This window comes from Melospiza melodia, chromosome 5 (assembly GCF_035770615.1).
Source record: "Melospiza melodia melodia isolate bMelMel2 chromosome 5, bMelMel2.pri, whole genome shotgun sequence".
NCBI classification, from domain to species: Eukaryota; Metazoa; Chordata; class Aves; order Passeriformes; family Passerellidae; genus Melospiza; species Melospiza melodia.
Window position 1 is genome coordinate 2,625,010 of NC_086198.1, and position 140,297 is coordinate 2,765,306.

At 38.7% G+C, this 140,297-nt stretch overlaps 1 protein-coding gene across 5 annotated transcripts; it reads left to right on the top strand.

Moving 5' to 3' along the window:
- Window positions 1-9,265: 9,265 nt before the first annotated feature.
- Window positions 9,266-109,786, top strand: FAT1 (FAT atypical cadherin 1). Of its 5 annotated transcripts, none has more exons than XR_010027728.1 (29): window positions 9,266-9,423; window positions 17,342-20,630; window positions 46,157-46,471; window positions 59,688-59,749; window positions 62,502-62,831; window positions 63,343-63,553; window positions 67,744-67,883; window positions 74,307-74,582; window positions 75,498-75,708; window positions 78,190-82,257; window positions 82,859-83,055; window positions 84,412-84,565; window positions 85,982-86,215; window positions 87,455-87,844; window positions 89,039-89,253; window positions 89,657-89,794; window positions 90,094-90,237; window positions 92,586-92,783; window positions 96,833-97,634; window positions 98,613-98,744; window positions 98,854-99,017; window positions 99,575-100,037; window positions 100,550-100,703; window positions 100,937-101,047; window positions 101,261-101,892; window positions 102,139-102,276; window positions 102,759-102,812; window positions 104,330-104,389; window positions 107,143-107,178. XR_010027728.1 is itself a non-coding variant. In XM_063156010.1 (29 exons), the coding sequence occupies exons 2-29, from the start codon at window positions 17,363-17,365 to the stop codon at window positions 108,687-108,689; spliced, it is 13,860 nt and encodes a 4,619-aa protein (XP_063012080.1). In that variant the 5' UTR covers window positions 9,266-9,423; window positions 17,342-17,362; the 3' UTR covers window positions 108,690-109,786. The 5 variants fall into 5 exon arrangements, 4 of the variants coding, with proteins under 4 accessions (XP_063012080.1, XP_063012082.1, XP_063012083.1 ...); XM_063156010.1 differs by lacking the exon at window positions 102,759-102,812 and adding an exon at window positions 108,073-109,786; XM_063156011.1 differs by lacking the exons at window positions 9,266-9,423; window positions 102,759-102,812 and adding exons at window positions 10,681-10,848; window positions 108,073-109,786.
- The last annotated feature ends 30,511 nt before the right edge of the window (window positions 109,787-140,297 follow it).

Below are 140,297 nucleotides of genomic sequence, written 5' to 3' on the forward strand. Positions count from 1 at the left end.
ACACACATCTACACAAAACTAGATTAATTCACACACAAATTTCTTACAGCCAGTGGTGAGCTACCAAAAGGTCAGTATAGTCAGTCTCCACTGAAATGGGCCACATTCAAGCCAGTGACTTCGCTGTAAAAATTCCATTCTCACTCCCTGAAGTATCCTTCATCTCAGATAGCCTTTTTACTATGTCATTATTTTTTTTCCACTAAACTCTAAACTACTGAATGATGATTGGGAAGATACAGAAAATTTAACTTCTATATTTGATATTTCATCAAAATGCAGAAAAGCTCTTCCATGATCAGAGCTTTCACTCTTCTGTGCAGTGATATTTGCAGTTAGAACACAATTGGAATAAATACAAAATAAGAAATACAGTCCACTGTGTTTGAAGATACTCTAGCAAAATATTTTAATCAAAACTGAAGAGAGAAGTCAGTGCTGTCAAATATTAAAAAGCATAAAATCTTCATAACGTATTTTACAAACACAGTTAACATAATGCAATCAAGTAGTGCTCTGTTATAGCCACTGAAATTTAATTATGTATAATCTTTTTTCAATAAGCCTGCCTGATTGAAAACATTTTCATCAGACAGAAGGACAAAACCAAACAAAATTTTAATAAGTACTTTTATATATGCAGTTAGATAGCTGTACAGCCCTTGTCACCACACAGACTAAGCAGTTAAACAATGTATTTTACTGTTTAAATCATGCAAGATGAGAAGACTTGAAGACAAGAAGGCAGCAATACAGTTTCACATAATGTAGTTTCTGCCTGCTGCCTCTGGTAATGAAAGGAGATAGCCAGAATATTTCAAGCAGTTCGGTAAAAAACTTATCTCCTTCCAGCACAAACATAGTTACTTACTGAATAAACAAACTTTTTCCATTGCTGGGAAAGTAGCAAGTCTTTCCAGTCTGCATTTTACTTTCATTTTGCAAAGGACTATGAGAGCATTGTGGCAGTTATTTCTGACAGACAATCACTCACCTGCTTTTGATTTCCTGACATACTTCTACCCTGACATGAAAGTAAAGGTGATGATAAATTCTTGCATTTATTTTATATGGTTTTCTTTGGGTCACCAATTAGAAATGCTGCTGTGAAAATGTTTCTAGCCAAACACATGCAATCCTTTCATGCATGAATTGTTTCATTTGAATGGTGTGTCAATAATGTAAACATAAAAATGGAAGTGATGGGCTTTACAGCTCAAAAATGTTAAAAAAAAATCAGAATTCAGTGCATTTGCAGGAAGTTTCAAAACCAACACCTCCTGTAACAGAGAGGCTCTTATTTATAATGAGGAAACACTTGATAAGATATTTTTCTGATCTCAGTTAGATTTTCAGAAAAAGTTCAAATGAAAGTGCAATGGAGTGCCCTATTCCTGAACACTTATGGTGGTAACAGTAACAGGAGAGAAAACTAAGCAGGAAGAAAAGTCAATAACTTGAGAGCAGAGAAGGAGTTATCATCAAAGCCAGCCTTCCATCGTGTACTCGGATTCCTATTACAGTTATAAAGTGATAAGTACACAGAAAAGTTGAGATAGACAGCATTAGCAGAAATATCCTTAAAACCTGTTAGAATGGAAAGAAGGGTGATTGAAGAGAAGAGAGAAAATACAATGCTAAGCCACGAAAAACAGGTTTAGGTATGAGTTTTCTTCAAAATCATTTTATTTTACACAGTGCCTTGAAAATGCCAAATTTAAAGTTATCTTTTTCTTTATTACCCTGCTTTATTGGACTGATCTTTTTTAACTGAAATATATTTTATTATTATTATTAATTGATCAGCTTATGTTGGATAAAATACATGTGGACGTACTCTTTCTTCCAGATTTTGGGCAGCACGGCAGCACTGCGATTTATTTGGAATATTGTGATGGGCCTGGTAGAGTATTTGACTCATCAGCCTTGAATAATATATCTAATGCTGCTTCCACAGGTCTGAAAAATTCCATCTGTGCAAGATGCACACAGACGAATGAATCACCACAAGAATTTATTACTGGTTACATCTGCTTTCAAGGTACAAATTGACCTAATTACATTGGCTAGTTGAAATATCTCCATGAAACCTGCAAAAATTCCCTGGTACAAGGGTAAGTTCAAACATCTTAACTGAATGCCAGCCCTGTAGCTCACACGGTACCTTTTCTGAAAGCGAAAATATTTCCTTCTCTCTCTCCCAGGAGACTCATCTGTTCAACTCTACCCAGTCTACCTCACCAATCTACCTTCCTTCTTTCTGCTCCCTATGTAAGACCCTCTTGGCAGATATGTCTTTCTCTGTAGTTTGGACTAAAAAAAGGACAATTTATTCTGAACTTAAAAGGACTGCTAAGGAGTTGTGTTTAGGTGGCATGCAAGTTTTATTGCACAGCTTCAGCTTCCAAGACACTAGCTTTATAAAGATTGTCAATATAAAATAATAGCACAGTAGAATTTTATTTTAAGGGCAATTCATGCCTGAAGGCATGCTCTATAACTCGCTGTGGGTAAGCAATGATGTTGCAATTACAAACAGAAAAGGACACAATATATTTCTTGTGACTGACACACTTACATACACTTATATTGTGAAAATGGGATACATTGATATTGATTCTTAGTTAGATCCTATTTTGATATATGCATTTATTTAACAGGCATTGCCCTTTATGTGATCCCATTTATATGAGGGAATTTTTCCATACATTCAAAGGGACACAATATTGGGCTGAATGAACACTTCTATGGCATTCATTATTTGGCTAATTTAAATACTAATAACCTATCTGATGTGCCATAAGAGTACTAAAGATAGTACAGAGTACTGGAAATAGCATAAACTAGAACTTAAATATGGCATAGCTTTATTATGGAAGATGATGCGTTACATTGATTTTAGACATTCTGTGAGGCTTTTAATGATTTAGCTATTTAAAATACAGAACTCTGGGGAAAAAATTAAATTGTTGAGAAGGCAGCAAATTATATTCTCTTTTTTCATTATGAAGGAGAGACAGAAGGTTAATGTGTGCTGAAATATAAGAGAAAAAAAACAGGTTGTCTAGTCCTACTGAGTAATACAGAGCATATGAGACAATAGATAGTTTTTATATGGAATATACATATTCATCCTTTTATTTTGAAATTTTGTTTTGGCAACACAATTCCTTTGCATATACCAGAAAAGAAATTACACTGCTCTATGACAAGAATTGTGATGGAAAGCCAAGTCAGGTAGAGTGGATAGACCAAGACTTTTTTCTTACACAGAGCTGCCAAAAATGGATAGTAAATTACCTTCAAATACAGGAAAAGTAGATTTTATTAGCTTTTAAAATAGAGCAGTTGACTTAATGGTGCCTAGGCAAGACAGAAAACAAATAAAAAGAGTTCATAAAAGATTCTTTCTCTGCCCATTGTGCTCTTGTCTCAAGGAAAGAAAGGTTCTTGTTTCACGGGCTGGATTTATTTCAGCTGGAGGAGCCATGTTTCCAGAAGTAGAGAACCACCCTCAGTACTCCTGGAGCCATTATTCTTTCCATGAGTCACGATAGGTAACTGTGTATCCTTTGGATAAACCATCCCTACAGCATGGTTTATCTTCTCCTTGCTATGACACTGTGCTTGAACTAGACAGCTGAAAGGAAAGGGAACTTGTCCTGCTGAGCGCCTTGTTTTTGTCCCTTAAATATTCAGGTACTTCCAAGATCCAATAGCCTTTCATTGGACTCAGATTATTTTCATTGATTTAAGTTGGATTTTGATTAATAACATAGAGAAGAACACCATATAAGCAAAGGAAGAATGGATTTTTTAATATATACACTCTTTCTGGGCCAGACAACTCAGTTTACAGTAGATAGGATATCATGTGGAATGGGAATGTCTAGTTAGGAGAGTCCTCTGTTACACTGGATGAAATAATATTCCCAAATACATTGAACTTTAGAAACTGGATACACATACCCAAAGCTTTATCAGAAATTAATCCTAATATTAATAAAATGGGATAAAAACTACCAGTAAAGACCTGGAATCATAATCTTGATGAACAGACATACATCTTAGCTGTATGTCCAGGTTAATTGTAGCAGAAGAATCACATATAATATTCTATTCTGTGGAAAAAACATTGAGCCTTAGTGACAACAGAAAACAGCTACCTTTCTATCTATCAGCTTTTCAAAACTCTGAAGTTATCTAGGTTTTAACTATTTGGATTTGCAAATCCTAAACCAAGCCTTAACCTAAGATTAATTAAATTTGGACAAATAAGCTATCTAGACTTAAAAAAACATGAAGTTTGTGACATGGTGGATGCCAGCACAATTAAAATCTCTTTGAGACACACAGTAAACTGAAGTCAACTGGATTCTAGATATACATATTGTATACTCTAAAGCTATAGATTGATGAGCTGTAAGCCTACAGCTAGTCTATTAAAAATGACTGATGACCAAAATAAGAGACATGATGACTTGGTCTCAGTAGAGACCTATGCCTTTCCTTTTTCTTAAAACCTGAAGAATTTTGAAGATATTCAGAGTATTACATGCCACCATTAATCATCCTATGCTAAATTGAAGCCATCCTACCAACCAAGGAACTTTAGGTAAAACTCTGCTTATGCAGAGTCCAAAATAATTTCAGATGTTTATGAGTACCAGTCACTTTGTTTCTCTACTTTTCTCCATAGTTCTTCACACCCTAATTTTGTATTTAGGAGAAAATTTTTTTTAGGACCAAAATATTTTAATTTTTTTTCCTCTGTTGCATTGCTCCAGGTTTACTTTACTAGTGCATATATGTGTATTTAACACATATCCACAAATAGTTCTAGCTTGTAGGTTTAATGATTGAGTAACCTCAGTAAACTCCTCTTCAGGTTCACAGGGCACAAAATAGATTGTCAAGTAGCTGAGATTGCTTAGCATTTCATTATACCAAAGCTGATATATGACTATTATTTTGACATTGGTGCCTTGGAAGTCTTGAATAGCACTGTGAAAGACTACCTAATCAAACAGTCAGTGATATTTTACGCAGTAATAATTCTCTAGGGTGAAAGAAAGTCAATAAAAATAATTAAAATATGAAAAGTTAACTATCCTTGCACAAATTCTGTCAGATAAAGAGATGTATGCTAAGGTAATCCTAAAGATTGTCAGGGGTTGTTAAAAAGTTTGGTTTATGTAAGAAAATGTCAGCACTCTCTCAAATGTGGGTTTCACAGAACTTGCCCCCTTTCCCCGCTGTAAATGGCAGATGGGGGGAAGGGAAGGGAAATCGACATTTGTCGTTCAACTCAAGTTTTCAAAGAGTAGACAAGAACAGCCAGAAATACAGAATTAATTTTTATTGCCCAGGTCTGCATTTACTAGACAGGAAACAAACTAGAGTGGTAAAGGAGTACATACCATTGACTGCAGGCCAGGGAAAGGATAATGATGAAGTTTTGGGAAGTTGTTTTGTTTTGCTTTCCAAAGACTACAGCTAATTGAGGTCTGGGGAGTTCTTCCTAAGACCAGAAGAGGAAAAGGAGAAGAACCAGAACAGAAGTGTTACCAAACAGCCTCCTCCTTGTATAAATGCAGGATACAGTACAGGTTTTGTGCTGGCCTTTTGTACTGTACAGAATTTAGTTCTTACTGTAAAACTAATCAGGTCAGTTCATATTTAATTGACAGAGAACTCACTGGAAACTGTGTCTGACCTCTTTCCTGAAAAGATGTTTTTGCCCTCTGCCACAGACAATCGATGTTTATGGCCCCTTTATTGCCCCTGAGTCACAGGCTGTTTTGTGTTCAAAAGTGCTTTTTTTTTTCTTTTTTTTTTTTTTTTTTTTTTTTGAAGCTGCACTTTGTGTAGCAATTGCAAGTGGTTTACCCTCCCAGAAACCAAGAGAGAGTTATCCTTGCCTTGGCCATCTCTGAGCCGGTGCAATTCCTAGTGCCAGTGTTGATCTTCAAAGGTTTATGCAGCTGAAGTCGCAACAGCTTAAAATTATCTTCTCTTTAACAAAATGGGAGCTGAGTAATCAGTCCAAAGTACTTCAGATATCACTCTCCAAGCGCATACCTTGGGCTGGGAGCAGGAAAATTTCTCTGGAGGACACTTGAGTTTGGTGTTTACTTCCGATCTCACCCAGTTAACAACCAGCGCCTCTTGGTTAAATACACAGCAAGCGAGTTTAAATCTGCTGGGTTTTGAGATACATTAGTGCAAAGAGTGTTAGTGCCAGAATGCCTTAGAAGAATATGGTAATGGCTATAAATATGATTATGTGGAAATGTAATTTCTGTTTCAGTGTTTGGGAAATTCCTAAGTTGAGGGATTCGTATCTCTCTTGAAAGGAAAACAGTCAAGTCCAGATAACTCTTTTTTTTTTAATTGACAGCTGAGGTGAAACTTGTTTCATCTTAGGCAATTTGATAAGGACAGACAAATGTTAATACACGACAGGGAGAACCAAACATACTTTGCTACAATGCTTATAAGATTGGAAGATTTTCAGTGATGTGGATGGTGTCCTACACACCCAAGTGTGATTTCAAGTATTGTCTTTAGTACCTTTCCTATAGGTTACCGAAATATAACAGAATACATGAATTTTCTTTGGGATAACATATCACAAAATACCCTTTTGTGAAAGTAAATGATAATTATAAGAGGTTTATTGACACTATTTCCAAGAAAAAAAAAATTAAAGGGCAGAGAAAACACAAAATGAAAATGGAATATTGAGTAGGTATCAAAATGGCTTTGTCAGTATTATTTAAGATGTTAGAAACCTGTTTTAGAAGGTAAACCTACCTATATTAAGCAGACTTATGAATACACTTGCCTGGACATCATGGCTCCATGACTTTATCTGAAGTGCTCAGCACCATTACCCACTATTAGACAAGGATGGCACATCCCTTTATTCTTCTTCTCAATTTCTTACTGTCAGCATAGCATGTCTAGTAGGAGATCCAAATCAGAAGCTTCTAATTTTTTGTTATCTTTACCAGATACTTTTCACAGATGTTCTGTCTAACTTTCAGGACATTGTTGCAATTCTACCACTTCTCCAGGCATTAAGAATTAAAGTTTAGACAAAAATGTAAGCCATCAGTGCTCCTGACCTTTTATTACTTAACTCAGCAATCAACCACAATATGGTAATGAATCTGAAAGGTAGGAAATTTCATACTCCAAAATTAGCAAATATTTGCAACTGTAGGGAGTAGAAGTGTGGTTTACATTTGTTTCTAGCCCTTAGCTATAATGGTCTAAAGTGTTTCCCTTTTAGTCCTTTTCTGGAATGCTATTTTCAATGCAGTTTATTTTATGCAACTCACTTTGAAGCAGTTTTCACAGAAGAAAAGGTCATTTGGCCCAGTGGCACTTGGATAAAGACTCAGTATAATTCCATTTAGGGTCTTTAGAAAGAAGATGAGATGCTAAATAAATCAGTCAGCTGGGTCTGTTGTGGAAATCTATAAGGACAGAGAATTTTGACATTAAACTTTCCAGAGGTTTGCTCAAAGTGAACATTCCTAGACTGAAATGGCATGTATGCACTATTTGGAAATGTACTTAATATTTATAGACTGCAGTTTGTATCTGCTCTTCCTATCCTAGAATCCTGCATGATCATTTGGCTGATAGATTTTAGTGGTGTATCTTATAGGAAATAATGATCCAATGTCTTCAGAAGTCAATTTGACTTCTGGAAGAAAGCCATGACTTTAAGGTCCTTAGGGATAAATCGTTTAGAAAAAGAATATTTTACCTTGTGAGAATCTCGGAGTGCTTTACAAATTTACTGTTACACTATGTCTCTAAGACAAATACCTTTTAAAGCATTTTCTGTAGTTTTCCCAAAATTTCATAAACCACACCATTCAGGACCTACTGAGGCTGCTCCTTTCAGCTGATCCCTGCCACTAGGCAGTGCAGCATCTCCTGAACTTTGTCGAGGAAGAGTAATTGGTTGGGGCTGACTTTGGATGAGGGAGAACCACGTTATAAATACATCTTGCTGGCTTGTGATGCATTATTTTAGGGAAGGAGCTGCCATTCTGCACTTTTTTTTTTTTTTTTTTTTGCTGTGCTTTGAGAAATACACCTCCCTTGAAGGAAAGAGAAAGGAAAAAGAAGAAGAAAAGGGGGGGGAAGAAAAAAGAAGGGAAAAGGGAGAGGAGAGGAGAGGAGAGGAGAGGAGAAGAGAGGAGAAGAGAGGAGAGGAGAGGAGAGGAGAGGAGAGGAGAGGAGAGGAGAGGAGAGGAGAGGAGAGGAGAGGAGAGGAGAGGAGAGGAGAGGAGAGGAGAGGAGAGGAGAGGAGAGGAGAGGAGAGGAGAGGAGAGGAGAGGAGAGGAGAGGAGAGGAGAGGAGAGGAGAGGAGAGGAGAGGAGAGGAGAGGAGAGGAGAGGAGAGGAGAGGAGAGGAGAGGAGAGGAGAGGAGAGGGAGGACTATTCTTGACTTAACGTGGCCGGGAGAGAGTGGGCAATTCCCGCGCTCGGAGCCTGCCGGGTGAGCTGGGGCTGTGCCCCGCCGAGCAGGAGCCGCCGGGCGCAGCTCGGGCGCCCGCAGCGAGCGGCGGGGGCAGCGCGGTCCCGCCGAGCCGAGGGCGCTGCGGCGGCCGAGCCAGCGGGGCCCCCGAGCGGCGGCGGCCGCGGAGAGCCGGGGCGGCGGGGCCGTGCCGGGCACACCTGCGGCAGGGAAGGAGGAGGGAGAGAAGGAGGGAGAGAGAGAAGGAGGCCGGGCGGCCGCGGCAGAGCCCGCGCGGAGCTGCGCGCTGCTCCCTCTGGCCCCGAGTGCCGCGGCGAGGGCAGGGAGGGGGTGGTGCTACCGTGAGCCCGGTCCGAGGGGGACGGACAGAGTGCGAAAGAAGACGGAGAGGGAGGGAGGGAAGGAGGGAGCGAAGGAGGGAGGGAGGGAGGCGGGGGAAGGAGAGAGGGAGGGAAGGAGTCGGCGATCCGGCGCAGCGTCTCCACTCTCACTCTCTCCGCTGCTGTAACTCCTCAACTCTGCCCGTTCTTTGCCTGGACATGTCTTAAGAAAGTTGGATCTCTCCCTCCCTCTCGCCTTTCTTCATCTTCTTTTTCTTTTTATATTTTTTTTGTTTTTTCCTTCTTCTTCTCCCACTCCCCGCGTATTTTTCCTTCCCCCCTCGTTCAAGTTTCAAGCAGCGGATGGGTCGGAGCCGACATGCCGCGCTGTGGCGGCGGGGCCGGGCGCCGCGCTGGCTGCGCGCCGGGGCCGCGCTGAGCGCCAGGGCCACCGCGGGGTTCACGCTCTAGAGGCGTGTGGGCACCGGAGCATTGCTCGTGCTTTCTCCAGAGGACAAAAAAGAAAGCGGGAGGAGGAAGCGTGCGGACATGAACTGAGCTGGAGCGGACTTTGTGAGAAGAGTGCCGAGTCCAGCTGGTCTGGTGAGTTCTTTGTTTAATGAGTTTATTATCAGCAGGGTGCTGAGAGGGATGATTCCCTTGAGAGTTCTAGTGCTCTAATTTGCTGCGTTACTGAAAACAGTAGGGTCTGCGATTCAACCCGTGGTTTTTAACTGTGTAGAGTCGGCATGTTTATGTATATATCAATACGTGTATATATACGTACATACCCGCACATCGACCCTGTGCAAAGCTACGTGTTCCTTGGAGCGGAGGCACCCAAGCTTTACCGCCCCCTTCACTCGAGCGAGGCTCAAGTTTCCCGACGCGGACCCCGCAGCCGGCGCCGGGCTCTCGGCTCCGGGCTCGGCTGTGCTCCCTCCGCCGGAGCCGTGCCCGCCGCCCGTGCACTGTGGCGCGGCGCCCCCTGCCGGCCGCCGCGGAACTGCACCGCCGCCGCCGGGGGCAGCCGGGGCCGGGGGCTGCGGGGCCGGCCCGGGCAGGGGGCGCGGGGCTGCGGGCTGGTGACCCTGAGAGCCAGCGCTCTCTGACCGGGTTGGCTCCTCCTGACCTGCAGCCCTGGGCGCGTGAGGCTGTGCTTGGAGAGGGGCTCCCTCCGCCGCTGGCTGTATTTATTTATGTGGCTAATAAAAGACTTGGCGGGGCTAATGCGTGGTAAATGCGCCCCCGCTGGCGGCTCCTACCTGCAACCTGGCTTCGTCGTGAGTCCGCTGGGACAGGATTCCCCAGACAAACATTTGATAGTTATTAAGTGTGATCACTTATTAATGAGCGGGGAATCCTTCAAGGACTTTTTCGGAGTATTAATCTTTAATGGGGGGCTGACAGACTGCCAGATATCACTTCAGCATGAATCCGGCAGGGCGCTTTTCCCCTTGAGAGTACGGATTGGTAGCCCATATCGTCTCCGCGGGCCGCAGGGTAGTCGCCCCAGCGCTCCCCCCGCTGCATACCCCGCTCCGCTGGTATCCCTCTCACTGCCGCCGCTTTTCCCGACGCCGGAGCAGGGCGCCGTTCTTTACAGCGGTGCCGGGGAACCGCGGGAGACGCCAATGGCTTTTGGCCCCTGCTGAGACATCCCTGCTCCGCCCGGCCGTTCAGCGGCGGCTCGCCCAGCCCAGCCCGGCCGAGGTGGGGAGGCGTGAGCCCGGCCGCCTGCGGGAAGGGCAGCAGTCGCCGAGGCGCTCCTGGGTACCAGCGGTGCGGGCGGGCACCGCGGGACTTGTCCGGGCCGCCCGCTGTTCCTGGAACAGCAGAGAACTGCGTGCGCCCGTCGGCTCTGATGGTCTCCCTTGCCATCCTCGTAAGAGACCCCCGGCAGCAGCTTTCCAAAGTTTCTGAGTAGCCTTTCTTCTCAGAAAGTACGCGAAGTCGCCCCCCCCCCCGTCCCTGGACCGGCATTCGATTCTCTGCCGCTCCCGTCGTGCAGGAGCGAACGCGGCGGAGGTGAGGCATTCCCCGACCCCGGGCCACCGGGAGGAGCAGCTCGCGGTTGTGGTTCGCCCTTCCCCCGCTGCTCCGTTCCGCGGCTCGTCCTTGCACGGCGGGGCCGGGCAGGGTGCGAGGGCTGCCGCGGCTCAGAAACGAGTTCCGGAGGGGCGGCCGTCCAGCGCCGCGGAGGAATCCGGCGGCGGGGGGCGCCGCGGCCCGCGGGGGGCGGGGAGGCACCGGCGAGGCGCGCTGGTGGCCGGGGAAGAAAGGGGCAGCGGCGCGGCGGGCACCGTGCGGGGCTGGCCCCGGCCCGCGCCTCTCCCGCAGGCGGCGAGCCGCACGGAGGTGAGCGCGGGGCCGGCCGCAAAGTTGGGACAAGTTCTGGCCGTGGGGGAGGGCGGCGCGGACCCCGGGGGAAGTTGAGCTCCGAGGCGAGGCCGGGACGGGGGCGAGCGGCCGCCTCGTGCTGGGCCCCACTGCGACGGGCTGCGAGCGGCGCCAGCCCCTGCCCTGCTGCTCACCCCTGCCCCGCTGCCCACCCTGCCCTGCTGCCCACCCCGCCCTGCCCCGCTGCCCACCCTGCCCGCTGCCCACCCCTGCCCTGCTGCCCACCCCTGCCCTGCTGCCCACCCCTGCCCTGCTGCCCACCCTGCCCTGCCCTGCTGCCCACCCTGCCCTGCTGCCGGTCCCTGCCCTGCTGCCGGTCCCTGCCCCGCTGCCCACCCTGCCCGCTGCCCACCCTGCCCCGCCGCGCATCGCATCGCGGGCCCGGCGCCCCGTTCCCCCGGGCTGCGGCTGGGGCCGCGCTCCCCCGAGAGCCAGCAGGACTCTAAAGCGGGCAGGGTCCGCCTGAGCTGGGCAGAGGAAAGGAGCAGGCGGTGGTGCTGTTCCCTGGGGCAAGGTGTCCGAGCGCGTCTGATGGGCCGTATTGCAAACTTCATTCCCGGGTGAGCCGGCAGGGGCGGTTCGCGGCGGGTGAGAAGTACCTTGGGATGAATTTCTTCCTTTGTTTGCACTTCCACGCCGCGTCCCTCGCTGCGTTCCTCGCCGGACTGCTCCGAAAGGTGAAGGGCAGTGCCCGCCGGGACCCGGCGTTTGGCAGCGGCTCCCCGGAAGGGCCCGGCCGCGCTCATCGGTCGGCTCCTGCTGCTGCTTTTATTCTTCGTTAGGGCACTTGGAGCAGAACAAAGTTATGTTTGAAAGACGCACTTTTTAATCTGTTTCGTCAGTAAGTGACGCCGTGTTTTACCGCTGTTAGTATCCCCCTGTTGAAAACTTTTTTTTCGGAAAAGCATTAGTAAGTTAAAGAATTGCTGCCTTCTAGCAGCAGGTTTTCCTGCGGTTTAAATACTTGCATACAAGTTGTTCCTAGGGAGTGGCATAGGAAATACTACCTGTATTCTTTTACCACCTCTGCTGTCTCTATGTGAAAGAAAAGAAAACGTTGTATAAACTTCCTATTTGCTTTTCTAACTGTGTGGAAGTAATTCCACAGTATTCAGTGAGTAAATATCTTACTTGCACGCTGTAAACTATTTCAAAACTTTTTGTTTTATTCACTGTGAAATCCTAAAATCTCGTTTAGGAGAATGAAAGGTGTGCCTTAGTAGTCATCCCAGAAGAACTATCTGATTTTTTTAAATTAAGCATGCTAAAGAACTTTGTATGGCTAAGTTAGCTCTGCTATCAGTTCAAGTAAACAAGTGTAAAATGGTTTTAAACTCTCGAAGATTCCCTTCTCTTTTTTTTTTTTTTTTTTTTAAGTTTAAAACTGAATTAAAAATCAGTACAACTATTTTTGTTATCACAAATTTTAGGGTGCCATGCTAAATTTCAATCAAACTGTTATTCACAGAGATTGGAGGTTTGCTTTTCCTTGAACAGCTGATGAGTTCATATTAGATACACCAGTAAGTAACTGCCTACAGATAAACAGTTGAAATCCTCCATGTGAATCTTTGTTTCATTCTGGTTTCAGAATCTTTGCCTGCTGCTGGAGTATAGCTGCTGCATTTTCCTTTTAGCAGTTAATACTTGAAAACATAAATCAAAGTATCTCATGAGATTAACTCATGATGTGGGGAATACAAACATAAAACTTACTGGACTTTAGTCACAAGTTGAAACTGTTATGTTAATCTCTGCGACAATGTACATTTTTTGAATAACTCACCAGCTTTACTAAAGTAACACTACCATACACTCTCATCATGTGTTAATTTTCTGAATACCAAAACAGACACCTTCCCCCTCTGAAAAGCAAAAGACACTGTTAATTTGTCTGATTGGAAAGTTATGCATGTTGAAACAGCTAAACCTGGTGTTTCTTTTTTCCCAGCAGACTACATGAATAATTCCTTTTAAACAATTGAAAGGGTAGGTGTAAGGACAATTAGTGCAGCTTGCAAAGTCTCACGATCTCTCATGGGCTGCTACACTAGAAATCCTGTCATGACAGTTTAATTTCACAGCGCGTTTCTGTCAGACAGCATCAGTTGGGTGTGCTGATCAAAACTGACCTTTGTGGTAAATAAACATGGTTAATGTTTTGCTTGGCAGATAGGTTATTCTGGACTTAATTGGTAGAGCTTGCATGTAGAAAAAGAAGAGCAATGAGACTGACTTGGGTATATTGCCTGATTTAGGCAGTTTTTCTACCTGTGACTTCCATTGATGGGGGAGTCAATATCTCAGCATATGCTGCCTATCGATACCTTATGTGTCTGTGTGTGGTAAGTTGGTTCAATGTATCTATGGTAAGCAAGATAAGCTTGATTTGGTCTTTTTTTTTTGCTTGCTTGGCATTGAAATTGTTCCTTACTAAGTTTTGTATTTTATGCTTTAAACCTAAAATCTCAAACTATAAACTTTGAAATCTAAGTACTGTAAACTTCGTGCTAGGAGAAACAGTCTTTCTTGTGACTGCTATCTTATCCAGTCATCTTAATTTGTAACTTATCACTTTAAGCTCTGCTTGCTCCAAAATTATGCTTAGGCCTTTAATGTAAAGATAGTTCATATTTCTAAGTTGCATTAATACTTTTTTCCATGTACAAATTATGTTAATGTTTTAATACGTTAATAGTTTTGATGATATTCTAACTAATTAGTAAAACTGTCTTACATATCCCAGTGCTGAATTTGCATATAAATAAAAATGACCTGGATATACATAGAAATAAAAATCATCTGAAAAATAATTTCCAGATAGGAAATCACAGTTTGTTTGAAAGTAGCTTTTCAGAATAATATGGTGTGCACTTATGAGGTTAGGGCTGTGATGTTTTGCTAAGCAAACTGTTGCCTTGTGTATTGAACATGGATACAGAAAATCCTGAACTGGTTGTATTCCAAAGATAATAAAAATTTAGGAGTTCAAAGTGTAGCCTTTGGCTAAAATGTTTCTGAAATTCAGTCATTTTGGCACGCTGTAATGAGCCATCTGAGTTTATATCTAGCACATTATCACTTTATCTTAATGCTTTCATACTTTCTCTTAGTAGTTAATAGTTTTTGTAACTGGAGCTGTTTAATACTTTAGGTATTTTCCAAGAATATACTATGTTGATTTTTGTATGATCCGAGTCAATGTTTTTTAGTTTCTAGTAACTGTGTAAATTGTGACAAGATGGAAATAGATGGAAATAGTGTTGTGTAAAAGAAATTGCTAACTTTTTATCTGATGTGGTTAAGTGTTCACTTGAGAGAGACTTTTACATTCTTGTTTGTAACTCAGCAAGTCATAGGGGTTAGTGCTGGGGAGGGGATTCTCTTACTGTGGTTGTGTTTTGGTTTGTAATGGGCTGCCTGTTGCTGCTTCTGAGCAGACTTGAAGGTGCTACAAAAGAGCAGCAAAAAGTGCTCAAGGTATTATGGCACAGAAAAATATTGCAGTGATAGTAAAACCTACAAGTGTTCAACTTTGAATATTAATGAGAATTTTGGATATCTTAATGAATCTAAGTGGTGTACATGTCCTGTCTAACGTGCCTGAGATGTGAGCAGCAAAGGATAAGAGATACAAGCAGATACAAAGTTTTACATTATAAATCCACCACTTCAAATAGCCTGTTGCCAAACATAAACATAGGCAGTGAGTTAGGTGCTACAGCATCAGAAGTAAAGCTGGGTTTTGGACTTCAGTATAAATTAAAAATAATAATAATAATAATAATAAATCCTAGTGTAACTGAGGGAGAAAACAGGGAAGCATCTGATCAGATCAACATAAAATTTGATCACTGAGTAATAGATCATTGGTAATAGATGGCTTCCAAAATCCCAGCAAGATGGAGGAAAAGCTGGGTTTGTTGGTTGCTTAAAAATGATGTTTTAAGCAATCTTCTTAACATTGCCTTTTAGGCCAGTCTGGTGGCTTTTTAAAATTTTCAGAGTTTTGGAGCTAGTGGTATCAGTTATTTGTTGCAAAGATTTGGTTGTGTGTAGGAGTTTTTGTTTGTTTGGGGTTTTTTTTGGCTTTAAGCAAATATTTGTTAACTTGGCAGTATACTGGGACATAAAGCCCTGGAGACCCAAGTGCCTCTGTATTCCCAGGACATATCATAGCCTGGGAAGGAAAGTAGGTGGGGGAGGAATAATACTGTTTAGCCATTGGAATGGTGACTGTTCCAACCTCAGCCATTTGCCCTCCCAACCTTTTCTTCATTCAGTGTTAAGACCTTGTAAGTATTGGTTCCAGCTAGTGACTAACTTCAAAGAGCTTTAATGATTTTTATTGTTTGCTTATTCACTTTTTGTTTGCTATGTTTATAGTTTTAATTGTGCAACTTAATGCCTAGATTTGGAAGACAGACACACTTTTTTTTTTCTCCTTCCAAAAGGATATTCCTTTTCAGTACTCCTCTACAATACTTTGTATGGTTTGTGTGAATCTGAGTCTTAAATTCCTGTCAAAATCATTGACTTAGGAATATCTGTGACTGAATTCCTTCTGAGGTTTTGAAGTGAACTGTTGACACAAGCAGATTAATTTGCTCTGATGTTTGCTAATGGGCAGAGTCAGTCCATGGAATGTCAGCCAGTGGGATCTTTCACAAATCTACCTGAGCAGGTTGGAAATAGGGAAGAGAAAAATTACTGTAAGACAAAATATGAGTGGAGAAAGGAGACAACATGTGATATTATTTTAGAAGAGGTGAACAGAGCTAGCATGAAGATAGGCACTTAGAGATTGACATCCAAAGAATAGGATGAGGGCAAACCGGGGCATAAATGTGGGGAGAAAAAGGTCAGGAACAATAAAAAAAATGACATAGTGAGTAATTAGTTAGATTTGTATAGCAGGTTGGCCAGGGAAGAAAACTCAGAATGAGAGGTAAGGGAAAAAATAAAGCATAAATAGTGAAAGGAGAAATCTATGAATGTGTACTACTTAATCAAAGTAATCAAGAAAATGTTAGATTGCTTTCTACTTGCTGGGAAGAAATTTTGCCCCCAGGTTCTTGTTGAAAGCTTAGGCTTGTCAAGGGAGCCTTCTGAGGCTTTAATTTGCTGTACTGTGAGACTTGAAGGAGTGAAGACGGTTGCTGTAAACCCAGATGAAGAAGGTGGTCCCAGATGTCTTGTTCCTGAGGTTTCTGCCTTTCTTCCTGCTGCAGTCTTGTCTAGACTTAGCTAGCAGAAATATTATACTGACTTCAAAAGGCAAATCCAGTGAAGGTGTGCCTTTATGACTGTCTTGCTGTTCCAGGCTCTTTCTCTGTCATTTCTAGAGTGTGTTGGAGAAGCCCAACTGAAATGTCCCTCCAGTAATTTTGATAGATTCTTGTTCTTATAGCTCCTGATACTTATTTGATTCAGATCTGTTCTGAGGGGAATAAAGGAATATGTCTTATTCTTTGTGGGCTTTACACCTTAGTGGTGCTTGACTTTTTTTTTTTTTTAATGATAAGCACTACTCTTGCAAGGGCAATCAGAGCTGCAGGGAATACAATACAGAATTATTCTCTATTCTAATAATAATATTTATAATTCTTGTAAAGAATTGATGGTGAAACCAAGCCAACTTTTGCAGTTTACTTCCACATAATTGCATATGAGTCATTTTACAATCTAAATTAAATGAGGGAGGAGAATTTTCTACTAGACATAATTGTCATATATGAAGTAGAGAACTGGAGTGAATGTTCACTACTCCAGATTAGTTCTGACCTACTTTGTTTGCTCACAGCAGACAGCATTGATATATTTCTTCTAGCATGTTGCTTCATGGGAATGTTCATTTGAACTTAGCTCTGTGTTCCTCTCGTGTTGTGTTAGTAATTCCTAGAATTTGATGTAATTGATTCTTGGCATTTTGTAGGAGTTTTTAATTTATCTGTGTTCCTATTATTGCAAATAATTTTGACACTTTCTTTAAGAAAATTATATAGTCTAAATGTGTAACCTACAGTTTTCTTTCAAGCATGAATTCTGAACTAAGCATTATTGTTTATTTGATAAACTTTTGAACAATCATAAGCCTTACTACATCTCTTTCTTGTTTCAGGGTTTCTTTGTAATTGCTGCCATGGGAAGATACTTGACTATGCTGCTGCTGCTGATGCTGCTGGTGCAGCATTTTGGAAACTGTGAAGGAAATCAAAGGCCACATCATGCTCCATCAATGCAATTTACAGAAATACAGTATAATGCCACTGTGTATGAGAATTCTGCAGCCAAGACTTACGTTGGGCATCCAGTGAAAATGGGCATTTACATTACAAATCCACTGTGGGACATAAGATACAAAATTATTTCTGGTGACAGTGAGAACTTGTTCAAAGCTGAAGAGTATGTTCTTGGAAACTTTTGCTTTTTGAGAATACGGACCAAGGGAGGAAACACAGCTATCCTTAACAGAGAGGTGAAGGACCATTATATGCTGACTGTTAAAGCAGTTGAAAAAAATACAAATGCTGAAACGCGCACGAAGGTCAGGATACAGGTACTGGATACAAATGACTTGCGGCCTTTGTTTTCTCCAACATCTTACAGCGTTTCTTTGCCTGAGAACACAGCAATAAGGACCAGCATCGCAAGAGTCAGCGCCACAGATGCAGATATAGGAACAAATGGAGAGTTCTACTACAGCTTTAAAGAAAGAACGGATGTGTTTGCCATACATCCGACTAGTGGAGTGGTAGTTCTGACTGGTAGACTTGACTACTCGGACACAAAACGTTATGAGATGGAAATTCTTGCAGTGGACCGGGGGCTGAAGCTGTATGGTAGCAGCGGCATAAGCAGTATGGCAAAACTAACGGTTCACGTAGAGCAAGCAAATGAACATGCCCCTGTGATTACAGCTGTTCCACTGACTCCATCAGAGTCAGAGCCAGATCCCACGTACGCACTTGTAACCGTAGAGGACAATGACCAGGGTTCCAACGGGGAAATAGCATCATTAAATATTGTTGCAGGAGATGCGCTCCAACAGTTCAAAACAGTGAGGTCTGTTCCGGGTGGCAAAGAATACAGAATAAAAGCCATTGGTCCCATTGACTGGGAGAGTCACCCTTTTGGATACAACCTTACCCTTCAAGCTAAAGACAAAGGGAATCCCCCACAATTTTCTTCTGTAAAAGTTGTTCATGTGACATCTCCACAATTTAAGTCTGGTCCTGTCAGATTTGAAAAAGAGATCTATAGAGCTGAAATAAGTGAATTTGCTCCTCCAAACACACCTGTGATAATGGTGAAAGCTGTGCCTAGTTACCCACATTTAAAATATGTATTTAAAAACACACCAGGAAAAGTAAAATTCAATTTAAACACTCACACTGGTCTTATTACCACATTAGAACCCATAAAAGCACAGTATGCATCCCATTTTGAACTTGAAGTTGTGACAAGTGACAGAAGAGCTTCTGCAAAAGTATTAATTAAGGTACTAGGCATGAATAGCAATCCTCCTGAGTTTACTCAGACGTCCTATAAGGCCTCCTTCGATGAAAATGTGCCAATAGGTACAAGTGTCATGAGAGTGAGTGCAAAAGACCCTGATGAAGGGGAAAATGGTTATGTGACCTATAGCATTGCCAACCTAAGTCCTTTGCCATTTGTGATAAACCATTTCAGTGGGATTATTAGTACCTCAGAAGACTTGGATTATGAATTGATGCCAAGGGTTTACAATTTAAGGATTCGAGCCTCTGATTGGGGTATACCGTATCGCCGAGAAGTTGAAGTTCCTGTTACTATTATTTTAAATAACTTGAATGACAATATACCTCTGTTTGAGAAAATAAATTGTGAGGGAATAATCCCCAGGGACCTTGGTGTTGGAGAACAAATAACAACCGTATCTGCTATCGATGCTGATGAGCTCCAGTTGGTGAGATACCAAATTGAATCTGGAAATGAACTGGATTTATTTAGCCTAAACCCGAATTCTGGAGTACTTTCTCTCAAACAATCACTAATAGATGGCCTAGGTGCTAAAATGTCTTTTTACAGTTTGAAAATTACAGCTACAGATGGAGAGAACTTTGCAAAACCATTGTATATCAACATAACTGTAGCTAATAGTCGCAAACCAGTGAACTTGCAGTGTGAAGAAACTGGTGTTGCCAAAATGCTTGCAGAGAAACTCTTACAAGCAAATAAGTTGCACAATCGTGGAGAAGTTGAGGATGCTTTCTTTGATACTCACTCTGTGAATCTGCATGCGCCTCAGTTTAGAAGTACTCTTCCCAGTAGCATTGAGATAAAAGAAGACCAACCTGTGGGCTCTAGCGTAATATCTGTGAATGCTGCTGATCTTGATACTGGCTTCAATGGAAAGCTAGTGTATGTTATTTCTGGAGGTAATGAGGACAGTAGTTTCATTGTTGATATGGAAAGAGGAGTGCTGAAAATTCTATCTCCCCTTGACCGAGAACTAAAAGATAAATATACTCTCAATATTACTGTCTATGATCTTGGAATACCACAGAAGTCTGCCTGGACCCTTTTAGATATAAAAATTTTGGATGCTAATGACAACCCACCGGAGTTCCTCCAAGACAGCTATTTTGTTGAAGTAAGTGAAAACCAAGAGCCCAACAGTGAAATAATTCAAGTTGGAGCTACTGATAAAGATTTAGGGGCTAATGGAGAAGTGAAATACTCTCTTCTTACAGATACAGACAAGTTCACTATTAATTCTGTGACAGGAGTTGTGAAAGTTGTAGGGGTCCTGGATCGGGAGGAGCAGCACATTTATTTGTTGAAAATTGAGGCTAGGGACCAATCTACTGAAGAACCTCAATTATTTTCAACAGTTATTCTGAAGGTGGCTGTAGAAGATGTAAATGACAATCCTCCCAAATTTATTCCTTCAAATTATCACGTGAAAATCCGAGAAGATCTTCCTGAGGGAACAATTATTACATGGCTAGAAGCCTACGATCCTGATTTGGGCCAGTCAAGTCAAGTACGGTACAGTCTTTTGGACAGTGGAGACGGCACCTTTGATGTTGACAAAATAAGTGGAGCAATACGTGTTGTACAAAGACTGGATTATGAAAAGAAACAATTTTATAACTTGACCGTGCGGGCCAAGGACAAGGGAAAACCCGTTTCGTTGTCCTCTACCTGTTACGTTGAGGTTGAGGTAGTTGATGTGAATGAAAACTTGCACCCCCCACGGTTCTCCATATTTGCAGATAAAGGCTTCATAAAGGAAGATGCTCCTGTTGGCTCCTCAGTAATGACAGTTTCTGCTTATGATGAAGATGCAGGACGAGATGGGGAGATCAGATATTCCATCCGAGATGGATCGGGTTTAGGAGTTTTTCGAATAGATGAGGAAAAAGGTAAGGTGGCTTTCTGTTACTTTTATACACTAAACAAAATCAAATGCCAGGAAAGACAGAAGAGAAGCAGCATTGTCACAGTTGATGTAGGTGTTCTTGTTTGGACTAAAAGATGCCACCAACAATGTGTATAGTTCTGTCTGCTACTTAAGTGAAATTATTTTTATACATTTAATAAGTAATTTCTCTCTAATACTCCCACTTCCATTCAGCCTACCTAGAGCCATGCTTAAGTCTTAAAATCTCTACCACCCGGAAAAAGTAGGAATACTCTTGATGTAAAATGGAGCTCTGCCTCATGTGAGTGCATACACTCTCTGTCTTGTGGACAGTGGGGCTGTTATACTTTCCAATTAAATTACATTCAATTAAATAACATTATCTTTTGCTCCTTTTACTGGAGGTATGCATGGGTGTGATATTGCCATTGTGCTGGTTTAGGCAGTTACTTTCAGAGTATACAGGTACTCATGTGGAATTCAGTAAGCAGTGCCATCTTCATTGGAAGGCTTCTGCCAAAGAAAGCATTGATGCAACCTTAGAAAAACCTCATGTGAATCAAGCACTGAACTATTGACTTATTGAATAAATAATGCATACACTGATGAGCAGTGTGAGAATTTTTCCAGTGTCATGTGTTCAGAAGAAACATAATTTTATTTTCAGTAAAATTCTAGTGCTGATTTTTGGCATTTTGGTGTGATGTCTATGTAGCTATCTATTCATTTATGTCTTTGATAAAGAGAGAGCATTGATATTTTGCAGTTATCTAAGCATCTTGAAATAAATTGAGGAGGAGTCTGGTGCACAGTTTGTCTACAGGTTACATATAGGTAAATGATGACATATGTGATCAATGTCTTAAAGAATAAAAGCTTGTAACTGGGAATAAAAAGTGGGAATTATGTCTGATTCATCCAGTAGTCATTTGGTGTGTTCTCTGTGCTTCCCACAATTGTGAATGTGGGTAATAGAGACTCATGAAGCCACTTTGCTCTGTAGGGTTTGGGTGAGCAAACTGTTGCTCACTATTTTTCTTCTCTAGAAAGTCTTTTATTAAATTATGTGGTTTGTGGCCAAAGAACCAGCTCTACAGGTTGAAATGTATCAATGCTTCTCTTAGCTCTGCTTTTAACAAAGCACATAGTTAAGGCAGTGAAACAGACTTTCTAAAAGTGGAGAATTTAATACTGTCTTTCCAAGACCTCGCAGTTTAGCTTTTGGCCATTTGGTATGTGTGCAGAATATTCATTTGTGTATCATTATGCATTTCTTTTTACATAAGTATATTAGAGTTTACTGTGTGTTATGGTATTTTAGAGGTGTCTCTAGTTGTTCTGTAGAATGAGTCTGAGTTTGGCAATGTATTATATGTGTGACAGGTAACAGTAAGTGAGAATGAACCTGTTTATGGGTGTGTGGACAGGTGTGTGTGTTTTTGTGATGGTACTACCATGGCACAATTAGTTGTCTGCGTGTGTTGCCTCTCTGCTTTTTTGGCACAAAGCTAGTTTACTTGACTAACAAATTGGTGTGAGTTTGAGTTGCTTTTTATCAGCTGGGTTTACAAAGCAGAGCTTGGGGCAAAGCCAGCTTCTGTTCAATAATATTGTCCAGAACAGTGGCTCTGTATTTTCAAGGCATGGGAGAGGCATTGTCTCTATCCATATCTGGTATCTAGTGTTTGCACTTCTTTGGGGATGGAAGTAGAAGGATTTGGTGGGAATGGGGTGGTGGTGGTGGAGAGGGGTTGCTAGTTTATGATATTATTGGACAAATTCCACTTATGACACTGGTGTGGGGAAGAAAGTGTTTGTTTTGGGTTGCTTGATGTGTTTTTTCCATCAAATGGTGAGCTGAAGGAAAGAACATTGAGTATGTACAAATTAACAATGTAACTTAAATTTTGGATTGACCATTTTATTTTGGTGAAAAGCCATCAGAATTATTCTTGAAGGACTCTTTATACTGCAGTGTCTGAGTATTTGTCATATTTTTCAAAGTGGACTGGCCTTGATACAGGGAGCAGACTGATTATCAGCCAAGAAAGTACATTGAAGAATTTGTGAAAGAGAAATTCTTTAAGCAACTTGCTAACTCTTTCAGCTTGCTGAAAAGTTCTTTTGACTTTACCCCTGAGCTACATGTCTCATCCTGCTGTCTTTGAAGAGCATCATACTACACTGTCAGTTCAAAGACAGATAAATCAGATTTAAGAACTTATTTCAAGTCAACATTAAACTATTCAGTGGTTCAGAGGGGCTCTTTTATCCCTTGCTTATAAGAAATTAAGGAAAACAATCATATTTGCAGGTAGACTAGATGATGATAGAAGCATTGAATAGCTAGTTCCATGCATTGATTTTTGTTGACTTTTAGGTTGTCTTTATTATGTTAAGTTTACTTTAATTTTACAGTTCAAAAGGTAGGAAATAGTATTGGTGTTTGATATTTGGACCTGTAATTCTGGTATTTTCACAAGGGACTTTAATACATCTTTGCCATGAAGTCTTGAGTTCTGTTTTCCAAGCCTTACCTTTATTTCCAGTCATTGGTTTTCATAGGTTCTGTTTTCTGCAGTTGTGCCCAAACCATTAGCAGCCAATGTCTTAACAGGGAGCACCAAACACCAATATTTCCAAACTCAGGAGCTGCTTTGAATACTTAGTTCCCTGACTGCTCTGATGCTTTTCAAGTAGACGTAGAAAAAAAGATATGTTAGGGGTGAATTTGGTAGTCAGTCATATTTTAGCTTTCTTAGTATTCTTAAGCCTGAAAAGGCAATAATGGTCAGAAAAGGAGTAGAATAAGATGATAAAAGTCTAGAAAATTGCAATAGTTTCTGTAGCACCTATATCACTGTCTGTTTTTTGTAATGTAAAAAACAGGGCACACGCAGTTAACAGGTTTTAAAGTATTCTTCCTTTCCTAAGCTAAAAGGAAGTATTTTTCACATGAAGTGTAATAAAGTCATGAAACCCATTTCCTCAGGAAGTTATAGAGATTTATAAAGTATGACTAAAGAAAATAAATGATACTAATGAGATTACTTTGAGGTTCAGCCTCATGCTTTCTTCAGCTCATAAACTGTTAACTGGAAGCCAAGGGGGTAAGGGAGAGAGATCAGAGGTCATCGCTCAATGTATGATTCAGAAGTACAGCAGTGCATTGTGCCTGATATTGTACAGAAATAAAATCTAAATTGCATGGTAAATGAAGACTTTGAGATATTATATGAGAGGAAAAATGTTAAATGAGATTTTCGTGCTGTGAATTTATGTAACAAAGCCATTTGTTTATCCTTTAGGTACGTATTCAGGAGAACTTGGAATTTAAGATAGCTTTTTATTTGTGAGTGGAACTGAAGGCTGTAAATTGAGATGATCAATTGGCTATATAAATTGCCTGCTAAAGCAGCAGTAAAATATTTTCTCAAAGAATTTGACAAGGAGTTGAGCACATTGGTGTGTATTAATAACAGAAGGCATTGTGTTGATGCAGATCTCAGTGTGCCACAAGAAAAACCCATGCACCATCTAAATCCCATTAGCACAGAACAGTAAAAGTGAGATAAATCATGTCAGTACCATGCTGCTACTTCGATTGAGAAAAACTCTAAAGAATTACAGAAGCAATTGCTGGAGCAGAACTAAAGCAGAAGCTCTGTGGGACCAAGGCAATACTGAAACTTCTTTGTCCCAGTTTTTATTCCAGTGGAAAAGGAGGGAAAAATAAGAATGTCTTCCTGTTTACTTTTTGGTTTTCAGTTACAAGAACGGAGCCTTTCCTTGGGTATTTGCACTCCTCTAAGGTTAACTGAAAGATGGAAGCTCTAGTTTGTGAAAACTGTGTTGGGAAGAGCTCATAGTACTTCTTCCAGTTGTTTAGGCAGGTGAACAGTGGCTCTCACTGGGCTGGATGGAACGTTATCATGGGAGCACCAGCATGTGCTGAGCAAGTGTCCACACTGATTTTCAGCTGTAAAAATGAGGCTGAGAAAAACTTGTAGCAGTTATCTGGCCTTCTCCAAAGAATTTTTCCAAGCAGATTGCTCTTTTTCTTGGGATATCAGAACTTCTAGCTTATGACTGAGTGCTGTTCTTGTCATGTGTCAAGGTTGTTTTTTATGTTTTGACTTTTCTTTCTAGTGCTCAAAATTTAGATAGCTAAGGGAGCCAGCAGACTCTGGATGTGTAGATGCCATAGGTTATTTAGCCTAAGAAAGGTCTCATTGAAATGCTTAGGGAAGATGGGAGCCCATCCTGGAAACTGATGTTCAGAAGTGAAGGAAGGTTTAAGTAATGAATTCCATGGTGTCTGTTATAACTAAGCAGTTGCATTTACAATCCTTATACATGCAGATGCTGGATGTTAGATGTAGGGCCTGCACAGTAAGCTTTCAAGACACAGTGAATTTTATAAACTGATTGTCAGAAACTTAGCAAGTAGTTCAACTTGCAAGGCTACCAGCAGGTGATTTCTAAACTTCTGCAATTGAGGAAATTTCACTGTACATACCCTAGTTCCAGAATGGTGTGAAGGGTGAAGTGGCAGTCTGAACCTCATACATGATAACCTTGTGTACTGTTACCTTGTGTTTACAGTATGTAGTTACTTGATACCAGAAATCTTACAGCTCTTTCATTAACCTGATTTTGAGTTATTAGGCCATAAGTGTTACAGAATAACAGTAATTCTGCTTTAACGATATGGACAAAGTTTAATGTGATTAAAGTAATTTGCTGACTTAAAAAGATGCATTACTGTGGTTTTTTAAAACAAAGATCTGTCTAGCCTGAGATACTGTCTTCAGTAGCACAGGCAGGGCACGGAGATAATGCTTTCTTCTAATACTTCCCCAGTCTCTGGTTATTTTGTATTTGGGGAATTTTCAAGTCACATAGTTGGTAACACTCACATGCTTATCTTTCGTGTGTAGTCTTCCCTTGGAACCATACAACTTTGAAGTGTAACCTTGCTACTGTGATAAGGAAAAATGAATCGTTTTGGTAAAGAATATTAAAGGAACAAGTAAAAAAAAATTAGCAGGGGCATATGGAAGAAAATTATTTTTATTGCACTATCTCTGTATGCATAAAATAGTGTCAATAAAGCTTAATGGCCACAGGATGCTATTTTTAATATTACTAAAACTATTTCCAGCTGGGAAGGCATTCATTAAGAAGAGTGAATAGGATTTTAACTGTGTAAAGCAAAGTACTGAATTATATTCAGAAAAGGAACAGAGCATGGCTAACATGTAATAAGTATGTCAGCATTGCTTTGTAGTGTTCGTGTAAATCCATTAACTTAAATACAGGATATCATTAACATTTGTACATAAGGGATAGCTTCAGGCTCCATTTCTTCGGTGGTCCTTGGCTTTTGAGCTTCTCAAAGACTGGCATGAGCAAAGTTTAAATGCCATGATCACCAGTGGAGCAGAAAACATGAGCATCCAGTGGATAGCTGTTAAACCAGCACCGTTTTCTGGAACAGGAACCAGCTGGCCTGCACCTACACCAACAACCCTTGTACCTTTAGGAAGGGTGACTGTACCCAGATCATCTACTGGGAGTCCTGATCCCCAATTCACTCCTAGCTGTGACCCCTGCTCTTTGAAAAACGGTACGAACCAAAAGCAGTTTAACAGTACACAATTTCAAATGCTTGGGAATGCTTTCTGTCTGTTTCTTGTAAAGATACAGTCATAAAATACCTGGAGATAGGGGAGACATTTCTAATCAAAACTGAGATTAGTATGATTTGGTTTTAAGTTAATTGTAGTAAGCAACCTTACAAATACAGGACTTTCTTCACGTTCTCTTGTTGAATGCTTCATCTTGAAGCTCCTTCTGTATACTTTGTCACTCTTACTGTATAAACCATGGATATAAACATCAGGATGTGCAAAAACTTAGTTTCAGTTTGAATTTAAAAAAAGGGAAAAAAAGACATCAAGAAGTTCTTAATAATTTCCATTCTACTATACAAATTCCATGTTATATGTTGACTTACTGTTTATTCTGAATCTTTGAAGATCTGTCAGATTGTAGTCACTGGAAACTATGAACAGAAAAATATGTTGAACAAATCTTATTGTAAGAAAGCAATGAAACATTAAATTAAAAATAATAATTGATCAAGTGATGTTGATACTAGGGAAAGAATATTCTAGGTGGGTTTAATATGATTGACTAGTTCTTAGAGTATCTTCACATCAAAGACTAAGTTTGTTTACAAACATTGTGACAATGGCATTTCTGCCTGGCTCCTGCCCACCGATGCAGTCTCATTAGCACACAGGATTTGCAATTAAAATTCCTTGTGTGAATATTTTGACCAGTTAAAAGTGAGAAGTAACTAAGAAGAAGACCTCATAGAACGGGGTCCTCAGATAGCATTTTTTTTTCCTGCAAAGCACAGCAGTTCTTCCCAGCAGAAGAGAGAGAAGGGTTGGCGGGGTCTCTAGTTCTGCAAAATGCTCAGTGGCTGCAGCCTTTTGCACAATGAAGTTTTACCCTAGCTAGCTCAGGTACATTATGAGTAAAGCTCAGAGAGCAGACTAATCCTGCAGGTATCTAATTAGCTTTTCAGGCACATTTCTTTCATCCTACGCTGCATTCTGTACAGCTCCAAACATTGTACTGAAGTTAATGATTTGCCCATGTAGCAGTTAAATTTCTTCAGTAGCTGAGGCATACGTGTCCTAGAGTAAGAATTTAGATTATTCTGATGCAGTTTGAAGAAAACCCACGAAACCAACCCAAACTAAAAAAATTCCCAAGAAACCAAACCCCAAACCTAAAACAACAACAAAAAATAACCTGAACAACCCTCAGCATGCAAAACAACCAAAACAAAAAAAAAAAAAAAAACAAAAACAAACCCGGAATGATTACTAGGTTCTGTAAACTCCAAGTTAGGGTTAAATTCTTAAACTTGTAAATGTTAATTTGGAAGGTTAATCGTTTAAATGAGGGGTTGCATCAGCACTTCAGTTTGCAATTAAGAGAAGACCTAATTCTAATGTATGCTGGAGATTTGAATGACATTCTAGTCAGCAGATGGGAGTTTTTTCCTAATCTAAAGACTCAGATTATTTTTGGATTCTGGAGTTGGTGGTTAGTTGTCACACTGATATCTGGAACAGAATTTCAGGTCAACACCTGGAATTTGAACACAAACTGTTAAACTTAGTTCTTTGGGAAGCACTACAAGGGCAAGGATCTATTTGTTTGAAAGCTGTGTAATTAAAGCTCTTGAAAGAATTTGAGAGGTGTATTTTTGTGTGTGTCTCTGTAAAAGTAAATGTGGAGTTGGGGTTTTTTTGTGTTTTGAGAAAGTTTGGGAACATACCTGTTCAAGGAATTTTAGTTTATCTGTGCTAAATAATAAAAAATGCCACTGTTCTGGAAGCATTAAGCAGTGTAGATCAGAGATGCAGAAATAGTAATTTCTTTAGCCTTCTCTGTGAGGATAGTTTTGTAAAAATAGCACTACTTAAAAAAAGGGGGCAGGGCAGGTAAGGATTACTTTGGTAGTTAAGTGCTCTAAAAAGATATTTTAATGCTGATACATGTTAAGAATTTTTCTCTAGTGGTATATTTTGTTCTTTGTCTGGGCATTCTCTCCTTTTGGTGTTGAACTGAGAAAAATGAGCAGCATGAGAACATCTCCACTGACTCTAGACCAGGTCTGCACATTTCAACTCTCCTGCTGACACTTTTGTGAATCCTTGGCAGGAGAGTCCTTGTCAAGCTTCTCCAGAACTACCAGAAAAAAAGGTTTTGTTGTGACTATAAATAATGAAGCCACTTATGGTACTGTGCCCACCCAAACACTATAACCTGTTTTTTAAAGCGTTTATCCAATGTTTTTATGACCTCTGTTTCCTACCATAATTTTCAGTGGTAGTCAAGCATGCTATATATGGAGCAGAGGTTAAATTCTAGCTTAGTCTGCAGGATGGGAGAGACAACCATATCTGTGTGGGACACTTAAATTGAGGACGCATACTTGTGGTTGTTAATTGCAGATACTAAAAACTTGGCTAGACTATTTCTAAAATGGGGTATTATTTTCTGCTTTCTAATTAAGGATAACCCAGTGGGTTTGTGTTGTGTTCAGTATGATGTTGAAAAGAGAGTGAAGCTGATGCAGAAGATGGTCTGTTTCATTTTGTTTTTATGTATTTTTCTTCAGTGGCATTAAAGCAAACTTGTGCTATTATGCAAGAAAAAACAGTTATGTTTTAAGAAAGTAACTATGCCTAAAGTGAGTAGTATTTTGAATTTAAAAAACATTTGCTTAAAATTTCATGCAACTAAAATATATTTTCCGCCAATTTGTTATGGTTTTAAAAATGAGTCCTTTGGCACATAGATTCTCTTTTATGAGACAGTACAAATAGTTATAACACCAGCTTACTAATAATGATTTTTGAACTTCTGGATCTCCTCTAGTATTAGGAGAAATCTAAGAACTTTTAAGAGTATAGACCGAATTTAATACAGTTTGTGTCTGAAATAAAAGAAATAAAGAAATAAACGACCAAGGGATGCACTATCTGTAGACTGAGGACAAGGCCTGAAATTGCTGCTATTCATTGAAAGCAATACAGAAAGTATTTTACTAGAAGATGACTAAATCCAGGTGTCAGATAGCCATGGTACCAGCAATCAAATAAAGGATCTCACATTCAAAAGTTAGTTTAAGTGTGTGTTAATACTCCAGTTCAGAAGAGGCTGCATGGTTAACCTGTCAGGGACCATCTGCTTTTGACTGCAGCGTGCAGTTTTCTACTACTCTACTGAGGGTGTGATTATGTGCATTCTAAGCTCTAGAACTGCCACTAGGTTAAACTGTGATATGATGCTGTTTCCTTTTATTTGTGTTTCCTTTTAGGTGCATAAAACTAAGCCTGGCCTTTGGAACTAATGCTGAGTTTCAGTTTGGCAGGGGTTGAGGAGGCCTGGGTTTGGACCAAGGTCCTGAGCAGCCTGGAGCTGGGGAATTACTTTTCTTTCTTAGGCTTGAGGAAAACCATGTAATTTGCATTTGTGATGGTGGCAACTCCCAAAGTGCTATTGGGCTGTTAATGCAGCTTTTAGAATGTGTCTTTGGAAAAAGCTGAATTAGTTTTAGACAAACATATTCATCTTACGTTCTCTGTTGGCAGGGGCACCTTCCAAAGTAGTTTGAGTTTTCTTAGGTATCCTACTGAGTAAAACATCACCTTAGCTGCCAAATAGGGATCCCATACAAAAGCTGAGGCTCCCCTGCCCTGCTGCAGGCGTGCTGAAAGTAAGGGATTGTTCCTTTCTGAAAGGTGTGGATTGGGTTACAGCTTGGTTTGATGAAAACAGAGCTGCCCGGGGGCTGTGTCTCTGCAGGAGATGAACTGGGCCTGAGCCACATGTGGTCCCGAAGATTTACCTTATAAACAGCAATCAGTTCGGGCAGCAGAATAGATACTAAGGGCCTATTAACTTACTTGGGTCTCTCTTTGACTTGAAAAGTACTTGTGAGCGGAGGAATAGTAAAAGGGAAGGGTCGCCAAAAGCTATGGAAGGTGCATTTTGCTATATCACTCTTGGGACATCTGTTAAATTGGGCATTTATTTCCTACTAAGCATCTGCTGAGCTTTTGAAGTACATATTAAGGTCAAAGGAGGGGAGCTTGAAATGATTGCATAATGTTTATTCTTTTCTTTGAAGATTTTAGACTTTAATCATACAGCATTTGGACATATTTAACAAAGGACAAACCTACATGAGCATTTGGCAAGCTTCCAGAACTTATTACATGCAGTAGTTGCAGCTTTAGAACTTGGATTTAAAAATACTTTGGGCTTTGCTGAAGCTAGGTTTTGCAGGTCCATTTTTTAATCTGTCTATCATTCTTACTGCATCTGTGACTTTATCACACTGGACATCTGAATGTGACCAAAAATGAATTTTCAATTCATCACTCTCCATGAGGCTCAAGAAAAGAAAATCTCTAGCATTCCAGTGCCATCAGAGAGGGATTTTTGGAAAAACTGAAGTATCCAAAGAATCTAGCAGCAGGAGTGCAACAAATCGTTTCCATGTTCAGAAATGAGGTTTCCCCAAGCTCGTTGTGTTCTATTCATGATTCTAATTGCTGCTTCTTTTTAATTTAAAATCATTTGTGAACAAGGATAGTCAATATGCTAATGGTTCTTATAAGTAGTTGCATAGTTTGGATTGGCATTAGGGTTACAGAGCAAACTGCTGGGTTAGTGGATATAAATTGACCTACTAGTAGTGGTCATCATTAATAATTAGTTTGGCTCAGAGTTCTGTCTTTGCAAACTTGTCAGTGTGGTATTGCTGATAACAGAACTGAATAGCTGCTGTATGTTGGGAAAGTTACACATGGAAAATACAGTAGTTGCGTTGCTTTGTTGACTAATCTTCTACCAAGAATAATCTTTTCTGACATGGATCATTTCCAAAATCTGCATGTATCTTGAATCAATCATTTTGGGTGTTTATAATAATAAAGACAGAAAGCCTGATACCACCTCTATACACCAGAAAGTGAAAATGACTGAGTTTTGGTTTTGAAGTTGCTGATCATAGAGTGCTTGTTCATATTTTTTGTAGGATTTAAGGCTTAAAAGGTTCTTATATTACAAATTTCAATATACAAATTATGGATTAGCCTTCTAATTTTAGTGTTACTGGTAATGTGCATGAGCATTACAGAATTGATAGTCATGTGAGTGAAAAAATGAAGATTCCAGTAACGTAATATGCTGTAAGTGAATAAGAGTGAACAAATAAAATGCTAAAAATGAATACAGACTTCCTGTATGTGTTGCCTGTAGTTCTGGTTGTATTTATGATAGAGAAGGAGTTTGGTAGTTCAGCTTGAAAGACTTTCAGTGCCAAGAAGTTTGTGATGGAGTTATGGATTATGGAATTATGAACGTGATTTTAATGTTGGTATGTTGTCCCCTCCATTTCTCTAAACCTGTGAGAGTGACATGTATAGCTCTCTCGCAGGGAATACATCTCCATTCTACAGGGGGTCTGTATTTATTTTTTTTTAACCCTCCTCCCCCCTTTGCCTGTAGATTTGCCATGACAGGGTATATCCTGTCTCTATGAAAATTAGAGATTGCTGTGTAATGATAAGGGTTTAATCTGCAACGAATCAGACATGTGGAAACTTCTGTCTGTGGAATTTTCTGTTTGATCTGAGAGGAATGCCCTTGCTGTGCCCTTCCTGTAATGAAAGCAAGGTATAGTGAATCAAAGTGATTCTAGATAAGATTGGAATGTGTGCATTGGTTATGCCTCTATTATATTTGGTGTTGCAATTCTGGCCATATGTATTATCTTATTATTCAAGATATTAGCAGCATAGTTCATCTTCTTCAAAGATATCTCTCTCTGTTTTTGCTAAAAGTGCTATAATTTTATTGATGAAATTTGAGTTAATTACTTAGGTTTGAACACAGAAATTCTTGCTTGCAACAACTAATATTGTCAGCAAGATATTGAATGAGCTAGGATAATATAGCATCTTTTTCTTACCGTAAATAATTTTACAGTATTCACTTAATCCTCTGTTTTCAAGATTTTGTTGGTGTGCCATTGTGAGAAATAGCTAACAGTTTCCCTCCATCATTATTTCAAAACCAGTAAATGATTAACAAATGTGCAGCTGCCTGTGCAAGGAATGTTACTTACTTTGGGAGGGGGGAAGGAAAGATTATTTCTTCACATAAGAAGTCTGGTGTGATAGTTCACTTTAAAGGTAATTTAAATATTACAGGATCAATTTCAGCAGATTAATCAGAAATGGGAAAATGACCTGTGCCTTTCTTTGATTTTTGGTTATATCTATGTTGTTCCTACCTGTACTATTAGTTAGTATAGTAATATTTTGTGTTGCCTATGTTTGTCCAGACAGTAGTTTTAAAGTAAAAAACTATGTAAGAAGACATGGCAATTTATTCTTAAGTGTATGGATATAGGCAGAACATGGCTTAAAAAAAAAAAAAGTGATAACATCTAAGCAGTTCATAGTCCAAACTATTTTACACCATTCCTAATCAGATTTCTGAGTGGGGCCTTGTCTGTTAAGTACAGAGACCAGTAGATCAGGAACTGTGCTTGTAAATGTAAAAACAAAAACTATCATAGAATTTGGGCTTTTCAATTAGCTTTTTGCTTGCTTCAGAATGTTCATACTGAATGGTGAAATTTCGTACTGAAATTTTGAACTTACTTGAATCTGTACAGTTAAGGTAGAGCAGCAAAGCGTTCAAAAATTGTTAGTGGAAAATGAGTTGTAAAGTTGCCATTGACTCAAATGACACATCAGCTTTAATGTGCATTGTTTAATAAGAAGTTAAGGGAGTGACAGAGTGAGAGCAAGATTACTGCTGATTATTGGAGTAAATGTTTGAGTGAATATTGATTCAGTATGTGATGATGGGAGGAAACGGAATAAGACATACATGCCATTCTATTTCTGTAATTCCAGGAATGATAAAAAATACTTTGGAAACTGAGTCATTCAGTCTAGTCAAACACAAGAATGACCAACATTTGAGAGTCTCTTTTTGACAACAGCTATGCACAGATACAGAGATTTGGTGCAACTCAGTCTAGTTGCTGTGTACTCTGTGAATTTCTTAAACAAGGAAGAAAATCCTCAGTGGTTAGGACTAAAATGCATTTTGTGTCTAAATGGTCTACTAATTACCTACAATATCATATTTTTCATTTACACTGTTCTAGTGTTGACAGAGTTGATCTTCTTCTTTATGACAAATTATTGGTTTATGGAGCAATTATTCATCACACTAATTTTCTTTGGTATTGTTTTGAAGGGTGCAGTTATCTTCAGCAGAAAATGTTTCTGTGGAGAATAACTAAAAGCTTTTTCAATGGAAATTCTCTCAGAGAGACTCTGTGGTCTTTGTTCATCCAAATGCCTGCAGGTTTGCCTAGTAAGCAAAAAATGAATTAAATTTATAGATTTTTATACTTTTTAACTGTAGCTTGCATGAATTTCTACTACCATTAGTAATTTTTTATTCTGGAGAGTGTTAATTAAGACTGCATGTGCAGTTGTCCATTGTTTATATGAGAAAAACTGAAACTATTTCCCAGCAAGCGTCCAGGGCCCCCACAAATAAGTATGCTTGACATCTGATAAATGATGATCTCTAGTTTTCTAGTTACAAGTCTTTTTTTTAGATGTTATGTATTGGTTCTTCAGTGCTCTAAGAATTTGCTTGCAAATGGAGGATTTGTCATTTGCTTGATACAGTAATCCTAAGCAAGGAGAATAAACTTAATTTTATGGTACCAAAACTCTTTGCTTTCAGGGTTCCTCTGGCTTTAAAATTTCACTCAAAACCAGAGAAGTTCAGGAATGTTTCTCTGTATGGCCTTGTGTTTAATTTGATTCATATGCAAAGGCAAATAAGGCTAATTAAAAATTAGTTTAACAGGTACTCATCAATGTAGAATCCCCTCTGGAAACAGGACGAGAAATAAAGTCTGAATAAATAAATGGATACTTTGTAGGTTAATACATCTGACTTTGTCAGAGCAAGGATGAAAATGTCTTTTGATGTCACTGAATCCCAGATGCTTTCATTCCATGACTTTGTCAATTTGCTTTGTTCCCCCAGCATTAGCATGCCCAGAGGTGTATCAGATCTTTGTACACAGAAATCTGCTTGGGAGCAGCATTTCTGTTGGCAGTAATTAAGTGCTTTTGTGTCTATAGCTACCTGGTGCAGTAGCATGAACAGCAGCAATAGCCTGATTTCCAGAATTCCTCAACATGCTGCCTCCTTTTTGATAGATATCAGTATCTTTGCTTGCTCAGAGCTGGTCTGGAAACTATCATTGCTAACCAGCAGTTTCTGCAACTGAAAATATCTTGGAGACTGAAAGCTTGAAGCAAAATTGCAGTAGTCCAAACCACAGCCATGCATAAATAACACACACATGTGCTAAAGAGCAGTTTTTTTTGTGGTGGGTTAGTCATGAGCCAGATTTGTTGTGGAACACAGCTGTAACAGCTTCTTTCTGAAGGACAGGACTGCTCTGTTTGACTTGCTGGGCCTTCAGTGTTTCACAGAAGTAATAAGGGGTGAGCTGCAGTTTCAAATTTCCACCAAAAAGGGAATCTGAGAGAAATGCAGCCTGTACAGGAAAAGTATTCCTGGGATACATGGAACAATTTTTCCTTATTTAAGATGGTCACTAACCCCTGAAATTTACAGAAAAAAACCTGTAATCTGTAAAGTTTAATAGTCTCAAAGTATAGTTGTTGCAGAGCTGTCCAGGTTTTAATAGTTTGCAGAGGTCTAAACAGCTAGATCCTTCTGGATCAACAAACCAGTTTCTGAACAATTAAATGTGTTGCTCTTGTGCATAATTGGCTTCCCATGCGTCTCATTATTTTCCTTGTAGACTCTTCTTCTGCCTAAGGGGGGACCTAGGTTAATCTGTCAACTCCAGTTAGTTTTGAAATTCCTGGGGCCATTTGCAGAGGAATTTCCCCTTCAGAGGCTCCCCATTTCCCAGCTAAATTATGAGACTTACCACACTCATTGTCAACAATTCCTTAGTAGTAAGAAGACTAATAGAGAAGAGGGATTTCGCAGTCACTGGTGAAGCCAGAGTTCTAAAGACCATATATTTTTTTTCATTTGTGTGTTTAAGAAATTCTTATAAACTTTAACAAAGAATATAGAAATTCATCCTTTGTGTTTCTCATGCAGAGGCAAGTACACATTCTTTATAAAAAATTGATTAATTAATTTCCTTCTTTGTCCTTGATGTTCATAAGTAAACAAACAGTGGACCTGTAAAAGCCTTTGCTTGTTTGTGAATCACCTACATTTTAGTAGAAATTTTCTTGGTCATGAAGGCAACTTAGCTTAAAACAGCTCAGCAATATTATCCCAAAATGTTTTGCTTAAATAGTGTCTTATTCTAATTTTATTACTTGGGACATAGAAACTTGTTATGTTTTTATCTGAAGACAAAAAGCTGAATACGGGATGGGTGGCCAGAGCAATGACTTGCCTCAGATCTTACAAACCTTGCTCGTGTAATGCAGAAGCTGCTTTTGTGGGTTCCGAAATCCCATGTGCTGGCCCAGAACCTGCTGGCAGTTTGTCCTGCTTTCTCTAGTGTTTCATGAACCTGCTGCAATGTTGAAGTGCAGTCATGTTTTCTTCAGCAAGTTTTCTCTCAAAGCGTGAATGACTGATCATGTTAACAGCAATGCTTTGCTTGCTGTCTCTTCAAGGCAGTGTGGATCCTATGTGGTTGTATTACAATAATTTTTGCTATTGGCAGAGGAGTTAACATTACATTTCCCTAATGTGGACGCATCAGGGGGTTTTTGTGTCTCTCCATATCGAGCTTTAGCAACACGGTACTGTTCCTCTGTATAGCAATTATATTGCCTGTCCAAAAGCTTGACATACAAGCCGCCTAGCTGACAGAAATAAGCTGGAACTATTAAAATAACCATAAATGAGGCTGACAATGGGAGCTGTCTGCCGTTGTCCCAAAAGATTTTTTGAACTGGAAGTAATCAGTTGAGTTCTAAGGCAGCGCCATCACGGATCTTCTAATTGCAAAAATTCCCCCTCTCCAACCCCCAACTTCCTGAAAGGAAGTTCACAATCCTCGTGGACCTTAGGAGATTTATTGCTTGTAGCCCAGACTACCTAGTACCAAATCATAATTTCTGGGCATAATATTTTATGTAGACAATTTTAGGAACGTACATAAAAACTGTTTTTCTTTCATAAATGGTCTGAACACTGTTTTCTGTTCATTTGACTTGTTTTTTGTAGAAATGTGCAGCAAGTAAAGTGGCAGGAACTAGAAGTTAAAATGTTATTTTAACTAATTATTTACAATTCTATTTTTGATAATTTCTTATTTGACTTTACCCATTTACATGATAATGGTACCTGATAAATCTGGCTTTTCAATGTTTTAAAATATAGTCTGGTTTTGTGTGTAGCGCATTAACTGTGCACATCTTTACTTCTAGGTCTTTGTACAATCTCTAGATGCTTATTTAAGGGATAGCTGCACTTACCTGATGAACATTCTGTATTTCTTCAAATCTCTCTACCTACCTGGTTTATAAGCTGTGCATAGCAAAGGGCAGTAGTGACCCTTTCTCTCTCTCCACTTGAGCACTGTTCAAGTTACTGCTGTTCACTCACAGCACACAAGTGATGCATAAACTGTGGTGTATTTTTAAGTTTTTTGTCAAGGTTTGGGTTTGACCACATGCTGAGGCTCCTTGGATGCCAAGTTTTTTTCCACAAAATATATTTTCAAAGGACAGCTTTGATAATTTCTATGGGCTTGGAAAAGTGAGACAGGTTTCACTGGACACTGATGGTGTCTGATTGTTTCACTGACTGCTCTTGCTGTTGTTCCATTGGTGCCATAGAAATACTTTAATTTCAAATACAGTAGGTTTGTAATGAAACCTGGGGGGTTTGAGAGCTTGTACTAATATCACATTTACTTAAGCTTCTGCTGCAAAACTGGATTTGGCTATATATTTTGCTGTATCTAGTCAGTGCAGTGAAGTTGAATTTGAGATGTAAAACATAATTTTATTACGATTGAGGTTTTTCTTTGTTCCATTTGGGCTTTTTTTTTTTTTTTTAATTAAAATTTTAAATCTGCTTTGCTGGTGGTGGTTCCTCTACTCTGTTTAAGGGTGGGTTCTGTGTGCCTTGCAGTGATATTCTTCCCCTTCCATCTCCCAAAACTTGCAATAACTGGTCCCTGAAAAGAAAGCAAGCAGTGGTGGACTCTACACATTTAAGGTCTTGCTACTGCTGCAGTTCCATCAACTTACTGATATTGATCGTGATTTCATTTGAAACTTTCCAGGCCTTATTTGAGTTGAATTTGTCCTTGAAATAGCAACAGGAGTTGCTTTCCAGTCAACAGTTCTAGCTAAGCATGATTTCTCAACTGGTAGTACATAAAGCACAACCTGAAATGTGTGTAACTGTCTATGTCAAAGAGCTATAAACAAAATTTAATTACATTTCGTGGGATCTGCCCTTATACATGCTGACAAAAGACTTGTAGTTCCAGTATGATATTTTCAGCTTAAGTACTTTTTTTTGGTAGCTTTTTCAGAGAGAAATCTTTCAGTGCATTCTCTGAAGCTGAAATTGTGAAGTTTAGATTTTTTCATTGCCTTTCTTATAAAGAAGAAATTTATTTATGATAAAGAAGAAATGTTATATACATATAAAAGCGAATTAAACCCACTGTATATTAACTTATTGAATATTTAAAGAAACAAATGTGTAAAATGTATGTGACAAGCGTTAACTTTAAGAACAAAGTAAATAATTTATATTGATTATGTTGTTTATATTGTATGCTAGACAGTATTATCTTGGGGTGCATGAGAAGCTCTTAGGTTGGTTGGTGGATTTTTGGTGGTTTTTTTTTCCCAATAACATTAAAATGCAATTAGCCAGGATGCATGTAAAAGGCAAAGCACCAAACTATTTAAAAATAAATCAGAATGTGTTAATTTGCATTTCAGCTTAGGCCAACCAGAAGAATTTCCGAGTGGTTGAAAAGGGAAAAATGAACTATTTCAAACTAGACTGAATCATTAGTTTTGCACATTGATTTTCCTCAGATGTGTTTGCAGACAAGTCACCTCACTTTGAGGCATGGAAAACACAGTGTTGATGGTTTGTTGCCAGGTTATAGACTTTCTGTCTTTGCCTAATTAAAGCTTCTGGAGAAGAGACGAGTGAAAAGCAGTGAACATCTCTCGTTCGTGTGTGGTTCAAAGGCAAGCAGTAGTTCCTACAACTTTTCACTCTCCTTCAGAGCTGCAAGAAAGGATTATTTATATTCTGGGACAGTACTGTTTAGTCTGTGTGAATCTTCAGATGCAAGAAGTCTGAGCAGCTTGCATTGTCACTGACAAGTTTTAAATTGCTATGGAGGTGAAAAGCAAATTGTATTTCTCTGGGTGGCTTTTGCACCTTGTTCCGTAGAGGTGCAATCATGTAATGCTTGCTGTTCAAAGTGCACAAACAATAAAAGTAAGGAACTTTTCCAGCTCAGCTTATTTGTCAAAAATAATACTTTTCTTAAAAGAAGAGATTGTATATACTTTTAAGAAGTTCACACTGCCTGCCACAAATCTTTAATATTTCAGGAGTTAGATTGCTGTGCCTTTCTTGGTATTCTGCTGTGTTTATAGGGTGGATGAGCTGACATTTCACTTTTGCAAGAGGAATCTCATGCCATTCCTTCTTTAGAGGGAGATTGTTTCATGGACTTACCAGGATGGAGATTTTGGGCTTTTCAGATGATGTTTTATGTAGTGAATAGTTTGTTGTCTTTGTGGCAGGACATAAGTAAAATTTTCAGTGCTTAAGGATAGCTGGTTTGTGTAAAATTAGGGCTGATGTGGTATTGTGCTGTCTTTGTTTTGGTTTTACTAAGTGGTTATTTATTACACTTGAGTGATCAAATACTATTAAATTTTGTTGACATTAGCATTGGCTGCTATTTTAGAAGCATGGTAGGCTTAAGGTTTACTTGTCTCTTACACACTGGTGCTTGGTAGAGGCCTGAGTTAAAGTACTCAGTGGCCTGGGGGAAAGAATAATTTTTTTCTTCAGAGTTCAATAGGTTACATGTTTCAAAACCTTCAAATTATAAAACATTTTATGGTATGTAGGGTTGTGACTGCTGCTTCAAGGCATTTCCCAATGTCAGATTACAGTCATGACCAGAAGCTTCAGCAGTTATCAGAAGGAAGTTGGGAAGTTAACAGAAACACAGATAGAGGGGTTTTTTTAATTGCTGTAAAAGTGGAAAGAATCTGAGCTATGACACTGGCCACAGTTAGCATTACAGATGGATGTAGTACTTGTAAATCGTGCACTAAACTCTGCTGTAGTCTGTTTTATCTTGCATAGGTAGATACCATAACAAGCACTGCATCTTTTCCCAGGCCAGATGCTCTTTCCTGGTTTCCTGTGGGTGCCAGTTTTTGTTTGTTTTCTGGATTTTTAATCCTGTCTTCTCTGCTATAGCCCGTCTGTTTATACAGCTCAGGAAAATGCTAATCACACCATGATAGGTCATAAGGAAAAAAAATCTAAGAAAAATAGAGCGTATAAGAAGAGGTGAATGGGAAGTAATTTATGTTCATCTGTGGTTGATCTGGATGTGTTTGAAGAACTGCACTGTCATTAACAAAGTTATTGGTTAGAAGAGATGCTATTTCAAATAAAATGAGCTGTGCAAAAAAATCAAAAGTTAAAAATACCAACTTTATAAAATACCTTTTTTTCTGGCCTATTCTAGCCATGTAATTGTGGAGATTTTAGTAACAACCTGAAAAATGTCTGTTTTGAATTGGATAACATCAGAAGCTAAAATATAATAGTATTTTATTAAATAAGACTTTACTTAGGAAGGTAGCCAAACCACTAACAAATTCTTTGTTTTAACAACAACTTAAGCAAAGTTTCACAAAATTTAAAGCAGAAATTTTCTCAGAAAAACTGGCAAGTAAACTTCCGGGAGCTAGGGTCCTTTAGACCCCTCTTCACATAGTAACTCCTGAAAAATATATGTTGCCTATCTTGAGGTGGCAGAGATTCACAAAGCAAACTGCAGAATGTGCTGAGCAGTTTTATCTCTAGTTTAGAAGAGTGTGCATGCCTCAGTGGCAGTGTACCCTGCAGTGACTCTCTGTTTGTTTAGAATTCAGCACAGTTGCAGTCTGGGTTGGTGTGCTGGCGCTCTGGTGCCATTGAGGACAGCGTGTCTCCGTGTTTATAACAGGCTTAATCCGCTGGCTTTTGAAACTTAGAGTTGAATTGGTTGTTTGTTGAAGGTCATATTTGATCAAAACTTTTGTTCGTGCAATTTGTAAAATACTGCTTTCCCCCTAGCCCTCAGAATGGCTTTTAAAGCAGCTGAAGAAGCTTTTTGATTTACCCAACTTATTAGAACTTAGATTAATTGAGTTTGTAATCAGATTTCAAGCATCGTGTTCCAGGCCAGGGATTTCTTAGTTTGCTTCAGATGTCATTCCGGGGGCAAATTCTGCTAAACTGCATTTTCATGCTTTGCTGAGAAATGATTGCAGGTTTTGATTTCCATTATGGAATCGTTAATATTGTTAATTAGAGTTCTTATGGATAAGCACACTTAAGGAGGATCATCCCTGGGAATTGGGAGTATTATAGTTTGAGCATTTGTTAATTAGATAAAATTGGCATATGTAAGAGTGTCAGATTTGAGGTGTATTTTATGCTCTTTTTTTTTTTAAGAGTGACTTTGGTTGTAGTGATTTGTCTTGTGGGATTTAAACTGGGGGAAGCATTGCTTCTTGTTACCAATGGGGTTACTCTTTCGAGTTTTTCCTCAGTTGCTGTATTCATATACCATCCTATTCTTCCACATTAAATTCTGTCTAAATTATATTCTACAGTAGTCACTTAGGACTTTTGCCTTCCTTTAATGAAATTGATGGAAAAGTCCTACTGCACCAAGTGGGAAGAATATCTAGTCTAAAATTTCAGAACATGAATATTGTAAAATCAGTTCTGATGTCCTCTTGCCGATGACTGAGAAACATTTCATCAGAGCTCTTTTGTGCTCCCCTCTGGTGGTTAGTGACTGAATTTAAATTTCTTTTTGTCCTGATCACCTGGAAGGTTTCACGATTGCACAGCCTGTCGAGTGAAAAATGCTTTTTGAATCCTCACTTCACCTTATGTTTTGAATAACAATGTTTGCAAGTGTTTGGGATTACCATACATGTGAAAGATTCATTAGTAGATTTCTCAGCTTGTCTTGCTACATAAAAAGCAAATGGTTTGTAAAAGTCAAAATTAGCTAACTGCCTTAGCATAGAGGATGGATGGGAAATCTGCTGATTAAAGATATTCTGTGAATGAGGGAAGAGTTAGAACGGAGATGGAGCTTTTACAGCATTGAAGATACAGTAAAGGCACTTCAGGTGTATTCCTTAAATGTGCCTTGTACCACTTGAAGAGAAAAGGAAAAATTCTTTCTAGGAGCCAAAACATGCTCTTGAAACTGATGATATGATCAATATCTTACTGATGCTTAAGGGATCTAGATGTTTGCAAGATTAAAACAAATTAATTCTTATTAGGTTGTTTTATTATTTCACTTTGATAGAGGAATCCTGATCAGTTTTTCCTCTGTTACCTTGAGAACCACTGGAACTAGAAACCAGTGAATTTATTAACACCTTAAGTGCTGAGTGCTGGCTTTTAGGCAGCATACAGTCTTGTGCTGCCCTGAAATGTGAAATAGGCTACTGTAGTCAATATTTGCAAAAGCAGAAAACTGATGTGCTTAAAGGACTGGTTCTTGACTTGTGATTTGGTAGGAGAACGATTGTTATCATTGTTAACAAAAGTAATCAGTCATTTTTTTTGAGCTCCTGTTCCTTAGAAGGTGTAGTAAGCTACTGAAGTTTTCATGCAATTTTATTCATTATTGTTCAATAGAAATTAAAAATGAAGCTATTAGTGTTCTCATAGGCAAAATCAGGAAAGATTTAGTGTTAAACTTTTAGAAGCAGGAGCAATTTCAACTAGAGTAACGACAATAGGATTGTGTTTTGTAATTACTGGTGTAAGATTGTTGAGGGGGCAGAGAAAAAACTGAAGTACTTCTTACACTTATATGTGTTTAGTTTTTATTGTACTTTGTGACATAAAAGCTGATATAGAACCAGAAGAAATTCAAGTTTTGATTGTCTGAGCCTGCCCCCACCCCTAGATGTGTGCTGGATTAGTATATCTGTTCCATTTTATTGCTGGGTTCAAACATCATGAAGAAAGCTGAGTCATGTTAATAAACCAGTCATCCCTTCCTTTGCTATATTGCCTGCAGCTTTGAGCAATGAGCAGAGCTAGGTGTGGTGGCCTTTCCTCCATAGCTCTCAATATGCTATTGGGAAAGGGAAATTTTTGTTCTGTACCTTCCTGTTCTCTTTTTCATTGCTTTTATGATGCAGGAATGTTATTTTGAGTCTTCATTTTTGATGTTGTCAAAGTAATTAATCCACTTACCTGCAATGCCTGTCTCTAGCAATCATGGAATTGTAGAATGGTTTGAGCTGGAAAGAGCCTTTAAGTTCATCTAGTTCCAACTCTGTGCCCATGGGCAGAGACACCTTTCACTTCCAGAGACCAGGTTGTTTAAAACCCATCCAAGCTGGCCTTGAACACTTCCAGGGGTAGGACAAGCATCTGCTTCCCAGCTTGCACATTCATACCTGTCTATTGCATCTATTTTAAACTGTGCCCTTTGTACCTTAAAAAAAAAAAAATCACTCAGGAATTAACCCATTTATTAGTGTTGAACAGTTAGGTAGACGGTTTTGCGTAGGTGACTGATCATAAAATTGTTTTTGTGGATGCTTTTTATTTCAGATTGGAATTATAAAAGCCACATAAAGAAAAAAAATGTTCATCCTCAAATTCAGGATCAGTTTAGTGAGAAACATGAGGAAAATGGAAAACCAATGAAATTCCCCGTCACTTTGAGTAATGCATGCTCAGAGTTTATGTGAGTGCCCCTGTAGGAAATTGGGACATTCTAATGAAAGCAGAGCTATCCTATTGGGGAACCTGTGTTACATGGTGCATCCAGTGGTCAGATCATCAGACAGATTCTAAGCCTTTCTCTACAAAGTCTATGTAAAATACAGAAGTAACATTATAAATGCAGATCTAAATTGGAATTAAAAATTAACCAAAAGACAAAGTTGCCCATGTGCGCTGTATCATACTGTAAGTTTTCCCACATATTTCTTTTTGAGATACTAATTTTTCCGGTGTGGTACTGTTTTTTCCCTCTTCATCTCATGTGATGGATGTGACTTAAGGGAATGGACATTTGAGAACTAATACACTACAAAAGTAGAATAGGTTTAGTCATCCTTTTATCTGAGGAGAGCTTTGATAACTAGGGAGGTAGATTTTGTTGATGTTAGGTGAGCATATTGCAGGAAGTAAGCTTCATTTCCACAAGAGTCTCTTTTTATCTTTCTTTAGAATCAGTCAAAGCAGTTTTAAATTAATATGCCTGTTCTGGTGCAGCTACTGTTTAGAAAGTAGGATGTGTAAAATAAAAAAAAGTTGCTCTTTTCAGCACGAATCACAAATAAAAAAGCAGCATTGCTGGAACCTTCGCTGGAAGGGAGTTAATACAATCCAGTCTTCTCTTTGGTAGGGCATGAAGGGCTTACAGAACTTTCCAAGGCATACATAGAGTCCATCCAGATTTAAGATTGTTTGTATGCTACATCCAGCATTTAGATTTAGAAGTGAGGCCACAGTAAGTAACAAATTTAATTACTCTCAACCAAGTCTCCTGGCTGAGGTAGAGTCACACAAAAGTTGTGCCATGAGTTACAAAATAGAATCTGGGTAACTGAGTGCTCAAGGCTGTGTCCATTAGAGGAAATTTATGCAGAAACTATTCAGGTAACCAGTGCACAAATCCAATGATTACTGGATAGTATTACCTTTTTGTTGTAATAGTAAAACTGTCATCAAACAAAATGTAAATACTGAGGCAGAGAGACTGGAAATGTGAAATATCAGTATTAATTAACACCTAAACTTACTTGTTGATGATGTTGTTCTGCAGAAAGATAAAAAAGGAAATTATAAAGCCAGTAGTTTACTTTCAGGAAAACTCTTATAGACTGCATGTAATGCATGCCTATTTTGAGATTGCAATGCCCCTCCTTTTTACCCCAGTTCTGTAGCCTTTGGCACTATATTAAACCAGTTTCCACACTGACATCTGGTGGTAGTTCTGAAATGCTGTGTTGCTTGAAATGCTATATATGGGAGTTTGCAGGTCTAAGCATCAGTTTCAATCCCCTCCAGCTCTTCTGAAGTGATCTTATTGACGTCTTAAAATTTTAACCTGCCCTGGTCAGACCAGCTTCTCACAAGGCAAAGAAAGTAATGAATAAATAAGTAATTCCTTAATATTTTGCTCAGTCAGTATAATGTATCCAAAAAAAATGTCTGTAGTATGTGAATCACGCCATACTTAGAGTTAATTCCTTTCCCAAAGAATTCCTGTGAAAACAGCGGCATAGTTTTTTTGAGATCCTGTTTGTCTGATGGTGTGTATACGTAAGTATATAGAGATATATGTATCTGTGTGAAGTAAATGAGCTCAGTAGAAGTGCCTCATCATGCATGCTCGCATTATGTGGCTTTATCCAAAGTCCAAAACTGGCTGTCGTGGTGATAGTTTGACTCATCTTGGCTCCAGTTCCGATTAGTCCTGGTGTGTGAGTGTACAACAAATAGTAAGAGCCATGACAAAGCCCTTCAAAATTTCCACTGAAATGGTTGCAAGGGCTTGCTCTGTTCCTCATCCTGACATGTATCAGGTTGATCTTAAGTTCTCTTAAGAAAATATCTCAAATCAGACACCCTGTAGGAGTGATTGGATCAGGAAAAGGAAAGTGCGAAGTTTTATTCTGCCATGGTTCCATGACTATTTAATATTCATCCCCCATGGGTTACACCATAGCCCATAGCCTTGTGACACATGCATAGCGTGGCTGTACATGTAGATCAAGCTGCTTGTAAAAATAAAGTTGTATTTCTTCATGCTGTAAATTCTTTAGTCATTTCTGCCCTAGACAATCTCCTGTAGGCTCAGCAGACAGCTTTTTATTAAGTTTGTGAATTACATAGTAGCTCCTTATTTGTAATTAATTCTATGTTTGTAAGATTGACCAGATTTTTGCTCCTATTTTTGCTGCCTTCCATTTCCAGAGTAATGGCAACCATTGGTTAGTCCTAATGTTGCAAGGGTTACATTTGGTATAACGTTTGTTTTTTTTTCTGTGACATGTCTGTGTGAATATAAATCAGCATATAAAGAAAGTTCAGTCAAATAATTCATTTGGGTACAGAGATAAAAATGTTTCACATTTAAGTAGTTATTCATTAATATGAATAATAGTAAAGAGATCAAGGATTTGGCATCTAAACCAGATAGTTTAATGTGGTATACAGTTTACCGTAATGAGTACAGAGGGTCATTCAAGTCCCAAAAGATTGTGAATTAAATATTTAATTTTTTCTTTTAGGCAAAACTGATTTTATGAATAGTGCTGACTGGTCTGATGTATTTCAAAAGATGTTGGAAAGGAAATAAAGTAATATATTGTTTTAGTAAATGACGCATAATTGCTTAAAACTCTTACAGTGATTTTATTTTTTGTGGCTTCAGATTAATGTGTGTGTGTGTGTGTATTAGCACACACTGTGGAATCAGTGTTGGTTGTTTAGAACTTGTATTCATTTTGATTTATTAATTTACTTAAACTTGTTGCTTACTGTATTTTTACACATTTCTGCATACTTATTGAGCATTTTCTATTTATCTTTCTTCCCATTAAACAGGCATTATTGAGACTGCAGACCACCTGGATCGTGAGACCACTTCGCATTACTGGCTTACTGTTTATGCAACAGACCAAGGCGTTGTGCCTTTATCATCTTTCATTGAAATCTACATAGAAGTTGGGGATGTCAATGATAATGCTCCTCAGACCACAGAACCAGTTTATTACCCAGAGGTCATGGAAAACTCACCTAAAGATGTGTCTGTCATTCAGATTGAGGCATTTGATCCAGATTCGAGCTCAAGTGAAAAACTAACCTACAAGATTACAAGTGGAAATCCACAGGGATTCTTCTCAATAAACCCCAAAACCGGTAAGTACAATACAGTGTTTTATTTTAGGTATTAATAAATTAATGTGTTTGCATAATTGCATAAACCAGGTGAAATCAAAATCTTTGGTTTGATGTTGGAAACATGCTTTCACAGTAGTGGAGTTAAGCTGGTGTCTTGGGCTGTGTCAGTAAGTTATATATAGACATGTAGAAAAAGAGATATTAGAGTGGAGCACTTGGTTCCAAGTACTTGACATCCACACCAGGCGTGTTTTCTGCAGGCTTACTTCTGAGTAGCTCCTCTCTAGACTGGTCAATGTCCATACATTTTTACAGTGCAGTAACTATACAGTAAAAACCCATATTTTAATTTAGTTTCATCCAAATTGTTTTTAGTTGTCTTTATACGGTTTTTTTTTTGTCAGTTGTCTTTATAGATTTTTTTAAAATTATTTTTTGGTGGCCAGGGGGAGGATGTCATGTTAGTCTAAGCAAAATAAGCCACTTACTCCCTGCAGACTCACTTGTCCCACAGTCAGAAGATTCTTTCTTTGTAATTAACTATTGCTGCTGCTAGAAATACATAATCTGCAGGATTATTTTCAGCTGTGGCTTTTATGCACTGAAAATATAGAGTCTGAGTTCACTGGTTATTTGGAAAGCTTCAGAAAAAAGCACTGAGGTTTTAACAGGGGAGTACAAACACAAGAACCAGGTAACCTCTTAGGAACTGAATTGCAGGTACTGAAAGGTTTGTAGGACAGACAGACGGGAAGCAAAATAATCAGTCTTAACTGAAGCTACCTAGTAATTTTGAAAATATTTTAAGTGTTGCATATCATCCCTTCTTCTGAATGTGCAGAAATAATACACATACTGGATGTTTTCCCCACAGTTTATGCCTAGAGAAGAACTTGGGGTTTTTTTGCACGGTTGTGCCCAGCTTAGCTTTTCATATGTTGTGTTTAGGTATTATTTCACAGTAAAAATTATGAGAGATGCTTTTGGTTCACTGAGCCATTTTTTTAAAATCACAATTCAGAGAGTTTAAGATTAGAGGCCCTGCAGAGGCGCAGTGAGCGACTTTAATCTATTACAACCCAGTAAGTACAAGGGAGCAGTAGAAGCTTTATTAATTTAGCTCTTGCCCATTCATGGAAGCAATTTCAGGGTACTTAAAGGAGGAAAAATGGAGTGAAAAAATGTTTTGAATGCTATGGCCTTCATTTTGTTCTGTAGTTGTTTCAGCTCAGGGTATGAAAGACTTGTGTGCTTTATCAATTGCAATTGCTGTGTCAGCAAAGCTCTGAGTGCAAACACAGATATGTTATTTGGGTTATTTCTGCCAATAACTTCTTTGTCAGCGTGTGCTGCATCTGTGAAAACACTGCCAAGAGGGGCATATGAAATAGCTATAGCAACAGAAGATATTTAGTATAGTTAAAGCCTTCATCTAAACACTGTATTTACAAAATGTTGGTTTTAGAGAAAAGGGAGCCTGAAAAGTAAAGCAAGAGAAATTCAACCACAGTCTTCTGAAGTGAATGCAGAAAGTGTTTGTATGCTTTATTTCCATTTGCTTTACTCTGTCTCTTTTTTCTCATTTTACATGATGCAAAAGGAAACAAAAATCTGCTTTTTTATCTACTTCCTTGTGCTTTATGATTTTGAAAAAGTTCTGTTGCCCGCCACTTTGATATTTTTTTGTTGTCTCAGTATAATACTGTGAAAATGGAAATAAAATTGCCTGTGAGTTGGGTGGAAACAAAGTGAATGACTGCAGTATTCAAATTGCAAAGGAACATAAATTCTACCTCCATTCTTTTCATCATTACTCTATAATTGGCCAGTTATTTTTGGTTATTGTTTCCATAAATATTCCTGAAAAATATACAGGATACAAAACTACAGGTCATTTTCTCTTTCTTCTGTTCTTTTCCTCCTCTTTCAGCCCCCTGTATCATCAGGTGGCATTTTCCAAACTCTGTTTTGAAAAAAGACACTACTGTACCTCCCTTGCTGAAGTTTTGACATAAAGAAATATCTTTATTCCTATTTAATGGGTAGAATTAGGGCGCTGGGAGGCTGTGACTTGTCTTGGACAGAGTTTGCAGTTTTCTATGTCAGTAGCTTACTGTGATCTCATTTATGTTACAAAGGGACCTTGAGTGAGAGAGCTCAGCACAACAGATGGTGAAGTGATAAGGAGCACTTAATAGAAAAGGAATAAAGATTTTCTGTCAAGAGAGCTTCTTACCTGCCTCTATTGTAGCACGCATGCACTAGAAGCAAGCAGTTCAATCCACAGTCCTCAGTTTGGTGTTAAAGAATAAAAAGCAAAAGAGCAACTGGAAATTATTAAATCCTTATATTTCAGAACACAAGCACTGTGAATAAAAGAATCTCCCTCTGATTTACATTCAGCTGAAGAAATTTTTTTTTTTCCCCTCAATATAATTAAAGGCCCAGGCTTAGGTATTCACCTGTCATGTGCCATTCATGCTATTACTGTTAAAATTGTAATGCTAAGTAGACATGCTTCTAGACAGACATCTTAAACATAGTGAAAGGAAAAAGGTGGGCAGAGCAGAGAAGGGAAGCTTGTTCCTAGAGTGCACTCAGATAATTCAATGGAGAAATTAAAAAGCTAACTCATATATATAATTATCTTCCCATTTCATGTGCTCTAATGGGACATACTGCCTATCCTGTACATGACCAGTTGGAAACTGTTAGTCTGCAGTGAGCACTAACACAGGGGCTGGGTTTTGACTATCAAGTTCTTAAGTTCTCAAGTCTCTCTTCTGTCTATAAGATATTGAATGTATTTAATCTGAATAGATCTCACTTGATGTGAAAGTGTTTTCAATGGAATTGACATGCTAAGGAGTTGAAAAAACTTTAAAAGACACTGGTTATTGTTCTAGTTATAACACAGTGCATTTTATCTTCCCAATCACTTAAAAGAGGGCTCAGCTGAAGAGTACATTTGACTAGAATTGGAGAGATCAAGTCTTGTCTTGTTTGCTTATGTGTGTATATTATCCTTGTTGTGCCCGGTGAAGTTATCCCAGAGTGAGGTATTTGTCCAAGGAAGAGAAACCTTCCCCAGGGCCCCCAGTTTCCTTTCAACCACAGGGGAGATGGGGCTGGAATGTTAATCAGATCTTTTTCACTGTATCCTGTTGAAACATTGGAAGTGACAGTATGAGTTTAATATCTGCTGTTGTGCATCCCCAAAGGTGAATTGAGAACTGTAATGACATTCACTTCAAGTCAACTAAAAGCTAGTGTTGGGATTCTTAAAATGTGTGGTGACTGTTAAAATACAGCTCAGGTGGTAAGGTGCTGCTATCTCTTCTCCTGGTCAAGGATCCATTGTTTCCTTTCTCTTCATAAAATTTAAGGCTATGGTACTGTGGTCCATGGCTGAAATTCCCACACATAGTAGTAATACAGATTATAAATAGAAACAATCTACACGTAACACATATCAAGTGAAACACTGCATTCTGTTCTCCTGATGTAGCTAATGCATTTCTAGAACTTTGTGGGCTCCAGACTGAAATTGTCTTAATGCAATAATCCTGAATTCTTAGAAACTTGCTGACATGGATCTTTGTAGGATATACTTCATTATTCACAAAAAGTAGAGATTTCATTTCATGACAAGAGCTATTGACTGACTGATTAGTTTCTCAGAAATGCTACTGGTTTACTGAGTATCTGATGCTTCTTACTGCAATCTGTTTCCAAGTACCCCCTTCTGTAAATCTTCCCTAAACTCTGCATCAGTTTCCATATGGACGAAATAGTTTTGCTATGCCATGTTTTTTAAATATGGCTGCTGCTCAGTGTTACAGGCTCTGTATGATTAATATGTCAAAGATTGCTGAGTTAAGGTGCCTGAAGGAAGGTTATATTGCTTTATAAGTGCAGCATGCATGCTAGAAGGGCAAAATCTGCATTTGCTTAGAGAAAGGAGTTCCAGCTCCCTCTAGCATTACTGAGCAAGATAATTGAATCCTAACCAGGTATCCATATAGGGCCCTTATAATCTTTTTGTATTACCTTGCACATTTATTCAGGCTAGAAATAATTTCTGAACTTCTGCCCAATTAGTATGCTTCTTTCCACTTCCCTAGGACTTGTGTTACATTTGTTGTGCCAACCAGATTTGGCTTGGGGAGGGAATCAGGGCTGGGTAGCAATGAAACACTTTCTTGACAAGTCATGCCTCAGAAATTTAAAGCAATAATAGCGAAGGAGGAAGAGAGGTACCGAATATAACAATTTTGTTTCAGATTGGCAGAAATGCTGATCACAAAGGTGTAGCTTTCTATGCTTTTAATGAAAACTGGTATGAAAGTGATACATACCTCTGAAAACTGGACTTGGGTTCACAACGTGGACAGGAGAATGGCAAAACAAATTTTGAGTTGTTATTTTTTGCATACTTAGGTTTTGCAGGTGTAAAATAGAAATAACTGTGTGACCTAATTGGGAGTGTTGTAAAGCTATAAATATTTATATATTATATAAACCATAATTTATATATGAAGCAGTTTGGTATTTATTATGAGAATATTATGGATGTACCTTTGAGGAAATTAGTAATCCTATGGTGTAGGAGATAGTCCATTTAGATAAGGATATTAGTTAGGGAATTCAGCAGAAGCTTTGAGAAATTTCCCATTTCAGAACATAACTGTGTCCTGTGCATTTGACACAGTGACCTTTAATGGAGAGTGTGTGTGTGTGTGTCTGTCTGTTGGTCTGTCTGATTTGGAGACCGAAGTGAAACGGGAAATGGGTACAGCTGCAAACAACTTCCGTGGGTTTCCGATAACCCTGGAGAATTACTTAGTGAGGAAATGAAGGGTCAGTGACCACAGAGTAGTGTTGGCTTCATTTTAACAAAGGAAATCTTTGTTGTTTAACTACTTGTGGGTTTTAATCCCAGTTGACGTAATGTTTTGGAACTTGGATAAAACCAGTGTTAGTATATTGCACGCTTATGTGATTTAAAATTAAATAAAGATCAAAATGTGGAATTCTTTCATGTAACTTCTGTAGCTGGTAAGCCATGCCAGGCTGAATTATTGTTCACTTATGTCACACAGCTCGATGTGTATGTAGCAGCTCAAGTGTTTACCTGTGACAGGCAGAGAAAGTAAAGTATTTGATTATACTGTCTCTAGGACAGATTTTCTTCTTTACTGAAAATGTAATCAGAATTAGCCCAAATGTTTTTAAAAATATTTTAATTCTGCAAAAAGCTACTTTGATTTGTCTTTTTAAAAGCACTTGAAGTGCTAGGTCTTTTTTGTAAGTGGGAAAACAAGTTAATATCTGAAATTTCTGATAATATTTTCATATCCACTCACTCTACACTATTTAGAGAGTATCTGCAAATATAGAAATTTTACTATAATAGAGGCAGCTATTTTTAAAATTACTTGAAAGCATTTATGTTTTACTTTTAGTTAGATACATTTCTGGAATTTTCTACAATTATATGATCAATAAGCATTAATTTTACACTTAATTTGAAATCTAGTTGAAATTGAAGTTGTACTGTGTTTGTCGTATTGGATGGCTTAGCTGTTTACGTAAACTATTTTTTTTTCCTTATGATGTACATAAATAATATTTGGAGAGTTGCTTGTCATTGCTTCATGTTCAGATCACAAATGTGATTAATGAGTATTCTGCTCAGCGAATTCCAGGATGCTGTTGAAATAGTTCAGGTAAGTGACTCAGCTTCAGATGTGCACCTTGCAGTTACACTTTATAGTAGTAGGATTGAGTAGTTAAATTGCCTGGTTGCAGACAAACATGGTGCCTCATGGTATGAAATATTAGCCATACTTTTTGATGCTGTATGCAAAACTTGCAGTCTGTCTTGGCAACAAGCAGCAAACTCATAAACACTGAGCTGGACTTGATGATCCCTGCGTGTCCCTTCCAACTCAGCATATTCTGTGATATTACTGTACTTCAGTAAATGGGCTGCACAAATACGCCCTTATGGGCAGGGTGTTACCCCTTGTTTGATGCAGTCCTGGGTTGGGTAGGACTGAGACCTCAATTATTGCTTGACTTTTCATGGAGTACTATTCAAAGAGCAAGAAGTGTTCGTCTGGGACAAATGTGCTAACAATGTTTTTTGTGGATGAAATCCGCAGCATATGCACTAGCATTTGAAACAGGAATAAGGAAATATCTAAGTAAAAAGAAAAGGTGATCTCAAGAGCAAACACAATGTAGTTCTTAATGTGTTTCAGACTTTTCAGTCTGGAGTTTACTTAGGTGTCTGTACACTGTGGGAGTGTCCTCTTGGCTTTTGCTTGAATGGCTCTACATGGGAATTGAAGAGGAAAAGGCACCAAAACTGTGAAAGACTGTACTAGTTGAGTGCCATCCTGCTATACTTAACAAAAAGGGAACAGTGACTTCATCAGGGTGTACTGCAGTAGGTTTCCATTTTAATTGTTTTAAAGCCAGGGTATTGTAACTCATTTGTGTAATTACCCTCATGAGGAAGTTTATATATGAAGTAGAAAATAAGTCCTTTAGCCCCAAAAGTGCATTTAGGCAATCCAGAAAAGTCTCCTAGCCACAGGCTGTGCACTCTGCTAGGCAGAATGAATCTTTGTTCTACCTAAAGAACTGCATAGCAAAAAAAGGTAAAATTCAAGAGGCCAGAGAGAGCAAGCAAACAACAGCAGAACTAAAGAAGAGAGTATATGGCTAGGAGAATGGAAAGAGGAACTCAGACTCTCAATTCTTCTTGAAAAGTGATACTATTTTTGAGATCTTTGTTGAAAGAACAGTAATGATTGCTTTTAAGTGTTGTACTTGAGCAGAAGAGGCATTTGCAGCCATTTAAGGTGCTTTTAAATTATAATCCTAGTTTATCTTGGGACTGTATATTTACAATCATATTTCAGCATTAGAAACTTACTGGTGACAATTCTGTTGCTGGTTTCGATGAGAGTTATTAAGGCGTGTAGAACAAGGAAGAGTTTAGGAATGAAAAGCAAGTGAAATTGCTAAGGAATTATCTTTAAGACTATATAAACCAAAGTTCAGTTTCTTTATGACAAATTTGCTCCAGCATGATAGCTTGTTAGCACTATGTTGTATCTTTTTTAACTCAGCAGCCTGCCTTCATGCTGATGTAGGACAGTGGTGATATGTTAGACTTTGGATCTTGTAATAGTCATCATTAGTCACTACGTGGCTCATAAGACAGTTGTTTTTTTGCCAGCTGCAAAGCTGGAATCTCGTCTTCAATCCTCTGCTATTAATTTTTATTGACCTGGTTTTATTAACCTGTTCATTTGGTTTGGTTGTGAAGAGGATTTTTGGCTTATGTAGAAAACAAGGTTTGACTGTAGTTTTCCCAAAAACTTACCTGAACATCTTCAGAAAGAAAGTGTGGGCCTTTTCTGATGGTCATTGATTGTGTGATGTTACATGTAAAACGCAGTTAACTTTTAATCAGTTGAAAGAAGACTGAATAAAAAGTTGTCTTCATGTGTCAAGTGATGAAATAATCATGGATTATTGTTTTATCAGTTATTTTCTTTGTATTTTGGAAAGTGCTGAGATATCAGAAGAAGTTTAAAATGATCTCATAAGAGATCTTTCAGACAGTGAGACACTCACTGTATTATGAGAGATGTCTGAGACATGATTTGATCACACCTAGTACTTCTGTGAGGAGGAAACTACTGATTTCTGTGAACTTCTTAGTCTGTCATACAAAAGAAAGATATATTCCTCTGTCTAGAAGGGAAAGCTGTCTTGAATTGAATATAATACACTACTTCTTAAATGACAAAGATTAGTAGGAAACCCTGCCTTGAAGTGAGACAGTATCTCTATCACTTGAAGAGACATAATTGGTGTTCAGTTTACAGAATATTTGCTGTAATTTGCTCAGTACTTTTGGGCTGTAGTAGTTATGCAGTAGTTAACACGATTACCATTACAGCCATGTGTGAGTTTAAAATCCATGCTTCCTTCAAATCTTAAACTGATTTACGTATTAAGACCTTGTAAACAGATCTGAAGGCATAACAATATGTTGAAAAAAGAAAACCCTTTAACATTCACTAGTAATTTGTTGGTTTGGAGGTTGAAATGGGGGAACGAGAGCTAAAATAATAATTGACTAAGTTACAGTAATCATAACTGAGAGTTTAAGTGATAATTGACTGATGCAATCCAGAGCAGCCATTTCTGCTGGTTAGTTATGGTTTACATTTGACACAGAGGACAAAAGCCACATTGACCAAATATGTCCTCATATTTAGTTTATGACCTGTATCTGTTGAAGTTAGTGATAAAAAAATTTGTAGCTGCTTCCTTAATTCTTCAATGCCAATGCATTCAAAGATCAGAGAAACTGTATTTGTTTTTGTGTGCTGCAATGCAAATAGTGTTACACTAATTCAAATCAAGCCTATCAGTTCGAACTCATTGGAGGCAGCGTGGTACACTTGGCATCTGCTTTAGTCTTTTGGTGCATTGTGGGGGTTGGCCATGTCTAACAGGCAAACTCCCTCCCATCTGCAGAATCTTCATCCTCTCAATCTGAATGTGCAGTTGGAAAGTCTGCAGCTATTTGTGCAAGCACAAATGCATGGGGATGCAGGATGTATACGCAGCAAAATAAAAACTTTGAGCCTTTCTCCTCCCCTTGCAAAGACCACTTTTTCTGATGCCACTTCTTTCATCACTGAGATCATCCATGCCATAAAGATAGCTAATAGGTAATTCGTAACACAATGCCCACCTAATATTCTATGGGTTTTTTAAGGATATTGTCATTTTGGCATTGAATGAAAATTGTTGATGTGTTAGTCTTCAGAAACAGAGATAGTGTGATGTAGCTGGGAACCAATGTGAAATAAATCCCTGCTAATATCTGCTCTCTGGTGCTAATTTCTACTCCAAATGTAGAGTTTTATTCAGATTTACATAGTTGTACGTTGCAGTTGCATTTCTGTATATTTGTTTTTCTGTTATTTAAAATGGAAATCTGAAGTAAGTTTTATCTGAATACAGCTGTAATTCTCTTAGTTTTTGGGTAGACATCAAATAGACAGCAGGTATCCTCAGAATGTAAACTCAGATAAGGAATGAAGAGAGAATAGAGTTGTATTTGCTACTCGTGCATTTTGTTTTGTTTTATTTGTTACAGATGTTTCCAGTTAGTTTCAGTTGATTCTAGTGACTCTCCAGCTAGTGAGGCAGAGCAGCTATGATTTATCCAAAGACTCTAAATTATTACGCTGCTGTTCTGAACATGTTTCTGATGAGGCAAGTTTTTAAATATTACTAAATACAAAAATGGCACCAATTTACTAGAGATACCATTTCCTCATTATCTTAGAAATGTTTTTTATGAACTTGCATTTCTCAAGAATGCTTGACATATCTTGCCATAGTGACATTGATTTCAGGTGAAATAAAAGTCAGTGATGTAACTTACTGGAGCTTATTGTTCCTGTTGGTTTTGGGAGAGGGGAGCTGATAAAAGGAGGCAGAAGCAAAATGCAGGAATATGGCTACAAAACAATGCTCTGTGTCAGTTTTGCTTTGAAATAGAATAGTTTGTCACAAGTGACCTGTTTCTCACACATGCTGTTATTTCATTCAGTAATAAACACATTCTCCCCACTTCATAACAAAGATTTCAAAACTGAATGTTTTACAGACTTCTTCAGAGCTTAATTGAAATATTTTGCTTGCCGCTCCTTTGGGGATGTGGCGTGTGCAAAAATGTGATCATGAATTTATTTTTGTAGAGGGAGGGGCACAGCAAGGATATATACAAAGTGTTACAGAAAATAGAAGGAGTTCCATCTAAAAAAACTTAAGAACAGAGCAGAGTGGTGACTTTTGTTGCAGGGAGCTAACTTACATTAGGTCCAAAGATTGTCCCCAACCCTCTTAACAGGCAGTTAATGTGCATAGGAGCACTTGACCTTATTATCACAGCAGTAGTTCAGGAAAGCTCTTCAACAATGCATAAAATCTGTTGGTGCAGCATTAAACATTCTGTAATATAGAAAACCCTGGCAAGAATAGAAAAATGTAGTGATTGCAATAATCAAACCTTTTATAGTCTTAAGCTGAAGCGAGAAACTTTGCTGAAGCTAAATTTGCACTTAGGAAAGTGTCTATCAGTAAAGAGTTAAATAAAAAGAATGTCATGCATGTGTATGTGATTCTAAATCCAGAAGTGTTACATTTCCTTTGTTGGCATTAGTTTCTGCTGAATATACAGGATATATATGGTGAAGACTAAGCCCTTCTGTTATTGGTCTGAAGTGTTTTAACAGAAGTGTGGCATGCTTGGCTGAAAAGACTGGAAGTTTTAACAGATCAAAGCATGTATATTTTGTTCTTGCTGGATATTTTTCTGCTTACCTATTTGTGTTGTATTGACCAGCTTCATTAACAGGAATTTTATCTGGAGCAAGACTTCCTTTAAGAATCATTAGTGTCTAAAGTAGTGGAGCGTGGTAGAATTTTGTTTCGAGTGCTTAAAGCAAAAGCTGTTGAATGGTCTTTTGATTGATACTTGGTTTTCTCCAAGTATTAATTGCCATCTTTAGGAGTGGCTCCAGTCTTCATAGCTCTTGATGAAAAATAAAATGGATAGGAAGCTATTGAAACGTGCCATTTTCCTGATCTCATGTAATCCTCTACTTGCTGCTGCTGTGAGAGATGGAGTCTTATTATTGTCAGAGGATGTAGACTAACTATTGAATATTCAGAGAAATGCAAGCATTATGAAGTAATTCTGCTAGGTTGCTTTATTTTTCCTGTGGTTTTTTTAGGTTTTCCCCATTTTCAACTTACCTGTCCAACAGTAGTTCAACAAAGCTTTTCGTGGCTGTGCTGCAGTCTACCCTTTTCTCTTGTAACTGTGGTGAGCCTTGAGATTAATGCTTCATGGGAGGGCTTGTGCTGGCTTTTTACAGAGGTACTCAGTAGAAGGAGGTTTTAGGAGAACTTCTGTTTCCTGAAGTCACCTGCAAGTCCCTTTGCTGGAAGGAAGCAGATGAGGTGGCAGCTGTGCCACTTGTGCCCTTCCAATTAACAGTCCTGTTCTGTTTCCCATAGTGTAAAAAGAAAATGTGTTATCTAGACTTGGGCAGAAAAGCAAAGCTTTTTAGAATATGTGACGATAAATATTTTCAGTTGTCATTGTTCACAGCTCTGTAATATCCGTGTGAAAATATTACCTCAAGAAGGTTAATAGACAACTGTAACATCATATTCTCTTTCTTCCCTTACCCCTTCCTAAATTCACAGTAATGATGCAACCTTTTTCCTTGTAGTTTGGTTTGTTTGCTTTAGGGTTTTGTCTGTTTTAATTTTCATTCCCCCTTTCTTTGTAACAATGGACAATTCATAATACCAAAAGATATATCCTAACAATAGCAAACGTATCTTCTATGTGCTGTAAAAGCATAAAAATAAAGCAGGAGAAGATGACATATCATTGTCAAGAATACTAGATAAATAATACATTTGATATGATGGCAAACAAAATTGCAGGAAAAACAAGGGCAGATTTGACCATAATTGGAACAGCTGTTATTTGCCCTGTCTGTTTTTTGCAGGACAGTTGTTTGAACAGTTGACAGCTGTAATATCGCCTTATATAGGTTTTGTTCATATTATTTAGTGTGGGCTGTCTGTTTTGTTGGTATAAGTAGACTACAGCTGTTTTTGTCAGAAGCACTGAGTAGCTATGCACCTGTGGTATACAATCCTGTTTCTCTTGGCCTTTCTCTTTTAAGCGAAATTTGAGGTCTTGATTGCTTTTCTTACAAACTCTGCTTTTTATCAGCCAAGAGAAAATTGAAGGCCTTTTTATTGTAGCAGACAAGCTTTGAAAACTTTTAAAGTGGATTTTAATTTTCCTTATATAAGGTCATATTAATAAAAAACTTATTCTGTAGTTAGAAAATGGAACATGAAGTATGCCACTTGTATTTTGATCTATTTAATTCTTCATTGGGTAATTGCTTTTCTGTTTTCCAGTTTGACATTATGGATCAAGGTGGCAATGCTTTCCTCTCACTATCAAAAGCTGAGATAGTTGCATAAAATGTCTTCTGACATTGCATTTTCCTCTGTGTTGCTGCTTCAGGGGATATGGGATGCTTTGCTCAGTAGTTGCTTAAGCTGGGCAAATCCAAACCTTGGAGTTTGCTTCGTGAAAGGCCAGGTTGGGTCTAGCAGGATTTACTAGCACAGGCTCAGTCCCATGTGAACACAGCAGTGGTGTTTGTGGGGCCAATTTGTATGTCTGAAAATGTTAAATTTCAGAGGTACAAGTTAATTTTCAGAGGTACAAAATGTCTTTCTTTGCTTTTGTGCAGTAAAGAAACTGAATTCTCATGTGGCTGCGCCCATTGCACAGTTAACTCCCCCAATAGCAAATCATTCTGCTATAACTGAGAGTTGAGCAAGTTTACTTTTTGCATAACTCAATAGTTAAAATTCTGAACTAACTGTTAGGGAGAATGAATTCAAATAAGATCCTTCTGTATTAAATTTCACTGTCTTTTTGTTACTTCTTACTCTTTGATTTCCTTCATTTGAAAAAAATCCATCATGCCTTCCTAATCTTGCATCAGGAGTGTATCAAAGTCTTGTGATAAAATGTAGCATCATGCATCAAAAACTTGTGGTTCTTCTCTGCTATTGTCAACAGCAACTGTTTGCTTGTCATTGTGAAATTAGGTGAACAAATTGCTCTATTTTTTTCTATAATTATTGCATCTCTTCAGGTTATCCTTCTTTTGCCTTTATCACTAATAATACAAATAGGTGTTTCTCCACAAGAAATAGGTAATTAATTCAGTTAATGTCCCTCAGCACCCTTTGAAAAAGGCATTTGAAAACAAGATTTCATGTGGGAGAATTGCATTCATTACTCTGTCAGAAACATAACACACACAGGTGTGTTGGAACACTGAACTGTGTTTGTCTTAAGTGTTAAAACAGCTTAGTTTTCAGATTGCAAAGAATATTTTCACACCTTTTAAGGATGGGAAACCCCTCACCCCTTCCCTTAATGAAAGCATAAATTCTACAAAAATGGAAGTGGCCACCTAAGAAGAAATTGATATTGAGGATACCAGTAACTGCTGATTTAACCTAACCTTCATTCAGATGATTTTCTTGAAGGATCTGATTAATTATTCTCTTACATTTGCAGGGCTAATTACAACCACATCCAGAAAACTAGACCGAGAGCAGCAGGGAGAGCACATACTGGAGGTAAATAATTTATTTAGATTGCCGAAAAACAGTGACTGTAAGTTCATTGCTCTTTTACAGAGAATTAAGTCTGCCATGAAGAATTCAAAAAACTGGATTTCAGAAGTAATTTCCTACTGTGTTCATTATATTGCAATGCAGATAACCACCTATCTTATAAAAACTGTGTGTTGAGACTTTTTTGCTAAAAAAGAGTAAAGGTACAGATTGAATGCAATTTTTTTTTTTCTGTATCTCAAAACAAAGATTTACATTCGAATGGTACAAAGGCATGATTGTTAAAAGGAGTGTGATTCCTCTTTTTCTCTTCCTGTGTAATTATTGGAATAGCTATTTTAGCCTAACTTTTGCTGAGTATAGGCTTCTGCAAAAGAAGTGCAGAATGTTTTTGTAATACAGAGAATACAAAAGGATAGTATGTGAGTAGCCTTATTTTTCTGCATAACATTTTTACCAGTCTCATCAGTTGCATTGTAGAGCCCGAATCCAAGAGCATGAAACTTGTGACATAATGCTTTTATTTAACTACATTTGATTAATTGCCTGGAGTTTATTTAAGAGCTTTTGTCATTCTCTGTCAAGGAACCTGAAAGGAAAACACATAGAGAACTTTGTCATCCAGTTTCACAATGTTGTCAAGCAGTGTAATGGCGTGGTACTTCTCCTGTAATGAAGACTTAATATTCACAGTGATCCTTGTGTCCTGAGATTTATCTGTAGTGTTTATTGTGTCTGTTGTCCTGGATGACAGATAAAAAACTGCAATGGGAGTTGGCCAAATTAATGTTAAAGACAGAGAAGCACCTCTAGACTTACTCAAAACTTGTGAAATCCCTAGAAAGGTGTTCCAATAGGAGACAAATGCCTGCAGAGGCGTGGAGATTAATGTATTTATTCTCTGACAGCACAAACTATCCTTTTGCATAATTGCAGTATATGTGCAGTCTTCCTGGGCCTTTTGTATCCCTCTGGTGCATTGTGAGCTGGATTAATGCAGCTGTTGGACCAATTTTTTTAATCATTATTTTAATTTCTGTATCAGCTTTGAAAAGAATGCTTTGTACCTAAGTAGCAGTGGGGAAGAATTTCTTCTGCGGCGTGTTTCTAGACGTAATAGTAACAAAATTAATTAAACGCAAATCTGATATAGTACTAGACATAATACTCCTGTATATTTTAAAGTAATTATATAATTCTCTTTTCAAATTTGCCTCCTCAGATCAGTTGTCTCAGTTTCCCAAAGCACTTTGTGTCGGTTTTGTCTTATTTCTTGACCACTGCTATGTATATTGGTTGTAAAATTGCTAAATCATGATTTTTACTTCTCTATATATTATCCTGTATTTTTAAAATTAGATTTATTCAGTAAATAAAATGAGCTGTGGATTGTTTTCTGATCCTGAGGTGACACGGCCCATATGGCTTTGATTGCTTGCACCTTATCCCTGGAACAGGGTGCCCACATGTTGAAAATGGTGTCTGAATTGTGTGAATTCTCAGGCTGCAGCTAAACAACACGTATGTGTGCTACTTGTTCTGGGCCAAAACTTACGCCAGAAGTCACACTCATGGTGTAATGTTATGGGCAGTTGTCTGCTTGCAGTCATGCTAATTTAAGTTTAATTTATAACCTTAAGCTAACACGTACAGAACTCAGAAAGTTTATTTTTAGGATTACAATGTCACGTAACGGTACCTAAATCCTCCTGCTTTCATCATTCTGTATAAAATAGCAGTTTAAGCTCATTGCTCTTTAGTTTGGAACATTGTTTATTGCCTGCTGGTGTAATTTATAATTCTTGGTTAATTTTGAATCCCAACTGGTTGCTAAAGTTTTAACTAAAAGTCTGTGAAGTATGTGACAGAAGAGCTCTTAACTACAGAGCCACACTGACAGACAGCCTGGCCTAAAGTAGCAGTTTTCCCATGTGTTAGTTTTATGTTTACAACTCTGATAATAGGTTGGAAAGAAACCTGGAAATGCACAGAATGGTGGACAGACCCAAGTGCTGAGCTAATTAATTGAGCATTGAAATGTTGGCCAGATGGGTCGGTGGTTTTATTCCTTTTCAGTATTAAATTTGATCTTTGATTGAACTTCTGCTTACATAATAGTAACTAACATGCCCCATTTTTTTATTCCCAGTTTGTGGTTTTTGGGTTCCAATTCACACTTTCTTATGCATTTATTTTACCTTAGCTTCATGTTATTCTCTCATATCTTAGTGTACTCTTGGTCATCAGTAATGCCTTCAAAACTGATGTTGCATTCAAATCAAATAGATGTTTCTCAAATTTGCCTTTGTTATTTGCTTGGTTCAGGGCAACACTAATTTTATGTTAATTGCCATATTATCCCATTCACCTTGTAATATCCTCATTTGGGATATGCTTTGATTTTCTCATTGGGTGTGGTTGGGGTTTTTTTTGAACTGAAAGTTATGTGGTGGTGTTCCATTACAAGTCCTAAAGGGAACAGATATTCAAATATGTGGAAATCACCATCTGTTAGACATGAGCATGAATATTTGCGTTTCATGTTGCATTAAACGTGTCAAAATATTAGGATAATAGTTGAATATACTTTTGAGTACCTTTTGTAAATACTTAATAGCTTTAGGCAAGTGCTTCAACTGAAGTTAGGGGATAATTGTACAGTTGTTTGGGCAGCTGTAGGAAAACCTCATTTATGGAGGAGCATTGTTGAAGGACCAAGTTTGAGCTCTAACTCTACCCTTGTTAATGAAAACAGGTAACGGTAACAGACAACGGTACTCCCGCAAAATCAACAATTGCACGGGTGGTTGTGAAGGTCTTAGATGAGAATGACAACAAGCCACAATTCTTGCAAAAATTCTACAAAATTCGGCTTCCGGAGCGTGGTAAGCCTGAGCGAGAGAGAGCTGCCAGGAGAGAGCCAATCTATCGAGTTATTGCTGCAGATAAAGATGAAGGCCCCAATGCAGAGATCTCCTACAGCATTGAAGACGGTGATGAACATGGCAAATTCTTTATTGAACCAAAAACTGGAGTGGTTTCATCAAAGAAGTTTTCTGCAGCAAGGGACTACGATATCCTTTCAGTGAGTGAAAATCCTGTATATCATGAATATGTAACGTGTTCTTTTATCTATTCATCTCTTATTCAGTAGCTGGCAGGTGAGTGACTGCAGTATCTGAAGGAAGAAAGCTTCTACAAATCCAGAAGTATTTTTTTTTTTGTGTTTGTTTGGTTTTTATTGAGGGATGATTTGAGATGTTTGTATTCTGTATTAAGAACTGCCGTTCTTTCCCAGAACTTGGCAGATAATTTATGTGATGAGGGAACATAAGCAGTCAGTTTGACTCACCTTCAGGAAGAAAGCAAAATAAAAGTGAATTTATGGTAACAGTTTGTGCTGCTATCAGGTGCTGCATACTTTTTCTCCATTTGCTGCCCAGATAATGAAGGGCAAGTGGCACTTTGAGAGACACTTAACCTTTGTGGAAATATCTCACACGAGCAAACATGCTTGGAGCTTATTACTGCTTTCTATTTATGTGACACAATGATTTATGTGATCCTGTGGCCTAAAAGATGTGTCTGTTTCGCAGATTAAAGCTGTAGATAATGGTCGCCCACAAAAATCTTCGACTACGCGGCTTCACATAGAATGGATTCCAAAGCCTGTCCCACCCACAGAGCCTATTTATTTTGAGGAATCATTTTTTTCTTTTACGGTGATGGAAAGTGACCCAGTTGCTCACATGATTGGTGTAATAGCTGTTGAACCTCTTGGAACACCACTTTGGTTTGACATAACGGGTAAGGATGCCTTAAGGGCCTTTATTATTAGAAACAAATGCATGGAGTCTGAGATACTGGAGGGCTCATTGCAGCTTGATTTTAATCACTCTTCAAATAAATAATGCAAGGTTTTGACATTTCTTAAGTGCAAATGTGGATTTTATAAGTCAAAATTATTTAATTTTTATCAATGCCACTCTGTACCAAAGATTAAAATTAAGTTGCAAAATATCTGCTGTGTTGCAGTTTTAAAATTGATTTCTGAATATTGAGTCACTTCAATGAAAACTAATGAAGTCAACCTCATAGACTGTATGATAGGAAAGGAAGTCAGAGGCTAGTTTTCTGCAAAGCAGGATAGTACGTTCAAAAAGAAGTTTTACTGTTCACATGGGTTTCTTCTCCTCTGGGCTGCTTCTCAGTTTGCTGTCCTTTGATTCAGTACTAAAAGGAAAGCTTGCAATGTTCCTAACCCCAGCAATCTTCTTCTTGTACTTATTCTTTCTACTAAATCATATCTTAACCTCTACTATTGAAAGGGGATTTCTAACCAGTAATAATGACTACGTGTTGATTTCAAGGTAACAAAATTAATAGTACTTTTTTGAAGTTCAGACTTAGTCACTAGACTTATGAGCACCAGTAATACACAGAGTGTTGACTGTGTAGCTGATAGTCAAACCAAGTTCTGTTGCGTGCCAGGTGTGTTAGAATCAAGGAGAATGACATAGCTTTTTTTCAGGAGAGGTGCCTTGTAATGAACTGCTTCTAGTCTTAAGTGAACTCTTTCTCTCAGTCTGCCAGATTTTTGATAGATTTGTGATTTTTCTACTACATTCACAAGAGAAGGATCTTTTTCATCTTAGTTACTACTGAAAACTTTAGCCATTATTATGATGTTAAGCTGCTGGGAAGAGCATATTTTTAATTAATTAATTATTTTAATTTATTTCTCAATAATTTAAGTATTTTAAACATCTGTTTTGCTGGTATGTATTTCCTGAGGTGTACTGAGAACAACAACAGTTAAAAATAAAGTTTATGAAACTAACACAAGTAGCAGGAATATACAAATGCCAAATTTCAAAAAATTTTCAAGCACATGCAAACAGATACAATTCTTCCCTAAAATCATGCTTCATGCATGAACAGTCTGCGATGATAGTGATAATCATTGCCAATGCATTAAATACTTACAGAATTACAATATATTTTTTTAAATGGTTCTTTTAAATGTATTCTTGAAAAAAAAAAAAAAAGTTCCTGTCCAAACAGATTATAATTGATAAAAAGTGTTGGTGTTTAGACAGACCTAGATCTGTACAACTCTCTAGTGGGACTAAAAATTGAGGATGCTTTCTTGCATTCTTCTAGGAGCAAAGTTCTGCATTCGATGTATTTTGGAACTGAGGCTACGTTTTCATTGTTCTCCCAAACACACTCAGGGATGTGGGAGTAGAAAAGCAGAAAGTAAAAAAATAAGTGAGCAGGAGAAATGAGAAGGTATTCCAATTCGAATTAGGGAATCCATAGCAAACAAATACCTGTGGACCGAAATGAGTCCATTAAAGGAAAGGTTAAGAAAGTGTCATTGTCAGAGAAAGGTGAGCAGTTCATGGAGATGAAAGAGAGTAGATAGAATAGGCCTCAGAGGCTTCTTGGAATCTGAGCACATTACAGCAGTGATTTTTTTCTGGAGCCTTTTATTAGCAAAATTTGTTAATTAAATTGGGGATGTACTTTCCTATTGTTCTTAGCGTGCCTCAGTTGTTATGCACTGGGAACAGTGTGTACATCTGAATAGAATTCTAATTGATAGTATTATTTTGATCTGCTCCTTCTAAGTGTGCAGCACAGTTGGACATTTACATATTTTTATTGTATGCCTAATGCAGAAAATGAATGATCTTTTCCTGCTCTTTTTAGAAAGACATATACAGAAAACTCCATGGGGAAAGAGCATAACTTGTCCGGGCATTGTTAAATAAACCATTTTATTTTGATGGTTTTCTTAGTAAAAGTGTTTTGGAAAATTTGATATATGATCATATTGTGAAGTTATGGGCTACTCTTACAGGTGGTCACTTTACCACCCTCTTTTACTGTTTCTAATAGCATGAATGAATTTGATTGACAGCTTTCCTTTGTGTTCTGTGCTTGCTTTCCATGCTTTCTTTCTTTTTGGCTGAGCCAGGAGACAAGCTTGCTAGTGAAGTATTTTACATCTTACAGATGGCTTGTGACCTGAACTGTACAGCAGAAGGTATCTGCTGAGATCACATAATTTATTACCAGATTATGAGATCTGAAATGAAAGCGTACATTTATAAACTATTTATTTTATTAACCCTTCGGAAATCAAAGTGCTCACGGTTGCATTTGTGACAGGTTCGTTTTTGTTTTGTTTTGTCATCATTACATTTACACAGCATCAATTCTGAGCATCCAGTTTTGGCTTTGGCCAAAATTGTTGCTGTTACACTTCCAGTGTACTAGATGCAGAAGTTTGGGTTGAGTTCTGCTTCAGCGGATCACCAGATATCACTGCTACTACAAACACAGGCAAGGCCCTGGTGATTTTCTTGATAAGGAAGGGAAAAATGTTGGTTAGAGAGCTTGTCCTTGTGTCAGGAAAACTGACTGAACCAGTTCATGCTCATTCACTTTACTCTTCCCTTAAAATGTAGAGAACTTCATTGAGACATCTGAGAAAATGGTTTTGCCTGCCAGCTATCAAAGGAAAAACTAGATTCACCTTCTAAAACTGACATACTACACAAAGACCATTAAAAAAATTCATCTGTTAAGAAAAAAGCTGCTGCCTTTCATCATGTCCAGTGTCTATCCATTTGAGTGATTCAGAAACTGCTGCTGGACCAGTAAGAGGAGTTGGCTTTCAATTGAACTAGAAAAATTATGTGATGTTGGTCATTACCAAATATCTCAAATCCAGTGAAGCAGAATCCAGCCCATCTTTCCTAAACTGATATGTTTGTCATGCAGTGGAACCTTCTAAAAGTGAAATCCTTTTTACATGTGAATGGGGGCTCATTTCAGTATTTACTGTTTTTTTCTTGGACTAAGTTCAAATTTGCAACCTTTGGAACTTCACCGTCTCACTTCTAAGCTTGGCTTTTCATAAAAGGCATTTAGTGATTTGCAAAGCTTAGCATGTATAATCTTGTTAAAGGAAAAAAAAGCACTCAGATGATATCTGAATGCTATCTGCTAGCCTTGTAAAATATAATTAGAAAAACACATGCCCATAATTAGGAAAAATTGGTTTGCCATATCTAGCACTGGCTTGACCAAAATAAGAATTGATTCTTCCATTTTAGGCACTTTATTGAGAGGTCAAAAGCAATTGTAGTTAAATGGCAGTATTCATCATCACTAATAGTATTTGGACTTGAAGACATTGCATTCTCAGGGCAGTCTGCTCCAAGTGGCAAGATGATGATCAATTAAATGTTTAAACAACTGAGTGTAGCTATTGATCTACACAGTTATTTAACTATATTTCAAAGAGTAATTTGAAAGTTTCACAAGGGAAATTAAGATAATTTGCTTCAGAAAAGGAACTTGACCATATTTAAACATCGGATTTAAACGTTTAGCACTATTCTATCTCAGTAAGACTGAGATAGTAAATTCCTTAGATGCTCAACATTAAGATGATAATCCTTTGGAGGTACTGCAGCTTTTTCAGCCTTATCTATAATCACATATGAATATAATAATATGTATTCTGCTCCAAAAGACAAAAATTTGACTGTATGTCAAATGGGATTTTAATGTATTTTGATAAAAAGTATGTTTTTCACTTATTAGCTGATAATCTGCCCAAAAGAAACTTGCATTTGGTGCAGTAATTCTCAATTTCCTGCTGTATGGAATCATTAAATTCCATGGTCTTGTTTTTTTTTTTTATAAGTAGTGAATCTTGCTAATAAGAATGTCCCTGATGACTTCCCATGAGCTGGGCAAGTCAGCTTTGTCCAAAACTACTCAGTTTTAAATATCTATTAGCAGCATATCAGGTTACCAGGAAAAAACCCCAAAGTATTTAAACTGAATGTATGTATAAATACATGTATATATATTTCCACCTTCATTAAGCATTGGAAGACAGAACATGATCATACATAAAAACGAGGATACAATAATGCATTTTATTAACTTCTCCCTCTCACAATTTCCTGAACAAGGTGGCAACTATGACAGTGGATTTGATGTGGACAAGGGCACAGGAACTATCATTGTTGCAAGACCTCTTGATGCAGAACAGAAATCAAATTACAACTTGACAGTAGAAGCAACAGATGGAACCAGAACTATCAGCACTCAGGTAACAAACTTTCTGATGAAGCACTTATAAAGAGTATGTAGCTGGAGGATGGGGAAGCTGTTGGGTTTTCTTCTCACCATTTTTTTAATCCTAGGCAATGAACATGGTTTGTTTAAATTAGAGACTTAGTCTAAAATTGAAGTGAATTCTGATATTCACAGACCCATGTTGTTTGGTGGTTTAGGTGTACAGGTGGTGTGTTACTATACTGTAGTCTGAACCAACAGTTTTTAAGTTATAACATGTTCCTGCAGCTAAATAAGTGAAAACAGAAACTAAGCCCCTGCATGCATGACTCTCTTACAAGAAAAGGATTTATACTACTCATCTGAATTACTCCTCCTTAGAAGCTTCTCCAAAATCACTACATGAAGTGATTACTGTACTTGAAATTTAAAGACAGCTATTTTAAAATTTTGTGGTTCCCCTCCCCCTGGGACGATCTGTGGATGACCAGTTGTACAATATCCAAGAAACTAAGCTGCTTTTTCTGCATAGTGTATGTACAGAAACAAGGTTTAGATTATAACATCTCTTTGTATTCTCCCAAATACTTTATTTTAGTTTTGGTGAAAGTAGAGATTGTTTAGCAATCTCCAAAAAAGCAGCAACCTCTGACAAACCAATGTTTTAAAATTACCTTTTTACTAAAGCTCTCTCTGATGGTGGCAATTCTTTGCAGTTGGACTAATAAGTTCACTTAAAGCTGCAGAAGCCTTTTGTGACAGTATTGTCCAATTCATAGTAAAGTAGTTTATGATGTATATCCCACCTGTTTTTGCCATCTAGTGTCTTTCCCCATCCCAGAACCTGAATATATTTGAGAATACAGCTTAGCTGAGGTTGGTGTGAGTAGAGCCATGATTACAGAGGAGCTTCTCTTTTGTTCCAGATAGAAAGGAAAGGCTTTATTTACTGATTAAAGACTGTTGGGCTTGGACAGTGATGTGTCTGTATTACCTACCCCTATCACTGACCTTCCCTTCAGACACTCAAAGAGCAATAAGTGGGTTGCTGCTGTCTTTTCTGTACATGGAGATCTGTGCTACAGATACAATTTCTTCTTGTTCAGCTTCTGTGCAGTGCATATGTTTTTCTGTAACGTTTTCTAATGTCTTATGTGTTGTCTTCTGCTTTTAGCCAGAAGATGTTTTTTGTCAATGTTAAGGGTTTTAAACAGAATCTTTATTGAGGTGGCTGCATGTCTGGAGGCTTGATAGGTCAAATAGAGTAAATTTGATAGTAGAAGGTGAACAAGTTTAGCAATTTCCTTTAAGAAATGCCTTCTCTTAAGAAGTGGCAATTGTGAGTGATTTTTCTAGACCATGACTCTTCAAAGGCAGCAACATGTTTCCCAGTAGGAGCTTTCTGCAATCATAGCTGTGGTGCCATTGCCTCTGGTGCTGATAACCACCATAAACAGTTTAAAGAATCCTGCTGAAAATTTATTAAATTCGCCTACTTGTAGTAGAAATATTGAGCAGATTCACTTCTAGTGATTACAGAATGCTGGAGAGAAGGCAGGAATTTCTCAGGACAAAAAAAAATAGAGGAAACACAAATTCAGCTAACATTCAAAAAGACAGCAAGAGGCTTTTCCATACACACTTTCCCCCCCACCACCAAAAATGCATTCAAAGATGCCATCATACAGGGTGTTGGGGTAGCCTGGGGACTAGGCAAGGCTTAATGTAGGGCCTTGGTGTGCAGATAGCCTGTCCAGTGCTGCTGCTGGCATAGCTGAATTTATGCACATGCCCTGGGCTGTCACAGTTGAACCATAATCTGCATTGTCTTTTAGAACAACCAAGAATGGGAAGGTCAGAAAATTACTTTAACCCTCACCCCTTCTTTTCCTCTGAGTTATGTGATTCATTCAGTTCTTCTTGGGGAATGCACAGTGTACTTTTTGTTCCTTAAAAGAATTTGTTATTTTAACATTTTGTAAAGCTAAGTGATCATTATAAACATTTACCCCACAGCACTCTTCTCCAGAAGAACTGGAGTAGTAGTCTCACATTTGTAATTTCTGTGATTGCTTTTTCTGTGATTGTTTTTCATGTCTTTCTCTTTCTCTCTCAGGCTTGGCAGGATCAGGGACTGTGGTTTCTGTTACAAACAAGCACAAAGGCTTCCTTTGCCCTGTCTTTCTTTTGCCCTGCTCGTGGGACAAGGGCAAGTTTTACTGTTGTTGTTGGAGTCTCAGTGTGGTGTATTAGATTGTGGAGTGTGGATTAGTTCAAATTCTGCAGCTGTTGGTGCATGATCCTGATTTTAATTGATTCTCTTATCTCCCCCATAACTCCTGGGCTGCCCAAATGCACTAATCTGTTAAAATAACCCTCAGGACTATCCCTCAAAAGATGCATTTCAGATCAGGCTTAAATTAGGAGGTTAAAAATGTTGATATAAAATCAAATTTGAAGGTGTGATTTATGGCTGCCAGTGTGTAAACTCCATTACTCACTGCAAAAATACTGATGATTGAAGTTTAAGTGCTGATATGGCATTGGATTCTTCTAAGAGCTGATGAACAGTTAAAATGGAGTAATGGAGTGACAGGCAAAAGAAATTCTGAATTCTGAGTGAATACATGAGGAACAACAATATGCCACACAGAGCTTTTAGCTTACAAAGTAATTGCTATAAACACTGGATATAACCAATTTAGCAGATCTTGATTAACAGCAGAGTAAGTAATTTTACATTTAATTTGAAAAAGGAAATGGCATTTGCAAGAAATTGGGGAGGGGCACAAGAAATGAAAACCTTACTGTGTAAAAGCAGTGTATTGAATCTGACTTTAAACTGGAAGGCATTTGCTGGCCTCGGGCCATTAACATCTGTAGAGCATTTGACTCTTTCAGGACTTCAGTTAAATAGCTTTTTTGAAAAATAAAGCCATAGTAGGCGTGGAGTCTATTAGAATTTTGCATGCATCTAAATGCCAAATGCATGAGGCAAAACAAGGACAAACAAATTCTAGGCCTACAGTAGTGGTGTTTGACATGATGCTAGAAAATACTAGTGTCAGGCTTGGAAGGATTACGATTAAAAATAAAATAAAAATACAGAAATTAAATAACTAAATCCCACAAGTCGGCATACCTATGTACGCAAGCAGAAAATGTTATTCACAGGCTCTAAGTAGTGGTAAATGAACTATTGAATTGATTTTTGGGGGAAAACCAAAAGAAATGGTCCTGTTTCTAGCTATAGGCACTTGCAGTCATTGCTATATATGTCATTCTTTCAGTGAAAGTAATATTTCAGATGGCTTACAGCTAATTGCAGCATTTTACCTATTGCTTTGCTATTGCACAATATTTAATGTTACTTTTTTGCAAAATCTATATGGACCTGATACTTTGGGAATGAAGTATAGAATAATCTTCATTTACTACGTCTTTGCTTGTAATTTTGCCTGCAATTGCATTGCTCTACAAAGACAGAGCTGGAATGAAGTTATATCATCTCTGGATAATACAATTTATTATTTATGAAAATTATATAAACATGTCAATGTAACTGTAATGTAATTATGGGACAGGAGTAGATTTTAAACTCCACACAGAATCAGTAAATGGAAAATGATAGTAAAGTAACCTAAAATCTAAACATTATGTTTAAACAGTGCACATTGAGTATGCTTTGTCAATGGCACGTATCACTTCTTGGTAGCAATCAGTACATCCCTATGCAAATTTAGGTTTCACCTGTCAGATTATTAATAGATTTTAAGTCCTTCCTCAAAGTAATCCTGCTTTGTTCTCTTATAACCAGTGTACATTGCTCTCAGTGGGATCTGTGGGCAGAAGGCAGCTGTGCAACACAGCCCTTGCATATTTTTGCAAAATAAATGAAGTTTCTTTAGTTCCAGAGCATTTTTTTTCAAAGATCACGTTGTGGTCTGCTGATGTTAAGCTTTTCTATATTGTGCCTCTTTAATGTGCAACTCTTTCTTAAAAGATAATATTAGCATATTTCATTTGAATTGAATCTTGTCATTTGATTGAGAAATGTTCAAAAGCTAGTTTTATTTTATACTGCATGTTATGTTAGAATTACGCAAGTTCTTCATGTGTTCAGGCACACTAAACCATATTTTTCTGTATGGGTCTTTAAAACTGCACTCACAATTCTTTCTGCAAGTGCTTTCCATTTAACTTCAAGGTCTTAACAGTTTACGTGAAAATTTGGTCCTCTTACAATTAAAAGGTAATTGCACATCTAGCACTTGTCACTTAGCCTCAGTAAGAACTCCTGAATTGAAAATAGGGTTTCCTTACTACATTCCTGGCATTTAACTTAGTTGTTTGCATGGGAATTTTTGTGGTGCTCCATTCTAGTAATGCTATTTTTCTTTATTTGTTTTGTGTACTGCCAACAGCACAGGTGGCCATGTCTTCTGCTCCAAAGATTTGCTTAACAGAATTGCTCTGTAGTTGCACACCTTCTCACTTCCAATTTTAACCTATGTTTCTGTGTTTCCTCATTTGGAAGTGGAAATAGACATGAACTTAAATAGAGATTTTAATTTAAATTCATTGCATTTTACACCTCATCTTTTCACTTCGGTGTTTTTTTTTTTTTTTTATGAGTCTGGCCTTAATAGTTTCTTGGTGATGGAAAGTTAATAAAATAATTGGTGATGAGTTCATTCTGAAAGCACATTATCCATTAATGAAGTGTTGTAATTGTATAGGGCCTTTAAAACTTCAATTTATGCAGAAGTTTTTTTATAGTTTGAGTTGTATTGAGTGTTGGGGCTGTATATTTTTTTTAAATTGTTTGTTCATCTTCATTTGGTATAATTTTTAATTTTCCTGAGCACAGTTTTTCAGTGAGCAGCTATTTTTATTCAAATACTTTGTAAGTGTATTAGACCTTTTTGCCTTCTTCCACGAGGCATTATAATGTATTTCATTTATACAAAATTTTGCTTTATTGCATCCTGTTTAATCATGACAAGGTAAAATGATCACATATTTAATGTAATACTTACTCTTCATTTTCCAAGTTAATTTGTTGTTAATGTATTTAAAAACTTGTCCTAATATGTATCCTGGATCACGTACCATTAATATTTCTCCCCACTGAAAGTCAATATTTAGTCTAACTCTTTGTTTCTTTTCTTTAATCTGTTTCTGATCCGTGACAAAACCAAACTTCTTAGTCTCCACAGCAACATCTTGCAAGGGATTTTATCAGCGTGCCAAACTATTCAGTTTTAGAGTAAGATGCTAGTTTTGCAAGGTTGACATTTCTTCTTCCTGTAGCAAGAGCCCTAGCATTTCCTAATTATTTGACACTATCAGGATTCATCTAATTTAGTTTCTTCTGCATGCAGTTTGATACCTTGTCTAAATTACACCTGCAGACTCCGCCAGTTAGCAATGGAAAGCAGTAAGTGTCTCCAAAGAGTAATTTAACCCACTTACAGAATTGTAAGTCCCTATTTTGAAAACCTGTTTATATATAGCCCTTAACAAATGTGTACAAAGCTCCTAACCTCTGGATGGATAGGAGCATGGCTGTACGTGCAGCACATAAAGAACCTGAATTTAGCTGTGTGTTGCTGGAGCTTTGCTGTCTGCTTGCCAACTCCTTTGCATTCCTGTTACTTGTCTGGTGTTATCACTGTTGAAGGAGCAGGATGGTGGCTGTCTGTCTGTCTCACCCTTTTCACACAAAACTTTGGTGCTGTGTAAAGCAAGTGGGGCCGCAGGGATCTCGTGTGGGTCCAGTGAGCAATATTATACAAAGATGCAATTTGAAGCATCAGATTTAATGTAACTGTAACTTCAGAGAAATCGTGTCGGTGACCAGTGAGCTATGCTGAAATTGGGCTACATTGCTAGAGAATAGTAAACAAAACCACCTGCAGTTCTTCAAAATAATGCACTTTTATGGCAATTCCACCACTTCTCTATTCTTGCCTATGCTTGCAGATGTGAGGGGCTGAAAGAGGACTGGTTTTATGTGAGGGCAAGGAGGAGTATTATGCATGCACTGCCTTGAGAAAACATTGCTTAAAATTGTAAATTTGCACCCCAAAGCAGTACTTTTACCTACTCTATGATCCATATTGTATATTTTAAATGTTTAATTCCAAAATTAACAAGGAATTTCTTTTTTTTTGTCTTCCTTTGGACAAATATTATTCCCTTTAAGATGTCTTATCTAAGATGTTTCCGGTTGTATAGATTTCTTGTTTGACTTTAAGGAAGGTGAGGCAGATTTGGCTTTAGTGACATTCTTCTTCCTTACACGTCTTGAATCTCTCCTCCTCTCAGCAAAATAAAATTGTCTTGAGGTGGTATTACTTCAGTATGATGGTCTAATTTTTAATAAAATATCCTCCTTTCATTTCTTTTTACCAAATGTCATCAATGTTTTCCCTTTCCCATTGTATCATTTCAGGTGTACATCAAAGTTATAGACACAAATAATCACAGGCCTCAGTTTTCTGCTTCAAAATATGAAGTTGTTATTCCTGAGGATACCTTACCAGAGACAGAAATTCTGCAAGTCAGTGCCACAGACAGAGATGAGAAGAATAAACTGATTTACACTATGCAGGGCAGCACTGATCCCATTAGTCTTAAGAAATTTCGTCTGGACCCTGCAACTGGCTCCCTTTATACCTCAGAAAAACTGGATCACGAGACCATGAACCAGCACATTCTCACAATAATGGTGAGTACGCGTGAGATTTCTTCTGTTGTGAGTTACACACGGATACTTTTTCATGTCCTTTCAGTTTGTCCCCGTAATTCAAACGCTTATTTGTGCCTCCAGTTTTTGTGCGGTCTTCGGCTCTGTGCCTGATTGCGCCTTGAATTACTGCTGATGTCTGGTGAACTGTGGGATCTCAGCACCTCAGGATGGAGGTGCAGAGTGGCCGAGACCACCCTTGGGGGGCTCGGGAGTCCTGGAATGTTGCCAGAAGTGTCTGGTGGCTGGACTTTGATCCTACACGGGAGACGACACCTGTATGAGGATGGGGGGATTTCACTGGGTGAATGGTGAAGGGATAAGTTAATTAGAGTATAAAACACAGGGTTTAGGATTTCTGTACAGGAGGGTCTAAAGAAGTAAGATGTAGGAATTGGGGCGTGTCCTGTCCTTCTTCTTCTTCTTCTTCTTGGCCTCCATCTTCTGTGGTGATGGTGGCACTTTGGGATTGGTTATTACTAGAAGTGCACCGGTTAATAAGGGTAGAAGGTATTGGGGAAAAATTATAAATATTGTATACGTAACTTCGGGTATAAAGATAAGTGACCGCCCCGGGGGCTTGCAGAGTGTGCTCACGGCTGACTTGCTGTGCAGACCTCTGTCGGGCTGAAAGAAAATCTTTTAGATAAACAATTAATAAACACCGAGACCGAGACAAGATCAGAAGTCTCTCCTCGTCCTTTGAAGCGCGGGCTGTCCAAGGCCACTCTGGGCCTTTCCAGGCCACCTAAACAGCCGAGAAACCGAGCAAGTGGCATCCCTATCCGAGCTATCTCCGGACATAAATCAACATAAATCAGCAAAGAGAAACATGAAATCTACAGTGAACTGGTGAAGTTGCAGTGCTGATTCCTGGTGGTGTGCTGACCGTTGCAGGTGCGAGACCAGGATGTTCCTGTGAAGCGCAACTACGCCAGGGTGGTGGTCAACGTCAGCGACACCAACGATCACGCGCCGTGGTTCACCAGCCCTGCCCATGAGGGACGAGTGCACGAGTCAGCAGCCGTTGGATCAGCGGTGCTCCAGGTTACAGCCCTGGATAAGGACAAAGGGAAAAATGCAGAAATCGTTTACTCCATTGAATCAGGTACAGTCGCTTCCTTGCGTTTCCAGTCTGTTGAACTCGCTGATGGTTTTTTTTCAGCTGTGGACGTGTGAAAACACATCCGTGAAAAAAGGGAGACAGTGCAGGTTTATGTGCTGTGTTTTGAGAGATGTATTGAAGACACGGCCTCAGAGTATTTAAAAGAAAATTAAAAATATTCATCTATATCCTTTAGTTATTTATGTTTTCCTCTAGATACATTTTGCATATTTTAGGAGTAGGGGAAGAAAAAGCCATCTTGGAATGCTCAAAAGGAGTAATTTCTTTAGAAATTACAGAATCTGTAATTTCTGTAAGAAATCATTCCATTCAGGTCTAAAATTGCATTCTATTTTGATATTGTAGGTCTTATTTTCCGTGGCATAGGCAAAGCAAGGATTTGATTAATTGAGTAAGAGCTTGAGACAAGTGCTTTTGTGTTTAATATAATGCAGAAGTAAGGAGCTCAAAATAACTTAAATATGCACGCACCAAACTCCTATAAGGTAATTTTTTTAATAGATGCAGCAAAGAAGGGGCTGCTTTCTATTCTTCCCTGTGGCTGATTTTAGTAGTGGGACTGCTATTCTAACTTATTAAAATATTTGAGAAATTCCTTAAGAGTTGGTCAGTTTGGCATTAAGACTCCTTCCAGATTGCAGGCCAGAAGAGAACTGCTCCTTATTTTTAATCTCAATACATCTTTCTGAACTTGCCTACAATAATGTGGCTCAAATTGTGGCAATTTTTAATATTAGAAATCAGGATGACATGGATTGAGTTCACTTACCAGACAGAAGTAGATTTTGATTCAGTCCATTAAATCTGAATTCATACAAGTTTGCCATTATCAAGGTCCTGAGTTTTATAGATACCATGACTAGAAAAAAAAGAGTTATTTAAATGTCACTCCTTATGTGAAATACTGTTTTCAAGGTAAAAAATAATTTAAATAAAAAATCCCAGTAACAAGCATAAGAGACTATATATTAAAGAGGACAACAACAGGCAAAAGGTTACTCAGTTTCTGTTGCATGCAAAGTGATATGTGCTTTTTTTAAAATTTTACATAAATTGCTGTGTAAAGGATAGGAATTATTTATTATAAATATTTTCCTTTATTTCCCCAAAGTGCTGTTTTCATGTGAAAGCACACTTTAACACTGTATTAAAACAAAGCTGTGATTATGATACTTTGACAAGAATGAATGGTTTTGAGTGTCTCATAACTTGCTTAAACAACATGAGATTTTTCTGTCATTTCTAGAAATATGACATTTACTAAGCATTTACTAAGCAAGGCACCAACGTCCATGAAATTTTTCTCTTTCCTTCCCATTTTGTTAGTCTTGTTCTCTGAATGCCAAACAATGGCAAGAAAAAATGTGTGTGCCTGCAGTCTAGAATGAAGTGACATGCTGTTCTGTTCCTTTCTTCTAGCTTTTTGTAGGAGTAAATGTAAGACCTGTAAGGTTTATTGTATATGATGGTGATCTACTGGGAGGTTAAAGCATTATAATTGATATTCTAGGCAAATGGAAGGAACATTCCTTAAATGCTTGTAATGGCTGCTTAGATATGTAATGGGATATTCTAAGAATGCCACTGTGTTTAGAGTCTGCTCTAAAAAACCCGAAAATACCCAACCAAAAAGAACCAACAGTGAAAAAAAAACTCAAAACACAAAACCTCCTTCTTGCCTACTTGTGTGCAGAACTCAGAAGTTTTTAAAGAATTTTTTTCATGCTGAGATTATGGCTTTGGTAATGTCATTTTTTAGGTTAGTAAAATGTTAAATCTTAGCATATTTTATACATAAGCAGGGTCTTGTATGCAGTGTAGTTCATCTGGATATTTCAAAATTTGAAGCAAACAAGTGTTTATGTTAAATGGCAGCTGGTTCTTCTCAGCAGGCATTATTTTTCTTCTGATACAGGGAATAACTTGTCTGTGTATCAATAGGAAATTAAGAGAGAGGTAACTATTTGTCCAATTTAAAAAGTTTGGTTTTGAATCAGTCATTTAAACAATACTTGTATAAACAATTAAGATTCACAATTGTTTGTTACAACCCTTCTTTTTTTTCTCATCCAAAACATTCCAGTTGTTTTAGATTATAAAATGTAACTTTTATTCCACTAATGTTAACTTCTGAATATAAGTTCCTTTCAGCTACAGCTGATGTTTAAGTTTGCTAAAGGAAAATTTTTACATTAATTTTCAAGTCCTGGATGGCTTTGCTAACTATATTTTACGCAGTATTCCCACAAGTAAAGTTAGAATTACTGCCAGCTCTTGATTACAGAAAACTTTCCAGACAGGATAACAAGTGTTTATCAAGCAAAACTAAGAAATTTTCATAGTCTCTGTTCTGTCTGCTCATAGTCTCTGTTCCATCTATGTCTTTTTAAGTATAGAGCTAAATAAGCAGTCATCCCTTAAATTCCGTATTCCTCTTTTTAATTGCTTTTTCTTTCTTCACAGGGAATATTGGAAATTCCTTCCTTATTGATCCCGTTTTGGGTATGATTAAAATTGCAAAGGAATTAGATCGTAGTAACCAGGAAGAATACAACCTGATGGTAAAAGCTACAGATAAAGGACATCCTCCAATGAGTGAAGTGACCTCTGTGCACATATTTGTTACAGTTTCTGATAATGCCTCACCAAAATTCACAGCCAAAGAATATTCTACAGAAATCACTGAAAGTGCCAACATCGGCAGTTTTGTTGGAATGGTTACAGCGTACAGTCAGTCTTCTGTAGTTTATGAAATAAAAGATGGTAATTCAGATGATGCCTTTGCTATCAACCCCAACTCAGGTGTCATCATTACTCAGAAGATACTTGATTTTGAGACTTTGCCTTCTTATGCTCTTACTGTGCAAGGAACAAACATGGCTGGCTTGTCCAGTAATGCAACAGTTTTGGTACATCTTCGGGATGAGAATGACAATGCACCAATTTTCATGCAGGCTGAATATACAGGACTCATCAGTGAATCAGCTTCAATTAACAGTGTGGTTCTGACTGACAAGAATATCCCATTAGTAATTCGAGCTACAGACGCTGATAAAGAATCTAATGCTTTGCTTGTTTATCAAATTGTTGAACCATCTGTGCGCCAGTATTTTGCCATTGATTCTAGCACTGGTGCCATTCGGACAGTAATGAGTCTGGACTATGAGGAGACAAATATTTTCCGCTTTTCAGTGCAAGTACATGATACAGGCACGCCACGTCTATATGCGGAATATGCAGCTAATGTTACTATTTATGTGATTGACATCAACGATTGCCCTCCCGTGTTTTCAAGAGAGCTATATGAGACATCCCTTCTGGTTCCAACTTATAAAGGTGTGAAAGTCATCAGTGTAAATGCCACTGATGCAGATTCAGGCATTTTTTCCCAATTAATTTATTCCATTATTGAAGGCAACATTGGAGAAAAATTTTCAATAAACCCTAAGACTGGCGATATAACAGTACAAAACACAACTCAGTTAAGAAGCAGATATGAATTAACTGTGAGAGCATCTGATGGCAGATTTGCAAGCACTGCATCTGTAAAAATTAATGTGAAAGAAAGCAAAGCAAGCCAGCTGAAGTTCACACAGAGTTCTTACTCTGCAACAGTGCAGGAGAATTCCACAGAGGCAAAAACAATAGCTGTTGTTACTGCTATAGGGAATCAAATGAATAAGCCTTTGTTTTACCATATTCTAAATCCAGACAGCAGATTCAAAATAAGCCAAACTTCAGGAGTCCTTTCCACAACAGGAATACCATTTGATCGTGAACAGCAAGAATCTTTTGATGTGGTCGTGGAAGTGACAGAGGAAAATAAACCATCAGTTGTTGCACACGTTGTAGTTAAAGTCATAGTAGAAGATGTAAATGATAACGTTCCATTTTTTGTCAATCTTCCATATTATGCTGCTGTTAAAGTAGACTCGGAAGCAGGCCATGTTGTTCAACGTGTGACAGCAGTAGATAAAGATACAGGCAAAAATGGAGAGGTGCGTTACTATCTCAAAGAACATCATGAACATTTCCAAATTGATCCTACTGGTGAAATCTCCCTGAAGAAGAAGTTTGAACCAGACACACTAAATAAGGAGTATCTGGTCACAGTAGTGGCAAAAGATGGAGGAGACCCTGCATTTTCAGCTGAAGTTACAGTCCCAATTACAGTTATGAGTAAAGCTATGCCAGTGTTTGAAAAGCCTTTCTACAGTGCAGAGATACCAGAAAACATTCAGCTCCACAGTCCTGTGGTACACGTACAAGCAAACAGCCCTGAAGGACTCAAGGTGTTTTACAGCATCACAGGTGGAGATCCTTTCAATCAGTTCACTATCAACTTCAACACTGGAGTTATAAATGTTGTTGCCCCTCTTGACTTTGAGTCTCATCCAGCCTATAAACTGAGCGTTCGAGCAACTGACTCCCTAAATGGGGCACATGCTGATGTGTTTGTAGACATAATAGTGGAAGACATCAATGACAATCCTCCTGTGTTCACAGAGCAGTCTTACATTGCAACACTTTCTGAAGCATCTGTTGTTGGAACATCTGTTGCGCAAGTGAGCGCTACAGATGCCGATTCTGGAACCAACAGGGGAATTTCCTATCACTTGGTTGAGGATAATAGTGAAAGTCATGACTACTTTCACGTAGATAGCAGCACTGGACTCATTCTTACAGCAAAAACTTTGGACTACGAACAAATTAAGCAACACAAGTTACTAATAAGGGCCATAGATGGTGGCATGCTGCCCTTGAGTAGTGATACTGTTGTAACTGTGGATGTAACTGATCTCAATGATAACCCGCCTCTTTTTAGCCAGTTGCTTTATGAAGCCAAAATTAGTGAACTGGCTCCTCGAGGACATTTTGTAACATGTGTGCAAGCCTCAGATGCTGATAGCTCAGATGTTGGCAAGCTGGAGTACTCCATTCTGACAGGCAATGATCAGAAGAATTTTGTGATTGATAGTAAAACTGGCATTATCACCATCTCAAACCTACGCAGACAGACCCTGAAGTCACATTATAATCTTAATGTGTCGGTTTCTGATGGTGTCTTCAGAAGCTCAGCCCAAGTCCATATAAGTGTAATCAGTGCCAACATGCACAGTCCTGTTTTCAGCCAGAATGAGTATGAGGTTGAACTAGCTGAAAATGCTCCACTGCATACTTTGGTTACTGAAGTTAAAGCAACAGATGAAGACTCTGGTACACATGGCCACATCACTTACCACATTGTAAATGACTTTGCCAAAGACAGATTTTATACAAATGAGAGAGGGCAGATATTTACCTCTGAAAAGCTTGACCGTGAAACTCCAGCAGAAAAAGTAATTGCCATTAGTTTAATGGCCAAAGATTCGGGAGGGAAAGTTGCTTTCTGTACTGTTAATGTCATACTTACAGATGACAATGATAATGCTCCTCAATTCCGAGCAACAGAGTATGAAGTAAACATCGGGACTGATGTTCCACGGGGTACTTCGGTCATTAAAGTCTGGGCATCTGATGCTGATGAAGGTACAAATGCAGACATCACATATTCTATTGAAGCAGAGTCTGAAAACGTAGAAGAGAATTTAGAAATTGATTCGTTGTCTGGTATAATTACTACAAAAGAAAGTTTAATTGGTTTGGAAAATGAGTTTCTTACTTTCCTTGTTAGAGCAATTGATGGTGGATCCCCCCAGAAAGAGTCAGTTGTTCCTGTCTATGCTAGAATACTCCCACCAGAAGTGCCTACACCAAAATTTTCAGAACCATTTTATTCTTACACTGTCTCTGAGGACATTCCAATTGGAACTGTGATAGATGTTATCAAAGCAGAGCATAATCAGACCTTGGTATATAGTCTGATTAAAGGGAACACTCCTGAAAGCAACAGAGATGACTTTTTTGTGATTGACCGACAGACAGGAGAGTTGAAACTTGAGAAGAACCTTGATCATGAAACAACTAAGTGGTACCAGTTCTCTGTTCAAGCACAGTATGCAAATGAAGATTATAATGTTGTTTCCTCAGTAGAGGTAAGCATTCAAGTAAAAGACACAAATGATAACAAACCCATTTTGGAATCCAACCCATATGAAGCATTCATTGTAGAAAACACACCAGCTGGAACAAGAGTCATACAGGTCAAAGGCACTGACTTAGATTCAGGACTCAATGGGCAGGTTACTTACAGCTTGGATCCTTCTCAAGAGCCTGACATTATAGAATCTTTCACCATAAACATGGAAACTGGCTGGATTACCACTCTGAAAGAACTTGATCACGAGAAACGAGACAAATACAAGATCACAGTGGTTGCATCTGACCGGGGTGACAAAATCCAGCTGTCTTCTATGGCTGTGGTTGAAGTTACTGTCACAGACGTGAATGACAATCCTCCACGGTTCACTGCAGAGATCTATAAGGGAACAGTCAGTGAGGACGACCCTCCTGGAGGGGTAATTGCCATCCTGAGTACAACAGATGCTGATACACAAGAAACCAATAGACAAGTCTTTTATTACATCACAGGTAAGTCTTTTTGGGTAATGTCAGAATAACTGTTTGAGTGGTGCTGGAATGATGGGAGATGCAGCTTAATCTTTGAAGAGATTGGAAAATGTTTGAAACCATAGAACTGCAAAGAAAGAATGTATGTGTCTTAATATGAATTTTAAAAACTTCAGTGGAAAAATGAATTTTAGTTGGCTTTGTTTCATGTGTGCCTTGCTTAAGATGCCTTTCTCTGTATATTATTTATATATCAAATTTAATTTTAAAAACTGTATGTAGATTAGAGATGCAGTTAAAGAAAAAATGCATAAAAATTCACAAAATAATAGGCTGTTAATTTCCAGTGAAATATTTTATTATTTATTTATTTATTAGTTAGTGTATTTCATGATATGATGTTTTCTATAATGCTACCTGAATTTCTAAATTAATTTTTATGGATTTTGTTGGCCACGGATGAATTGGTTGTGTGAGCATCTACTGACAATTTCTACCTGGGAAATGAAGCTGTTTCCTCATAAAGCCACAGAAAATGCCTGCTTTCTTCTTTCTTTTTTTTTTTTTTTTTTTCCTATACCTTAATTTTGATCGAGTAATAGTATTTCTTTTTATATTTCAGGAGGTGATCCTTTGGGACAGTTTGCTATTGAAAATTTACAGAATGAATGGAAGGTCTATGTCAAAAAGCCTCTGGACAGGGAAGAAAAGGATAATTATCTTCTAAATATTACAGCTACTGATGGGACCTTTGCAGCTAAAGCTGTGGTGGAGGTTAAAGTCCTTGATGCTAATGATAATAGCCCTGTTTGTGAAAAGGTAGGCAGTCTTGTATCTTCCATTTCCAGCTGCTTTCATACATAAAATTTACATTTTCTCTGAAATTGCTTCTCAGAAGACTGACAAATAGCTGTTCCTTTTAAACCATTAACAAAATTTGGACTACTAAGATAGATTGCTGTTAAATAAAAGATACTTCACAGACAGATTTTTTTAAAAATCCAAAGACAATTCATTGACACTCAGTGGGTATTTGAGAGATACAAGAAGAATTGTAGTACATTTCTCCTATGTTAATTTTTTTCCAAAAAGAATTATTTTAAGCTGTAGCCATCATTGTTTATATGCTCTATTTTATGAAAGAAACAAAGTTTTAAAGAAAGCTGAATCCCATTTCTCAGCTGAAATATGTGAGTATTTCCTGTGATAAAAGAGTTGAAAATAGTGGAACATTACTCTGCAATTGCAGTCAACAACACCAAAAATCTGTAAGCCATAAATGTGTTCTTGTTACAAAGCTGTCTACCGTACCAGATTTTTATAGTCTGCAAAAATGGACATGAAAAATAAGGAATGGAAAGAACTCAGGAAGATAGCCCCTGCAAAATATGTTACTGCCTCTCTTGTATTTTTCATAGTTGAACACAGATTTCATATTACTGGGTTGAAATCTTCCCTTGTCCTAGGAAGGACAAGTACACAGTGATGTAGGATTCTTTTTCTTACTTGGTGTTTATGTTGGTTACTTCTGTACAAATGGTTGCAGTTATACACAGAGTGACAAGTCAGTATTTTTAGCTTTTTTTCCTTTTATTTTCCCCTTTGTTAATATTGTTGTTACAAGGCTTAGTGCTTCTAATGTAATACACATTCCTGACATGGTTGGGCTAAGCGCTAAGAGTGCTTAGTGCCAATAAATTCTGAATCCTTTTTCTTATTTTTAATTTAATCTAGAAGCTTTTGTCTCATTAAAAGGGCAGCTATCAATTTCTTGTAGATTGGGACAGACCTAGAAAAGATGATCCACCAAAAGAGAGAAAAATGAAATTAGCAAAAATTTGTAACTCCTATTTTGGGAACACATTTCATTATTAGCTTATTTATTTCATTATTAGTTACAAGTGTTTCAAGATCTGAGCAATACACTAATGTCCAAAAATCCCTATAGCTGCAGTATTAAATACCTTTCTGAATAATCAAATAAATGTGAAGTAATTAATTAGAAAATCATAAGTTCTTTTAATTTTAAGTTATTTCATCCTCTGGTTCGCATGATACGTTACCAGACATTCAAACAGAATATTATTTCCTCTATCATTCCTTTTCCCCCTCCCCTTTCCAAGTTTTGCCTACTTCACATGTTTAGTTTTTCAATGTAACTTTGAAATCTTGCAGACTTTATATGCTGATTCAGTTCCTGAAGATGCCCTTCCTGGCAAGCTGATAATGCAGGTGTCTGCTACAGATGCAGATATTCGTTCCAATGCAGAAATTACTTACACACTGCATGGCACAGGAGCAGAAAAATTCAGACTTGCTCCAGACTCAGGTAATAATACTTTATACATTATACAAGACTCCAGTCGCCTCATTTTATAAAATGCTTTGCTATTGCATGAAGACATAAATGTCAGTTGTGAAAACTTTCCACTAAGGGTTGGTTTACTGTACATTGGTTTATGTGAATTTCTACTGCACAAGTACTAATAATATATTGAATAAACTCAGGCAAAAGGCAAGTGTTTTAATTTATGAGGAACTAAAGCATAAACAGGGTAATTGCCCTGAAGCCAGAAACTTCCATGCTGAAGTGACTGGAATAAAAGTAGGCCATAAATTTTGCTCTTTTTATACTCACTGTAGTAGCAGCAATAATGGTTTGTAGCTGTGAAATATCTTCATTCAGATATTCTTTGCCATCTTTTGTTTTGGAAAATTAAATGGGATGAGGTTAGATGGAGCAACAAATTTCCTTTCCATAGCAAACACCAGAAGTATCTCCAGCTTTATTGGAATGAGATTAACTCAAAAGTATAAATGAGATCAAGTTTTAACTTGCTTCACTTTGCTCTTCATGGCATTCGTGTGTTTTGTATTACACTATTGCCAAAATCCTGTACTGTGCAGGCTGCAGTAGACAAGCAGTAGGAGGGTAAACAGTGTAGAAAAAATAGAATAAGATGAATACAAATACGTAATGCAAGTAGAAGAGATTAGAAAACTTCAGTGACAAAATAAATGAGAAGGACCTTACTTCACATGGGTTTGGGAGGTATTTTTGGCTTTGAATGTCACCTGTGTGATGTGCTACTGTGTTACATAAATTGAGAACTGGTAGGGCTAGAATACTCAAAAAAAGTGTTTCATAATACTTTTTTGACTTGTTTATAATGTGACAATGACTACACATAGTAGTGGCCTCTCATGTTTTCTGTCACTTTAGAAAGAAAGTATGTGTTAGAGGTCTCCAGATTTGTCTGTAGTAGCAGTTAAGATCTCATTGTGAATAGCTGCATCTATGCATGAAATGTTAGAGGAGGAATTACCAATACCTATGGAAGGAATACAACTAAATAGCTGAGAAAAACCAGACATGGATTTAACCTTGCATTTTTTTAATCCCAGAGTTCTAAAATTCACTTTGCACAAACACACATGGATTTTTGCATTTGTACACATTGTCTCTCTGCACTATCAGAGAGTTTAGCTGATTTCTATTTCAAGAGCATTAGGAAAAAATAAAGTGTTTTAGTTCTTAATCTTTTCAAATTGAAAAGGCAGGTCACTTACATGTTTTGCCCAAAGTGGAGTTCATTAATACAGTACAGCTTTTGATTTAGCCAGGGATGAAATTACTGTAAACAAGAAAATTGTTGTTTAGCTATTCCGATTTTAAGGGAAAACATGTTTAGGGGTACTTAAGCCTTGCAATTTGCATCAACTTAATGTGTTCTGCTGTTTGTAGGTGAACTGAAAACATTAATGGCACTTGATCGTGAGCAGCAAGCAGTTTATCATCTTGTAGTGAAAGCCACAGATGGAGGAGGAAGATTCTGCCAAGCTAACATTATCCTAACTCTGGAAGATGTGAATGATAATGCCCCAGAATTTACAACTGACAGTTACTCCATTACAGTATTTGAGAACACAGAGCCTGGAACCCTTTTGACAAGAGTGCAGGCAACAGATGCAGATGCAGGTATGCATTCTTTGACTGATACTTTTGTCATGTTCTCAGACTTAGAGTATTATTTCTTTAGTTTTATCCTGAGAGGTGTCAAGTGTTTCAGTAGAGCTGACAGATGTTCAATACCATTCAGGATTAGACTCCTGAAAGATATATTTTGGTCTACTAAATCATTTAACACCTGACTTTCATGTGTGAATAGCTTGGAAGACATCCCTATGGTGTCTTTGCAAAGAAGAGGAGAGGGGGGAGAGACAAAATGTAGGGAATTTTAACTGTCATAAGGTATTAATGCTATGATCAATTAGGTTCATCCTTTTACTCCTGATGAAGTAATAGGACTATCAAGCCCTGTCTGTTCATGTAAATGGGCATTCATGGATTTTTGTGCTTCTCAGGCCAGCCATTGATGACCATGCCATCAAGAGACCACTGGTCAGCTGTAGCTTTATGTATATGCTGTTAAGATTTTTACTGTCTCTTTGCCTTCATCGTTCAGTTCCAAATATTAAGTGAACATGAACTAAAAATGACGTCAGAAGGAATTTGCTCATAGGCTTTGTTGTAAGGAACAAAACAGCATTTAAGGGCGTGATTTCCACATCTTATCAGTTTCTTAATCAAATAGTATTAATGAATAGTTGTCTCAGTTTTCTAAAACAGCTGACCTGCTTTGTGCTATGATAAAGCTCGGTTGCTCATTTGAAAGGTAACAGACAGTTGTTTTCATACTTCACCAGTGTTAGAGGCAGGTGGACCAAAATACTTGCCCTTAAAATCTATAAGGTTTTTGTTTGTTTTATAAAGAAATGGTGCTATAAATTATGCTCCTGTTAATTTTGGGGCACGATTCCTAAATAAAGAGTTTGGAGTCTAGTTAATCGATGCAACCTAACTCTCCCATATCCTCCTGTGTTATTATAAGATTGGTAAGCAGATTCTGTTGTTCTAAAGTTATAATTACATTTATATTAACAATTGTTTCATATTAACTAGTGCTACAACTGAAGCAGAACCATGGTTCATGTTTTCTGTATGACAGAAAATCAGTGCAGTGAAGTGTTAGCTTAATGTTTTTTTGGAAGTAATTCTGCCCCTCACAAGAGACTTTACCTCTTTCTGAAATGTACTTTTAACATGAATGATAATATTTAGCGTGCATGTCTTAGTTTCATAGCTATCAGATGGATTATTCTGTTGTTGTATACTTTAATGGCTGCTTCATACTTGAAATTTTCTTTCAAAATGCAGGGTTGAACCGTAAAATCCATTATGCGCTGGTGAACTCTGCAGAGGGGCAGTTCTCCATTGATGAATTCTCTGGAATCATTCGTTTGGAGAAGCCTTTGGATCGGGAATTACAAGCTGTGTACACATTAACTTTGAAGGCCACAGATGAAGGCTTGCCTAGAAGACTGTCTTCAACAAGTAGTCTCATAGTTTCTGTTTTGGATATTAATGACAATCCACCCGTGTTTGAGCATAGGGAGTACAGTGCAAGTGTGTCAGAGGACATTCTGGTGGGAACCGAAGTTCTCCAGATCTATGCTGCCAGCAGAGACATTGAAGCCAACGCTGAAATCACATACTCGATAGTCAGTGGGAACGAACATGGAAAATTCAGCATCGATTCAACAACAGGTAACAGGCTGCAGCTGTGAATGTTACTTGTGGCCAAGCAAGCACCATGCCATACTGACTTCCTCCATGGTTGAGCCAGGTTATGTACAGTCTGTGTGTACACAGATTTCTTCATCCCAGCTGAGAAGTTGCTGCTGCTGTCTTTCACCCATTTTACCAGCAAGCTTACTGGAGGAATGCAGTAAAATGTAGAAGAGGAATTTGTTGCTTCTATTTATTGGATTATTACTTGGATTAGGTTCATTTATAAGGGTTTCCTAACTGGAAATTCCCTGCTCTGGGGGCAGGCAGGTGGAAAGTCATAGATCTGTAATGAGAAACATAATAGTCTTAAAGTGTGTAATCAGAAGGAATGGCCAGGCTTGGCAAAAGAAGGATTAGAAATAAAATTGGTTGGAAAGACTAGTCATTGGTCCACAAAGGCAGTAATCCTAGGGAAGTTTGATATGACATTAAAGAGAGCTTGGAATTGGAATATTATGTTCAACCATATGTCCAGCATGACTGGAGATTTTAGGCTTGTATGATAGTCAGATTTAGTCTCAGGGACTTTTTAGGTTATGTTGAAAATTTTTCCCTATTATTGACAATTCTTTGTTAAAAATCAATAAACACCTCAGTTTTAGTTTTGTTTACTTATATAGTTCTTTTTCTAGAGCTAATTTCTTGCAAAGTTTCTTGGGTTTGGATTTTTTTATTTTTGGTTTTGTTTTTAATAAGATTTCTACCCACAAGTTAATTTTAATTCACTTTTAGTAGTTAGTTAAATAGTTTAGTAGTTAATTGTGCTAGTGTAGTGGAAATTACAATTCTGCTTTTTCCAGTGGACATGCTGGTACTAAGGTATGGAAGATAAACTTCGTATATTTGAAAGGAGTAAAAAGGTTCCAGAAAAACTCATCCAGCAAATCAATTTGTATGCTAGGGACTGCACTATCTTAACTAGTCTGTTAAAAACTCACATTGCAAAAGGTAAGCCTGGTTGTTTTAAACTGTGAATCTTTTGTGGTAATGGCAGGAACTTCATTTACATGTGTAAAGCATTATCATATCACAGGGTAGCTCTAGCTTTACAGTGACAAATCAAGCCCTGAAGAAGCTGAGTATTTGTCAGGTCAAAATAAAAATTGGCAACCCATAATAGTACAGCAGTAGCAGAGTTTGAGGCTTTTTTTTTTTTTTCTTCTTCCCTAGGAGCCATTTTCATCATTGAGAGTTTGGATTATGAAAGTTCTCATGAGTACTACCTGACAGTGGAAGCCACAGATGGAGGCACACCTTCATTAAGTGATGTTGTAACAGTGAACATTAATGTCACGGACATCAACGACAATTCTCCCGTGTTTAGCCAAGACACTTACACTGCAGTAATCAGTGAAGATGCTATGCTTGAGCAGTCAGTTATTACAGTACGTATTGGTTTCTCGCTTTGAAATATTCTGTCATGATGAACATGCTTTCGTTCTTGAAGGAATGAGTATTGATTTGAAGGTTAACATCAACAGGTAGATGTTTGCCACTGAATGAATGGAAAATTTACTTTGAAAAAGTTTCAGAAGTAGGGACTTAAGATGCTGTGGGAAAGTAGATAATATATTGTGATATGTTTATGTTCTCCTCATGAGACCATGACTTAACTTTCAGAAGAAATTCAGGAAATTAAATGATGTTAGTATAATGTATTGAGATGGCATTTCTCTTGTGATCTATGAAATTTGTTAGACCAAAAGAGCTCATCTTCAGGGTGAGTTTATCTGAGAGATGCTAGAGTCTCTTTCAACCTGTTTTAACTGAGATTGTAATGTCCCTTAGGTTATGGCAGATGATGCTGATGGACCTTCCAACAACCACATTCACTACACAATAATAGATGGGAATCAAGGAAATCCTTTTACAATTGACCCTACCAGAGGTGAAATAAAAGTGACTAAGCTTCTAGACAGAGAAAAGGTGAGTTTTCTGTGGTTTTAAGGCAGCTGGGATTAATTTACCTATACATAATTGATGACCACCATTTTCTTACTCTATTTCTAAATTACTGTTTTATGTTCCAAAATTAATATTGCTATAGTAAAGTGCAAGCATCTGTTTATATCAGTACTTCTGGGAGGAAAAGAAAGGATTAAATATATGAAGGAAAGCTTTACTGGGGGTTGTGCTAAAATAATTCTTCCATAAAACAAAATCTGAGTTTGTTACTTTATTCCTCTTCAGTAAATGTTTTTAATTTTTTTTATTCATTTTTTTAGATTTCAGGATATACATTGACAGTTCAAGCTTCAGATAATGGAAGTCCACCTAAACTTAACACAACTACAGTAAACATTGATGTTTCTGATGTAAATGATAATCCTCCAGTGTTCTCAAAAGGAAACTATAGTGTTATCATCCAGGTAAATGCAACTAGTGAAGTAATTAACTCAGTGTTACTGGACTGCAAATTTGTGACTTGAATTTTTCTGTATTTTAAATTATTTAAGGTCTCCAGTGAGACTGCTTATCAAATAAGTGTTGAGGGTTTGAAAATTCCTGTTTGCATGTTATGTAGAAACTTACACTGCAGGTTGTAAGAGTCACAGAATGGGTGAGGTTGGAAGGGAGCACAGTGAGTCATGCGGTCCAACCTCCCTGCTAAAGCAGGCTCATCCTAGAGCACATGACTGAGTCCAGTCCTGGGCACAGGATTGAGTCCAGAATGTTCTTGAATATTTACAGTGAGGGAAACTGCATAACCTCTCTGGGTTCTTTTTCTGATTCCTTGTGTGTGTACGTGTCTATGTATTATAAATTCCTTTTATGCGCAGAACAATCTTAGAATCATGCAGGCATGTTAAAATACATTATAGTTTTCCTATCTCTTTTTAGTCTTAAGAGTTACTGCTTAGAGAAAGATCCTTTAGGTCCTTGTTACTGTGAAGCTAGTGCTCTGCACCATGGCATCAGGTTAAGCCCTAATTCCCACTGGCCTCCTCTGGGATCAGCAGCAGCTGAAACAAGAGTGGAATTTCATATGGCTGCATACCAATCCTTTGACTGATTTTACACTGTAGGATGGTAGCCGTAGGCCACATTGCCAAGTGTCTGGCACGTACTTGCCTGATTCAGAAAACTGCTAAAGCAAAGACAGCAGAATCAGCATCTATACTTCTTGTCTTCCTGAATCCAAGAAGAAATAAATGGAAGTCAGCAAAGGAATTGCACTAAGACCTTTGTAGACTAGTACTGCAAATGAGCTCCTTGTGTCCTTGTGCTGTTTCCTGGCCTGGTGCAGTAGATCTGTGAGGATCACACAATGTTACCTGATGCACTGTGCCATCCTAACATAAACTTGTGTTTGAGACAAGTGTGCATCATTTGTAAAGGCAGCTTTCCAAAACAGGACAAAGTGACTACGTACAATATGCACCCAGTATGCAAATAAGATGTCCTGGATCTTGTTCTTAAAAACCCCAGCCAACCAAAAAAAAAAAAAAAAAAAAAAAAAAAAAAAAAAAAAAAAACCTCCCCAAAAAACAAAACAAAACAACCCACAAAAAAAAAAAAAAGAAACCAAAAAACCCCCCCAAATAAAAAGCCAAACCCAAGCCAACAGATTCCAGATTCATGTTTATGTGCTGCCAAATGAATCTTCTTATCCCCTATTATAGTCTTTCTTGAAATAAATGTTATTTAATATCTCACTTAAACTTCAGACTGTGTAGCCAATGTATGTACTATTTCCCTTACTCAATTGAAGAGGAAGATCTCTTGTTTTATAGTTCATTCGTATGGGCCTGCCCTAGTTGCATTTCCTTTTGTATTTGAGATGGATATATTTGGACACAGTAGAAAATGTGCTTAGCTTTTAGGAAAGTCAAATTACTTTAGATATCCAGCTGTAAATATTTGTATTTTAAAGCAATGGTCTGTTTTGCTGAAAGGGAAAAAGCTTCAGCTTTCTGCAGTATCTGATAGCTAAATTGACTTACTCTCTCAGAAACAGAGTATTGTTATCAGGACTTTTTAGATTTGTGAAAGGGATAGCATTTTGTTATTGTTGTACTTCAAAATAAGTTTTCTACTTTTCTTGCTTTTCTAATAAGTATGTATATAGAGAAATCTGGCTGATACAGTAGAGCACAAGTATTCTGGGAGAGGAGTCACAAGTGTCAGATAAGGTTGTATGTGTGTGTGTAACATATGTGATAAGCCAACATATGTGAAGTGCCTGTGAAACCTCAGACATCCACGTGATGCAAACTTGAAGGGATTTTATGATGCAAATTTTAAAGCCTGGATTTAGTATTTTAACTGGATCGTGCCTGTAGCAGCCACAGCTGTAGGCAGAACTCCTAATTAGTGGCACAAGGGGTCAGATGGAGGCGTATATTTTTCTAGTCCTCCCAACAAAGGCATTAGATTATCCTGAACAGGTGTTTTCTCTAAATTTCGAATCTTTGATGACTTGGTAATTAGGCTACAGTAATACTAATTCAGACCAGAAGTGGAAAATGTGAAGTGTCAAGGCTGAGCTACCTTTAAAAATACAATACCAAGTTAAAAAAACTGCTTTTCTCCTATTACTTTTTTGAGTCTTAATCTCAGAGGGTAGTAGTTTCCCTGAAGCAGTGTTGTCGTTCTGATTTCTCTTGTACTGATTAACTGGTTTGACAGTAATTTTTTGGGGTTTCTGTTGCAAGGAAGAAATCAGCATCAGACCATAGCCTCAATTATAACACCAATGTGTATTATATATCTATAGGAAAATAAACCTATTGGATTCAGTGTGCTGCAGCTAGTGGTGACAGACAGGGATTCTTCTCACAACGGCCCTCCTTTTCTCTTCACCATCCTGACTGGAAACGAAGAGAGAACTTTCCAGATTACCCAGCAGGGAGTTCTGACCACAAGCGCTGCCCTGAATCGCAAAGTGAGAGATCACTATTTGCTTCATGTCAAGGTAAGATGCTTCTGTCATGTTCCTCTTACTGTTTTGCACTGTAAATATTTGATTAACTTTTCCCACTCATGCTCACTCCACCACTTGTCATTCTGTTAGGAGATCCTGACATGCCAAGTAGTCATTTGAGCCATGTCCCATTTCTTCATAGACAAAATCTGTTGGTTTAAATACTAATCTACACAGATGTAATGGGAAGATCACATTTAGAAGTAAGGTGAAGTGAAATGTTAACTGGGTGAGTGGTCTTAATAAGCCCTTTGCCTCCTGGTTGGAATGTTGAAAAACCAGCAGGGGACAGGTCCCTTGAGCCATTTTCTATTGCCTGTGGAATTCCTCTTGCTGCTATCGTTTTGACCCTTGAAGCTGTGTACTGGACTAAACTCACATGATGAAAGCAGGGATATTGCTCAACACAGCAGTAATGGAAAATTTTCCTGTAGTGCCACATTCTTTTTTCAATGGCAATTGAAAACATCTTTTTTTTGAGTTTGGACCTTTTTTCATACTATTTTCGGTAGATGTTTTTTCATAGCATTGAAACTTGCAGTGCAGTAGTTTGAGATCTGAGGATCCTGCAGTGGAAGCCACAGTATAAAACTCAAAAAATGACCCTGATGTGCTGTAATATTTGCTACATGTGCCATTGTTGTGAGAAAAGACCAGACCATCTCCAAGGTTACATTAAACTAGCTAAGTTCTCTCAAATACTTCTTGTAACCTAGCGTGAGAAAAGTTCAAACCAATTGTTTTAATCTTATCTAGTCCTTTTAAATTCAGTTATAAATTAAGCAGCTAGGAACAGAGGACTAAAAATTAATAGGCTAAAAGTAGATGCCCTTAATTCTTAAACTTCATTTCCAGATTCAGGTTTTAAGAAAAATTCTTACCTTCATTTTCACATGAGGAATTTATTTTAATTTCCACATTATTCTTATGTATACTATTGCAGATAATTTATGAATAAACATTCAGTTGCAGTATTTTCAAGTAATACTGTTTATAACAGTGTATTCTGAATTCTGGTCACATTGGGATAGTTGTGACATATTTACACAAAGTCTATTTTCTTTGGGGAAAGAAGAAAAAATTCACAGAGATATTGTAACTTGCTGTTTGAGTCACTGAAATGTTAGTATCCAGGAGCCATCAATATAAGGACAGATATCATTCCATTTAAGTGTACTTTAGTTTAGGGTTTAAGGATTGGGTTGAAAATGGGGGCAGGTATATTATTCCTCTGTTAGCCATTTTTTCCTCAATAGTGATATGCCAATTCCCCCAAAGTCACCTTTTGGTTTATGGGTCTTTTTCCTGTATGTGGTATCAGTGTAGGGCAAGAGTCATATGTTTTCCTTTAGATCTTCTCTAACAGTAACTAATTTCTATTTATTTTGCTTTTTAAATCTGTTCTTATAAATGCATGTACAGGTAGTTATATTTTCAAACTTATATTTTCAACAGTTCTGTACACACTGTTACATTGACTTTGTTGCATTTCATGATTTAACTCCAGCTTTGGCCCTTCCTGATGTGCCTAGCTTTTTTTTTAAGTGTGAGATGCCTGTCTAACATCTTCCTCTGGGTGGAATCTTGCAATTCTTTTATTTCTAAGCCACTTTCTGGTGTCTAGTCTGCTTGTAAACAGCCTGTCAGTACTTCAGCTATCTTGTCTTCAGCACAGTAGCTGAAAAGGGCGTTTTTATTAGGAAATGAATCTGGGCTCTTTCAATGGCATCCAGTAGCCAAACAAGTGTCTTAAAACAAATGTACTCATTTAGAGCAAAGACTTCTCAGATACTGTAAATCATTAAAGCAGACTTTACTAATGTGCCTCTTTTTGTCAGTATTTTGGAGCTGTCTAATCAGTTGATTTCCAAGCTTCTTGACTGGATTCTTGAAATATATCACTGTCTTTTAATTGCCATTTGTCATTTTACATTTTGCTAGCTTTTTTCAATAGACATGCTGCTATTATTTGCTATTTTCTTACAACCCATGGGTATGAAGGCGTCCAAGACTAAAACTAGTATTTCCCTATCACAAGACTCTAGTTCCAGTGATACACACAAAATTATAGACAAGGCTGTTGAGGAAAAATATTCTTCCTCTCTTCCTTTAAAATAATACTTTTTAAAGTCTGTAGGAAGGCATTTTCTCAAGTTTGCATTTTGTTTAATTTCTGCATTTTGATCTTGCAAATCACAAGTTAATGGCTGTGTATGAACTCTTGATACCCGTTTTCAGTTTTAGCTGACCTTTATTGGTGTGCTTTTCAGTATTTACAGCTTTCACCTTAGTTGCTTTTTGAATGGATTGCAGAAGTAGTGATGTTTATAATTTACAGGCATACTTTCATTTGAAAAACCTCATAACTAAAAAAACCCCCACTAAAACTACACAAACTTTCCTCATATGCACTTTACGCACCCACTACCTTCAAAAGACTTTACTTTTGTCATTTTAATAGAAATAAGGATTTTTTTTTCCCCCGGTGGTCACCTTATATGGGCATGCCAGTTGTATTTGCTTGTGCTCTCTCCAAAGGAAATAGATTATCCATTAACAAATGTCTCACAGCATTAGTGTGCGAAATCTTCAGCTATGAGTCATGCAGTCCTTTGTGCCACACTCTGAAGTCTTCACTTTAAAACCACAGCACATTTTTAAATATCTGCACTATTGAAAAACCATTTCTCCTGGGGCTCTTCTTTTCTACTTGCTGTCCATTTGTTATAATTTTGCTTGTCTGGGTTTTTTTTGAGCCTTTTCTGGTTTCCCCTGGCATTTCTTCTGTAGCTAAACTGCCTGCCTTGTCTTGTTTCCAGGCAGAGATCTAGGCAAAACAAAACTTTGCCAACTTGAGCTCAAGCTCTCGTTATTTATTTGGGTAACTGGAGGACAAGTTTCTAGCCATGCCTGTCTTTTGGAGTTAACAGAAACAGATGAGGACATATAGTTCTAGGAGACACACATTACCTTTTAAAAATGCTACATTTATGTGCCCATCCACAGATAATCTTGTGCCTGGAGTTACTCCTCTTGCTTAAATTTGTATTAAAGAAAAGCAAAAGCAGCCTCTCCACATAGATCTTCAAAGTGTACTCTGTAAAATTATTGCAAAATCTGTTAAACAATGCAGAATATCTTCTACTTTCTGAGGCCTGTATATCCCCTCTGTACCTTCACGTCTCCGATTCTTCTTTAACTAATTTCTTCAGTGTCACTTTCAGTAACTGAGACTGAGTTCTGGAAAAAGTAGTGGGAAATAAGAGGTAAGAAATAGAAAGAAAAACGTGAACCCAAAGGAATGCTCTTAGCTCACTTTTCCACTCTTGTTTTTTTACTGTCCTTGTACACCAGCAGTGTATGTCTTTGTCCAGAAGGGGTGGAGAATAGGGTGTTCAAAAAGGATTTAAAATTGAATTGGGCTGATACAGTTAAAGACAGTTGATTAACTCTCTGAAGCAAATAGCACTACTGGTACCCACCTCTTGTTTTCCTGTGACCAAAAATCATGAAAGGCAACATAATTAACTTTCTACATGCATTTTTTTCCTTTTGAAGTTCCGTTTAGCACGGTACATTTACTTTGTCTTCCAGATTACCTCCTAATTGTAGTGAAGCATGTTGTACATTTCTAGTGCATGACTCATTTCAAGTTTGTAAAGTGTTTCTGTGCTTGATATTAAAAAGCTTCAAGCACCATCTGCTGTCTGAAACCAGCTACTGTGCATTTCCTCTGTATTTGCTACCAGTGTTAATAGCTTCCTGGCATTTCCAGGTAATAAGAGCACTATAGGCTTTTAATCTTGGGAGAAATGAAAACATGTTTGTGTGTGCCTGCTTATATAAGCTTTTTAAATTTTCAGCGTTAACTTCTATGTTAGGAATTGTGTTACAGAATTTATGTAAAGCATTTTACTATAGGACTTCTTGATGGGGTTTTTATGGGCACAAAAATACAGCTCAGCTATATACAGGATAAATATCTGCAGTAGAATTTGAGATAAAGCAAAAATGTAAATCTGTCCTTATCTTTCCTTTAGGTGTCAGATAACGGAAAACCACCGTTGTCATCTTTGACTTACATTGATATTAGAGTTATTGAGGAAAGCATTTATTCTCCAGCAATACTGCCTCTGGAAATCTTTATCACAGCCTTTGGGGAAGAATATTCAGGTGGTGTCATTGGAAAAATTCACGCAACCGATCAAGATGTTTATGATACCTTGACATACAGTCTGGACCCCAAAATGGAATCCCTGTTCTCTGTTTCCAGTACTGGTGGCAAACTAATAGCGCACAAAAGGTTAGATGTAGGACAGTACCTCCTAAATGTCACTGTTACAGATGGAAAATTTACAGCTGCAGCTGATATTACTGTACACATCAGACAAATCACACAAGAGGTATTAAATCACAGTATCGCAATACGCTTTGCAAACCTGTCCCCTGAAGAATTCATCGGTGATTACTGGCGCAATTTCCAGAGAGCGTTGAGAAACATCTTGGGCGTGAGGAGAAACGACATCCAGATTGTTAGTTTGCAGCCTTCTGAGCCTCCTTCTAATCTGGATGTCCTCCTGAATATTGAAAAGTCTGGCAGCTCTCACCACCCAATGAGAATTTTGCTCCACAAGATAAACTCTTCTGTGCCTGACCTAGAGGAGATTTTAGGTGTCCGGATAATTGACGTGTTTCATAAGCTCTGTGCCGGCCTTGATTGTCCTTTGAAATTTTGTGAAGAGAAAGTAACGGTGGATGAGAACACCATGTCAACACACAGCACAGCCAGGCTGAGCTTCGTCACTCCCCGTCATCACAGAACAGCAGTTTGCCTTTGTAAAGGTAAGAAACACAGTAAGGGAAATTGTATCCTTGAAAAGGTTGTTCTGGTTTCAAACACCAGTAGTCCTCAGATGGAAATTTATATTACAGAACAAGATCAGGAATATTCGGTAACTCTCTCTATACTATTTGCCTAATTTTATTTGTAGTAAGGAGTAATTCTTTCTTATCTCATTACCTCATTTCAAGAATTTACATAGTACAAGTTTATAGGAGTGGGTATGTATTTTCTTTATAGCTACACTTTCATTTTCCATTTTATGAAATAAGTAAATTTTTTGTTGTTGTTGCCCATCCTATTTTGATGGCCATTTTCAGTCTTGTGTTCACAAAAGTAAGTTCCTGCAAAGTACCTGAATACTTCCTTGTTTCTGCTTAGCGGAGTAGCCCACACAGTTTCCAAACTAGTTTGGGAATGAGAGGGTAATGTGGGAGATAAATATTTCTTAAAATATATGTAAGTACAAAGATTTCTGACAGAAGGTTAATTTATCATTATCTCTGAGTAAAAAAACATCGCTTTTTAAAATCAGGACTTAACCTTGCTGGGTGAACTTGCACATAGGAAGTAAATATTTAAAGCACATTCCTTTTCCCATTCCTTTTCCTTTCTTAAATACAGACATGTTTTTCTCTGCTCTCCCCTACCTACTCTGTCCCTACCTACTCTGTTGAATTTTTGTGGTGAATGATTCTAATGGTAAACCTTAAACCACAACACCAGTTTCCCAATTTTACCAATTGAATTGAGTAATCAAAATAAGGCTGAGCATCTGCCACTCTATATACTATTTGTCTAGAATAGAATGTCTGTGCCAGTCATGTCTGTGCCAGTCATGCCCCATAACTGTTATTCACTTCCTTGTCTGATAGTCAGAAATATCATTTGGGGCATTTTAACCTGCTGTACTTAGCAGTCCCTTTTCACAAAATACCATCTTCACCAGCAAAAAAGAAATAATGGATTTGGTTTCACAGAAGGGAAATGCCCCCTGGTAAGCAGTGTGTGTGAAGGAAATCCATGTCCTGAAGGTACTGAATGTTTAGGAGATCCAAAGGAAGGAAAATACACCTGTGTTTGCCAAGACAGCAAAGCTGGACAATGTCCTGGTAAGGAATTAACTTTAAAAAACTCTCTAAAACTATATTACTTTCAATCAAGTATAAATTTTATTCCAGTCCTGTGCTAATACTTTTTATGCTTTTCTGTATTCCTAAGCATCAGCTGGCTCCGCTGTGACATTTACTGGGAGCAGCTATGTGAAATATCGTCTCATGGAAAATGAGAACAAAGAGGAAATGAAGCTGACAATGAGACTTAGAACTTACTCTGCTCATGCAGTTGTTATGTATGCTCGAGGAACAGACTACAGTATCTTAGAGGTATATTAAAATCTCCTAGTGCATATCTCCTCCTTTCTTTGTACCATCTTCTTACTATTTTTGTGTCAGGTTAAAAGATTGAGTCATAACATCTATGTAGAATGGTTGTAACTGAAAATTGCTTTAAAGGTAGGTAGGGTGTGTTACACGTCCAGGTGAAAAATTTGTACAGAAATTTTTACATTTGTAAACAAACAAAGCTTCCTGAATCATATATTTTGAACAACTTTAAATTTATTTACTTATAATAGTGTAGTTCATACAGGAAAAGTTACTTAAAACACAAGATGAAAGGTATTGAAGTATTGTAATATTTTGATTATGATCTGTGATTGCTTTTCTAGAGGAACAAAATGTACAAAGTGTACGTTTCAATTAAAAGAACCATATAGAATAAATCACAGTTGCTGTGTCTGGAAAACAGTGTTATTAAACTGCTTTTTATGAACACCACCATGATCCTGTCTCTCCAGCAAACATAAACTTTTATAGGCATCAATATTTTAAACTCTTGAAGTGTGCAGACCATTTATTGATGTTGTGGCTTTCCTCTGTAGATCCATCATGGAAGACTGCAGTATAAATTTGATTGTGGCAGTGGACCCGGGATTGTCTCTGTTCAGAGCACTCAGATAAACGATGGCCAGTGGCATTCCGTGTCTCTTGAGGTGGATGGAAACTATGCACGACTTGTTCTGGACAGGGTGCATACTGCATCTGGTACTGCTCCTGGCACACTTAGGACACTCAACCTGGACAATCACGTGTTCTTTGGTGGTCATATTCGTCAGCAAGGTACACGACACGGTAGAAGTCCTCAGGTTAGCAATGGTTTCAGAGGCTGTATGGATTCCATTGTACTGAATGGACAAGAGCTGCCCCTAAGCAGCAAGCCACGAAGTTATGCACACATGGAGGAATCTGTAGATGTCACTCCTGGGTGCTTGCTGACTGCCACAGATGGATGTTCGAGCAGCCCCTGTCAGAATGGAGGCATCTGCAACGCACTGTCAAATGGAGGTAAGCTGCTCTTTATTCTTCTGCTTTTAGCTTTCAAAACTGCTTTTCAACTTCTCTGCTTTGAGGGACGAATTCGTGCATAATTCTTGGTTTCCCAGAGTTGTAGAAATTCAGTTGTTGAATAGGTAGGAAGGCTGTGTGTGCTTTCTAGATTCAACTGCTTGGGGGTATGAGGTAGACAAAGTCCATCCGCCAAAGTGGGAATTTAATCTTCAGTGTTAACATTGAAGGTGCATCCTCTTAACAGCCTACTTTGGAATTTTTCTTTGAAGATTCCGAAATCATTGGGACAACTTGTGTTTTGTGAGAAAAATGTTTAAGAAAACTCTTACTGTTAGACTTTGCCTCACCTTTCGATAAAAACATTTCTATTTTTTCCCATCCTTTCTCTCATGTAACAGCTTGGTGGGTAGGGAGGAATTTATCTTAAATCTGTGGATGGACAGGGAGGATTTTATCTCAAATCCAGTAAAGCTGTGTGCAGCTTTCAAAAAGACTGTATTTGATTTCAGGTTACTACTGCAAGTGTGCACCTTTGTTTATGGGAACTCACTGCGATGTAAGTGTCAACCCATGTGCCTCCAACCCCTGCCTTTATGGTGGGACTTGCATCCCAGTCAGTGATGATTTCATCTGCCAGTGCCGAGGACAATATACAGGTCAAAGGTATGTTTCTATGGTTCGTTGTATCAATGAACCCCTTGGAAAACAGGATATAAATGTAACACTTCTTCTGGTTTTTTTTTAAATGTGTTTCCTACATTAAGCTCTGATTTGAGACATACTGGAGCTGGCTGAAGTTAACAGCAGCCCCTGTGTTACAGCTCTGTATCTCACATTATGAAATCGCTTGCAGTTAAGGTAATGTTCAGCTGGTTTTGTTTGTTTTGCCTTTGCAGGTGCCAGCTGGGTCCATATTGCAAAGACAATCCTTGCAAAAACAGTGGCAAGTGTATTGACAGTTTGGATGGACCTGTTTGTGAGTGTGAAGCAGGCTTTCGTGGAGAAAGGTAGGTAGCATTCCACATACGTTGAATTGTAGTAGTATTAATTAAGAGATCAACAGTTCAGACTGGTTGAAGTCTGGGATGTTGATAAAACAGTAAAATGCACGTTAGCGTGCAGTACCTTATAGTAAACAGATCTAAAATTGTTGAGAACAAGATTACAACAAAGACTGCTGATGTAAACTGAACACCACTGCTGTGCTCTGTTTCTGCTAGGTGCCTGACTGATGTCGATGAATGCGTAGAAAACCCATGTCTCAATGGTGCCCTTTGTGAGAATACCTATGGCTCATACCACTGCAACTGTAGTCGTGGATTTGGAGGCAAACACTGCACAGACATTGTTCTCAATAAATATGTTTCGACATCTTGGAACATTGGCTTAGCTGAAGTGATTGGGATTATTGTTTTCGTCGCAGGAATCTTCTTGTTAGTTGTGATTTTTGTTGTTTGCCGCAAAGTGGTTGGTAGGAAGAAGAAGCACCAGCCAGAACCTGAAGACAAGCAACTGGGAGCTACAACAGCCTTCTTGCAAAGACCGTGTTTTGATGCAAAATTGAATAAGAACATCTATTCTGACATCCCACCACAGGTTCCTGTTCGTCCCATTTCATACACTCCAAGCATTCCAAGCGACTCCAGGAACAATCTTGACAGGAATTCTTTTGAAGGGTCTGCTATCCCTGAGCACCCTGAGTTTAGTACTTTTAACCCAGACTCTGTACATGGCCACCGGAAAGCTGTAGCTGTTTGCAGTGTTGCACCAAACTTGCCACCTCCACCTCCCTCCAACTCACCTTCAGACAGTGATTCAATACAGAAACCCAGCTGGGATTTTGACTATGACAGTAAGAGACATTCCTGTTTTTACTTTCCCGTTAAATGGGTATGCTGGTACAATTTTATTATGAGTACAGAGTCTCTGTCTACACCTCTTAGAGTACAAAAGGCATTATGTCTTCACTGGGTTTCGTCTCTGATCAGCCTTCATGCTCTACTAAGTTTTGTAAAAATGTGGAGACCTCAACTTTAGGTAGTATTGATTCTTTAAGCTAGAATCTATTCATTGTCTCACTCGAAACTTTTTCTTTCAGCTAAAGTAGTAGATCTTGACCCCTGCCTTTCTAAGAAGCCTCTGGATGAAAAGAACTCCCATACTTACAGTGCAAGAGAAAGCATGTCTGAGGTCCAGTCTCTCAGCTCCTTCCAGTCTGAATCCTGTGATGACAATGGTACGTAAAATGCAACCATTCTGTACCGCTGCTGATGTTCATTTGTTCTGTCTTTGCATCTGTATCTCTTAGTAACAATAGGATTTACATATATTGAATATATATTAAATAGTAGCTTATTTAATATATATTTGCATTTACTTATGTTAATGCCCGAATCTGTTAATTTAAAAAAAAATACTTTACCTATCTCTATGCCAACTGTTAATTACTTTACTTTAAAGTTATAATCATTCTGCTGTTAGAATATTACAGTGAAAATGCAGCTCAAGTTGCTCAGAGCCTTGTGTTTAAAACGTATTGGAATTTGGTAAACTCTTCTAGGTTATCCTTAGTTATCATCTTATGCAAGAATACAGTGAATTTTAAAAAATGGCCTCTGCACAAATATAATTTTCACTTTGCTGTTCAGCTCTCAGTAAAAAGCTTTCTGGTGTTACAGTTTCATTTGTTTCCTTCTCTTTTTCTTGCTGCGACCTCAGCTCCCATATGGATCAGATCAGTTCTGAGTGAGAGCAGAGTTTAAGGGACTGCTTGTAAGTTTGATTACTTTAGTAATGAAGGAAACTTCACAAAAAGGAGTTTTGTTATAATAGAACAGTATATTTGGCTTTCACCATGATTGAAATGAATTCATAAAAACATTTCATACATTGAAAAAAGCCAATATAAAAATATGAATATTTTGATCACATCTCAAGTCCATCAAAATATAATCAGCAGACATACTTGTGGGTTTGATTATTATTAATTGGATGTCTTTTCCATTGTTATGACAGATGCTTTTGTAGTTGATATGAATGCATCTGTGTATTCAGAAGCATGTCATACTGATTGGACAAAGCCACAGTTTTCTCATAACTTAATTTGCTAAGTTAAGGTGTGCTTTGACTCTTTATTCCACTTTCTGCTTTTGTCTCTGCCTGGTAAAAAAGAACTTGAAATTCCTTTAGCTTAGGAATAAAGAACATTCTGCTTCTTAATGAAGTAGAGTGATTCGTTATTAACAGCATGAAAGAAAACTATCTGGTTTAATGATTGGTGAAAGTAAAATGGTATGCTTGCAGTCCTCATCATTTTATCAGTAGACCTGATGCCAACTTGCAACTTCTTTTCCTGTGGTTTTAAGTGTCGTGTTGTACATGTTGTTCTCCCCTCCTCACTGTCTTATATGTCTAGTATATTCTTCTTCCCATTTCCTGTCATGTGTTGATTACTCATTAATACATCATTTTAAGAGAAATAGCTGTAGCATCATAGATACTGTTCCTTCCTTCCATTTTGGTAGATTGAGAATTTAATAGCTTGGTATTTAATCCCTGAGCTGTGCAAAACAGTTGCATGTGCTTACTTCATTTTTACCTTATAAGAATAAATCCTTCTCCATTCCAAAACTATCTTGAGGGAAAGTGAAGACATAAAAAATACATTCAAGTTTGGTTTTTTTTAAATAAGTATGTAACAGCCTGAATTTGGTATTCCTACTGTGGTATCTCTACTTTATACAGAACTTAAGTAGATGAGTAACAGAAATTTTCAGTAGGTATTTTTCATATTCTGTCCTTTTAGTTCATTTCAGGGAAAATTTCTTTCCCATATCTTTCATTGATAGGGAGGCAACATAGTTTACATCTTTAAGGGAGAAGTCTAATGCAATAATCCTTAATTCACTCAATACAAGCCTTGGGAAAAGTCTAGTTTGTTGCTATATAGATAAAGTATGATGCAAATGAGTATATTTAGGCAACATTTCAGTAATTCTAAAACAACTTAAGCAGCCTTGTCCTCATACAAAATGTACTTCATGAGTAGTTACTGTTGTATGTTTAGCAATAATAAAATTGAGCTTTAGATATGTGTTTTATGTGTTACATGCCACTACTCTCTAGATTGAGAGTGAATGTGCATGTACACTAATAATGTTGCTCTATAAAACAGTAACAAACTGCAATTTCACAGTGTTGATGGGGGGTTTTATGTGTATGTGTCTGCTGTTTAAAGTGATACTAACTATAGGTTTGTTTTAATTTGCTCCTTTTATACCTTTTACAAGCTTCCGTAGTGACTGTAATACACCTTGTCAATGCTGTTGTTGACTCGGTGGAAAAAGAAGGTATATACATGTTTTCATATTTATTTACTGCTTTGGCAGCATAATGCACGTTTGTTGTCTTACATTGTCTTCTAGTAATGTAGTCCTAGCCAGATGTGAGTTATAGAATATGATTTACTTAGACTTTCTGATAAGTTATAGCAAAAAATATATTTATCTTGTAGATCTGTTAATGTTTTCTTGAGTGTGCTGTAAATGCCTTGTCAACAGGTTTCAAAGTGTATTTTCTTGGGGAAAAAAGGGATTGGCATAAAAAGATCTGGGTGCTTACTCTCTTCTGAAAATATTAATACTAAAGCTGCCAGGAGAATTGAGACAACATCAAAGGCAAATACATGCAGTACTGTAGATGACTGCAGCAGCCTCTGCTTCCTTTTCTTCTCCCACCCACACCTGTTGACACCTTGTCCAGCTGATCAGAATCAAAATGGTCTGGTTTCAGTACTCACTTCCTTGGTCTTCAGATCAATCTGTCTCTTAAGTGGAAAAAAAATAGTTCTGTCTGCAGCTGAGATATGTAGGCATATACATCCTCCTCAGCTTAGCTGTCTTGTTACTATGCAGCCTTACAACAGTACCTAAAATGTGCATTTGGGTATATGTACATACACATGTATATGTGTGTGTGTGTAGTATGTATTTGGAAATTAGAAGGAGGCAGGATAGGCATTTTCAATGGTATGTTATTTTATTTCTGCTAACATTTAAGAACTAACCACTCTGGGAGATACAAACTCTTTACAAAATAATAAGAGTAATAAAAGTGCCAGTGAGTCTATACAAATGCTAACTGTTGTTTCAATTGACTAAATACTACTTTAAGTAAGTTCCAGTAAAAGGCAAATGATTCACTCCATGACCATGAGTTTGCAGAGGTTTCTTCTGAAACAGATCCAGTCTATGCTTCCTATTTCAAAATACAGACTGGGAAACATAATGTTTTTTACTAAGTCCTACTTAAAATGAAGCCATTGTAAGAACATAAAATCTATTAGAGTAGCTGAAGTTTCACTTTGGTTTGTTATCTGAAGTGTACCTTTTTTAATTTACACAGGCACACAAAAAGTAGACAAATACAAGGACTTCCAATTACTTGAGAGTATTTCATTAATGAGGGTGCCATTTCATTAATGTGTACCTATAGACAGTAGCCCTCCGTGCAAAAAAACATTGCAATGCACAGTACTTGGGAATGGGAGAATTACAGGACTAAAAGAGGCCAGATATACCAGGGGAAATATTTAATAACTGACTCAGATTTTCTCTAAGATTTTAATTGCTAGAATCTGAAAGTTATAGATGTAGTTTTCAAGTCAAAGATAAAAATATTGCCTGGTGTTTTAGTATCACCATAAGATAAATACAGACATTGTGTGTGTTGCAATTGTTGAGAGATTAAGTATGTACTCCAGCTGCTTCTTAACATTTGAGAGTTTCTGCTCTTAATAAGCATTTCCTCTTAATAAGCATCTTAGGGAAGGAGTTCTGCTTTTGAGCACCCGCAGGGAGGGTGTCAGCTCAAGCAGCGGAGATCCTTACTCAAGCCTGCAGCAGGAGCATGTTCTGGGACAGATGGTCCCTACCTTTAGTGTCCCCAAGTGTTTCTGTCCAACAGGCATCCTGGAAGCATGAACTGTAGCTAATCTCATGTGGGACAGTTTTGTATTCTCTGCACTGCTCCTCAGGCTGTAGCAATGCTGAGCGCAAGAGAAAATACAGCTCCAGTCCAGCAGATTGTCCCATAAAGATGGGCACGTCCAGTTCTAGTTTGTGTTTCTGCTATTTACTTTAAAGGGTCTTTGCCTCAGAAGAAGAGGAAAACCTAGATGTCTCCATTCCTTGGTGAAAGTGCTCTAAATCATAATGCCTATTGGCTTTAGTTTTGCACCCAATTTCCCAGGAAAAATAAAGAATGTTGTCTTCTAAGTGGACTAAGGATCAGAACCTTCTCCTGGAGTTGAGGCCAGAGATGTTTTAAGAGTCTCAGAGCTCAGACTGACATCTCCATTAGTCTGAACAGTATGTCTGGGCTAGGCAAGCTTAAAAATAAAGGAACTTCTCTCTGAAGAATCCTCTGTCCCTTCATTCTTCCAACAGATGAAAGTATGAATTCTTAGGAGAGGATTCTGCCATTAGGATAGGCATCACTCATCCATAGAGCCTTTAATAGGGAATGTAGATTCCTGAATAGAGAAAGGTTTAATATTTGTCAGGGCAGTTCTCTGCTGAGTGTGAGTTGTTGGAATTGCTGTATAAAGGGGGAGGATGGTTTCCCAGTGCTTATGTATGGAAGCCAGACACTAAAGGAAGAGTTACCCTGATACTCAAGAGATACTTCTAAGTGTAAGCACCTATAGATGGATCCCTGTATGAAAACACAAGGGTAGATACAAGGAAAGAAAAAATCAGATCAAGTCCCACTACCTTGTGTAGCAGAAGTCCTGTATATACTGATCAGTATATACTGATACAAGGATTTCAGTAAACTCCAGACTGCAGATTTTACCACAATACAGCCATGTCCCAGATAGGCTGTACATGAATTCAGTAGCTGTCCTACAGTTCAAGTCTTAACAAATAATGAGCTCAGGAGAAAATAAAAAAAAAACAAACTTTAGTATTGCTAATTAAACTGGACAAAAACAGCGTGAATGTCATAGTGACTAGTCATTGTTTGTCTTCATATTGGTTCTACTATTTGATTCCTAACTACAGATGTTTTCTCCTTTTTCTTGTTATTCTGCCATCTAAAGAATCTTTTGCTGTTCCTGACCTCAGCAATTCAAGAGGTGACTTCTGCATGCAGTTCATTGATGTTCACCAAAATTTCTGTTAATATTTGGTTTTAACATAGACTTACTATCAGTTGCTTGCTGTGCATTTGTCTGCAGTGATTTCTTTTTACTAGATTTGCACTATATCACAACATTGTATTTTTTTATTGGTGTTTAGATGAGAGAAATTATTGGGTTTTAGTTAGTTTAGGTTTATATCTAGTTTCCAGCAAATACAAACTTTTTCAAAGGGAGCTTGCAAGAGAGGATCAAGTCCAGTCATTTTTGCATGATTAAGCTTGATTTTCTGGTTTGTTCTTGTAGTTGAATGTGGAATGTCTTTACTAATAACGTAAGATTTTTGTCAGAGGTGTTCCTGTAGAGCTAACAGCATTTTGTGAAACTAACTTTATGATGTGCTTGAGTGGCAGAGTCACTTTAAATGGTCTGAAATACTTTACCAAATAGAAATTGCTTCTTTTATCTAAGAAAAGTTTATATATGCTAACTATATTCTTAAGAAAAATAGGCCATTGTTATCACCCTAACTAATTACTCAGCAACAATTAAGTATTTAGCTGCAGCAGGTAGGGTGTTGATTCTTTGCTATCCATTGAACAACTATGTATTGTGACAGCACATTCCATAGGTGGCTACAGCTCTTCCCGTGTTAGGTGTGATGTGTGGGAACATGTAAAAGTTCAAGTTGTGAATGATGCACTATCTCATGCATGGCATAAAGTGAAGTTGTGTTGAATGTCTTTGTGCAACCAGGGCAAACTGCTGATTAACAAGTGGTGTCCTAATCACAGTGACTGCATTGTCTTAATACATGTGTTGACTTCTCAGTTCAGACTGACTTGAATACAAGACAATAATACTATTTTTTTTCTTTAATTAACTTCTCAGGTTATCACTGGGATACATCAGATTGGATGCCAAGTGTTCAGTTGCCAGGTATCCAGGAGTATCCAAATTACGAAGTGGTGGAGGAGTCAGCTCCCCTCTACACAGATCCAAATGCCATCGATACAGACTATTACCCTGGTGGTTATGACATAGAGAGCGATTTTCCACCTCCACCTGATGATTTCCATGCGCCCGATGAGCTTCCACCATTACCACCCGAATACAGCGACCAGTTTGAGTCGATACAGCCGCCCAGAGACATGCCAGCCGTCGGTAGCTTGGGTTCTTCCGCAAGGAGCAGGCAGAGATTTAACCTTAACCAGTACCTTCCCCATCACTACCCTGCAGACATGTCAGAACCTCAGACCGCCCCCGGCGGCGGCTGCAGAGAGCCGTACGCTCCCTACTCGCTGGGCTTCAGCCCAGACTTTGAGGCAGCCCCTGCAGACAACATGTCCGTGTCTGTGTACGCTTCCACGGCCTCCTGCTCGGACGTGTCGGCGTGCTGCGAAATGGAGTCTGAAGTCATGATGAGTGACTATGAGAGCGGAGACGATGCTCACTTCGAAGACGTGAAAATTCCTCCGCTTGATTCCCAGCAACATACAGAAGTCTGACACACTCAACAAAAGTGCCTGGACTCTAACGAACTTTATCAAATCTAGAACAATTTTCAAGAGCTTTTTTATTTTTTCCTTTTTTTTTTTTTTTTTCCCAACCACGGTGAATGCTTTTGTTTCAGTGAGCTAAACTGGCATGGCAGCATTGGATCATGCAATTCATTTCACTAAATGAACCTCTTTCCATTTCCTGACCTACTGTATTTGGAAAGTTCTAAGATTTCCACTGGCAGTGCCATTTTTGAACATCCTTTATGTACTTACATTTTCTATGTTAAAAAAAAATCACATACCACTTCTCCATGTTAGCATGATGCGTATATTTATATAGTTCTAATGCAATTAATTTTCTCCTATTTTTTGTAAATTTTATGTACAGTTTTGATTTTAATAGTTTTAACTAGGTTTTGTAGATATTTTGTGAATTTGTTTTCCACTGAAACTAGTGGTGTTAGTGTGCCATTAAAAATGAGCACCCTGACTTATTATAATCAGGGCATCACTGTATGTATTCCCCTGAAAAACTAAGGTTTGACATTTCATTGTAAAACATACAACATACTCACACAATTTCAATTGTACATACATTAGGTCTGATATTTTTCTGGGTCAGCTATATGGAAATGTCTTAAATGGGTTGCTGTATTTTAGAACTGTAAACATTTTTTCCCTTCTTGGAAAGTGTGTTGGGGACCCTCTGCATACCAGTTTAGAACCAAAACCACCATGACACAGTTTTTATAGTGTCTGTATATTTGTGATCCAATGGTCTTGTAAAGGTTTTTACTGAAAATTACCATTAGCCAGTCTTTCTTACTGACAATAAATTATTAATAAAATACTTTAGCTTTGCTCTGTGTATCTCTATTATATAACATACCATTGACAAAGCATTCAGTGCAGCATTTTTTAAGTCTGTATATGTTTTGTACTGTATTAAGTTACTTGCTCCAAGCAACTCCTTTTCCTCTCCTCTGAAATCAGCCTGCAGCTGTGTTAGAGATGCTCACAAGATGGCAGTGTGTGTCTGCTTAATGGTGTTTTTAAAAGTAATCGGGCCAGTCTGAATAAAGATTGATGGGTATCAAACTGCAGCAGCCTTCTCGGTAGTTTGCATTTTTCTTTAAACATATAATATCAGCTATGTAAGTTGCTGAATATTTTTTCTCAAGTCACAAATATATATACAAAGAAAATCCCCAAGATCTTTAAAGCAATTTCTCCCCTCCTTTATCACCTGAATACTTACTTTCATGACTAGTTACCCCTTGATGGTGCACCTGCATGCTGAAATGGCTGTGCCATTATCTGACTTTGTGCTAAATAGTTGGTGGTTTCCTGCAATTATATTTCAGTTGCAGTTTCTTACATTAAGTTCACTCTAGAATTTTACCTTGAAGAAGTAAAGGTGGAGTACTGTTTTCCTATGTATTATTATCCAGCTGCTTTTCTGACTAGAAGAAAACAAAGCCTTTAACAGAGTTCTGTAGCATAAATTTGGCCTGATGGTAAGCTAAAGGAGTAATGTAACTGTGTTCTGCCTCTTGCTTGAGGGATGCTTTTTAAGTTCAGAACAGATTTCTTGGCACATTAGTGAATTTTTAATATAGCCTGGAATCCTTTCAGCTCCACCTCCATTTTGTTCCTACTGTCATAAAGTTCTGTAGCCTAGGAATATACAATATTAGATTCTCCCCCATCATGAGAGCTAAGCCTCAGCCTTCTACCATCTAGGGGAACAGGGTACTGTATTTGGAGTGCTATTTATATACAAAATGGAACAACTCCCAGCTTGGCAGCTGTATAATGGAAATTGGGTGGATTACAGGGCACAGCCAGGCACTGACATTCCTGTGTTAACATGCCTATATACAGGTTAAGGATCCCATGACTTATGTAAAAAGACTAAAAAAATAATTTTAAACCCACGTTCTGGCTGTGCACTGCCATATTCATCCTGATAACTAAGAGCATTTTGTACATCAGACTGTTAGAATGTTCTTAATTAATAACTTTTAGAAGAATCTTACAGAACTGTAAGCAGAGGGTGTCACACACTGTAGTAGTTCACATCACTGCTTAAGGCCCATCTTGAGTGAGGAAGGTTAAACTTACTGAAAGTTTTGCTCAAGATTTCTTAATATCTGCTGCTTGGTAGGAATGACTCTTAGGCGACAGCAAGAGGAAGATGCTGCACAAATTTGCACCATTTCTCAGTTGATAAGGATTTCCAGAAAAGATGAAAACCTGCCCTACAAATACATTTTATAAAGTTACTCATTTACAAAAGGGCTTGAAGACAGATTTTTAAAATTGAGACATGAAGAACAGGAATATCAACACTTAAATATACTTTTATTTGTAGTACTGCGAACTGAAGGCCAACACAGAGCATCCAAACTAAAAAGGAGCAATGTCACAATATTCTACAATGAAATTCCATGTCAGTGTAAGAGAATGCTTTGTTGAAAGTATCAGAATATATGTACATATATATGTATGTATATGTATTTTTTTTACCTTTTCACAATAATAGCGCTGCTAGGCAACACACAACACCAAGGTTCTACCTCACAGCAGAAAACAAGGCTGCATCATAAGGCTCACTTATGGAAATAGCAGGCATTTTCAACTCCACAGCTTTCAACAGCTTTGCTGTTGGTGTGTAAAGCAAGGACACGTTGGACAAATGCTCCCTTTGTGAGGAGCTCTTACTGCCTAATTCAGGCCCAGTAAGTGCAATCAAACCTATTTTCCCACACAGAGCTACAGCAATACACCAGATGAAGCTGGTGACATTTTAAACCCAATTAAAACTGATACAGCAGAGCTTAGCTGTTTGACTCAACAGTAGTCCAGCGCATTCAAAAACACTGCCCATGTGATTTACTTTACAAGCCAAACATCTTAAAGTCGGGGATTTCAGTGAAGTCACACATTCACTATACCACTGTCCTCATGTTGTCACAGCAAGAGGTTTAAGTTGAGATATAGTTTCATGTGCTACAATTTATGCCCATTCCAAAGGGTACCGCTGAGAAGAGCCTCTCTCTTTACAGCTTCACATCAGGTATTTATAAACAGCATCAAGTTCCCCACTGAGCCTTCTTTTTTCCCCAGATTGATCAGCCTCAGTTCTCTCAGTCTCTCACCTGAAAGCAGCTCCAGTCTCTTAATCATCTTACCAGCCCTTTGCTGAACTGTAGTTAAGTCCCCCATGGAACTATTTTTCTCCTATTTTAAAATACGTATGAGCTAGTAGAACTTAAAAGTTTTATTGAGCAGATTTGAGTCCAGCTCATTGCTGCTTTGTCCATTCTCCATTTTGAATGAATGAAATGTCACTTAGTCTTGAAGCGGAGAACAAACCGCAATTCTACCTGATTAAGAGTAATTGAGGCAGAAACAACAGCAGACAACCCGATGAAACTTCTTTTATTCAATATTTAACAGACCTGGTCTGAGAACTCCAGGATGCAGACATCTACACTTAGTAGAAGGAACATGACCAGAGTACCAGATTTGGGCTCCTTGCCCAAGGATATTTACTCAGATGATTTTCCCGCTGTTCCTGTTCTACCCATGGCCTCCATGAAACAAGTGGTCCCAAGAAACCACAGGAGAGTTCTTGCACTGCCCAAGGGATGAATCCAGCCCTTGGTGGATCCCACAAATCTGAATCCACTCAAGCCAAAGAAGATATGAAATCTGTCTCTTAACTGCAAGCTCCATTTTGAAGCAGAGGGGTAAGAAGAAATGCTCTATTTCCACTTTGAATCTGCCTGTTCAGCCCTTGAAGGAAGAGAGCTGCAGGAATTAGTCTGTGTTGTATGAAGGGGTCATGACTGACGCCTGTCTGCAGACAGACCATTGCTGAATACGTTCACAAAGTGCTTCGCATGACTCCTGACTCCTCTTTGCCTGGAGAAGCCATGCTGATTGCCTTGAATCACCTTCCTGAGCCTTTAGCACAGCTTCTGGGATGATCTCTTCCATGACTTCCCCAAACACAGAGGTGAGGCTGACAGGTTGGTCCTTCCCAGGGTCCTTCTTTCTATCCTTTCTAAAGATGAGCACTATTGTTTCCCTTTTTCTGGTCACCTGGGACTTTAACTCACTGCCTTGCCTTTTTAAATGCCATGGAAAGTGCCTTGGCAACCACATCACCCAATTCCCTCAGGACTCTGGGATGTACCTCATTTGGTCCTACAGACTTTAATACTTGCAGGTTCCTCAGAAGGTCATGAACTTGATCTTTACTTACAGTTGGAGGGGCTTTGCTCCTCCAGTCTCCATCCTGCTGTCCATCCTCTTGAGAGGTGTAAGAAAAACAGGTTTGCATTGAAGACCGAGGCAAAAAAGCTCTTAAGTAACTCAGCCTTTTCTTCATCCTTTTGTGCTGGACTGACTGTGTCAATGGACAAGGCAAGAGCTACAGCTGTCATTTTTCTGGACTTCTGTAAAGCCTCTGACAGGGTCCCCCACCAAATCTGTCTGCATTGGAGAGAGATGGATTTGATGGGTGGGCTGTTAGGAGGATAAGGAATTGGTTGGATGGTCACATCCAGAGGGTTGTGGTCAACAGCTCAGAGTCATGAAGGACATTAGAAGTGGTGTCCCTCAGGGGACACTGGGACCAGTGCTATTTAATATTTAAGTAATAAATAATAATGCAATACTTAACATTCAGTAACTCTTTATATTTAAATACTTTAATATTCAAATATTAATTATTTAAAAATATTATTAATATTTTCATGACATGGATAAAGGGACCAAGTTCACTCTCAGAAAGCTGAGTGGTGCTGTTCACACACCTGAGGGATGGGATGCCATCCAGAGGGACCTGGACAAGTTCCAAAAGTGGAGCCCTGGGAATTTCATGAGGTTTAAGAAGACCAAGTGCAAGGCGCTGCACTTGGGTTGGGGCAACCCCCAGTATCAACACAGCTGGGTGGGGATGAACAAGAAGGACTTGGGGGTGCTGGTGGGTGAGAAGCTGGATATGAGCCATCCATGCATGCACCTGTGGCTACACAGGTCCTGGGCTGCATCCAAAGCAGCATGCGCAGCAGGGCAAGGGAGGGTATTCTGCCCCTCTGCTGTGCTCTGGTGAGACTGTCCCTGTGTCCAGCTCTGGGGTCCAAAACACATGAAGGACTTCAGCCTGCTGGAGCAAGTCCAGAGGAAGCCACCAATCTGATCAGAGGGATGGAGCACCTCTTCTATGAGGAAAGGCTGAGAGAATTTGGATTGTTTCGCCTGTAAAAAGAGAAGGCTTTGGGGTGACCTATCTAAGTTCTTCCAGTACCTGAAGGGGGCCTACAAGGAAGATGGAGAGAGACTATTTACAAGAGCCCGTAGTGACAAGACAAGAGGAAATGGCTTCAAATTGAAAGACAGTAGGCTTAGATGAATTATTAGAAAGCAATTTTATTTTCTTTTCCTACTGTGAGTATGATAACAGACTGGAAGGGGTTGTCCAGAGAAGTTGTGGATGCCCCATGTCTGGATGTGTTCAAAGCCAGACTGGATGGACTCTGAGCAACCTGGTCTAGTGAAAAGTGTCCCAGCCCATGACAAGGGCTTGTAACTGGATTATCTTTTAGGTGTCTTCCAACCCAAACCATTCTATCAATCATTCCATTCTATTCACAAGCACTGTCTGGATCACTGCTCTGCACACATCATCTGTGAACATGCACACCAAGGTACCTGCAGGCTCCACACGAGGAGTCACACGTTCCACTGAAAGCTCTGCGCACACTCCACACATGTCAGACAACCAAGAGCTGGGTGCCTCAATTTCTTTTCATAGCACTTGCCTATTTTTAGTATTAAATGGCTTTCAAGCCCACACAAGCCTTCATAAAAATACTAAACTGGGGAAGCCCCCATTAAACCAAGCGTGCTGAAGCAGACAAATTCTGGCAGCATTACTTCATTCTTCCACAGCTGCACTAATAAAAATAAAAAAGGTTGAATAAAAATCAGAGAAGCAGAGTGCAATATCCAATGAAGTTGCAAAGCAGGAAAATGTGATCTTTGCTTTGATCTTACAAAGATTTAAGAGAAAGAGAATTACAATCATTTCCCCTCACGTAAGAGGGAAACTTGCTGATAATCAAAAGCTTATTAATTATCAATGCCCAACACCCACTGCTAAACCTGGTAACACATCTAAACCTTCACACACACACAAGTTAGGCACTAGAAGCAGTCACCCAGGAGTCAAGGCTATCAGTAGGAACATGACCTTAGAACAAGAGCAAACACTCTCATTTAGCATTATCAAAGCTGAGTCACATGCCTTTCTAGACTTTTTGCTGCAGATGGTCATTTCTCAGTTTCTTATATTCTTACATGCTTTGAGTTGAAACCTTCGATGTGAGGAAAAAGCACTGAGAAGCCCAATTATGTGAATGAGTCATTCTATCCTTAATCCCCAGGGTCCCAATTGGAAAACATGCTAAGTAAGATGAATTGCTTTCAGAGCTTGAATTTAACTTTGAAGACATACATAGGGAAAGATTATGCTGCTGCATCAAAAAAAAAATTTTGCATTTTCATCTTTTTCTACAGAACTTGAAGCACTGACAGTAATTTATAGCATAAAAGATTAAGGGCCTCCTTTTTAAACAACTAATACTTCATGATGGCCATTTAGGTGACAAAAACTTCTGCTTTTAACTTTCACTGGGGAAAAAATACCTCAAGTCCCAGAGAAAAGGGCTAAAGATATAATTAGCCTTACAACTGGAGCCCGATTTTATGCATTGAGCTTTTTTTGATTGAAAGCCAAACATTGTTCAGTACCACTTGCGCAAAATTTCACAGAACTCACCTCCAAAAACTTAGTCTAGCTGCTCAGAAACACCTAGAAGGTGTAAGAACAAAGTTCACTTTGGCTGAGTTGGACTAGACACTTGAAGTGTTTAAATCCACATCTTTCACTGACTGCCCACCTTGAGAGCTGGAAGAGGCTGAGGAAGCCAGAAAGCCAACAAACGTGGGCAACAGAAAAGAAAAAGACAAAGATGCATCTGATGTCCCAAGGAAACAAAAGCAACTACAGAAAAAGAAGCCACCAAAACCATGCAAACACACACACAACAAGAGCAGGAACTTACCAGCTCAGAGTCAGGTATGCAGAGAAGCAAAACGTGAGGAATTTTGAAAATCAGAGGAAGATGGCTACTGAAAGTAGAGAGCAGCTGGGTGAGAGAGAGGTTTTGCTTTAAGTCCAAGAAAGTATATCCTAATAAAGGTTTCAAAGTCTTTTAGTAGACCATGTCTTACATATTTTAGACACTTATATTCATAGCCTCAAGGCTTCCTCTGATTCAGTGTAGGCTAATTCTTGCTCAGTGTGGAAGCTTTCCCAAGAGCTAGATGTGAAGCTGTGTTCCTCAAGTTACAGTCCTGTCTTACCTGGGAGACAACAAACCTTTCTAAGCTGTCCTCAAGAGCCTTCCTAAAAGGAAAATACTTCCCTCCTTAAGAGGCTACTAGAATCCATATGCATTACTATTGCTGCCAGAATTTTCTATTGGCCACCATAAAAATCCCACAATCAATATTTAACACTATGGGGAAGTGAGGGAGACTCAAATTTAAGCCTCCTCAGCCCCACAGGGACAGTAGCTCATTCCCCCTCCATTTCTTCAGCTCCAGTTGAGATTAAAATATTCTCCTGTAAATAGCCTACAGCCACTCTGTCCCACAGCACAAGCACACAGGAAGGAAGGCTGGATTTGTATCTCCAGAAGGCAATGGTATTCACACTTATGGTTGAAACAAGTGGAGAAAAGGTCTTGCATTAAGGGGTAGACATTCAGGTCCAGCTGTATCTGAATTCAGATATTACTGAGTCACCTCTCAAACAAGGAAAACATACAGTTATGCTGTGTTTTAAATGCTAGGGATTATTTCCCTGAACCTGGAGTGAAGCATGTTCTTTTAAGCACCCCTGAGGTTTAGAGGCTTTTTTGGGGACTCTGTTGCAGAGTTTTGGCTATAAGTAGTCAATTTTCTTGTGAAAAGGCAGAAATATCTTCCCCCTATTCATATTTGCTTTAACCCCTCTGCCAAAAATTTGTTCAACATTTATCTGAATGATCTTCAGGTAAAATACTCAGGAGCATCTTATTTAGCCAACCTCTCACAAGAGGGTTAGAGTCTAAAGGAAAGAAAAAACCTGTTTGTTACAAGGTACCACTTTGTACAGAGTTAAAGAGAAAAAGATGCTCCAAGCAAGAAGGGTATATTGAACAGTTCCATCTGGGGACCAGTGTAAAAAGTTTAAAACTATTTCATTCCTACATTGTGTTTGCATCTGAGGATGGCTAGATCTGTTGATGTCCATTAACAGACACATACAGATTCTCAAAGATGACAAAATTTAAGGAATCCTCTGAACAGAGCTTCTCAGGATCATTCAAAATTAATGGTTTTGTTTCTCCATATTTCCCTTGTACTGTTCATCTCCCACAAGCTTAACTCCACAGTAGCTTGCCTCAGGCTCAGCAGGGTCCCTATGGTCCCCCCTATTCGCAGCCGTGTGGGTATTTCATGCCCATCCACATGATGTACCACACCTTTCAGCAGCTCCTTCACTGCAGAAAACACTTTGTGAGCCCCTAAGAGCCAAATCAGCTTTTTGACTTGTGCTTCACAGTACCCAATGACTACTGACACTGACCAAGAAACAGCATTTAACAAAAGAGCTTAAAAATGAAGCTTTGAAGGAGCATCAAAAGCCAGAACTTGTAACTGCCATGATCAAAACCACCTAAACAACACAGAAGTGAACAAACTTTTTAAAGAGAGCCAAGAGAGGCAGCTAAAAAGGCAATTCTTAGAATGGAGCACAGAGTGTACAAAGATGTCACGTTGGCAAGCTTGTACCATTTATTCCAGCAAAAGCTGAAAGACAAAAAGGAGAGTGGCACAGTGCAACAGGAAAGCAAGGGAGGCTGAAATTGTACAAAAATGAGGAAAAGAAGAAGCAAACACCAGCAAGTAAGATTATCCAGATGTGTTTGAGGACCAATTCGCAAACATCAAAAATTGAAGTTTATTTTAAAATACATTAAAAGCAGAAAGTTCTGCCAGAGAAACTATAAATATGAAACTAGAGGAAGATCAAGGTGTAACAGGAACCTTGGAGAATTCAGGACTAGCAGATATCCTCCCCACCAGGTCTGTGTCCACTGAGGGAAAAGTTGAGATGTTTCACTGCTTTCCAAATGACTTAACATGTAATTCACACAACAAAAAGATATTGGTGAAAAGAAATAAACAGTATCCAAGCCAATATGGCACTGTCTCAGCAATTCTGATCGCTTAAGGTGTTGCAGCATATGTCGTAGTGGAGACAGCCGCAACACACAAAATACCACCCACCATTCAATTTCAGAAATCCTCGACCCATGCAGAGTAACACCATACCATTTCAGGAGCTTCGAGCACCTGCCCTTCTCATTCTTTAGCCCCACCTTTTATCCCCTCATGCTGATGCCCTGCCCCTGTGTGCCCTCTGCTCCCTTTGGGGGTCGGTCAGTGCCCTGGGCACTCCAGGGCTCATTGCTGTCAGTGCTGCTCACCTGCTGCTCACAGCTGCGCCCACTGGGGATGGGGCTGGGCCACAGCCCCACTCCCAGCGACCACAAACTGTGCACCCACACCCAGGGCTTCAGAGTCACAGCCAGCTAAAACCTCTTGAGGCCCACAGGACTGAAAACCGGCAAAGACGCGACACCGGGCAAGATGAACCAAGCAGCAGCTTCTCACAGATGCATACTCTCTTAAGAAAGAATGAAAACACTCGTGGCAGAAGCAGCGGCAAGCAATTGAGACAATTGAGGCTGTTAAACTGAGATTGTTAAACCATCAGTGTGGTCCACTGCTTGTAAAATAAGAACTGAATCATATCACATGGCGCCAGTTTGGGCATTCATGCATTCTCTGTACAGTCTTTTAAATGTTTTCTTTGTTCCCAAACGTAAGAGACAAGAGAGCACCTGCCAACATGACCATTATCAAAAATATTCATCCAAACAAGATGAATAAGCTTGGTCTTATCTAAGAAAAAAAGCAGATCTCCCATGGGCACTGTGACATTAGGAATATAATCAACATCAGGGGACAAAAGCTATTCATTTCTGCTGTCAACCAGACAGTTATGGAACAGGGACAGAAATTCAGGTTCAGGTAGAAAAAGCAGATTAGAATTACTGCCTAAACATAACCAGATTAGTATTTCCTGAAAGACAGGTTTGTGCAGCAGCCAGTTCTAGAAAAAAAAAAAAAAGGGCAGGGGGGGTGTAAGTCTCCTTTATGTAAAACAGGTTTTTAACCAAGATTTCCCACTAAAAGGAAAACCATTTTAGCAATTTGGAGCTGTCAATAAAGGTGTAGAGGAGCTGTACTAGTGCCTTCTCTCAATTTTTATGAATTATTTTAGTTCTGCTCCTTCACTGCTTTATTAAATAAATGAAAAATAGATGTTTTCAAGATGGACTTAAATTTCACGTGACCCATGGGTGTTTTGGATTGGCTTTTTCCAGTGTTCATTTCAGCAAGATACAAGAGCTTTCATACAGCTGTACCGAAGGAAGTTTTCAGTTTGGTGTTTGAACAAGGGAGAAGTTATTTTTACTGCCCTGTTTCTGAAACTGCTCTTCATCTTTTTTACTATATGCCAGTGCTGTCAGCTGTGTCCTACAATGAAGTTCACTCTATGCTTATTTAAGCAAAGGCAACCAAACACTGAAGAAATGTTATTTCCTACAGTGGAAATCACTGCTGCTGGAGCACTCTGGCATAGTTTCCTCAATGTGTTAATTTGCACTGTCAAGTTTTAAAAGAAAGTCATGGGCAGCAAAGTATTGGTTGTAATTGAAAACCTCTGTTAGTACTTCAAGGCTCTAATCACACCTTCTACTACCCCTCCTTTGTCTAATTTTAAATATAAAAAATTACATGGGCAAAAAGCAGGTGAAGTTAATATCAAATTACAGCCTGAAGTTAGTAATTCTGTCTCTCAACAGCATATGGACTATAAGGATGCATAAAATAAAACTGAATTATGTCTTCTTCCCCTTTCAGGGAATGTCATGGGTGAAAGGAAGAGTTTTCCTCCTCATCATATTCCTTCTAAGTATTTCTATTTCTACATAGTAGAAATTAATCCATACTCAGCGAAGTGTCTTTTCATTGGGATTCACAAAAACCCAAATCTACCTTCTATTCTATACTAGCAATAAATAACTATGTTAGATACACTTATGATTCAGTAAGACCTTATCTGTCAACATCTTTGTATTTCAGTTCCACTTTTATTCAAAGGAATGATGTGACAAATGCAGATCAACACACAACAGCCGCCCAGGGCAATGGAGCAGCACTGACAGCACAGGTTGGGAAACCACTGGCAACCCTAATACTGGCACTCAAGACCTTCCTACCTTTTCAAACTCCCTTTCTTTTGTGATCTATTGCTACTGCTTCCTCCTGAGTATTTCAGAAGAATCTCACACAGCACAAAACACACCGTATGTGGAAAAAATATTTATTGCACTTGGTAAGGTGGGACGTTTCTCCAGCACCATCTTCATTTGATACAGAAGTGCTACAGAATGCAGTACTGGGCCAGCAAACCCACCAACCAAAGAGCCCAACAGGAATCTCGGAGATTTTCCAAGGGTTCAGTGCCAGGTGTGACACGGACTGTGCATGCTCCTGGAGGGGTCAGGCCACAGAGCTGCTGGCCACTCACTGCCTCCCAAAACATGTCTCTTCGTGACACTAGAGAATCATAGAGGGAAGTAAGTCTGAAGGAGGATAGATTTACACTAAATATCAATAAGAAATTTACTTACTAAATACCAGTAAGAAATTTACAGCGAGGGTGGTGATACACTGGGTTTCCCATAGAGGTTGGAGGTGTTCCAGAACAGGCTGGGTGGTGCTCTGTGTAACCTAGTCTAGTGGGAAAATTCCTGCCCACGGGAAGGAGGTTAGAACTAGATGATCTGTAAGCTCCCTTCCAAACTAAACTATTCTATGGCACTTGTGCTCACACTTCTCCCCTCTAGAACTCCAGTTCAGTCGCACGGGGCCGCTGTTCGCTGCTGCCAGCCGGACAGGAGAGCCCGGGGAGCCTCCCGCGCATCGGCACCAAGGAAAATTCCCAGAGCGATGAAACAGCGCTCAAAGATGCAGGGACAGCTCCTGAACTAGAAGACATATCGGTTTCTTCCAGGCGAGAAATGTCTTTTTTTTTTTGCTTATTTTGGTACAGGATTTAGATTGCTGCTACTGTTGTCAGGGAGTGGAACCGGGGTACCACAGCACTGCTTCTTCAGAAGCCACAGAATTACAACACTTGAACTGACCTTTAGATAGTGCAGATGGCATGCCAGGCTGCATTAGTGAAACTGGATACTGTCGTGGTTGCCCAATATACAAATTAGTGAGGAAAACTATTCCCTGGGGAAATCAAGCACATAAAGACTTTAAAGTAATGTGCATGCAAGCTTCAGTCACAGCCAAAATATAGGATACAATGCTGAATGACACTGGACAGACAAAAGAAATTCAGGGGACTGCTGTATTTCAGATCTTAGGATGGCATCAAACTGTACAGCTGAGAAATCATCACCTAGTCTGACCCATCTAGAGCAATACTACCCTTATGGTTATTTGTATTTACTAAAGCAGCCAGACAGTAAGGGAACCTCAGTCTGAACCGGATTCATCATTATTCTCTGGAGCATCTAAAAAAAAGCATGTATTCCTAGCTCAAATTAAAATATAAATGGATTTTAAAATGACTGCAATTTCTCTTCAGCTTGTGATCACAACACCAGCCTGGTTTCTTGTGCTTAAAGGATCTGTTCAAAAATGTCTCTGCTATTCTGGTTACACTATTAATCTCAGAACTTACTCCTCTCAGGCTGAAGGAGCTTGCACCCAGGCTTTTGGAATACATTTCTGGTTGTGCTCACTGTTGCTTGGGTAGAAGAAACACCCAAGATGGCACTCACAATGAACTAGGATTACAGAACATTATTTGGTTTGAACCTCAGTGCATGGTGCTGCTCCCATATCAGCAAACTTCTGGTTTCAGCTGCAGAGAGGGGTCCCTCCTCCCATTTTAGAACCAGGCATCAATAAGGGTGAAACAAGTGATCACATTATTCCTCTGAGGTGACAAGGATCTAAACTGAAAATCAAATTAGTAAAGACTTGTCTTATATAAAATTGCCACACAGTCCTGACTGCTGCACAGCCTGACTGGAGGTGGGCATTACAAGGAGCTGTAGTCAGTCCAGAATCTGCATTAGTGAACAATATCCAAAAATGTGCCGAATTTCCTTCTCCAGGACAATAATAAAACCAATACAAGGAAATCACAGTGAGACCTGGACAGATATCTGTTCTTTCATCATGCTTACACACATCTTCTCCACCTCCTTTACAGGAAACTGTATTAGAATATAGAGATTTTTATCCCTTGGTCAGTCCGGCCTCTCATACAGGCTCATGTTCCTTCAAGTCAGCTCCCAAAGCAGCTCAGCTCTTCCAGGATTCCCACTTCCCACACAGCTCCAGCCAGACACACAGACACACAGCCCTTTTGCAGCTCACCTCTGGTTGGAGGCATTGCCCCCAACAAAATCTCTCCTCTCTGCCTGCTCCCGAATGAAGGCTGTGCCAACCTTCCCATATCCTCACTTTGATGCAGGACACTGAGGACAGACACACTTGTTAACCCTTCATACCGACCTGCAGGACTTCATGCAAAGATTCAGAGCAATAAATGTTCAGCAAGGGTCTGAAGAAAATTCACATGAAATGTGGACGGGGGCAAGAAAGGCAAACAAGGGTTTCAGGAGTTTGCGGCTTCAATTACAAAGGGAAGAAATAACAGGCCTTTTACAATTAGGATTATGCACAAGCAGATCAAAAACAACTGTAAGATAAAAGTGTAGCCCTTTGCTTTATTAGTCATCTAAACAGACAGAAGCTGATGTCAGAATGAGACAGACTAATTCCCTTCCAAATATATGCGCTGCAGCTTGCTTAAAGCCTCTGTGCATTCCCTTTAACCATGACCCCTCTGCTCGAATTCCCACTCTGGCTAATCTTCAGCTTGGACACATCTTTCTTGCCACTGTGTGTTTGCAGTCTTCACAGAACAATAAGCAACATCACATTATCCTAGAAGATTTACCCCCTGGTAAATCCCCTTGTTAGACTCATCTAGCTTGTTACAGAAATTCTCTTCCTACAGTAACTGCGGATAAATTTGGGTCAGCAATAGCAACATTTTTTATGTACATATTTGTTTGTTTAGAATTCCTTTTCTTAAAATGTTCACCTTTGTCCTTGTTTACCCATCACCATATATGCTGGCTCTTACCATCAGGTTGAAAGTTCACAGTTTTCCAGTTCTGTCAGCCAGCAAATAAACCTCCAAAATCTTAATACCAATTCTCTTGTGACTGATTCAGCTTCTGAAACATACAGTTCATTGGGTTTAACAGCACATTTTCTTTCACACCAGATATGCTGTGCAGTTGCACATGACACTAAATGCTGAACAGTTTTCCTGAAATAGCAAAATAACAGTTGTAAACAACATAGTATTTGTATAGTATGTGCTCTGAAGTTGTTGCTTTATTTAGAAGACAAAAAAATACACAAAATCTTTCTGGAGGTCTTTTCTTGTCCATGCATATTTGTGTGTGTGCGCATAAGGGCATTTCTTTGGTCTGTAAATTGTTTGTTTGTCCATATCATTTTTCAAACATGCTGCATTGCTGAGTGAGAGGCACCTCAGGGTTTCATCAGCTCTTTGCTGTAATTGCTGTAATTGCTAATACTCTGCTCCACCACGAAGGATATCTGTTTACTGTATTGTAACAGCATCCTTAAGGGTGCACAGCGAATACATACTTAGAGAGAGAGAAAATTACCTTGAAAAGCAAATACAAAGATGGAGGTGGACAAAAGGCTACAGTAATAAGACAGTCCACTAAAAACACAGTTAAATCAATAAAAAAAAGGCAGAAAAATGGGATAAGTTTCTAGAGCATCCACCAACACTTAATAATGTGTGCTTGCAGGGGACAACTACATCAACTAGGGAAAAACATATTTTTCTTCTAAGCTTTTCACTATTATGTAACTTCTTTGCAGTTAAGTTGTGCCCAAAGGGCTTTGCCTGTAAGAAAGTATGCAGAACTATTCTAGGAGACAGTCTTGCAAGACACATGGATGCTACATTTTCAGGGACACCTTAAAGCCAGTAAAAAATCCCATAACCGACAAAAAAAAAAAAACAAAAACCCAAAGAAACAAACCTACAAACAAAATAAACCAAAGAAAAAAACAACCACCCAAACAAGCAAAAAGACAACAAAAAAAACCCCAAACAACAAAATGACAAACAAAACAAGAAAAAACCAACCAAACAAAACAAAATCCCACAAAAAAACCCTTTAAAACCCCCAAAAAACCAGAAAATCCTAACAAACAAAGAAAAATCCCCAGTTCTGAATGTGTTCAGCCAATGTAATCAAGAAGAGCAGACATGTGCAGTGTGTCCTGGCCAGCTCTGCTGCCCTTTCCCTCACCTTCCCCAGGGAAATGCAGCTCCCCAGCTCTCCGCTACCCTCTGCTTGTACAGCCTACAAGAACCCTACCTTTGTTGGGTTCTACAGTTGTAGAACCCAACCAAGGAGCCCATGTGAGGCAGCAGCTGAACCTACCCACAAAAAACAAGTGGTACAAAGGGCTGAACGAATGAGGTTGATTGGAGGGCCAAAAGTTAATTCCCGTTTTTCTTCATGAAGAGCAACAAAGTGGTTTTGGCACACTCTAAACCAGTGAAGCATTGCTACGGTTCAAGAAACCACTGAGATTTTTTTACCTTTCGTAAGTATTTGATCAGAAAAGACACATTCTCTTCTCCACCCCACATCTGCCTTGTTTCAAGCACTCATTCCTCCTTCTGACTTGTACCTACTGAGAGGTGTTTGTCACACTATTCTACTGTGGAGGACGAGATCTTCTTTCTCCTTTCACACAGCATCTGCAAATCATGGGTTGCTTCATCTCTCCAAGAAATAGTGTGTCTTCTAGTAAATGTCATAATAGAACTGAGGCTCAATTTAAGAATTTTTCTCAAGAATACTGTTGTGTGTATTGATCCAAGCTTTAAGGTTCTTCTGGTGTACTTTAAATTTTCTTCCTTAGCCCTGGAGAAAAATGCAAAGCTAACAACATCCAGGGTAATAAGAGATGGACAATGCTTTCCTTACGATTAAATATATGTTTAAGCTAGGGTTTATCTCCCTGATTCAGTTTTTTTTTTGGTTTAAGCAGGAAGCTATTTTCCTTGATTCATCTACTTTTTTAAAATTTTTATTTCTCCAGGACTTAAGAAATCATAAAACAATAGCTCTCCAGAGTGAGATACATAAATACATCTAGTATTTAAACTGTCTCTCAAACAGCACAGGATTTGCTTTTCCAACTCAGCTATCTACTACTTTGTTTTTCAGTTCCCAAAGCACAAGAGGGGCCTTAGAGGAGATGATGACAAGATCCATGTTCCCAGTATATCCAAATGCCACTTTAAATCCAAATTCCATTTTAAAATTTCTTCATTCTAGTCAAAATCAGAACACAACTAGATTACTAAGGAAGAGCCATAACAAGGCTCTCACGGTGGTACCAAGAACATTTTATTGCTATTAAAGCCATAAATCATCACACAGAAGATGAACTTCATGTTGATTACGTAATTTGCTATTACCTAAACTAACAGGATAGGTGTTGGGAATAATACAACAGAAAAGGCAAAAAGATCAAAAAGGATGTGACATCTATACACGGGTTATCCTTCCTCTTCTACCTCTGGGGTGGTTTCCCTTGCAATGCTGACATCGGGACAATTGTCTCCCTGCTGGAGTTGTGTCAGGGTCCCCAGCACTACTCCTGTCCAAACAGATCCTACCCCTTGAAGCATGACAGGAATTGCATATTTTGACAGTAGATCTGCCTCCTTTCCTTCTAGAGTAGGTTCTCCCAGAAGCAGTGCCCACAGAAAAGTCACCTTAAGGTCCAGTCACCTAAACCGTATTACTTTATACTTTTTTTCAGGTATCTGCTTTTACTGAGCATAGGTTTACGCTCATTCAAACACAACAGGAACATGCAGCACAGCTGGCAAGTTTGAAGAGGCTACAGTAATCAAAAAGGAGAGAAAGAAAGAAAGAAAGAAAGAAAGAAAGAAAGAAAGAAAGAAAGAAAGAAAGAAAGAAAGAAAGAAAGAAAGAAAGAAAGAAAGAAAGAAAGAAAGAAAGAAAGAAAGAAAGAAAGAAAGAAAGAAAGAAAGAAAGAAAGAAAGAAAGAAAGAAAGAAAGAAAGAAAGAAAGAAAGAAAGAAAGAAAGAAAGAAAGAAAGAAAGAAAGAAAGAAAGAAAGAAAGAAAGAAAGAAAGAAAGAAAGAAAGAAAGAAAGAAAGAAAGAAAGAAAGAAAGAAAGAAAGAAAGAAAGAGCTGGATCTTGTATAGCCAATGACAAAGACAGTTTTGTTACATAATGGAGCACTCTCTTTTTCATTTGAAAAGAGTATTTCTCTCCCAAAAGAAAATTACTGTACATCAGAATGATTTCAACACAAGGCATATGACACAGGGACAAAGGGCACATGTGAGAGGAAAGCTCTCGCAGATTTTTTAACCTGCCTCTCCTGACAACTTTAAAAAGCAGAAAGGATCTTAAAAAGAGAATTCACCTTGATTTGGTGCTATCTCATGTCCATGAACTCTATACATGAAATGAGAAGATTGAAGCAAAACTTCCAGGCTCTGGCATCTCGGTCCAGAACAGACTTTGCCTAGAAGCACAAGGAAAGCATCTGGAAATACAGATTCTCTACTTTTACACAAAATTTCATTTAAGACTTCATTAAGAATGAAATGTAGTTAATTAATTAATTCATTCATTCATTCATTTATTAAGAATAAAACATGGACTCCTCAAGAAATCTTGACAAAATCTAGAGACCCTTTCCTAGAATGGGGACAGCAGCCATTGTTTCAGTGTGGGCTGAAACAGGAAGGAGAGGGTTGTGGAGTTCAGGCTCTCAGAGCTCCCGTGCAATCCTACAGCTGCCCTAGGAAGCTCTCTAAACGCTGTTTTGCTCATTAACAGGGTAGGGCACCAGGCTTTACACTGACCCAGCCGTGCAGGGCTGTCTGCTCCTTGACCCTGGCTTTATCTGCAGGGGACACTAACTCCTCGTACCCCAATCCCCAGCCAACAGCTCTGCACAACCCCGGGGATCCCTTCTGTTTGCTGCTCTACATGTATGCCTAAATCCCAGTTACCCACTGTGTTCTTAAAGCCTGAATTCAGAATGGAATCTGTAGAGAACAAACATGCACAAAGCAATAGCAAGCCCCTGCTCTCCCAGCCTTCTGTAGTACCCACTGCAGGCGGTGTGTGTGCCTCCTTGGTTTTTCAGCAGACTGGGAATGTGTGTAACCATCTTCATTCTTAATTCCACTGCACTGAAGTTCAACTTGCACTTCAATGGCAACATATTTTCTGGGTTGTGTCCTCCAGCTTTGCTCTGAAATAAGCCAGTGTGGCGCAACTACAGCTCAACATTGCACGCTATTTAAAGGCAATGCTGCACATGCACCTGACGTGGTCGTGCAAATGCAGGCTAACCTGAACAATCACACAGAAAAGAGGCATTAAACAGCTCAAAGAAAAACAAAAAGAAAGAAAAGGAAAAAAAAACCAACTTATTTTCAAGTGTGGAGTTTGATCACATGTTGGAACGTGTTTTACAATACTGGGAGATACACACATGACTTCACTAGACAGTCCTCTAAATTTAGGTTATCTCTTCTATGCACAGAATAAAATAAGGCACAGATTCTCTCTGGAATCATCAGTAGCATGTATGCCTGTGAGGAAAGCCTAACAATTTAATTTTGCCCTGTTTTCTCAAGACTTTTCCGTTTCCTGTTTCTGTGCTGCAGTGCAGACCTGTACCTTACATTCAGTGATTGCCATTGCTGCAAAAAACACATGGGGAAGAACACAGGGGGAAAATGGCTCTGCTCCCTTCCTTAAGGGTCACCCATGTTTTAGCCCCACTTCTGTGATGTAGTGGTCAATTCCATCAGACTTATTGGTATTTTTATGCAGACTTCACTAGATTGGAAACAGATTACACTTAAGCTTTCAGATTCAAAAATGTTTAAATAAAAATGTTCTTCTTCTGCCCATATTTTTTATTTGTCATCAAAAAAATGCATGACAATGGAACACATCTGAAAACAATTCTGTTAATCACTGAAAGGGGGACAGCAAAATTTGGAATCTTCCTTTGAAGAAAATCACATTATAGATGACAAAACCCACTGAAATAAGAAAAAAACACTATAAAATCAAATGCATTTCATTTTATTTTACTCTCAATATACTTGCTGCTTACATGCAACAGGCATCCAACAAAGAAGTAAGAAAATCCAAAACTGTGCCGAGGATTTAATGAGCAATTTAAATTACAGATCTGTTTCCACTGTTTCTTTGGTTTACTCCTCAAAAACTTTTAAATATCAAAAGATCTGGGAGTCCATACAGTAAGATAGCTCAGCATTACATAGGGAATTCTCTTAGTGATTACTGAGGCTTTAGTAGCGCTGACAAAAAATTTACTAAAAGTGCATATGACAAACACATCATAAACAAAGCCTGACACTTGTTTTATATGCAGACCACAGAGCTATATCAAATTAAGCTCTGATATATTTGATATAGAAAATCAAATAGATTTGATTTTCTATATCAAATATATAGAATAGAAAAACCTCAGCCCATAACTTAGTGAACATTGTTGTTCTTAGAACATACATGGAAAAAAGAGTACCTTCAACCTACTATATAACTTACAAATTATTTCAGCAGGTTAATCAGTAAGAGAAACAAAAGACCATCATTTTACTGACTATGGATCCTTTCTCTGTACTGGCAGTTACAGGTAGTTACAACAGACTAAAATTTTTTTGTTCATTTTCTTATCTGGGATACTTTGCAACATGAAAACAAAACTCATCATAAAACACATGCCCATGCCAAGAAACACCACTCAGACCAAGGCCTAAATGTCTGGAGAGAATCAAAGCAAGAGATACAAATATATCCTCTTGTATGAAAGGAGAGTCAGTTCTTCATAACTAACAATCCACATGACAGGCAAAATGACAGATATATTTCTGTATGATAGGGCAACCTGGCAATCTGTTTTCTCATGTAAGGAAAAACCTTCAGCACCTGAAAAATGACAGACAAAAATAGAAGGGATAATTAATAGCAGTGAAAGAAGCTCATTTTTTATGAGATTATATACAAAGATAAATGAATACATCATGCAAGACTTTAAAATTGTGATTAAAAAAACAACAAACGAAACTTTTTGCAAACTTTTCTCAGAAAATTAAGAAGAAAAAAATTCCACACAAATTTTCCAAACTTGTACTGGAAGATTTTGTATCTTTTTTTTTTTTTTTTAATTTATTTTACTGTATTCAGCCGACAGGTCTTTTTTGCTGCTTTGTATTTTGGGTCATTTCCTCCAGATATATATTTTAAAATGTACTCTAATTGAACAAAAGCAGTCAATAATGCTGCATAAATTTTGCCAAGAAAAATTGTATTGTGTTCAAATTATCCCACATCATTTGCACAGTAAAAAACTCAGAAGTTGGCTTTTAGATTACTTCTTCCCCATAAAATCACAAGAGTTCTTCAGTTATAATGAAATAGCTGCAAGTTCAACCATCTCAATTAAAACATTTTAAGTATTATATCTGGATTCGTTATTAGTCAGATAGTTGTTCACCAAAAATAATTTTAAGTGGATTCAGATTGCAAATAAATTGTTGGGTCACTAGCTATAGAATAGAAAATTTCTCAACTGACTAATTAAAAATATTGATAGCTACCACTCACACATGCTAGCTCCAACCTTGAGTTACACTCACAGATAAAAGAGCAAGTCATTTTCTACCTCTATTGCTTTCTTATTGTGTCAGCTGAATTTCCTACAAAATGCTAATAAAAGGAGTTTTTCTTCTTTGAACATTGCTTTGATCCATTAACTAGATGAAAAGCACTAGTTTATTTCATATAAAATGCTGAATGGTGAACATTTATCAAATAAGTCAAATAGAAGATAAGGAAAATAAGTCTTTTTAGGGGATGATACATTTTTATGATGTCACAACTACTGAAGTTCAGAAAAAGCTTCAGGGTTTAATGCCACTGAGGTGTTATTTTGTATTCCCCCCACTTTATAAATTATTAAAAAATATACAACTTTGGAAATCTTCTTTCTTATTAATAGCTCCACTGTTTCCTCCTCTCTTGAAGAAATAATAAATATGATTGGCATCACTGGCATTTATGTCTTACAATAGGCTGCAGACCAGCTCCTCACACATAAACAGGAGAATATCACAGGAATCACAGTCAAAATGTTGGTCACCCATTTTCAGCAATGAAATTACCCATTTGTTCCAAAATATATCCAAAGGATTTGTGCCCCTAAGAAATCATAATGCCATAAATATAGCTGAAATCTGCTATGAAATTCTAAATCCAAAAAGCTTCTCTGAAATTGATCACTATATCAATTTCAGAAATAATTCAGATAAATTCAAGTCAATGCACAGCATCAAAGTGACAGTCTTTATTCTATGTCCCAGATCACATAAAAAGTATATGACAACTTTATATGATGTTTTACTATATTTAGATTTAAAAACAAGCCTAAAAGGAGCATGTCTCTTCATAATGGAGATCAAAGTTATATGAAAAGTTCTAGAGATTTTATCAATGGCAGAAAATTCAAACTTTAGAGGCAACATACCTTCAGCAGTCCTTGTAGTAAAACACTCCTGAAATTAATCACTCATGTCAACAAAGAAGATGTGGATCTAATCAACATAATTGAAATTGATGGTACTAAAAATTGCTGGCTAATATATAACTTTGCCTAGCATAGCTGACTTTTGAACATGTCTGCACTTTCATATGTAGGTTATTGCTGCAGAATTTTTCGCAGCTGAAGTCCCAGAAGGTAAAAAATATAGTCACTGCTAGATCTAATCAAGTTTAAACATCTGAATCATAAAAATGTAAGGGCAGTAGTCTCAAGGAAAGCTCAAAGAAAGGAGTAATTGCCACGTGGTTTTGCTTTTATATTTGAAATATATAATATGGCAAGCAACAGCATGAGGGAGGTGTTTCCACAGGAACATCTCTTAAAAGCGTTGTCCTTGAATTACTCCTGTGAGTCAGTAGAAGAGACATGTTTAAGGAAATTATCAAAATTGGAAATGGCTTTGTACATCTGTTTATTTTGGGGTATTTAAAAGCACAGTAAGTTTTGCATTTAACTACATTCTTCACATGCTACTGTAATAATTGGCTGTACCCATAATTTTTTTCCTTTCTTCCTTGCATTCTTTGAACTTTTAACTTCTAAACTTTCATTTATTATGACCTTTATTTTGTTTCCCTATAAATGCTTGGGTTAAAAAGCAAAAATTAAAATCTTTGCTGTGAATTGCTATCACTAGGATGCAGAATTTTACACGTGGGTCCTCAGTATCCTCAAAGACTGATACACATCTGATATGGGCAACCATTTTCTGACTACAGGGTTAATAAAAAAAAATTGGCAACACAAAACTGATCAAACACTTCTCCCCCCAGCACATCACAGAATGGTTTGGGTTGGCAGGGACCCTAAAGATCACCCAGTTCCAATTCCCCACCATGGGCAGGGACACCTTCCACTAGATCCATCCAGTTTGGCCTCGAGCACTTCCAGGGATGGGGTATCCACAACTTCCCTGGGCATCCCGTGCCAGTGCCTCGCTACCCTCATAGTGAAGAAAATTACTAAGAAATCCTTCATTAGTACTTTATTTACGTGCATGCTCTGAATTTAAGCCATTCCCTAAGTTTTTTAGTAACTTTGAGGTTTTCCACCAAGAGTGAAGTGACTGTTCATACCTGTTTTTCAAGAGCTGTAAAAAACCATCATTTTGACCACATCAGACTAATAGGTATTAAATCACAGGTTGAGTTACAAATATTTGAAATTCTGATTTTATATAAAAGTTTAAAAGAACTTAGCCAAGAAGCCTGGTGCATATAAATAAGTATATTCTTGTGAATAGTTTCTAGCATTTTCATGTCTAGAAGCTAACTGGGCACCTTTTAAAAAAAAAAAAAACTAGTGAGGATAAAAACAGGTTATGGTAACCATCAGAATTCTCAAGGACTAAAGATGTTTATAGTACTTTTGACTCTTTCATTATGCATGCTGTCTTCTCATGCAGTTTTGATTTGCATTTTGTCACTTTTTCCATATTGATTTAGATGCAGAAGTTTCAGCAAAACGAGAATTTTTATTTTCAAAAATTAATCATGGATTAACGATGTCAGATTTCTGAGCCAATAGATTTAAATGTATCCCCTTAGTAAGTGTGTGTACTACAAGTGGTGCTTATTCCCTGATTAATCATCAGATTTATTTTATTCTGTTTTACTGTCTTCCCATTTTTCTTAACCTTTCCTAAGAGACATGGGAAGTTTCTTGTTGAAAGAGGGGAGTAATTACCAGGAAAGAGCATGCTCTGAAGAAGTAGAGAGCACAAAATAATAAATACCTTGGTCTTACTGTCCCAGGCTGAGGATTCAAGGATGGAAGTGAAATGAAATCTGTAAGAGCAGAAGTTAAATGTTAGGGTGAAACTGCCTCAGAACTGAAGAGAAATTCTGTGGCTGAGCTTGAGGATTGTGACTAAGTCAGACAAACAAACTGGATTTCTCAGCAAGAGGATGGGACCTGTAGAGGGAGATAACACAAACACTAAAAAAAGCTGCAAGACTACTATGAGTTAGATAAGCACAAGCCCATACAAATATCTCGACATGAGGATGCAAAACCAGCAGATGAAATGAATACAACCAGCCCTGAATAGGACTTGGGAGGAATCACAAGACACAGGTCATGCTACCTGGAACAAGCTGGACCAAGTGACAGTGATGCAGGGCTGATCACCGACTTCAAAAATATTTTACAGCCTCCCATCACCACTTCAGATTTTCCTGAGAGATACAGGAATAGAGACATGTCTTACATGTTCAGTATGATATTAAATATCTCAATATAGCAGGTACCCTGGTTGCAGTTTCAAAAAAAATAGCAAGTTCTTCCTCTGAAGGCAGAATTGCCCTCTCACGCCTCATTGCCTCTGAAATATATATTCAGGTACAAGAGTAATAGAGATGGCATTTCTATTCCCTGGATGTATTGTACATTTTCCACACAGAGGAAACATTTCTCAGAGCTGTTACTCGTCCCTTTGAAGAGCACTGTATTGAAAACACAAAAGTGTTTTTTGATTACTGAGCAATACTAAATGTGTCCAATCCTTTCTAAAGAACATCTGATGTGTCACTTGTTTTGTCTTTGAGGAAAACATCAAGCTTTGAGATCCCTCAGAAGATTAAGTAACCTTTGTTGAACTCGTGGTTTATTTTGTGACTAGGTTTTATATTGACACAACTCTTAACTACCCGAGGAGTTACTGATACTAATATGGATGAAGTCTAGTGTAGCACACTGACAGGGAATTAAAAGGTTACAGCAGAAATTGTCACAAAATCCATTTTTTTGATTAGTGAAATGAAAAGAGTAGAAAATAAAAATAAATTAGATAAAGTATGATATAACCTGTTGAAAGAAGTAAGGAAAATTAATATAAAGAGCTGCTGAGCAGTACACAATTGCCAGCTCAGAAAAATTATTTGCTTGGCTTTTCTGGCCTCCATTTCTTCATAAACATTCTCTCCTCCTAGGATTCAAGTTTAGAAACTGCTCACAGTGGCATGTCACCTGGATGATTTAGTGAGACTTTTGTAATTTTCATAGGCAAATGGAGAAGGTAAATCACTGTCATGAACCCTATTATCATCTACAAACTGCGTCCAAGCCTACCCTGGGAATACTGGGGGGATGTCTCTATGTGTGTGTGTGTGAGTGTGTGTGTGAGAGCAGGGGAAGAAGGGGGTGTGTGCAAACAGAAACAAACAAATTAAAAGCCCCCAAACCTAGAAGTTGTTATTTGCAGACTCAAGCCTGAAAAGATTTCTGGAAACACTCCAGACTAGGCAAACGATTTAAAAATCTCTTCCTGGATGGTACTCTAATTGAAGAAAAATGGCACAGCCCATATTTGCTGAATAAAAAAAAAATTGTTGCTGATTTTTTTTTTTGTGAGATTCTATAGTAACAAACCCATTCAATAGTTAGTACAGCATCTGAGGACTTCGATTCAGATTAAGCCTTTGTGTTTTCCCATCAATTCTAATTGCAAATGATTCCACATTTCTTAAAGGGCCCATTGTGAAGTGCTCCTTAGCATTACATCATGGAATTGTGTCATCACTGTTTCAATCAAGTTTTATTCCACTGATTTCAGTTCATTAATAACAGCCTAGAACTAGAATATTGACTATGCACAACAATCCTATGCTTCTCCATTTTCAGCATTTTGACCTCTTCCAATCTCCCAGATTCAGCACCCACCCTACCCCACCCTTGGCTCATTCTCATCTAGCTTCCTGTCAAAGACTACCAATTTCAATTTTTCCCATTCATTTCAACCATTTCCATTGTAACTTCTCCATGCCTTCTCTGAGGCTGTAAGCATTTTTCTGCTTTTCTACACTTGGTAAGAACCGCACAGGCTGGATTTTAATACTTCAGCTTTACTACAGTCAATTCTTTTTGTAGTCCCTTTCCAGTTCAGTGATTTCAATTCAAGACATGTTCCCTCTATTCCCCATATTTAAACAAAAGGAAAGCCAAAGAAAACATTCACTCAGACTGACAAAAGAGTCATATAAAAGAATACGAGAAGATATTGAAAGGTTTTAAAGTCACTGCCAAGGAGGAAAAAAATAAACACACAATGGCAGAATATTCAAAGGTAAATACAAAAATATACAACAAGAAAGTGAATGTGATTTCTATTTTAAACCATTCTGTATGCTTTGTTAAAGGAATATGATATTTCCTGGACTGTGATAGATTCCTATGCAGGAAAAAAAATACAAATCAAATTTCAATGTTAAGTAGACAGGCTGAATTTGGTCAGCATAGCGAAAACACCCAAGAAATGGGTGGGCTGGAGTCGATGCAGATTTCTGAGTTTGCTTAATAAAAAAGCACTGTAACAGCATACAAAAACAGGCTACAGCCTTGCAAGAAAAGAATACCAGCAAACAATCTGAATGTGCAGGTACATTCTGGCTTTTGGCAGAGCTTTTATTTTATCACAGGAGTATTTAAACCTCTATAGTTAATGCAAGCAAATGCATTACCAGGAACTGTGGATCTGTTCTCAGAGTGCAGGGCAGAAGGGTGACGTGTTGTCATGACACCATAAAATGCTAGTGCCATGGAAATCCTTATTCTTAACATTTTAAATGCAGACTTGAAGGAAGCAGAAGGCAGCCACAAACAATAGCACAGCTCTGTTCCCTCAGTGCACACAGAGTTCCCTCTCTTCAGCAGCCCTGCTTGTTGCTGGACTGCTCACATTGCGGAACAATCTGCGTCAATCACCTCTCAAAAGCAGTGGCTGGGGACCAATGTCCTGGAGAATCACAGGACAAAGAAATGGACATGGCAAGCAAATAGACCAGAAGAACAGTCTGAGGGAAGCAACCTCACTCCATGTGTAGCAAGGTAGGTCTCTTAGTGTGATCTGCCACTAGATGCACTGATTTAGAAGTCTTGGAGCCACTGAAGACCAAGCTGAGTATTAATTCACCTGTCTCAGTAACTGTGGCATGTGACTGAGCTTCAAAAAGTACCAGTTCTGATCAGGATTTATAGCCCTGAACCTTACCCACTTTCATCTCCCCAACTTCAAAATCAGCTCCAAATTAATCTTTAAAATCAAAATTATGGGGTATCATGCTTAAAACTGTCAATTACAGCATTTCACTTTCCTACCCTAAAATTCAGATAAGCTGAGATTAGTTATCTTTTCTGATTTCAAACTTTCAAAGAAATTTTCTAATCATCCTGGAGAATGTTTTAACAATGATATAATATGCCATTCTAAAGTGAGAAGCTACTATTTCTTCTTTTTGAGGCCATTTCATATTGTAGGAGAAGAGAGTATTAATGCAGAGAAGAGTCCTAGCATGTAGTTCCATTTCTAAATGCAATTCCCTGTCCCAGGCATGTGGTGAATAGCATCTCACCTTAGAAACCCCAAAGCCAGAAGCAAAAGCAGCCTGTGTTGCCCAAGAATTGTCATAACAGCACTCTCTGAACACAAAACCTCTGCTCTAAGGCAGTGCTGAATGAAGAATTAAAGAGCTGGCACGTTTCCCATCAATCTCTTGCATCATCTGCCCAAACCCAATACTCATAGAGAGGATGGGATCTACAGAGCTGGTTTATGACTTAAAACATATAGGTTGGTGTTGTGGCATGCTGAGCCTTTTTTCCAATAGGTTGGAGATGCCACGGATTGTAACTATGAAAAAAACCCTGAAATAAAAGACTTGTCAGCGAAGGAAAGCAGCACATCACAAAATAAAACCTGGCAAAATTTCAGCACTCTGAATCACTCCTCTAAAAGACAGAAGGAACAACAGCCAGCTGCAACAAGCCTGCTGCCACAGCAGTTTAACTGCTGGGGAAGTGGAACTGCCCCATTGGTGTACCAGCAGGATCTGTGTACTGAACAACACCTGTCAGGGCAGGCTTGTGGGGAGAACTAAGGGACTGTGCCAGTGTGCTGGGAGAGCAGCCCAAGAGGCTGGCAAATGTAAAGGTGAAAATGCCCCTGAGCACCACAGTGGAGAGGAGCTGTGGGTTCCCTTTCTTTCCTAGAGTGCTCAAGAACCATCAGCATCACAACTGTTCTTCAGCATTACAGGGGAATTACGAAGATCTCAAAATAGTAAGGAACAGCACCAGACAGAATCTGTACCCACTTAATTTAATGCTAAGCACTCAAATGAGCAGCTGCTCCTACTCTCCGCACTATTGCTCACCACAGAAACACGCTGCCAGTTGGCTTACCTCACTTTTTTCCACCTCAGTTCTAAGATAGTTTCAGCTTTTCACTACAGAAATACCTATTGTGATTGAGGAGAATAGAGTCTGCATTTATATATTTTTCTCTTGGGTTTTTCTGAAGGAGAGAAGGGCACCAAAACATAAAGTATGTCAGAAGCTGCTGCTTCTCTGCCACAGGACCACAACTTCCTTACCTCCCTGTTCCACTGCAGCCCTCCAAGGCCTTCCTCCCATATTTGTATTCTAGTCAGCCCCTTCCAAGATATCTTATCTGCTATCAGCTTCCACAGCTATTTCCTCTGATGTGAGAAAACCACACCGTACCATGGTGAAAACTTCTCCTTAAGGAGACAAATGTTCTGCCTTTTGCCCTCCCAGCCCATTCTGTGCCAGGCACCCACACCAGCGTGCTCTCAGTCCCTGCCCCTGTTGCTGATCACCTCAGCCCCATCTGCCAGGCAGTCTCCATCCTCTCACTCAGAGAACCAGCTGAGTTGTTGGTGTCTTCTCATGTTCTCTATATTTCCATCTATCTTTCCAGGTGGGTGGTGCTCCTTCAACTCATCTAATGTCATTGCTGCGTAGTTTTAAGAGCTTCTCCATAGGAAAGTCAACCAGGAGCCAAGGAAAACCTGGGCCCAGGCTGTGGCCAGACCACAGTCTCACAGGACCTGAGAGCAGCAGGCAGAGCCAGATGCTGACAACAGGCTCAACTGCTAGCCCTAGAGAGGACAAAAGGAAGACTCAGGGCTTGCACTGATCCAGAGAGATCAGGCTGCATCAACAGGAGACAGGACCAAAACCAAGACTTCAACATCAGTTCAAGATCCACCAGGAAACTTGGCTGGAGACAGACTGAGCAACAGGCACGTCCCAAACAACTCAAGCAAAACCAAATCAGGACTCTCTTACGACAGATCAGACAAGTTCCGTATTTCTTCATGTAATAAGATCTCGGCCGATGTTGTTCACTACAGTGAAGTCAACTCTGATTTAAATTATAATATGGGGTGGTTGGCCCAAGTGATTTTCTTGTTCTTCTGCCCTGATCTTATCTTACGCTGCTTTCATGCAAAGCATCATTTAACTTCACTCAGTTGTACTTTAAAAATGAATATGTAGAAAAAGGGTAGAAAATGTGAGGGCAGAGAGACCAGCCTCAGAGAATGTAACAAACAATACCAAACTGCCTCTAAGATTGTCTGACTGACTCTGAATGTTGATCAGTGTGAAGGAGCCTGATGTTGTTAGATCTGCTCCTCTGCAGTTTTCACAGCTTGCTTGTTTTGGGTGGCATCTTAGAGTCTCTAACTCTCCAGAATGTGAGTAAACACATGCAAAACCTTAAAGAGCAGCATTTTATAGTATGAGATGTCTCTGTCAAGGTGAGAGGGAGGAAAGAGAATGCTGTCCCACTCCCTGGTGGGGAATGGGAAGGTGGTTCTTGTTGGAGCCTGACCCACATCCTGATGCCCATCTCTCACTGCAGGAAGCGAATCCAACGCACAGAGCAGCAGCACGAGGCTTCTCAATGTACCACGGCCCTTGCTGGTGCTTGAGTCACCCTTGGCTCTCATACAGGGTTTCCTGGTAGGGATGCCTGAGGACATTTCAGTCCCCTTTTCAAGAAGCATTCCCTTCCCACCACACAAGCAGCCTTGGTCCAGAGCACGCTCTTTTCACAAGACTAAAATGGGATGGATGGAGTGATATCTCCATTCCCTTGTGGATCTAAATTGCAAACATGCCACTGAACATCCCAGGAATGAGACAAATAACAACAGTTCCTGCATGGACCAGATTCCCTTTCTTTGAAGCAAAATCCTAGGCTGATCCTCATGGTCGCTTTACCTTCTGGTTAAAAATACCTGACCTTGGGAAACTTCGCAGCTGTCTCTGGGCAGGCAGCCCCTCCCCGTCCAGTCAAACACCCGTGGAGGTCTACTGAGGACCAGGCAGCTCTGCCTGTCTCCACGTGTGCCTGCCCTTGATCTGATATCCCCCTGATACTGGCTCCTCCTATTTTTAATCTTCTCCCACAGCTTGATAACCTACTTGTTATGCACCTACACGGACACAGCACTAACGGGGCTGGTGCTGGGGTGCCACGGGCGGCTGTGTGCTCACACCACCCTCTCGCTGCCCAGGGGCTGCGGCGCCGCGCCGAGGGGTTCCTCCTCTCGCAGCGCGGTGATGGATGGGCTTTGGATGCTGCTCGGGAAGCCGTGGGAAGGAATGCTGCGCGGTGCCGACGCATCTCCCCGGGACTGCTGTTTATCGGGGCGGCGGGAAACACGCTGCCGGAATATCGAGCATTTAATAAGTCAGTAAGTGATCAAATAAATCAGCACTTCCCGCACCGAACACAAGCGGTCTCGCTCGCCAGCGGGAGGCTGAGCGGCGGCGCTCCTCGCTGCGCTGCCCGCGGTGGTGTAAGAAAACCGTGGGTGAACGGGAGCTCGGGGTTTCCCCGGCACTCAGCCGTGCAGGCTGGGGCTGCGGCTCCTGCCAGGGCGGGGGTGCCGCTGCTGCCGCCACCGCCACCGCCACCGCCCTGCCCGTCCGCGCCCCTCCGCGGCTGCGGTGCCCGCTCACACCCGCCGCGTTACGTAACCGCTGGTGACAAGGGTGCCTCTGGTTATCCCTCACCTCGGGCTGCCACGGGACACGGCGCCGTCAGCCCAGGGCCGGGCGCAGGCTGCGCCGCATGAGCGCCCCCCGCCCCGCGCAGCCCCGCGCAGCCCCGCGCAGCCCCGCGCAGCCCCGCGCAGCCCCGCGCAGCCCCGCGCAGCCCCGCGCAGCCCCGCGCAGCCCCGCGCACCGGCAGGGGAGCCCCGCGCTCCCGCCGCGGACCCCGCTCGTTCCCCGCAGTGCCGCGGCCCCGAGAGCGGAGGCTCCGCGCCGGACGGCGGTGGGTGCGCGGGGCCGCCCTGGCCGCGCCCAGCCCTGCGCTCCGCGGAGCACAGCGCGCACTCTGCCGCCCGCACTCGCAGCCCGTTGTCCTGAATGGGAGAGTGATTCCCACGCCCAGTTTGCTCGGAGATTTTCATCAGCTCAATGCCATACAAGCGAGAAGATTCAGTCAGAAGAAAGTGCCTTTTTTTTTTTTTTATTAATTTAATTTATTTACCAGTGCGCCCACCTCACGAGAGGGTGAAGGGGTACCCTATTCAGTCAACTGGGTCCTCCTCACGGCTGGGCAATGGCTCCCTGCTCCCTCCTTTCTTTGAAGCAAAGGCTGCTTTTGGGGAACAGGCGATCCAGACTTCACCGGGCTCGCAGGGGTGGCACGGGGCATCCCCGCTACCTTTCTCTCCGTCTTCCCTGTGCAGACCGCCCCCGCTGCCCCGGGTGCGGGGGAGGAAGAGAGGCTGCAGGGGAGGAAGGCGGGGG

Excerpts from the sequence above, each read along its gene's own strand:
- FAT1 (XM_063156010.1), top strand. The coding sequence starts at position 17,363 with ATGGGAAGATACTTGACTATGCTGCTGCTGCTGATGCTGCTGGTGCAG. Across the intron at positions 63,554-67,743 it reads ACTTTGGTTTGACATAACGG|GTGGCAACTATGACAGTGGA; the intron begins GTAAGGATGCCT and ends TTCCTGAACAAG. Across the intron at positions 84,566-85,981 it reads CAGACTTGCTCCAGACTCAG|GTGAACTGAAAACATTAATG; the intron begins GTAATAATACTT and ends TGCTGTTTGTAG.